Source organism: Microcaecilia unicolor, chromosome 7 (genome assembly GCF_901765095.1).
Source record: "Microcaecilia unicolor chromosome 7, aMicUni1.1, whole genome shotgun sequence".
NCBI lineage: Eukaryota > Metazoa > Chordata > Amphibia > Gymnophiona > Siphonopidae > Microcaecilia > Microcaecilia unicolor.
This window is the reverse complement of record NC_044037.1, coordinates 95,575,740-95,719,918: the sequence shown is the minus strand read 5'-3', so window position 1 is coordinate 95,719,918 and position 144,179 is coordinate 95,575,740. Positions and strand designations below refer to the sequence as shown.

Below are 144,179 nucleotides of genomic sequence, written 5' to 3'. Positions count from 1 at the left end.
AGCAGGAATAGGCCATACCAGAGCACCTTAAGGTCATCACAGCCACACTATTGAGTATATTGCTTTCTTTCAGGATGTGCTTCAGAAAAAGCAAACAGTGACCAAATTGTATGGGAGGGCTCATTTTTCATTATGTTTTATGACAACTGATTGCACAAATGTAGCTATTGAACATTCCTCAATATTTAGGTGGTCTACATTGCCAAAAGTCTCATAACTGACATTTTTTCAAGCTTCCCAGGCCCCTGTCTTGATGCCAATGTCCTATCTCTGTCAGGAATACATAAGCATTTAAGTAGGCACTGCCACTGAGTATTGGCTCTAACCAGTCAATCCAAGTGGCCAGTAAAGGGTTGGTCTGAGGGTGGAGTTGTGGAAAAACCAGCACTTATGTGGGCATGGACCATATTCAGTATCAGTGCCCACCTATCTAAGCGGCCAAATAAGCCTACATAAAACAAACTATCCTATCTTTGCTTGCTAACTATGCAGTTGCTTGTACTAAGTACCTGCCAGAACCTGCATAACTTCCGGGTTGACGCCACCTCAGCTCTGAACCCTCAACCCCTTCCCAGCTTCTGATCCCTCTCCCCAGTTTGATTCCTCACATCCATCCCCCCACCTGTTTCTTTCAGTTCAGTTGCAGCCTTCCAACCTCCCTAGTTCCAATTCCTAGCATCCATTTCCTCCCACCCATCCAATCCTGATCCCATCGATGGATTTGATCCTCCCAATACCCCTTCTCAGTCCCCCTCTCAATCTAAGCCCAGGTCTCCCTTCCATCAACTCCCAGACCCCTAGGCACCTCTAGAACTTATCTGGAGGTGATCCCTGGTGCCTAGGAGGATAGGAAATGAATGATCCTGCCTCATTGGCACCGGGGTTCAAAATGGAGGCAATGAATCCTAATGTTAGTCTTCCAGTACTACTGCTGGATGTCCTCCTTCTCTATAAGAGCAAAATTGTGCCACTATTTTGAAACCTGTAGTTGATGGGGCAGTAATGGGAAGGGGATCGCTTCAGACAGCCAGAAAATTCTTGGAGTAACAATCGACTGTAACCTCTCACTAGAGTCCCAAGTGAAATCCACCAAAAAGAAAATGTTTTTCTCAATGTGGAAACTCAAACGCGTGAGACCATTCTTCCCAAGGGAAATATTTCATAACCTGATACAGTCAATGGTACTAAGCCACGCAGACTACTATAATGGAATCTATGCGGGATGCAAGGATCAAATTATAAAGAAACTTCAGACCGCCCAAAACACAGCAGCCAGGCTTATATTTGGAAAAACGCGTTTTGACAGCGCCAAGCCACTCCGAGAAAAACTGCATTGGCTACCAATCAAAGAACGTATCACTTTCAAAATCTGCATGACTGTTCTTAAAATTATTGACAGCGAGGTACCAGGATACATGACAGACCTCATCGACCTGCCATCCAGAAACACCCAAAAAATCAGCACGATTATACCTAAACCTCCACTACCCAAACAGCAAAGGACTCAAATACAAATCCACCTATGCATCCAGCTTTTCCTACTTAACTGCACAACTATGGAACGCACTACCAAAAGCAGTAAAAACTATGCTCAACCACCTAAATTTCCAGAAAGCACTAAAGACAGACCTGTTCAGAAGAGCATACCCCACTGACCCAACATAAAAATACTAGGATACCTGCGACACAACGTAACCAAAGACCGTAATGGACATTACCTGACTCTTCCTCCCCCTTTCTAACTTCCCCCCAATTATACCTATCACACATGTACCTCATTCTACCACAACATCACCTTGTGTATTTGTTATACATTGTATTTGTTCAGACTGGAACCGGCTAACGCCGTAAACGGAACCATGTAAGCCACATTGAGCCTGCAAAAAGGTGGGAAAATGTGGGATACAAATGCAACAGACAAAACAAAATAAAATAAACATGTCTCACTAGACCCTAGGGATCACCTAGTATGTCTTAGTGGTGTAGGGTGGGAGGGTAGAAGACCTGGGCTTGGATACAAAGGGGAGAAGCTTAGAATTGTTGGAAGGATCAGAACTTGGGTTGGGATCAAAACACATAATCTAGCACTGAATCAGAGGAGGGGGGGGGGGTCAAATGGGAGAAGGGAATGGATGATCTGGATAGAAACCAGGAATGGGATTGAAATGGGGGGTGCACTTCACCTAGGTTGATTAGATGGCGGGATTAGTTTTGGTGGAGACTGGAATTGGGGTGGGCGGCAATACAAGGGATGGGGGGAGTTGCACTGAGTCTATCTTATCCAGGTCCAACCAATATTCAACCATGACCCACATAAGCGCAGATGGCTAGCACATGTCTAGTAATAACCACATATTCAATGCTGGTGCCTGGACATGGCCTGATATTGAAAATCCAGTTCTAATTTATCTAGCTACAGTCAGGCCTTTAAAAACCTATGGACATCATCGGCTGAATATTGATCAGGTAATTTTCATTGCCATCTTTTCTTTTTTTTTGTAGATATTGTTTTGGAGATAGAGACACACATATTTTATAGAAGGCTTCATGCTCAAATACATGGTACATGTTGGGGAACAGGACTTAGACATGTTTCCAGACATATGTGACCTATACAAATTTGGGCTACTAACTTGTGTTGATATTTTTTATGAATTAAAATATGTCCATACTGTTGGAAATTTAAAATTATGCAAATAAAGTCAAACTCACCTTTATAAATGCCTCTTCATAATACAGATAAAGTTATATATGTGCCGTGTTTTTGTTTTCTATACAGAAAAGTGCCAGTAGCTAAATGCAGGATAATCCTTGGAAAGGGCTGCAAATTTTTGGACTACCTACTTAGGCATCCTGAACTAATGTCAATCCTTTAGATACAATTATTTTAATTTTCTATTTTGTCCATTTTTAATTCACAGCTAATCAGAATGGGAGAAATGAAAAAGACGAATTACACCTCTGTTACCGAATTCATCATTCTGGGATTCTTTGAGTTTCCTGACATGCAGTTGGTCCTTTTTCTTGTGTTTTTGATTATTTATCTAATGTCCTTGACAGGGAACCTTCTTATTATATTCACAGTGTGCTCTGATTCCCATCTGCATAGCCCCATGTTCTTCTTCCTTATCAACTTGTCCTTCCTTGAAATCTGTTATGTGACTGTCACAGTGCCTAAACTGTTAGCAGTGCTCATAGCACAGAATAAGACCATCTCTTTCATGCAGTGTATGATCCAGATGTACCTGTTCCTGGCCTGCACCAATGCTGAGTTCTATCTTCTCACCGCCATGGCCTATGATCGCTTTGTTGCCATCTGCAATCCTTTGCGTTACACCAGCATCATGAACAGGAAAGTCTGCATAACACTAGCCATTGTTTCCTGGATGATTGGATTTCAAATTCCAGTTCCTCATGTTACTTTAATATCACAATCATCTTTCTGTAGCTCCAACGAAATTAACCATTTCTTCTGTGACATCACAGTATTGATGACTCTGTCATGTTCGGGGACCTCTGTCATTGAAAATATAAATTATATTGAAGGCTCACTTTTAGTTTTTACCCCTTTCATATTAACAGTTATATCATATGTATACATTATTTCTGCAATCTTAAAAATCCATTCTGTTAAAGGTAGACAAAAGACATTTTCTACCTGTTCCTCTCACCTAACAGTTGTTCTGTTATTTTATGGGACCTCTTTTGGTGTGTACATGAGACCCAAGTCCGATTACTCTATGGACCTTAACAAACTGCTTACTGTAGTGTATATAACTGCAATTCCACTGCTCAACCCCTTGATTTATAGTCTGAGAAATAAGGAACTGAAAGGAAGCTTATGTAAAGCAACCAGAAAAGCACAAAACTGTTTTTTTTCCTGAATTAATAAAATGCTGCACACCGTGTATGATGGCAATATCCCAACAATGAGTAAACATTGCGGGAGTTAATTTCATAATATAGTGCCTATATGAGATGTCAAAAAAGCCAGCATTTGTAGGTGTATTTTACAAACGTAATATAAGTGTCTGTGCACCTCTTAAAAACAGGCTCCTACAATGGTCTCTGATTTTATAAAATTTCATAAAAATTATCTTAGATTATATCAATAAATGTGTAAGGGGTCCTTTTACTAAGGTGTGCTGAGAAATGGCCTGCGGTACTGTAGGCACGTGTTTTGGGAGCGCGCAGATCCATTTTTCAGCACACCTGCAAAAAATGCCTTTTTAAAAATTTTTGCTGAAAATGTACGTGCAGCAAAATAAAAATTGGCACACGACCATTTTGGGCCTGAGACCTTACTGCCAGCCATTGACCTAGAGGTAAAGTCTCACGTGGTAACCGGGCAGTAATGACCTTCATGAGTCAAATGCCACTTGGCATGCATGGCGGACATGCGCCAGAAAATAAAAATTATTTTTCGAACGTGTGTATCGGACGTGTGCCAAAAATGAAATTACCGCAAGAGCCACGTGGTAGCCGGGTGGTAACTCCAAATTGGCATGCATTGGGTGGGCATAGACGCTTACGCGGCTTAGTAAAAGGGCCCCTAAATGTGTACTCATGTGTGCATGTGTATTTCATAAACTATATATGTACATTGTAACTTTTCCCCAGCTCTGCCTAAATTAAATTTATTCTATATGCAATTGTGTAAAAATATTATTTATTATTTTTATTTTCAAAAAATTATACCTTGTCTATATCCTGTGACTTACAAATAAAACATACATAAAATCTAATTTAAAAAAGTAATCAAATCAACACGCAATTTACAACAAATAAATAAAAAAAAATGTCTGGGCTACGAGAAAGCTCTCAATCTACTGCAAAACACATTTGTACACATTAGAAAAGGCTTGCAAAAGGAGATGGATCTTTTAAAGATTTTCTTAAATTGCTGTATTGTAGAACAAAATCTAACATGTCCTGGGATCCCATTCCAGAGCAATGGACCTGCCACTGAGAAAGCACAAGCTGTCATCTCTGCATAAGGCATCAAATTCAAAGCAGGAGCCACAAGGCATCTATCATTACCTGATCACAGCTGACATAAAGGTTTGCACAGTTGTATACTGGTGCAATGGAGTGACTCCATACAATGTCTGATAAATCAATGTCAATACTTTATACTGAATAGACAACCAGTGAAACGTTTTGAGCACTGGTATGACATGTTCAAATCGATTACTCCCCTTAATTAATCTTGCAGCAGAATTCTGGATAACTTGGAGTGCTCTTCATCAGGACTTTGCAATACCCAAATACTGAAGTCTAATTTAATCAAAATCAGACATTGTACAATGATCCAAAAATCATAAGCATGTAATGTAGGCTTCAGCCTCAACAACCTCCTCAAGATTAAAAAAAAAAAAGAGAGGTCTGCACAACTTGCCCTATTTGTTCCTTAAAATGCAATTGGGAATCTAAAATGACACCCAAACTTTTCATAGATGACTTCACAAGAATAGACACCCCATTTACCATACAATCTACAATTAGTGTGGAGATCATTTGCCTTTCCGTCACTACAACTTCAGTTTTCATTAAGTTCAAAGCAGTTTATTGTCTCTGATCCATTTACCTATCGAGTCCATACATCTTTTCAACTCCAGGGGGACATCATCACCAGACATTATCGGGGGAAAAAACCTGAATATCATTAGTGTATATTCTATAACTTACAATTTTATAAGAATCATTTTCTATGTGTAAAACATGCTTTATAAGCAGAAAATGCTATATAATTTTACCCACAAGCAGTCCAATAATAAGGCAGAAACATGTCTCAAATGTGGTAGAGCTTTATTCCAACAGATTCAAGATAACAAAAAGAACAACGTGAATCACATTTCACCCTATCAATGGGCTGCATCAGGAGCCAACTAATAGTATATATACTAGTAAAAAAGGCCCGTTTCTGACACAAATGAAACGGGCGCTAGCAAGGTTTTCCTCAGAGTGTGTATGTTTGAGAGAGTGTATGTGCGAGTGTGTGTGTGTGTGTGAGAGAGAGAGAGAGTGAGTCTGGGTGCAAGTGTGTCTGTGAGAGAGAGTGTGTGTGTGAGAATGAGAGTGTGTGCAAGTGCGTATGTGAGTCACAGTGTGTGAGAGAGAGAGTGTGTTTCACACAGATACAATGTGTGCGAGAGAGAGTGTGTGAGACACAGACTCTCTGTGAGACTGAGTGTATGAGACCAAGAGAGTGTGTGAGTGACTGTGTGACACATAGAGAGTGAATGTGATACAGTGTGAGACATAGAGTGTGTGAGAGACAGTGTGTGAGAGTGAGAGAAAGACATTGACTGTGAGAGAGAGAGTGTGTGTGTGATATAGATACCTCCCCCCCCCTCTGGTGTCAGGCCCCCCCTCCCTCTCTCTGGTGTCAGGCCCCCCCCCCTCTCTTTCTGGTGTCTGAGCGTTACTGTGCAGGACGCTGAGCTCTGGCTGTGCTTCAAGGAACTGACCAATCCTATTTAGTAGAATGCACCTCCAACATTCTGAAGCCGAGAAACCTCATGTGGTTGGTCACTTCTGCTTGTGACGAACCTGGAAGTTCTCGAGGGCGGAGCTTACAGAGATGGAGCCTGAGCTTCAGAAGCTTCAAACCCTTCATTGAAGCCACGGAGTTAGCTTCAGAACGTTGACGTTGGTTTTTATTATATAGGATATTTATTTATTGCATTTGTATCCCACCTTTTTTCAGGCTCAGTGTGGCTTACAATGTGTCGTTCTTGGTGGTATATAGATTATAACGTAATCATTTATTGTTACATAGAGATTTTGAGTATCAAAGTAGAAGTATAAAACAAGTATATGGTATACAAACAGTTCTGAATATAGGTGTGGGAGATGTATGCAATTACATATATACAGTACATATTTTAAAAAACATATAAAAACAGTACTTATTAAAAAAAATGTAAAAACAAATTAAAATAAATTGAATCAACTCTGGAATTTGTTGCCAAAGAATGTGGTAAAGGCGGTTAGCTTAGTGGTGTTTAAAAAGGATCTGGACGGCTTCCTAAAGGAAAAGTCCATAGACCATTATTAGGTTGATGGGAAAATCCACTGCTTCTTTCTGGGATAAGCATCATAAAATGTATTGAGTTTTTCTGGGATCTTGCCAGGTATTTGTGACCTGGATTGGCCACTGTTGGAAACAGGATACTGGGCTTGATGGACCTTTGGCCTAGCCCAGTGTGGCAATAATTATGTACTTATAGGTGGATAGAGGGCTTCAATCCAGTGGCGTAGCTACGTGGGGCCTGAGGGGGCCTGGGCCCACGTAGATTCCAGCCTGGACCCCCCTCCCGGCGAACCCGCCCCCGCCGCCTCCTACCATCACTTTTGCTGGCGGGGGACCCCACTCCCCGCCAGCCGACGTCCTTCCCATCCTGCTCCTGCTCTTGTTGCATGCATTGCTGATGTCCTGCACATTGTACGTGTGACGTCAGACTCAGAGAACAGAACTCTGAGTACAACGTGCAGGACGTCAGCAATGCATGCAACAAGAGCAGGAGCAGGACGGAGAGGACGTCGGCTGGCGGGGAGTGGAGTCCCCTGCCAGCAAAAGTGAAAGTAGGCGGCGGCGGGGGAGGGTTCGCGGCGGGAGGGGGGTCGGAAAAGACGTGGGGGGGGGGGGGCGGCAATGGCGGCGGCGCCGGGGGGGGGAGGGCTAAAATGTGCCCCCTCCCCTCGAACTTTGGACCCCCCTCCCACGGAAGTCTGGCTACGCCCCTGCTTCAATCAACACAAAAACTGGACCCAGATAGTACTATCAAGGCCCTAGAGTCGCTGTCTCTCGACACAATAGATTGGGCGGATAGATTTGCCTATATACTGGTGTCTCAACGTTGCCCAAGTCCTCCTTTGGTGTTGATGTGTCCATCAAGTTTCATGAGATTGTGTCGAATGACACTATCTCAATATCACTGCTTCATAGGAGATTACTGAAATTCTACCCCCAAAGGGATCTCGGCCTTCTTGCTCAACGATGGTCGCAGGGCTTGCAGATACTGATTACATCGCGAGTTTTGGTAAAATGTATGAGTAAGATTCCGTGATGGTCATGCAGTGCAAAACTCAGAGAATGTCAGGGAAGAGTGATTTTTAGGACCTATACCTCACGGTCGAGATTGAGTAGAATGGGTGATATAGATTTCCCCCAGTGTATTTTAATATATTTATAAATGATTTAGAGATGGGAGTAACTAGCGAGGTAATTAAATTTGCTGATGACACAAAGTTATTCTAAGTCGTTAACTCGCGACAGGATTGCGAAAAATTACAGAAGGACCTTACGAGACTGGGAGACTGGGCGACTAAATGGCAGATGACGTTTAATGTGAGCAAGTGCAAGGTGATGCATGTGGGAAAAAAGAACCCGAATTATAGCTACGTCATGCAAGGTTCCATGTTAGGAGCTACGGACCAAGAAAGTGATCTGGGTGTCGTCGTCGATAATACACTGAAACCTTCTGCTCAGTGTGTTGCTGCGGCTTGGAAAGCGAATAGAATGTTGGGTATTATTAGGAAAGGTGTGGAAAACAGGTGTGAGGATGTTATAATGCCATTATATCGCTCCATGGTGCGACCGCACCTTGAGTATTGTGTTCAATTCTGGTTGCCGCATCTCAAGAAAGATATAGTGGAATTGGAAAAGGTGCAGCGAAGGGCGACTAAAATGATAGCGGGGATGGGACGACTTCCCTATGAAGAAAGACTAAGGAGGCTAGGGCTTTTCAGCTTGGAGAAGAGACAGCTGAGGGGAGACATGATAGAGGTATTCAAAATAATGAGTGAAGTGGAACAGATGTGAAGCGTCTGTTCACGCTTTCCAAAAATACTAGGACTAGGGGGCATGCGATGAAACTACAGTGTAGTAAATTTAAAACAAATCGGAGAAAATGTTTTTTCACCCAACGCGTAATTAAACCCTGGAATTCGTTGCCGGAGAACGTGGTGAAGGCGGTTAGCTTGGCAGAGTTTAAAAAGAGGTTAGACGGTTTCCTAAAGGACAAGTCCATAAACCGCTACTAAATTGACTTGGGAAAAATCCACAATTCCAGGAATAACATGTATAGAATGTTTGTACGTTTGGGAAGCTTGACAGGTGCCCTTGATCTGGATTGGCCGCTGTCATGGACAGGATGCTGGGCTCGATGGACCCTTGGAGGGGCATAATCAAACGTGAACGCCTATGTGTAAGAACGTCCATCTCTGAGAACGGGTCTGTGAAGGGGCGGGCCGAACTGTATTTTCGAAAAAAATGGACGTCCATCTTTTTTTTCTAAAATACATTGGATTAGGGTGTTTTTGTTTTTTAGCGATAATCGAAACAGAAGCAGCCCAGCTCAAAAACGACCAAATCGAAGGCATTTGGTCGTGGGAGGGGCCAGCATTTGTAGTGCACTGGTCCCCCTGAGATGCCTCTATGCCAGCCTCAAATATCATACCTAGCTCCATGACAGCAGTATGCAGGTCCCCAGAGCAATTTTAGTTTAGTTGGTGCTGCGTGGGACCCATGCAGAGAGGAAAAATCGGAAGTAAAAAAAAAAAACAAGCAAGTGCAGTCAGGGACGTCTAAATTACCAGGATAGTAAAAGGGGGATTTGAGCCAGCAACCTTCTGATTACAAGCTCAGTGCTCTAGCCAGTGCACCACATTATTCAGTTGCATAAAGGTCCTTCGCTTTCCATTAAGTCCCTCCAAGTTTCTGTCAGCCAATCACCGCTCCTTTAGCTGACATCGGTGTCAGCTAAACAGCTGTGATTGGCTGACAGAACCTTGGAGGGATTTAATGGAAAGGGAAGGATATCTAAGCCACTGAATAATGTGGTGCACTGGCTAGAGCTCCGAGCTTGTAATCAGAAGGTTGCTGGCTCAAATCCTCCATTTACTATCCTGGTAATTTAGACGTCCCTGACTGCACTTGCTTGTTTTTTTTTTTTACTTCCGATTTTTCCTCTCTGCATGGGTCCCGCGCAGCACCAACTAAACTAAAATTACTTCGGGGACCTGCATACTGCTGTCATGGAGCTGGGGATGACATTTGAGGCTGGCTTACAAGTTAGAAAAAAAGTGTTTAACGTTCGTTTTTTTTTGGTGGGAGAGGGTTAGTGACCACTGGGGGAGTCAGGGGAGGTCATCCCCGGTTCCCTCCGGTGGTCATCTGGTCATTTAGGGCACTTTTTTGGGACCTGTTTGTGAAAAAAATGGGTCCAACAAAAGTGACCTAAGTTCTCTCTAAAAACGCCTTTCTTTTTTCCATTATCGGCCGAGCACGCACATCTCTGCTCAGCCGATAACCACGCCTCAGTCCCGCCTTCACCACGCCTCCAACACGCCCCCATCAACTTTATTCGTTCCCGCAACGGAGTGCAGTTGGAAACACCCAAAATCGGCTTTCGATTATACCAATTTGGGCACCCGCGTGAGAAAGACGTCCATGACCCGATTTAGGTCGGAATATAGGCGTTTTTCTCTTTTGATTATAAGCAGATTGGTCTTTTCCCAGTGTGGCATTACTTATGTACTTATTAGTTGTAATAGCTCCACAAATACTTTTTATCATGCTATTTGGGCCTGTCCAGTAATTAAAGCTTTCTGGCTAAAAGTTATTCGATATATGGAGAGAGTTCTGGGGCAGCAGCTACTGGTCTTGCCAGAGAGTGTTGTTTTGGGGTATGTTACCCCATTGAGGGTTGGTACTGAACACCGAACTCCCTATACTTGATTGATTATATACTTTGTCACTAATGAACTTTAACGCAATACCACTTTATTTCTCATTCCGGTAATGAACTCTCTATACCTGACTGCTTAATTTACTCATGTCACTTTATGAGGTAGGATAATGTGGGATACAAATGCAATAAATAAATAAATAAAACTTTAATGCAATCCCACTTTGTATTTCTCATTCCGGAAATGGAGATCGCCATTACGGCATAATGTAAGCTACATTGAGCCTGCAAATAGGTGGGAAAATGTGGGATAAAAATGCAACAAATAAATACATTTTTAAAAAATCTCTAAATTATTCACAGTGGTCAGTCAATCATATAACACTTATTCCTAGAAAGAACATAAGTAACCAGGAACATTCCTAAACAACTACAAAACATATTAAAAAAAGATAAATCAGACCTCACAAAAACACATTTTGAGACAAAGCAGCCAATAGTAACATGCACAGAACTGAAGCATAATGTAAAACTCACCCAGCAAGTTTCATCAAAGGCATACAGATGGCAACACCAGCTAGAAGCAGGCAACGTCAAACACACATTGGGGTCCTTTTACTAAGCCGTGGTAAAAAGTGGCCTGCAGTAGTGTGGGCGCGTGTTTTGGCGCATGCTAGGCCATTTCTTTACTGCGGCTGGGAAAAAGGGCTTTTTTAAATGGGCCAGGAAATGGGTGTGCACTGAAATAAAAACAGCGTGCATCTATTTACGGTCTGAGCCCTTACCGCCACCATTGGATCTAGCGGTAAGGGCACACACACTACCTGTGCAGTAATTGTGCAGCATGTGCCAACTGCTGATTACCGCCAGGAATGCCCCCAGGGTAGAAAATAGAAAATTATTTTCTACTGTGGGACTCAGTGTGCGCCAAACTCAGAATTAGCACCAGGTGCATGCGCTAGCCCGGCGGTAGTGCTGATTTGGTGTACACAACTTGTGTGTTTGCCCTCCTATGGCATAGTAAAAGAGCCCCTCTGTTGTTCATATCTTCCTCTCTTAGAGTCAAAGGTAAAAACTTAATGTTTCTTTTAAATTACAGCTTTAACCAAAACATCATAAGAAGATAATCTCATTTTGAACCCTTCAAAAAAGGGGAGGAAAAAATTAAAATGAAGGATGCAAAAAAAAAAAAAAAAAAAAAAGAAACCCCAACAACCAAGCAAATGAGTAAAATACAAATACAAAAATTGCAATAAATATTACCATATACATAATATAGCCATTTGCTACACAATGCCTGTTATTCAAACAAGAATGCTGGTGGAATTTAAATTAAAAAAGAGTATAAAAACATTGGAATGCTGCGTGCTTAAGCCTAGAATGCATATCAGAGTGTAAATGACACCGGGACCAAAACATCTCAAAAATGAAATAATAATGGTGTCAAATACATTCATTTAAGAAATCAGCGACTTTGATTAAAACAACCTAGAGAGAAGGAAATACAAGCATCGAAATGCAGCAGATGTACATTAAATAATATATAAAACATGGGGTCCTTTTACTAAGGTGCACTGAAAAATGGCCTGCGCTGGTGTAGACATGTGTGTTGGACACGCGCAGGTCCATTTTTCAGCACACATGCAAAAAAAGGCCTTTTTTGGGGGGCCTAAAATGGACGTGCGGTAAAATAAAAATGGGCATGTGTCCATTTTGGGCCTGAGACCTTACTGCCACCCATTGACCTAGTGGTAAACTACTACTACTACTCAACATTTCTAAAGCGCTACTAGGGTTACGCAGCGCTGTACAATTTAACATAGAGGGACGGTCCCTGCTCAAAGAGCTTACAATCTAAGAGACAAGTGAACGGACAGTCCGATAGGGATGGTCAAATTGGGGCAGTCTGGATTTAGTGAACGGTAAGAGTTAGGTGCCGAATGCAGCATTGAAGAGGTTATGCGTTAACTGGGCGGTAATGGTCTATACGCATACAATGCCGATTGCCACCTGGTTAGCGCCATGCCACGGAAATTTTCCAGCATGCTTAGTGGACGAGAGTAAAAAATGAATTTACCACCCTGGCCATGTGGTTCCTGAGTGGTAGTTCAAAATTGACATGCGTAGGACTTGTGAACGTGCCTACGCGGCTTAGTAAAAGGGCCCTATAATGTTGCAAAAGGTAGACATTAAATAACACTTGTTCATAACAGGCAATGATTCAAAAGATTAAAATGAAACAGAAATCATAAATATAAATATCAACAAATACCACAACTAAAATAAAAGGTGGTACAATAAAAGATTAAAACTTAAATTGGTCAACTCATTAACACACTGCAAAAAAGCACATCTAATAAAATCACATAAATAATATACATACATTTAATACTAACAGAAACAAAATTCCCAAATGTGTCAATCTCTTAACTTATATTATAAACAAAACTGAAATGTCCATCTCTTGATTAAGACCTTTTGGAGTTAATGTGCACAATTTTAAGATGAACCACTGTTTAGCTTATAATAGGACTTTATCTATAGCTCCACTTCTCCCTGAAATGGAAGGTCGAAAAATCACTAACAACTTACAATATTCAAATTTGTGATTGGCTACCACAGAATGTTCTATTGATAGCAGTCCTGTGTTCTATTACAGACCTGTTTACAAAGGAGCACTAGCATTTTTAGTGCGAGCTAAAAATTAGTACATGCTAACTGTGTAGAAGCCCATAATATTCCTATGGGCATCTAGATGGTTAGCGCACACTAATTTTTAGTACATGCTAAAAACATTAAAGTGCTTTTGCAAACAATAAGAAATATAGAGCAGGCAAGAAAGAGCCTATAATTTGGAAATTAAAAATTGTATTGCATTTTAAATAATCCTCTGGTTTCTGGATCAGGGCCCTTGAAACAGAAAGCAGGTGGATTTAAATGCAAAATGCAATTAACTCATGCTGCACAGCTAAAATAAAGCATTACAAGGCAGGAAAAACAGCGTATTGAAAGGCAAATGCCCACATAGAAAACTGGCCAGTCTGCACTCACGCACACACACATTGATGATGGACAGCAACAGAAAGAAGAAACATTGCTTGAAATAACAGCACAACCTCTGCCAGAACTTTAGGGAAGAAAAAAAGTACGTCTATCTTTTATGCAAGTGAATCAAGTAACACAGACTGCAACTAAAAAAAAATTCCTCTCTTTTTTTTCTAAATGAGAAAGTCTCGCTGTCTGCAAAACCACTCCAACACTTTTTTTCTCTCACTGCATTCCAAAATAATAAATAATGTGACAAGAAGTTAACTAGCTCACTGCAAGGCTCTGCACAAACCTAAGGGGCAGGAAAAAAATATATATTGTGAGAATCAGAGAAGCCACAGAGCCCAGAATGCAGGGGGGAAGAGAGAAAAGCCAGAGTGGAAAAACTACAGATCCCAGAATGCATTGCGGGAGGGGGCGGAGGCAGGAGCGTAGAGAACACAGATTTCAGACTGCCTGGAAGAATAGGAGAGAGGAGGACAAACGAGTACCTGAGCCACATGAGAGGAAAGGAGAGGGGGCTGATTGGGAGATGGAATCAGCTGAGGAGAGGGTGAAACACCTGAGGGAGGGGGTGGAGAATGGGGGGATGGAATGGGAGGAGTTGGAGCAGGTAGGAGGAGGAGGTGTGGAAGAGGAAATGGAGGTGGGAGAGGAAGTGGCTGGAGAAGAAGAGTGACTTCTAGAGGAGCCCAAAAGTATCAGAAAAGAGTAATAGTCAGGAGAGATCCGGCGGGTGGTTGTCAAGAGGTAAAGTGTTGACAAGTGAGGGTGGTGGATCTTTAAAAGCCTGGCTAAGCTGTGCTGGGGAAAAAAGCCTAGCTAAGCTGAACGGTTTTGAGGCCTTGCTGAAGAGGGCATTGTTGGGAAGCCTGGCTAGCTGAACTGTGTTTGAAGCCTGGCTAGCAGAACTGGGTTTAAAGCCTAGCTAAGTTGATCTGTTTTGAGGCCTTGCTGAAGAGGGCGGGGTGGGAAAGTCTGGCTAGCCGAGCTGTGTTTGAAGCCTGGCTAGCAGAACTGTGTTTAAAGCCTGACTAGCTGAACTTTGTGGGAAGGCTAGGCTAGCCGAACTGTGTTTGAAGCCTGGCTAGCAGAACTGTGTTTAAAGTCTGACTAGCTGAACTTTGTTTAAAAGACTGGCAAGCTGAACTGTGTTGCACCGCCTTGCTAGCGGAACTGTGTGGCAGTGAGAGCGAACTGCAAGGACGAGTGTGGAGTCGGAAGCGGACAGCACGGATAAGTGAGAGAGACAATTATGCGGCCGGGAGGAGTGGCTGACAATATATTCCTCCTTAGATGTTAACAATTTATGGCATTTTACAAAGTACAAGGGAAAAACAGTACTTAAGCAAACTACAGATACTGAGTTGTTATCCTGCTCCAACGTTAACAATTACTTACAAGGACTTTCTGCACTAAGGAATCACTGGTGCACACTATTTTAAAAGACACAATCTATTTCCTACCCCCAATGAAAGTATTTGAGAACTCAAAATCAACAATATATATATATATATATATATATATATATATATATATATATATATATATATATATACTTACAGGCATCTATCAAAATTCCAGACATGCATCCTTGTGCAGCCGACGCGTCCACACCCAGCTCACCTGCATTTATGCTAGTGAACGCAGTCACCTAGCCCTTTGCAATAAGATTCAAATACAGCCTGCAGGTTCTTCACATCACTTCATATCAAACTCCGGAATAATCACAAGCTCCACAGTCCAGCTGTAGGAGTAGCTCAGACATCTTTCTTTTTTTTTCTTTTCCCCCCTTTTTTTTCTTTGATTAGTTTAGAGGGCTATTTAAGGCTAATTACAGGGCAATCAGGTCCCTGTTTAGAGAGCGCCAAAATGTGTATTTCCATCCCTTACCCCCCCCCCCCCCCCCCCCCCCAGGGAGGGAAAACACAGATAAGGAAGAGAAATTAAACTCCATTAGGCGCAGCCAGTAAATTACCTTTATTATCACAGAGCCAAAAAAATACAAACAATAGTTCTCTCCCTGAAGCAGGTTGTAAGTCAGCAAATGCGCATCCTGAAAGACAGGGACTGCTCTGCTAACACCTCCCGGACATCACATATATATACTGTTGCAAATTCCATTTCTCATAAATCATGTGATTTCCCATAAACTAGCACCATTAGGTTGCGTTATACCATATATGGATTGTTCCTGTATTCTATCAGTCTCTCCTGATGGGAGTTCACGTGCAAAATCAGTACCTATTGGCTAGTCAGTTATCTGTTCTGTGTGCACAGTCAGAACAATACCCTTGTGTTCTGTCTCTGTCTCTCTCCACAAATGCAACAACCTGGACATGTTAGGCTCACACTGAGGGGCATAATCGAAAGGGGTGTCCATCTTTAAGGACGTCCATCTTTGAGAACGTCCCCACGATGGGGCAGTACGAACCGTATTTTCGAAAAAGATGGGCGTCCATCTTTCGTTTCGAAAATACGGTTTGGACGACGGACCAAATGCCATGCATTTGGTCCTTTCTTTGATGGGCAGGGTTTTTTTTGTGTGATAATGGATACTAAAAACGCCCTGCTCAGAAACGTCCTAATCCAAGCCATTTGGTCATGGGAGGGACAAATGTACAACACTACCATAGCTCTTAGGGATGAAGGGGGCAAGTACATGTGGGTACAGTGGGTTTTAGAGGCCTCCCATTTACCAGCACAAGTGTTACAGGTGGGGGGGATGGGCCTGGGTCTGTCTGCCTGAAGTGCACTGCAGTACCCACTAAAAGTGCTTCAGGGACAGCACTTGTTGCTGCTGTATAACCTTCACACCTGAAGACTAATCTCGCTGAAAACGTCCTTTATTTGAATAAGCATGTTTATTCACAGTTAACTGCAGATCATAGATTGTGCCCCACTGGCAGCGAGTCTCATTGGTACTGAGATTAGCAGTAGGTCCGAGCTGGCAGAATGGTGTACAATGCCCTCTTTCAGCAACATTCAAGGAAAGAACTAAGTGCTGTAACGTGGCTATCACATGAAAGGGATCTAAAACTGTCTTACACAAATGGCCACTACCTCATGGACTACCGGAAACAAAAGAGGGCACACTCTGACCCAGTAAGCAGAGGGAAAAGCACCATGGGAGTAGAGCCTACTAACTACCAACATCGTGAGCATTTAACACAAGCTAGTGGAATCACGGAGCCCAATACCCTACACCCACCACAATGCATTGCTGATGTGACTCTGCAGTGCCCTTAATAGAAAAGGTGTCACACTCACCCGAGACCCACATCAGAACCAGAGAAAGGCTGTCATAGGATAGAACACATTCTGCTGTCATGGAGGTGGGTATGGCATTTGAGGCTGGCATACAGGCTGGGAAAAAAGTTTGTAAAGTGGGTTTTTTTTTGGTGGGATGGGGTTAGTGACCACTGGGGGAGTCAGGGGAGGTGATCCCCGATTCCCTCCGGTGGTCATCTGGTCATTTAGGGCACTTTTTTGGGACTTGGACCTGAAAAAAAAGGGTCCAAATAAAGTGGACCAAATTCTCGTCAAAAACGCCCTTCTTGTTTCAATTATCAGCTAAAGACGCCCATCTCTCCTCGGCTGATAACCAAGCCCCAGTCCCGCCTTCGCCACACCTCCGACACGCCCCCATGATCTTTGTTCGTCTCCGTGACGGACTGCAGGTGAGGACGCCAAAAATTATACCAATTTGGGCTCCCACGGGAAACGGATGCCCAACTCCCGATTTGGGTCGAAATATGGGCGTCTTTCACTTTCGATTATGAGGCGGATTGTGTCCTCAGCCTGTCTCCTAGCAACTTACAAGGTTACATCCACCCTATATGAAAAACATACTCAGCTGCAAACAAATGTTATGAAGTGTCAGTTCTCAGCTCCTGAGAAAGCAATGATTGGTTCTCACATGTTAGCCTACTAACTCAGCATCTTGTGTAACAAACTGACAGTACAGGGCCTTAGGCCTAGCCCTTAGTAACAGGCCTAAAAAGAGGAAAGAATATACAACCCTTAGGACCTCTTTTATTAAGGCACACTAGTGTTTTAAACGCACACTAATATTTAGGGCATGCTAAACATTAGAGAATCTATAGGAATACAGTGCAATCCGCTTAAGTGCAAGGGTCTGGGACCAAAGAAATACATGCAGTTAACCGGAGCATGCACTTAACCGTTGTGACCCAAAGAAGCTTGACATCTGATAAATATATGCACAGTACTGTTTATTATACATTCAGTATACAGTCTCCGTTAACTGACGTTATACAGTCTCCATTAACTGACGTTAGGCTTACTTGAAGAAATCAGTCATAGTCCTCTGTACACTCTTGAGTCTGTGAGTTCCATAGACTACATCTGCCAGACCTTAAAAACTATCACAGCACTGACATCCAGTGGCCTCCAGATAGGCCCACACGGTGTTGAGACTCTCCAACGCTCTTGCAAAAGTGACAGGAGATTGTTGAATTTCGTCAGCATGTGCCTCGCTGCTCATTTCATCATCTGTTTCATCATCAGCCATTGCCTGCGTGTAGGCGCATATCTGGACATCAGTGCTGTCATCAGCTGTTTGTAAATCGTAATCAACAGCTACTTAGTGATGAAACTCCTCTTCAGTAACACCGGCTGGGAAGTCAATAGCCCGTTCAACTGACACGTTTGCAACAGCTGCATCTGTTTCATCCCTCTCCACATCCCTAACAAAGCTTGCCCGCTTGTAGCAGTTCACAATGGTTGCCTGTGTAACATGATTCAAGGGTTCATTCTGCATATGGAATATATGGAAAAGTTCTCACTACTGCATGAATCACAGTCAGGATTTCACCCCTTCCATAGTACTGAAACTGTACTAGTCACTCTTCTAGCTAAATTCAAACATAAAATTGCCACAGTAAAAAAGTATATTCCTCCTCCAATTCAACATGTCTAGCGCATTCAACATGATAAATCATAATATACTGTTGCATTTACTTGATCACTTTGAGATTGGAGGAAATATACTTAATTGGATCAAGGGTTTCTTAATCACCAGAACATACCAAGTTAAATTAAAAACAAGCATTTCAACACCATGGAATGCACATTGCGGAGTACCTCAAGGTTCCCCATTATCACAAATCCTCTTCAATATAATGATGTCCCCTTTGGCCAACTTCTTATCCAGTCAAAGCCTTCATCCGTTCATTTACGCAGATGATGTTACAATATATATCCCTTTCAGACATGACCTTTCTGAAATATCCAATGACATCATACGCTGTCTAAACACCATGGATTCATGGGCAAACTCATTCCAATTGAAATTAAACACCGAAAAAACACACAGTCTTATCCTCTCATCCCCATACAATAATTATAAACCCTCAACCCTGAACACTCCTGTTTATTCTCTTCCTATTTCTGAAAGCCTCAAAATCTTAGATGTAACTATTGATAGCCATCTTAAACTTGAGATCTAAGTTAATTCCATTATATGTGGAAACTAAAACGTCTAAGACCTTACTTCCCAAAGGAAATATTCCGTAACTTGATACAATCAATGGTTATGAGCCACACAGATTACTGCAATTGATTATTTGCGGGATGTAAATTACAGCTCTTAAAGAAGCTCCAGACAGCCCAAAACACAGCAGCCAGGCTGATATTTGGTAAAACATGATTCGATAGTGCTAAACCTCTCCGATCAAAGCTGCACTGGCTTCCAATCAAAGAACGTATTACCTTCAAAATTTGCTCTCTGGTCCACAAGATTATCTACGGTGAAACCCCGGGATACATGGTTAACTTGGTAGATCTTCCGACCAGAAACAGAACCAGATTACAGGTTTACACTAAATGTTATGTGGGATGTATACTGTATGTATTTGACAGCATTATTGATATTGTGAAATGTGTTTACACATTGTATTGGTGACAATAAAAATTAATTAAAAAAAAAAGAAAAGAAACAGAACCAGAGCGTCACGTTCCTATCTGAACCTCCACTATCCAAACTGCATTGGACTCAGATACAAATCAACCTATGCATCCAATTTCTCCTACTTAGGTACACAAATGTGGAATGCACTACCAAAGAGTGTGAAAACGATCCATGACCATCTAAACTTCAGGCGATCATTAAAATCATATCTGTTTTGCAAAGCCTACTCTACTGATCCAACTTAAATGCCTCAACTCTGTAATGCATCAAAACCTCACATCGTAATGGACATTGTACCGTATTTTTCGGACTATAAGACGCACCGGACCATAAGACGCACCTAGGTTTTAGAGGAGGGAAATAGGAAAAAATTTTTTTTCCTTTTTCCCTCCTCTAAAACCTAGGTGCTCCGGTGCGTCTTGTCCGAGTTCGGGATCACCCTCCCCTACTCACGTCACGCGATGTTCCCTGGTGGTCTAGTGACGTCGGGGCAGGAAAGAGCCCCCTCTTTCCTGCCCAGCGTGCTGCTCTCCGTCCTCCTGTATGCTGCCTGACGGTCTCGGCGAGATTCAAAATGGCCGCCGAGACTTCAATTCTCGGCGGCCATTTTGAATCTCGCCGAGACCGTCAGGCAGCATACAGGGGGACGGAGAGTAGCGCGCTGGGCAGGAAAGAGGGGGCTCTTTCCTGCCCTGACGTCACTAGACCACCAGGGAACATCGCGTGACGTGAGTAGGGGAGGGCAATCCCAAACTCGGGGGGGAGGGCGATCCCGAACTCGGGGGGAGGGCGATCCCGAAATTGGACCTCGCTACCTTCGGACTATAAGACGCACCCCCCATTTTCCTCCCAAATTTTTGGGGAAAAAAGTGCGTCTTATAGTCCGAAAAATACGGTATATTCCTTAGTTCCTTGACCCTTGTTGTACTTGTATACTCTAACCTTACCTGACCCTTATTTTAAACTGCATTTGTTTAATATCTACTGGACTTGGCAATCGCCCTGATGGTATTATGTAAGCCACATTGAGCATGCTAATGGGTGGGAAAATGTGGGATACAAATGTTACAAATAAATAAATATGTAGGGAATCCAACAGTAATAGATTACGAGCCAGTTCAACAGCACGTTTATCCTTGCCAGTCTGGTCATCCATAATGCTCATCAGATGACGTAGCACAAGAGCCCGATAATGTTGTTTGAAATTAGCTATTATGCCCCCGATCCATAGGTTGGATCAGAGAGGTAGTGTTTGGTGGCAGGAAGACCACCTTGACATTAGACAGCCTGACATCATCCCTGTGTGCAGCACAATTATCACAAAGCAGCAAAATCTGACGCTTTTGTGCCCGCATTCTAGTGTCTAACTTCTTTAGCCACTGCTTCCAAATTTCCCCAGTCATCCATGAATTTGCATTAGCCTCATATCACACAGGAACATTCTTGAAGCAACGGGGCTGTTTGCTCTTTCCAATGACGAGTGGTTCCAACTTCTCACTCTCATCCATATTGCAGCAAAGGAGGATCGTCAATTGGTCCTTCGACGTTTTACCTCCTGTAGTTTTGGCTTGTTTGAATGCAAGTGTTCCATCAGGAATTGCTCACCAGTAGAGACCGTTTTCGTCAGCATTGAAAATGTCACAAGCTGCAAATCGTTCAAGATGGTAGGAAGAACTGAAACAACCCAATTTCCAGCACCAAAGTCATCAGTGTCTTGTTTTTCACCATGCTGTTTCTTTAATTTTATGTTGTTCCTCTCCTTCCATCTTTCCAACCATCCAACAGTGGCTTTGAATTCAGTTAGTCCAAGACTTTCAGCTAGCTGATTAGCTTTCTCCATAAGCAGTGGACCACTGACAGGAAACTGTCTGCTCCTGACTTGAGAAAACCACTGAAGAAGAGCATCTTCTACCTCCTTCTCAGCTTGTCCCGTCCATTTTCATTTCCGGTGTGGATTTGTATTGTTTTGCCAGTCTTCCAGAAGCTGATCTTTCTGCTTCAAGATACGTGAAATTTGACTAGGATTGACATCATATTCTTTAGCAATTGATGCTTGACTTGTTTTCTAATTTTTTAAGAACTTCTATTCGTTCAGCCAGTGTTAAAGTCTTACAGTTTCGCGACGATGATAACGACAACTCCAGTGTATACTCTAACAACATTCTTTCGCTTATTCTGCCTGTGGCAGTTAAAGGGGCGGTAAATTTGAAATTTCATTGGTTGTTACGCGCCAATTAGCTTCCATATTCCATCCGCGCACTTATGCGGAGTCTTTCCTGCAGAGGAACGGTCTTAAACCATGCATATAAGCGAATCTTGCACTTATCAGTGGTGTGCTAAACCGAAGTTTGTCCCCATAGAAATTGATGGTGCCAAAAACGGGACCAAAGTACGGCATGCAGTTAAACAGAGCATGCACTTATCCGACGTGCACTTAAATAGAGTGCACTGTATATGGACGTTGCTAACATTTAGCATGCCCTAAATATTAGCGTGTACTAAAAACACTAGCACACCTTAGTAAAAGACCCCCTTAGGCTCTTATTAAGGCCCCTCTTAGTTTTACCAACATACATCAGATTACAGGGACACACTGCTAGGTAAACTACTTTTTCTGTCTTACAATTTGAAAAATTCTTCAATTCATATTTTTCATTCGTGGTAGGATAATTAAAACATTTAGTTCTAAGATTTGCATTGCAAACAGAACAACTATAACATGTGACATGCCCAAAACTTGCTTCTTCACAACCAACTCCCTTGGGGGAAGTGTAGATGGCACTATTATATCTTTCAAATTACAGTTCCTATATGCAATCAAAAGTCCACAATCATGAAATGCATCAGTGTTCCGAATTATGTGCCAATGCTTTCTCATTACTTCATTATATCTTTGGACAAATGACTGAAATCCAAAGTGCACACTATCCTATTGTCAGGAACTGGGGAAGGTGAGCCCTTGGGCCGTAGCCGAGTTTACACTGCCTAACTAATTCAGAGGCTAGGAAGGCCCCAACAAGTAAGGAGATGAGATGAGGGAAAAGGAAGAGAGGAGAAAAACTGCACATGGATGGAGAAAATAGGCAGAAGCTGGATCCACTGGACAGTCAAGTCTGCGGAGGACCCAGCTTTTACTTATGGATATAGAACAAGAAATGACAATACTCTGGGAGTGTTGTCTGATGACTTTCTTTTTCTGATCATGCTGGCCCAGTATCTGATTCTGCTGCTATATGTCCTCTTAACTCTGTTTCCAGGGCTTGCTTTCCATTTATATCTTTACTTTCCTCCTTTCTTCTTCATTTCTTGTTCTATATCCATAAGTAAAAGCTGGGTCCTCCGCAGACTTGACTGTCCAGTGGATCCAGCTTCTGCCTATTTTCTCCATCCATGTGCAGTTTTTCTCCTCTCTTCCTTTTCCCTCATCTCATCTCCTTCCTCTCTCTTCCCTCCATCCATGCCCAGCATTTCTTCTCTCTCCTCCATCCACCCATGTCTAGCAGCCCTCCTCTCCCCTCCATCCACCCATGTCCAGCAACCCTCCTCTCTCCCCTGCCCTCCATCCACCCATGTCCAGCATTTCTTCTCTCTCCTCCATCCACCCATGTCTAGCAGCCCTCCTCTCCCCTGCCCTCTACTCCATCCACCCATGTCCAGCAACCCTCCTCTCCCCCCTGCCCTTCCCTCCATCCACCTATGTCCAGAAACCCCCTCCCCTTCATCCACCCATGTCCAGCGACCCTCCTGTCCTGCCTGCCCTCCCCTGCCATCCACCTATGTCCAGAAACCCCCCTCCCCTGCCATCCACCCATGTCCAGTGACCATCATGTCCCCCCTGCCCTCCCCTGCCATTCATCTATGTCCAGAAACCCCCTCCCCTGCCACCCACCCATGTCCAGTGACCCTCCTTTCCCCCTGCCATCCCTGCCATCCTATGTCCAGAAACCGCCTCCCCTCCACCCACCCATGTCCAGTGACCCTCCTGTCCCCCTGCCCTCCCTCTATGTTCAGAAACCCCCCTTCCCTCCATCCACCCATGTCTAGTGACCCTCCTGTCCCCCCTGCCATCCACCTATGTCCAGAAACCCCCCTCCCCTGCCATCCACCCATGTCCAGCGACCCTCCTGTCCTCCCTGCCATCCTATGTCTAGAAACCCCCTCCCCTCCATCCACCCATGTCCAGTGACCCTCCTGTCCCCCTGCCCTCCCCTGCCAACCACCTATGTCCAGAAACCCCCCTCCCCTGCCATCTACCCATGTCCAGCGACCCTCCTGTCCCCCTGCCCTCCCTCTATGTCCAGAAATACCCTCCCCTCCATCCACCCATGCCTAGTGACCATCCTGTCCCCCTACCCTCCCCTGCCATCCACCTATGTCCAGAAACCCCCCTCCCCTGCCATCCACCCATGTCCAGCGACCCTCCTGACCTCCCTGCCATCCTATGTCCAGAAACCCCCTCCCCTCCACCCACCCATGTCCATCGACCCTCCTGTCCCCCCTGCCCTCCCCTGCCATCCACCTAGGTCCAGAAACCCCCCTCCCCTGCCATCCACCCATGTCCAGCGACCATCCTGTCCTCCCTGCCATCCTATGTCCAGAAACCCCCTCCCCTCCACCCACCCATGTCCAGTGACCCTCCTGTCCCCCCTGCCCTCCACCCATGCCCAGCGACTGTTCCCTTGCTCCCCCTCCTTCCAGCCACCTGAGCCATCTGATCCCCCGTCTCGTCTGAGCCCCCCTCCCCGACCCAGTCCCCACCTGCCGCAAGACGACCCTCTTCTGCCACCCGACCCGGCCGGCACCTGACCCAGCATTAAAAAAAAATCTACAAGCTGCGATGCGATGCCTCGCGTCTGAGTAAAAGAAGAAAAATCGCTTCGTCGGCGGGCCTTCCCTCACTGTGGCCCGCCCTCTGATGTAACTTCCGCAAGGGCGGGACACAGTGAGAGAAGGCCGGCCGACGAAGTGATTTTTCTTCTTTTACTCACGAGAGGCATCACACCGCTGCTTGTAGATTTTTTTTAAATGCTGGCTGGGTCAGGTGCCGGCCGGGTCGGGTGGCAGAAGGGTCGTCTGGCGGCGCGGAGGGACTCCAGGCTAGCTCGGTGGAGGGAGGAGAGCCGGCTCCAGCACAACGTCGGAGAGCCGGCTCCAGCACAACGTCGGAGAGCCGGCTCCAGCACAACTTCCGACCTAAAAAAAAAGGTGCCGGTACGCCGTACCATCGCGTACCAACACAAAAAAAGCACTGGTTGTAGCCCTGTTTCAAACAAAATTATCACCCCCATTTCCAATCTATGTTTCTTGTTTAAATTAACTGAACGTATTGTGTTCGATCAGTTTGCCTTTGTAGACCAAGTCTTTGCTCTTCACCCCAGCAAGTCTGGTTTCCGGAAGATCACAGCACTGAGACCATTATCATAGCCATCCTGAGTGAAGTCCACTCTTCCTTCAAAGTCGGCAAAATTGTTCTTGTTTCTTTGTATCTTTCTGCTGCTATCAACCTCATTGATCACGCATTGTTACTGGCTAATCTTTCTGAAATTGGAATTATGGGTACTGTCCACAGTTGGTTTTCTTTTTTTCCTTCTAATCAATCCTTCTCTGTAAGGACTTCTTTTTCTACTTCATCAGTCTGTCACATAGGAGTCAACTTTTCAAAATGATTGATAGGAGTCAACTTTTCAAAATGATTGGGGGTGCTGATTTTTTTTTTTACAGGCAGTGCAATCTCCTCCCCCCCCCCCCCCCCCCCCCACCTTAAAATCCTGTTGCTGCAGTCTTCACCTGGGCAGTGGCAGCGCCACTCATAAGCTGCCTGCAACCTGCACCAGGACTTCTTCCCTGAACAGTCCCACCCCTCAGTCCCCCTGTATTGTGCAAATATAAAGAGATGCAAATTTCAAAAACTGACATATTTCAATCACTGTGCTATAGATTAACAAATACAAATACAACAAAAAATGGAAAATATGATAATATCATATTTATTGGACTAAATACATTTTTCAATTAGCTTTCAAATGCCAAAACTTCTTTCCTCAGGTCAGGACAGTATACTGCTGTTATGATATTCTGTTCTGACACAAGAAAGGAGGGTTTGGTCTCCAAACATTAGTCAAAAATGTGGTCTCCAAACATTAGTCAAAAATGTATTAAAATTAGTCCAATAAAGATATCACCTTACTTCCATTTTCTGTATTTATTAACACAGCAACCACACTACGTTATCCTAAACTAAAAATAAAATGCATTTTTTCCTACCTTTGTGGTCTGGCTGTTTAATGTTTCTAATTGTGTTGGTCCCAGTCTCTTTTTTCTTCTTTCCTTGATCTTAACTCTCCCCCCTTTCAATCCAGCGTCTACCCCCTCTCTCTCCCCTTTCCTTCCAGCATATGTCCCCTCTCTTCCCCCTTTCCATCCAGCATCTGCCCCCTCTCTTCCCCTTTCCATCCAGCGTTTACCTCCTCTCTCTCCCCTTTTCATCCAGCGTCTGCCCACTCTCTTATTTCTTTCCATCCAGCATCTATTTTCTCCATCCAAGTGTAGTTTTTCTCCTCTTTTCCCTTTCCCTCATTTCTGTCAGTATGCATCTTCTTCCTCTTTCTTTCCTCCCCTCCATCCATATGCATCTCCTTCCTCTCTCTTCCCTCACCTCCATCCATGTCCAGCATTTCTCCTCTCTCCCCTCCATGCATGTGCACCTCATTTCCTCTCTTCCCTCTCCTCCATCCATGTGCATCTCCTTCCTGTCTTCCCTCACCTCCATCCATGTCCAGCATTTCTCCTGACCTCCCCTGCATCCATGTCCAGCAACTCTCCTCTCTCCCCTGCCCTCACCTGCATCCATGTCCAGCAACTCTCCTCTTTCCCCTGCTGTCCCCTGCATCCATGTCCAGCAACTCTCCTCTCTCCCCTGTCCTCACCCATCCATATACAGCAACTCTCATCTCTCCCCTGCCCTCCCCCCATTCCAAGTCCAGTAACTCTCCTTGCTCCCCTGCCCTCCCCTGCATTCATGTCCAGCAACTCTCCTCTCTCCCCTGCCCTCCCCTCCATCCATGTCCAGCAACTTTCCTCTCTCCCCTGCATCCATGTCCAGCAACTGTTCTCTCTCCCCTGCCCTCCCCTAAATCCATGTCCAGTAAATCTCCTCTCTCCCCTGCCCTTCCCTCCATCCATGTCCAGCAACTCTCCTCTCTCCCCTGCCCTGCCCTCCCCTCCATCCATGTCCAGCAACTCTCCTCTATCCCCTGCCATTCCCTCCATCCATTCATGTCCAGCAGCTGTCCTCTCTCCCCTGCCCTCTTCCCCCATCCATATCCAGCAATTCTCCTCTCTCCCCTCCCTCCCAGTCATGTCCAGCGATTCTCCTCTGCCCTCCCCTCCGCTCCATGTCCAGCGATTTCTCCTCTCTCCCCTGCCATCCCCTCCATGTCCAGCGATGCTCTTCTGCCCTCATCTCCATGTCCAGTGATGCCCCAAACCCCACCTGCCCCCTGAGTTCCAGTTCCAACCCCCCCTGCCCGACCTGCCTGCCCTCTTCTCCCTCAACAGCCCTCCTTGCCTTCCTGCAACCCAGCCTGCACTTAAAACTCATTTTACCTGACTGAAGTCGTGATTGCAAAAGAAGCTGTTACGTCTGTGCTCACCTTGCCCTCTGGTGGCCAGAACCGGTGGATGCTATGGACTATCACCCATTCCACACTTTAGCGCAGTCCAGTCTGGATCGTCCAGGCTGCCAGACTTGTCTGTCTTCTTTCACCCTGCATAGCTCCCGTAGCTGCCTGGTGATTGCTGCAGTAAGTCTCAGTTGCTGCTGGGCTTATTAGCCATTTGGAAACTCTGCCTTTGCCTTTGCATCGTCTAAGGCCCTGGTATGTTGGTGCTTGTTGCACTTCAGCCTGAATTTGAGTCCTTGTTTTAGATCCTTGCCTGAGTCTGTTTAGTCTTGTGTAGCTTAGCTTGTGCTGTCCTAGCCTTGATTCTTAGTTGTTTTTCTGTGTCTAGTTCTGGGGTCTCTGTGTTTCCAGTCAATGGCTGCTTGCAGCTTTTAGTTCTTTCCCTTGTTAGTCAGTGTTTGTTCCCTGTCAGTGGCTGCTTGCAGCTTCCAGTTTCTGTCCCCTAGCTTGTCTTTTCCCTACCTTGTGTTGCCTATCTGTGAGTCCTAGCCCAGTTTCCTGCCTTGCTGCCCATGTTCATTCCTTTTCCCTCTGACCCTCAGTCCCTGTGCTGCCTGGCTGTTATCCAGTCCTGCCCTGTCCTATAAGTCCTGCTGGCCGCCAGCACCAGGGGCTCAACGCCTGGTGAAAGGTGGCTATGTGTAGGTGAAGCTTAACTCTTTATCAGAGTTCTGCCTTGCCTCTGATGTGAGGTGGTTTTGCCTGCCTCTGCCACTCCTCGGCAGTGGCCCAAGGGCTCACAACCCAGTTTCCTGCATTGAAAGCGTGACAGAATGCAAAGGCCATGAGCTTGGCAAGATCACCCTACCCGCTGGGCTTTCAGCCCCAAACCTATTACTCTGCTGACAATCCGGGTTCCAGCCACAGTTTAGCTCCTAATTCCAGTTTGGATCCCAGTTCCAACCCAATTTTTGCTCTGGATCCATTTACGATGCTTCAGGATTACCATGTTAAACTTTTGTCTGAGCCAGCCCTGAAGAATACCCCTGAAGCTGCAGTGGAGAGAAGGCATGTCTTTTGGCTTGGGTACCTTGAAAACCCAGTTTCTGTTATGGATCCCTCTACCAAGCTTTTCTATTACCGCTTCCAACTCCGCTGGGATCCAGCCCTGCAGGATACTCCTGAAGCCCATGCTGAAAGAAGGTAGCTTAGTTGTCCCAAGCCAAGTTACAGTCCCAGCCTAGATGCTGAGCCTATGCCGAGTTCCAGATCTGGCCAAGATGTTGAGTCCCAGCCGAGTTCCAGTTCCCGCCAAGCTGCTGAGTCCATGCTGAGCACCAGTTCCAGCCAAGCTGCTGAGTCCATGCTGAGCTCCAGTTCCAGTCAAGCTGCTGAGTCCACGCTGAGTTCCAGTTCCTGCCAAGCTGCTGAGTCCACGCTGAGTTCCAGTTCCAGCCAAGCTGCTGAGCCCACGCTGAGTTCCAGTTCCAGCCAAGATGCTGGGTCCAAGCCGAGTTCCAGTTCCAGCCAAGAGGCGAAGTCCAGTCCTGATGCCAGTCTGGGTTCCAGCCTTGAGCCTTGTTCAAGCTCCAGCCAAGCTACCCCTGGTCATGTTTTGAGGCTCCTCCGTAGATTTCACTATTGTTACCCGTGGAGACCTGAATTCCCCGTGGAGTTCGGGGGGGCCTTGAGGGGGAGATACTGTTACATCTGTGCTCACCTCGCCCTCTGGTGACCAGAACCGGTGGATGCTATGGACTATCACCCATTCCAGACTTTAGCCCAGTCCAGTCCGGATCTTCCAGGCTGCCAGACTTGTCTGTCTTGTTTGACCCTGCACAGCTCCCGTAGCTGCCTGGTGATGGCTGCAGCTGAGCCTCAGTTGCTGCTGGACTTATTAGCCATTTGGAAACTCTCTGCCTTTGCATCATCTAAGGCCCTGGTATGTTGGTGCTTGTTGCACTTCAGCTTGAATTTGAGTCCTTGTTTTAGTTCCTTGCCTGAGTCTGTTTAGTCTTGTGTAGCTTAGCTTGTACTGTCCTAGCCTTGATTCTTAGTTGTTTTTCTGTGTCTAGTTCTGGGGTCTCTGTGTTTCCAGTCAATGGCTGCTTGCAGCTTTTAGTTCTTTCCCTTGTTAGTCAGTGTTTGTTCCCTGTCAGTGGCTGCTTGCAGCTTCCAGTTTCTGTCCCCTAGCTTGTCTTTTCCCTACCTTGTGTTGCCTATCTGTGAGTCCTAGCCCAGTTTCCTGCCTTGCTGCCCATGTTCATTCCTTTTCCCTCTGACCCTCAGTCCCTGTGCTGCCTGGCTGTTATCCAGTCCTGCCCTGTCCTATAAGTCCTGCTGGCCGCCAGCACCAGGGGCTCAACGCCTGGTGAAAGGTGGCTATGTGTAGGTGAAGCTTAACTCTTTATCAGAGTTCTGCCTTGCCTCTGATGTGAGGTGGTTTTGCCTGCCTCTGCCACTCCTCGGCAGTGGCCCAAGGGCTCACAACCCAGTTTCCTGCTTTGAAAGCGTGACAGAATGCAAAGGCCATGAGCTTGGCAAGATCACCCTACCCGCTGGGCTTTCAGCCCCAAACCTATTACTCTGCTGACAATCCGGGTTCCAGCCCCAGTTTAGCTCCTAATTCCAGTTTGGATCCCAGTTCCAACCCAATTTTTGCTCTGGATCCATTTACGATGCTTCAGGATTACCATGTTAAACTTTTGTCTGAGCCAGCCCTGAAGAATACCCCTGAAGCTGCAGTGGAGAGAAGGCATGTCTTTTGGCTTGGGTACCTTGAAAACCCAGTTTCTGTTATGGATCCCTCTACCAAGCTTTTCTATTACCGCTTCCAACTCCGCTGGGATCCAGCCCTGCAGGATACTCCTGAAGCCCATGCTGAAAGAAGGTAGCTTAGTTGTCCCAAGCCAAGTTACAGTCCCAGCCTAGATGCTGAGCCTATGCCGAGTTCCAGATCTGGCCAAGATGTTGAGTCCCAGCCGAGTTCCAGTTCCCGCCAAGCTGCTGAGTCCATGCTGAGCACCAGTTCCAGCCAAGCTGCTGAGTCCATGCTGAGCTCCAGTTCCAGTCAAGCTGCTGAGTCCACGCTGAGTTCCAGTTCCTGCCAAGCTGCTGAGCCCACGCTGAGTTCCAGTTCCAGCCAAGATGCTGGGTCCAAGCCGAGTTCCAGTTCCAGCCAAGAGGCGAAGTCCAGTCCTGATGCCAGTCTGGGTTCCAGCCTTGAGCCTTGTTCAAGCTCCAGCCAAGCTACCCCTGGTCATGTTTTGAGGCTCCTCCGTAGATTTCACTATTGTTACCCGTGGAGACCTGAATTCCCCGTGGAGTTCGGGGGGGCCTTGAGGGGGAGATACTGTTACATCTGTGCTCACCTCGCCCTCTGGTGACCAGAACCGGTGGATGCTATGGACTATCACCCATTCCAGACTTTAGCCCAGTCCAGTCCGGATCTTCCAGGCTGCCAGACTTGTCTGTCTTGTTTGACCCTGCACAGCTCCCGTAGCTGCCTGGTGATGGCTGCAGCTGAGCCTCAGTTGTTGCTGGACTTATTAGCCATTTGGAAACTCTCTGCCTTTGCATCATCTAAGGCCCTGGTATGTTGGTGCTTGTTGCACTTCAGCTTGAATTTGAGTCCTTGTTTTAGTTCCTTGCCTGAGTCTGTTTAGTCTTGTGTAGCTTAGCTTGTACTGTCCTAGCCTTGATTCTTAGTTGTTTTTCTGTGTCTAGTTCTGGGGTCTCTATGTTTCCTGTCAGCTGCTGCTTGCAGCTTTTAGTTCTTTCCCTTGTTTGTCAGTGTTTGTTCCCTGTCAGTGGCTGTTTGCAGCTTCCAGTTTCTGTCTCCTAGCTTGTCCTTTCCCTGCCTTGTGTTGTGTTGTTTATCTGTGAGTACTAGCCCAGTTTCCTGCCTTGCTGCCCATGTTCATTCCTTTTCTCTCTGACCCTCAGTCCCTGTGCTGCCTAGTTGTTATCCAGTCCTGCCCTGTCCTATAAGTCCTGCCGGCCGCCAGCAGCGAGGGGCTCAACTCCTGGTGAAAGGTGGCTATGTGCAGGTGAAGCCTAACTCTTTATCAGAGTTCTGCCTTGCCTCTGGTGTGAGGTGGTTTTGCCTGCCGCTGCCACTCCTCGGCAGTGGCTCAAGGGATTACAACCCAGTTTCCTGCTTTGAAAGCGTGACAGAAACAGAGTACAGCAGGCTCGCCTTCAGCCTTCCCCTTCTCTTTCAGCGTCCTGCTCTCATTTCCTGTTTCCGCAAGGGCGGGATGTTGAGAGAGAAGGCTGAAGGGAAGCCTGCTCTATTTTGCTTCTTTTTGTAAATTTGAAGGTCCTCCTTGCACCTAGGAATACCCGCTTCCCCCTTTTGCAGACCCCTTAAGAACTCCTCTACACGGAGGGTTAAAGAGATTTAGTTCATCCAGAAGTTTCTGAATTGTGTTCCTGACCTCCAGTGTCACCCAGTCCCATGGGGGTCTGTTCTGGGGAAGCATCAGAAGGCGAAGTTTAAAAGTCATTCCCATAAAGAAAGCTGTCTGTCTATTAGGATGTAAGTGAATCCTTGGCCATTTGTGTTCCCACATATATTATGAGTAATGTACCCTAATTAGTTGGAGAAGTGAGTGTCCGCTGTGTGTGGACTAAATGATAGATAAACAGTAGAAATAAAGACAAGGATAGTTTCAGGGAATAGGATTATGTTTATTCTTACCAAAATCAAGTCTTCAATTTACATCTGACAGGATCTGGGTTCAAATGCATAGAGCTTCTGCTGTAGGTCAAGTGTTGGTGAAACTGCTAACTTTCTGTCTTATTGTTATCTCTTTTATAGGCACAGATCTCAATACAAGCTAATGGCATTGCCCAACCTCTCTGTACCAATTTTTTTCTTTTTCCGGCAGCTGTTCATTTGTACCATCTTGTACCATCTCCTTTCCTGTTCTAGTTATTTTGAAACATTTCTTTTCCGGCCAGGTGTCCATCTGTACCCAACTGTCTTTTCCGTATTCGTAAACATCTCTTGCTTTAGCTATTTCAAAACCTTGTACCATTTCCGTTACCCTGAACATCTTGTTTTTATTGTTTCCAAACTGTCTTAATAATAGTATACCAGTTTCACAACTCATTTTTATATTATCTTATGATCTGTGTGCCATGTTATAGAAATACAAACTTCATTTTTCAAACCATTTTATCCATTATTCTATCATTATTGGTGCTATATTCCATCACAAAGTTGTACCTGTTGGTGTCAAGACTCATTGTTCAAACCTGCCTTTTGCAGATTCTCAAATATGAAATCATTAGCTTGTTATTTGGCCTAGTCAGTACTTTTTCAGTTGTTTTTGGCTGTGTGGCTTTGCCCACCACTATTCCAGTGGTAGGTCTGAAGCCAGGCCACATATTAACATTCCCCTCTTCACCCTATCCCATAGGGTGACACCAGGGTTAATGTACCATGGTACCATCCATTCCAGAAGGTATTCTGTAAGGCCGTCAAATTTTCTGAGTCTTAATGTAAACCGGCACAGTCAGATTTATTTGGTTTTAGATTATCATCTTGGCACCACTTCAATTACTTCAATTCAACTTATCTACACCTGTGGTTATACAAAAAACTTATAGTAACTATATTAATATTTTTCTTCAACCCTTTAATATGCAGGTTCTATCTTATTCTTACCTATGTGAGTATATATTGTTATTAATCATAAATTCTCTGGTTATATACTGATTATATCTTAAGTATATGTTTGCATAGATTTGCATAGATTATGTTGGCATTTACTCATTTATCACATCATCTTATAAAGCTTTATATTGTTATATTGTATCCCTGTGTGCAATTACCTGATTATACAGTTGCAGACATCTCTCTAGTGTCCCTAGGATTTGCATAGCGATTGGTCCTTCTCAGAGGGAGATAGTCCAATGTATTATCTCCTGTGGTGTTGGGAAGGAGATTTTCATACAGGGCATATTGTCCTGCTGTTGTCTTTTTCATTATTGCAGTTTCAATTAAGCGTTCTACTAAGCCTCTAGCACAAGGGATTATGCAACATCCTACTAATACAAAAATTGCTACCACTATAATTATGGTGGTGGCCGCTGAGATGATAAATGTTTTCCATTTACCAAAAGCTCTATCCAACCAACCAGTCCAGGATGTGTCAACACCAGAGTTCTCTGCCAATTCTTGTGACAGTGAGGTTAAGCCTTCCAAAGCTCTGGTGATTGATCCATCTGGAGCAGTATTGTTGGGGATAAAGGTGCAACACTGTGTACCTATTTTCCGGCACACTCCGCCCTCTGCGGCCAGAATCTGGTCAAGCACTAATCTGTTTTCTAACGTCATCCTGCTGGTGGCGTCTAATTGCGCTGCAATTCCTTGAACTGCATCCCTGGTATAATTCACAAATCTCTGCTGGTTGTAATATATATAATTGATCCAGTCTAAATTTTTATTTATAGTAGCCCACCAAAAGAAGGCTGATTCGAATCCTGCAGCTATTTGGTTTCTGGCTTTGAACTCATCAGGAACCCCTCTTGGAACTCCAATTGCATCTATATAGACCCGATCATCAAAAGATCCAGGCATTGCATTTCTCTTCACTCGTGAGGAAGAGCGGCTATGAGGAGGGAGCAAAGATGCTATTACGATTGGAATGACCAATTTGACTAAGGCACATCTGCCTGTCCAACTCCTGTGGAGTGTATGGTAGATAGTGTGGGTTCCACAGTACCACCATATGTCTGCTCTAGCCTGTGAAAACTCTGTGAGATTTAGATTTTGCAGAGTCCCTTTTTCTAAGGTTGTGTTACAATTGGTCAAATTTCCTAAAAACCGTGTATTTTTCACCCCATATCGTTCCAGACATGTATGATATCTGGTAGCAGGATCTGGAATCCTGAATGCGGGTGGAACCCTCATCCGAGGGGGTAAGTAGGGGTGGTGCTCGTCAAGATGCTGACAAGACTGATTGATTTCTTCTTTTACCTGCAATAACTCTAACATACACCAAAACCCATCTGGATCATTGCGGAGATCTAAAGGGAAAGGAACTACTGTTGGTTCTGCTCTTGCATGGGAACAAAAATAACAATTAGAGACATTCAAACTCTTTGTAGTATAATGCGCCCATTCGAGCCATAGGTTTGTCTCTCCAAATCCTGTTTCTAGTGCCACTAAATCTTTAGAATTATTAATCGGCACAATCTGGTAAGGAATCTTTACTTCAGGGATCTTTGTTGGCATCAAAGGATTCGTTTCTGGTTGGGCTGGGGGTGGAACAATCTTGAATTTTCCAATGGGATCTCTTCCTGTGGCATCAATTCCTAAGGAATACGTTCTGTATGTAACAGCCGTTACTCCTCTGAAAGTGATAGCCACTTGATTACATTTGGTCATTGGACAAAGGCCATTCACTCGCAATTTCATGATGGAAATGCTCTTTTTGAGATCTGGAATCTCACTACCTGAGTAGGGAACCCATGAACCTGTATACCACCATACTTGTGCCCAACTTCCGCAATTGGAGAAGGGACACAGGTATACTTCAAAAGCTGACAAATATTGCTGCACAGGATGTTCCCCACACATTGTGTAAGCACACACATCAAGGGTTATTGTGGTCGTGTCCTTAGTTGTGGGTAACGTTATTTCGGGGGTGGTAATAAACTGTTGCAGAAAACTTTCTAGATGCTGTGCTCCTTGTATCATAGGCATGGTGAGCACACACAACAGGAGGGCTAAGCACTTCATGTTGGTAGTTTTCATAATCAAGCACTGTATCAAGATTGTACGAAGGGTAAGTGACGGCTAATGATTAAGGTGAGCAACAAAATTATCCCTAGGGTCTTAGCAAGAGCTGCTATCACAACAATCAGTATTCCAAAATATATCAAGGCTTGATATATCATTAAGTGTGACTTGGGTATGGGGGGTAAACTCTAATAGCCCCTCTTTCAATGGGATCGGGTACTTCAAAGAGACTATATATTTCCAAAGGTCCCAATCCAACCTCTCTGAGAAACAGAAAAGGTATCCAATCAGTGTCAAGTACGGCGTATGTGAATAACCAAAAATCTACTACGTCACCAGTTTCTGGTCTTATTAGGAGATCGTCGGTCTGTTCAACTTGTAGCCCAAACTTCCTCCAAATAATACCAGAGTGTGAGTAACTGTTCGACTGGGGCCGAGTGTCCAATTCTCAAGTAAAGGTTCACACAGTGTCTGATATCGAGTGAGGGGATCCCAATTGGGATTGTCTTCTGGAGCGGGGTCCCAATGGGGAAATAATAATTCACGAGGATCCAGAAGGTATTCTGGGGGTACAGGGATTACCTGTTCACCTAAATTGAAAGGCGACAATGGTGGAGATTCAAGGGAAGGAACGGATTGTGGTGGAGAAAATTGGTTATCAGGTCTTCCACGGGACATATATTGATAGTTACTTGGGGTGTGGAGCTATCTGGGAGGACGAGTAGCTGGGACTCTGGTACTTGGAGTGGCTAAGGTAGTATTCGTGGGAGGAGGAACGTCACTATCAGGAACCAAAGGATAAGGAGGAGGGGTGGGTCGTAATTCAAGCAAGGTAATATTATCCTCAAAAGTAGTTGTACGATTGGGGACAGTATGGACCGAGCTACTGATATTATTGGGAACACTTGTAGCATGCAAAATAGGAGAATTAGTGAGGACAGGAGTAGTTGCAGAGTCTTCAATAGGCACTGTAGGATTGCCAGTTGAAAAGTCTGTTGTGGCAGATGTGTCTGCCCAGGGGGTGGGATTACTGGTGGCAATGGGACTGATCTTTTTGATCGTTTGGAAGGATGTGTGTCCGAACAAGCGTGTGAATGTGGTATACTGGTGGGGCTTTGTGTAGTCTGCAGTAGTAGTTATTGGAACCGGAGTGGTTGCAAACACCGAGGCAGTAGCAAATACTGCTGGGGTGGTGGCAAGCACTGCTGGGGTAGTCGCAAGTACAGAAGTAGTTGCAAGTACTGTGGCGTTTCCAACGGGTAAGGTGACGTTACCAGTGGGAAAGGCACTAAGTGTGATCCAAAGATCTGCAAGGTTTCTGTCCACAGTATAGGTAAACAGGGTAGTGAAAAACAACGCCAAACCTATACAAAGTAGGATGAGACACAAGAGTCCAACAGCAAACAATCGAGCAGATGGAAAGCAGAAGAAAAGGGTGTACTGATGTAGCACCGTTACTGCTGCTGAAATAACACTTGGACGGGTGCTGGTTGCGTCCGTGTCATCTGGAATGGTGTCGTCTTCCAAAAAAGTGCCGTCAAAGTCGTTGGACCAATGAGAATTGGTTTCAGATAACTGCTCTGAGTCACACTTATCAACAGGGTAAGGGTAAAGTTCAGTGTTCTGTGGATCTGGTTCCTTGATGTCGTCAAGGGCAGCAAGGTTCTCAGCAGTTGGTTCCCTGCGGAGAACTTTGCCAGCGGGGGAGGGTGGTGGTATCAAAACTTTCACAGGAGTGGTAGGGAAAGGTGGTATTGGTATAGGGACTTTATGTAGAGAAATGGTCTGTAAGGGAATGAGTTCTTCTGGAGTGAACAGCGGCTGAACTACTTGTGGCATTTATCTGGCTTGATTCGGGAAATACAAATGTAGAATGTCAAGCAGCTCACCGATGTTGCTGTTCAAATTCTGTACTGTTGAAAAGTGAACAGAACCAGGTTCACCCGGAGCCAATTCTTCCAAATCTGCTGCAAAGTTGCGGATTCTGATGAGGCGGATACGAAGATCTACGTAGGGAAGTGGGAATTCTGGAACAGTGGAAGGTGGAGGTGAGGAGGGCCACTCAAATGCTGGTTCGGGTACTGGTGGTTGTTCAGGTGGTGACTCTGGAGATTCAGGGATTGTTTGGATAATGATATCAGCAAGATCAAGGAGGTGCGATTCAGGAGATGGATGTTCTATGTTGATTAAGTGGTTAAGTCTTTGGTCGAGTTGATCAAGATGATTCAAGAGTGTTGGATGTGGGGTTGGTGGTCTTGGGCTCAGTGGCGGTGGAGATGGGGTTCGTGGTGGGACTGGTCTCTCCAGTGGCTGCTGAGCTGGAAACATCAAGAAGGCCTGATTCGGAATTCGGATAGGCTCGTATATCTTTCAGGTGGACCCAGGATGTGTGGTCCTCCAGCTTAGCAGCTGTGGCTGACAGGGCTTCTATCTTGGAAGGGCCCAACGTAGATGAGGTCTCGCCAGGTCTTGTGCATAATAACGCCGGTGCACCAGATCACCCACTTTGTAAGGGGGGGATCTATTGGCATCACAATCCCCTCTTCTGTCTGAAATGGCCTGTGGAATTGAGGACAGAGAACTTACAATAGTCTGCAAGATATCCCAATATACTGAGTATTGATCGGGCACTTGAGTGTCTGGATTGCCAGGTAGGAGTCGCATTGGACGACCTGTACATAATTGGAAAGGCGTCAGTTTAAGGGAAGCGGATGGGGTGGCACGAAGAGATAAAAGTGCCAACGGGAGGGCATCAAGCCAATTCCTTATCCCATTTGCCATAAGCTGACGCATTTTTGTTTTAAGCAATCCATTGTATCTTTCAACCAAACCATTACTGGTGGGTTTGTAAACACAGACGGTTCTGTGAGTAATGCCAAGTGCCGGAAGGAGGTTCTGCAAGAGTTCATTCACAAAGTGTGTACCATTATCTGTGGTAATTTTGCCAGGAATACCAAATCGAGGAATAATTTCATTACACAGTGACTGTGCCATAGTTTGTGCGGTTTCTCTAGAGCAAGGGAAAGCTTCCACCCACTTAGAGAAAGCGTCCACGCAGACAAGCAGATACCGTTTACCACGAATAGGCGTCTGCATATCTGTGAAATCAATATACCAATGTTGGCCAGGTCCCTGGACAACAGGCAAATGACCTGAAGGAATGACAGGTCCTCGTTTAGGTGTGTACAGAAAACATTTGTAACAATTATGAACTACAGTGTGACACATGGGCATCATTTGGGGAGCCCATAATTTGGAAGACAATTGATCATACAGTGTATAGCATTTAAATGTAAAGGATAATGGAGGGCATGCAAAAGAAGGGATAGAACATGCTGTGAAACACATAATTGACCATTAGGATGGGTCCAAATACCATTTGGATTAAGAAAACATCCAGCTTGCTTCCACAAGGTGAGTTCTGCTGTGAAAGGGAGGAGTAAGGGTAGTAGAGAAGTCTGAGGTTAGGGATGCAGAAGGAGGGGACGTTACAGGGGGCTCTGATTCAGGAGAAAGTAAGGAGGTAATGACAGGAGGGGTTGGAAAATAGGTGGGATGTTGGGAGAGGAGGATTCAGAGGGTGTTGAATCCGAAGGAGTAGAAGGAGGTGTGTTCAAAGGGGAGGCGCTTCGGATGCAATTACGGGAAGCGTTACATCTGAAGCGGATACGGAAGGAAGACTTGGAAAGGAAGTGACTTCACGGGCTAGTTCATCAGCAGCATGGTTGCCATTAATGGCGAAAGAAAAAACTGTCTCCTGATGTGCTTTAATCCAGGAGATACTGGTGCGGAGGCCTTTTTGATGGCGCTTCTCCAGCGCATCAAAAAGTGCTGTCCACAAAGGTAAGTGACTGAGAGGTTGCCCAGTAGAGGAAATCAGACCCCTCTGGTTCCATTTGCGAACATGGGAATGCAAGGAAGCAAAAACATAGTCCGAGTCGGTGACAATGCTCAAATCTGAGTGTAGTGCTTTAAACAGTAAGACGTACAAAACCGCTGCAAGTTCTGCGGTTTGGGCTGTGAATGCATCTGGTAACCTGAATTGTACAGGATCCAGTATATCTTCTTCTGGTGTATAACGGAGGGCGGCAAAACCGGCAACTCCGTTTTGCTGAGAACCATCTGTAAACCAAACCTCGCCACTCTGCAAGATTTCTGAATGCAGATGGAGAGATGCGGGTACAGACAATTGGGTAGTGCACTCATGGGGAAAGATAGCTTTCTGTGCTGTCTCTGTGACAGTGAGTAGTGGATCAAGGCGTTGAAGGTCAGTGAAAGTTAATGGATGAATAGAGTGCACTACACTGAACAAAAGTACTTGATACTTTTGTAACCGGCAGACAGTCATGTGACTAATCTGTTTATCCAACAGATATTTAACATCATGGGACGTGTGAAGAATCACCGGAAGGTGAGGAATGTAGCTGTATAATTTTGTAACAGCTGTGCTGGCGGCAACAAGGCCTTTCTCACAAGTAGCAAAAGCTCTTTCAACAGGTGAAAAAGTACCCGAAAGATAACCGCAAGCAAGGTCTATCATGCTCTTGTGTAATCAGGCAAGACCAGGTATCCTCAGTATGCTACGACCCAAAGGTGCAACATCCAGAGAGACATCAATGGTTCTAATGGTGAGGGAAAGCATAACATCCTTCACAGGGCCATAAGATCAGTTGTTTCCTGAGGTGTGAACTGCAAGGGTTCATGTTTAACTTTTCTGTTACCTTGTAGTTTCGTGTAAAATGGCTGTGTCCGAGCTGAATAATTGGGTATCCAAAGGCGACAAAAATTTAACATGCCAAGGACACCTCTGAGATCAGAAACAGTAGTGGGCATTCGCAAGGAGGAGACATGTTGGAGAGTATCGGGACCTAGGCCTTTCTGATGGGGGCCAATGTGATGGCCAAGGAAGGTAACATGTGTCTGAGCAACTTTTAATTTCTTCCTGTTAACTTTATAGCCTTTCGTAGCAAGAAAGCCAAGAAAGTCACAGGTGACCTGAACGCATGTGTCAAAGTCAGGGCAGGTGATGAGCATGTCGTCCACATATTGAACAATAGAGGTTTGTGGTGGGAGATCATATCTGTACTGTTTGAATTCCTGTATGTGTCCTGCTAAAGTTTGGGAAAAGACTGTAGGACTGTCTGTAAATACCTGGGGAAGACGAGTCCACTGATATGTTGTGTTATTGAATTGGAAAGCCGTTAGCGGGCGGCTTACAGGGTCGAGGGTGATGGAAAAGAAGGCGTTGGACAGGTCAATGGTGGAATGATATGTCTGCAAGGAGATACTATTGAGGAGTGTAGTTGGGTTTTCCACGTTCGGAAATACCGCGTAAGTGAGGTCATTTAGCGCTCGTAAGTCTTGTACTATACGGAAGGCGCCAGGTTCTTTCTTTGGCACTGGGAATAATGGAGTATTGTATGGTGAATTACACTTTTCGATGATGCCTTGCTGTAACAAGGAATCAATTTGTTTTTGAGCTCCAGCAATAACTTCTGGTTTTAACGGGTACTGGGCAACTTTAGGACCTTTACAACCAGGTAGCAGCTGAATACGATGGGGAGGGCCTGTAACTTCCCCATAGGGTTTCTCAGGTGTGGCCCAAAGAAAACCCGGTAGGTCATTCAATACTTCCTCTATTTGTCTTTCAAACCATAGAGGTAACAGCCATCAAAAGTGAAGTGTTTTCACTAGGGGAAGGATCAAAATGAATTTCAAAATGAAACAATGTCAACAGATCTCTTCCAAGTAAATTGACAGGGCATAATGGTGCATACAATAGGGGAGCAGATAGTTGTTGATTCGCATATTTAATTGGCAGGGGCTCAAGAAGTGGTGTGTCCGTAGGAACACCATCAAATCCTGTGGTGGTAATATTGTCTGGGGAACTTTAAGAAGTTTCTGCAGTTTGTGCGGGACGTGGGCCAGCACAGAGCGAGAAGCGCCTGTGTCAATTAAAAGGGGACAGGAACATCACAAATGAGCAGGGTGATCATAGGATCATCCAATCCTGCAGCAGTGCGGACTACGCCTAGTCACTGTGGGCGGCGTTGGTCTGGGTTCCATAAAGGGAATGACTGTCGTTCTGGGGGATTTTGCCGGAGCTGTCTTACAACTCTATGGGACGGCGGCTGAGGACACTGGGCTGCATAATGACCAAATTGTTGGCAACGATAACACTGAACATCTACAGTGGGGGAAATAAGTATTTGATCCCTTGCTGATTTTTGTAAGTTTGCCCACTGACAAAGACATGAGCAGCCCATAATTGAAGGGTAGGTTATTGGTAACAGTGAGAGATAGCACATCACAAATTAAATCCGGAAAATCACATTGTGGAAAGTATATGAATTTATTTGCATTCTGCAGAGGGAAATAAGTATTTGATCCCCACCAACCAGTAAGAGATCTGGCCCCTACAGACCAGGTAGATGCTCCAAATCAACTCGTTACCTGCATGACAGACAGCTGTCGGCAATGGTCACCTGTATGAAAGACCCTGTCCACAGACTCAGTGAATCAGTCAGACTCTAACCTCTACAAAATGGCCAAGAGCAAGGAGCTGTCTAAGGATGTCAGGGACAAGATCATACACCTGCACAAGGCTGGAATGGGCTACAAACCAATCAGTAAGACGCTGGGCGAGAAGGAACAACTGTTGGTGCCATAGTAAGAAAATGGAAGAAGTACAAAATGACTGTCAATCGACAAAGATCTGGGGCTCCACGCAAAATCTCACCTCGTGGGGTATCCTTGATCATGAGGAAGGTAGAAATCAGCCTACAACTACAAGGGGGACCTTGTCAATGATCTCAAGGGCAGCTGGGACCACTGTCACCACGAAAACCATTGGTAACACATTACGACATAACGGATTGCAATCCTGCAGTGCCCGCAAGGTCCCCCTGCTCCGGAAGGCACATGTGACAGCCCGTCTGAAGTTGCCAGTGAACACCTGGATGATGCCGAGAGTGATTGGGAGAAGGTGCTGTGGTCAGATGAGACAAAAATTGAGCTCTTTGGCATGAACTCAACTCGCCGTGTTTGGAGGAAGAGAAATGCTGCCTATGACCCAAAGAACACCGTCCCCACTGTCAAGCATGGAGGTGGAAATGTTATGTTTTGGGGGTGTTTCTCTGCTAAGGGCACAGGACTACTTCACCGCATCAATGGGAGAATGGATGGGGCCATGGTACCGTACAATTCTGAGTGACAACCTCCTTCCCTCCGCCAGGGCCTTAAAAATGGGTCGTGGCTGGATCTTCCAAGCACGACAATGACCCAAAACATACAGCCAAGGCAACAAAGGAGTGGCTCAGGAAGAAGCACATTAGGGTCATGGAGTGGCCTAGCCAGTCACCAGACCTTAATCCCATTGAAAACTTATGGAGGGAGCTGAAGATGCGAGTTGCCAAGCGACAGCCCAGAACTCTTAATGATTTAGAGATGATCTGCAAAGAGGAGTGGACCAAAATTTCCTCCTGACATGTGTACAAACCTCATCATCAACTACAGAAGACGTCTGACCGCTGTGCTTGCCAACAAGGGTTTTGCCACCAAGTATAGGTCTTGTTTGCCAGAGGGAAATAAATACTTATTTCCATCTGCAGAATGCAAATAAATTCATATACTTTCCACCAATGTGATTTTCCGGATTTAATTTGTGATGTGCTATCTCTCACTGTTACTAATAACCTACCCTTCAATTATGGGCTGCTCATGTCTTTGTCAGTGGGCAAACTTACAAAATCAGCAAGGGATCAAATACTTATTTCCCCCACTGTATATAGCGATCAGGGCTAGGCCGGGAACGATAGTCTCTTTGTCGCCTAGTATCCTCAAGAGGGCCCCTTGGGGGACCTCGCTGGGGTTGAGAGCGACGACCTCGTTCTTCTGGGTAATCAGTTCTACGGTCTGGCCGGTAGGGCCGTGGGCCTGATTTCGGGTGTTGTTGTCATATCGTTGGTCGGCATACATGACGATAACAGGGGGAGAGGTCTCAGGGGTATTGGTATCAGTGTCGAGCTCTTAGAGGCTCTTTTATCTTTGAGGTCTTCAGTCTGCAATACGTCTAGATTAGTACGTATTGTTTTGCGATTTTGCTCTTCATCTTGTTTGCTTTTAATAAGCCTCCTACAATGATGAAGGATATGTTCCACGAATTTTGGGCCATTTTTCAAGTTGGAGACCCACTGTGTTCTCCAGCTTATTTCTAATCTCTGTAGGTAAGGTACCCTTAAGCAAATGGTAAACACTGGGAGGGCATTATCGGAGTCAAATTTCTCCTCCGTCTCTTCCTTAAGAGGTCTTGAAGCCTGAGTAATAAGCCTCAATAGGCTCTGAGTCCATTTCCCATCTTTGAGAAGTGATAACTGGAAAAATCTTTGAGGGTCCGGATATATGGTCCGGATTTCCTGAAATACTTTGGTCTGAATCTCTGTCAAAGGGTTGCCGTCATACTGGGTATCTGTAACAAATTTTGCATATCCCGATTAGGGTGAATATGTCAGTGACACTGGCGTGTGGGGTTCTGCCCAGAAGCGCTTTCATATCGCCAACTGATAGAGTGGTACCCAGGGTAATGTCCTGTAATTTCTTTAACCATCGGTTGCCTCCCATTGCAATATCTGGGAGTTGTAGTATGAGGCTATTTAATTCAACAGCGGAAAGTGGGGTGTACTCCGTATGAGGGACACCACCTGACATTTTATTTAGCAGGGGAAAGAGCTTTGCTTTCTCAAAGGGTTTAACCAATGAAGATGTCAGAAGATCGATCGCGGCGGTTGGGGGAAATTGATTCTCATACTTTTTCCAAACCTGGAGACCTTGGATTAGGTAGAGGGTTGTTTTCTGATCCCAATGGGGGTCAGGGTGGTCATAAATAAGATCTCTCACTAGTGAGAGTCCGCAAGGATCCTTCACGTGGGAAGAGGGCGGACTGGGGCTGGAGCGCCTCAGACCATCCTGCAAGATTATCAATCCATGGTTGAACATAATGCCATGAATTCTCATGTAATGCCACATATGGGCAGGTGTGCTAGGCGAACCAGATAAGGTAGGTTCTGTACTGATATTCAGACCTGTAGGGTGAGGGGACTGTCACTAACTGCAAGCAGCGCTGGATCCCTCATCAGTAAGATAACTAGAGGTTGGCGTTGTCTGGTTATGATGAGAAATAACATCATGTTGTTGGGGTATTCGGATTTTGATGCAGCAGATGCAAAGTATCGGGAGGTGCTGAAATGGACTTAGTAAGGAACGAAGTCCTTCTGAAACGAATGCAAGGTCATCTCCCATGCTGGCCAATGTGAGGCCATGTTGTGGCATACAGCATGCCCCTGAAGGAATTGGAGTGTCAAGGGGAAGGGTCTTGGGAAGGTCAAGGTGAGATGAATCTCCCTTCCACCGAGGAGGAGAAACTTAGCACTTGGGGGAGGTTCATTTCGAATATCCTCCAGGTCAGATTTAGTTGGGAGTTGTTGTTTTAAAACTTCCCATGCTTCTTCTAATGGGGAGGGTCTAACCTTTGGTCGCGCACCCAATTGATCCCATCTAGGAGGGGTAGAACATTCAGGTTCTAGAGTGGGCATGGAAGGGTTCACTGGAGCAGGGGGCGCTTTAATGAAACCCTGATCATAGAGTTCCTGACAAATAGCCCGTGTCTGTGTAGCAGGACTACACGGAATGAAACCCATCTGTCGTAATTGGGACAGGATAGGGTAATGTAGGGATGCAGGGGGCAAGGGACCAGTTTGGACAGAGGAGTCCAAATGTGGTGGTGGAGGTGATGTCTGAGTTGTGTGTCCCATATATGGGTAGGTAGTCGTTTGGGTGGTCATGTGCGAGGTCAGTCCTGATCCTAGCACAGGACAGGTGGAGGTCTGGGCAGCCGCATCAATCTGACTGGTAGCCGGGTGGTGAATGGTGACCGGAACCGATGGATTCGGGGACACAGGGATATTGCTCAATAATGGGAGGGGGTATCTCAATCTCATAACCTCCAATAGTACGATAGACATGAGGTGGTTGTGGGGTAACTGTCTGGGTCTGAGTAGTTGCCTTGCATCGTAGGAGCAGTAACAGTAGTAATGGTGGGCGACTGGCGATAGTCGGGGCCACTGGGATTGTTGAAGGGGTTAAGGGCGTCTGAGTTTGTGCCGACCCCTGGGACATAGGGATAGGGTTCTTTGAGATGAAGCGGGAGATATATCAACAACTCCAGCGATGTGCACGTGGTGGGTGGGTCAAATATCATAGGGGCAGGATGATACCACAGGCAGCGGGGGTGTCACTGTCTGGATCCTTGAGATGAGGAGGTCTCTGTCTGAGATCCCTGAGAATTCTGTAGCTGAGGATTTGTGACAGGTTTATCACAATATCCAGGGGGTATTGGGGTATATCCCACTGCGCATGGTAGCAGCTTGGTAGAACTAGCAGCAGCTGCTGCGTCATAATGGTGGAGGGGCAGTAGGGGTCACAGGATCTTGGTAAGGGGCTTGATCGATATCGGATTTGCTAGAGTCCTATCGTGCTGGTTTCGTGCAATAAGTATGAACTTATAATAGCAGCTAAATGTTTATCCCTAGATTTTCCTGTTTTGTTGGATTCATTGTAGCAGACAAGGCTTGGAGCTTACCCTGATCAAATGAGCCCTTGTTGGCATTCCAGTCCTGGGTCTTTAGCAGACCAAACGGTATGCCAAGTTGACATAAGCGGGTAAGTTCTTTTCTATCTGCAGGGAAAAAGTTAAGGACTCTTTTCCAAGGGAGTAGGGGATGAGGGAGTGTGACATAGTGGGATCAGAAATAACAGGAAAACAATCCTCATAGGGAAATGTGTGCAATGTAAAGTGGTGTTTAAAGGGCAAGATTCACAGGTGATGGAAAAACATAAATCTCAATCTGGATCCTAAGCTCAAATATGTATAGTAAGGGCACCTGTAAAATATATGTAGAATAAACGTGCAAAGGGATATTATCTAAACAAAAACATGCAGCATGCGTACACAAAACACCTTTATACTCACGCGTCTTCAAGAGCGTTCCGGTGGCGGAACCTAGAACAGAGATTACTAATTGGCGGAAAGCCCAATGCTTTTGCCGCATATTAGAACCACAGACAAACAATAGTAGCAAAGGTGAAAGGAGTATGTAAGAAAATTAGGTATGAGCGAGTGGTGTTAGCTATTATGTGTATATTCTACCCTAATAAAAGAAAACTGTATCCCCAGGGTATGCTCCAAAAATGTATCTAGAGAGTCAGTGTATAAATAAATAAAAACCTAGTGTCTCGTTGTGTATTATCCTACCTAAAATCAAGAAAACTGTTTCCCAGGGTAGGCTTCTACAACTAGGATTCTGCTTTACTAGCTTTCAAGATTCAGCTCATTGGCCATGATTCATCAATGTAGAACCCTCAAAGGAGGGGAGACTACTACACCCCTGAAAGTGTTCAGGATAGCTGCGAAACTAGTTCCCTGAACTCGGAGAACAGATACCCTATGGATTTGACGCTGGTTAGGAAGATTCTGCTCTATTCAAATGAAGATTCCGCTCCAATTCAACTAACCTCCCACAGGATATTTTTTTTTTTTTTTTTTTTTTTTTTACAGGATATTTTTAATATACAACTAAAAATTTAGAATGAAGATTCTGCTCAATTCAACTGAAGATTCTACTCGATTCAAACAACCAAAATACATTTAAGACATTTAGATACGCCCGAGTCACCTTGTACACAATCTCAACCAATGTCTTAGGCGTCCCTTTATTGTCCACGGCGATCATCTATACAGGTAACCCTATGTGGGCAATAATGCCGAATGCGCAGGCCACTCCGAAAATGGAATGGAAGTCTGCTCTACTAATTGAGATGCCGTCATCCATTGAAGGATCACCTTCGATGGGTGTAAGCCCCAGGCATCGGTATCAAAGCCAATAGTTATAGCATGACACTAGTAGAAGAAATAATAATTTTTTTATTATTATATATATATATTTTTTTTTTTAAAAAGGAAGGGAAAAAGAAAGAAATAAATAAAAAAAATATGACATGTTCTAGAAAGAATCCCTGAAATCTAATCCAGAAGGTAGCAAGCAAATTAGAAAAATTAACAAAAAAAACACCATGTACGCTCTTCGGGTAAGGTACATTCACTATACAGTATATAATAAGATGCCACACGACCAACAATGAAAGGGAAACTCTAAAGCAATAGAGCGGAACAGCTGACAGCCAGGGAGCTAGGGCAAGCAGTACGAAATCAATCATCCAAAACGAGCAAAGCAGAAAAGTCTGAGAGATACTTGACATTGTAGACATTAAACACGCAGCATAATATTTTTCTTTTATAGCTAACATCCTTTAATCGGAGGAGAAAAATAACGGATAACTATCTAGACTGATTTTATTACAGCAAAACGAGTTGTAGATTAGTGCTATAAAACTGTAAAGATATAGATGAGGCAGCGAACCAGCACTGCCATCATGAAAGTAAAACTCAAAGAGGATTCGAGCACAATATTTTTGCAGAAAGAGTCTGTATCTATAAAAAAATGAAGAACCTAATGCATATAAAGAAAAATAGCAAAAGGCAGGAAACCAGGTTATACAAAGTTAAATGAATGCATGGTTTGGAAACAATGCTATACACCCTTTTTCATAGAACACTAGCACAATACGATAGCAGTTAAAAGGGACAAAAACACCTGCTTTTGAACGGCAAAAACAAATTATGTGGTTAATATGCAACGGCCTTCCTGAAATGCTACTAGTTAATCGTCAGCAGGAAATAAATGCGTATCAATCTACCAGCGTTAAATGTGACATTATTGTGAAATTATTTAAGACAAGTATCGTACAGGGCAAAAGAAATGTTACACATCCAAAAATTGACTCATACCATTATAGTTCAAAACTGAAATCATGAAGTATTAATCAAAATATTAAAATAGTGAGCTATGGGGGGGGGGGGGGGGGGCCATGCAAATAAAAACTATAAAGTACATGTGCCATCAGTTACTCCATTATACCAAAAATAAATTAAAGAAGCATCATCGGGCATATGAGAGGGAGATACAGATGTAATCGCAGGAAACCAAGCCAGAGGAGAGAAGAAGAAAGCCGATTTTGAAGGGAAAAGTACACTAATTTTTGTTTGAAGGGAAAATACACTTTTAAAACTAGGTAACCACGTTGTGGAACACAATAAGGTTTATCAAGCAGTCACTTGCAGCGCAGAAATAAAGAAAAACCTGCCTCAGAAACAGAGTGAGCAAAGCATTGAAGTATCAAACGGTGTATTGTTTTGGGGAAATGAAGTAGTCTCACTGGAGAGGAAAAATAGTACAAATCAGACGGAGTGAAGAGACATATAGAAAGATGCAAAAGGGAGCAGACACGCCTACGGACAACAAGATGGCCATATACCGTAGCAGAAGTTAAAAAGGGGAAATAAGAGTTACTACGCAGTTATTATTAAAGACCAGGAATGTGCATAACAGCTGAAAAGATTACAAAGAATCATAAGATTGAAACTATAAATCGTTCACAGAAGCACAGCAATACAGTTTCAAAGAGGGCATGAGGAGAAAACCAAATCGGAGATTTCAGTGCAGCGCTAAGAAAATGAGCCGAAGTATTTTTAGAGGGCAGGGGAGGGCCAGAGAAAAATAGACAAACTGAAGTGTGTGAACAGGAAGAAGGGGGGCTGTGGGCTGTTAGAATGAAAGCATAGTTCAGAAGACACAGAAACCAGAATGATATGTAAGAAGAGATATAAGATTGCAGGAAAAGTAAGAACAGATGATCAACAGATAGGGTTTTGCAAAGAACGTTGGGAACTAAACTTCAACATATACCGGATAGCCTAGAAAGACAAAGGGAGGACAGAGACTTAAGACACGAAATGTCAAGGCGTTAGGCTAAGAATAGCCAGCATAAGACCGCTATGACAATCATGGTGAAATAAGAAAAAACAGTCAGCATCTGCTAGGCGTGGTCTCCCAAGCCTAGAACCGAGATGCCATTCGTACCCTTACACACAGCAAGCACTCAAAAGGGACAGTATATATGTGATGAATGAAAGAAGAAATATAAGGACAGTTATCAGATGGACAGAATCATAAAAGGACAGAGAAACAAGTGTGTTGTCCAGCGCAGGACAATAAGACATTCAGGGAACAAGGAAGAAGGCAGAGAATAGAAGAGTATTTAAAGGAGGGGTGAGAAAAGAACGGACAGAATAATAGTGCCCAATACCCCTCAAGTGGGCATGTCCGTGAGAGGCAGAAGGAGAGAGAGAAGAAGAGAAAAAGTAAGGAACGGCAGAGAAAGGAAATCATAGAGATCCCACTTATAGGTGGGAGGGGGGGTGCGGCAGGGAGATAAGGGGGGGGGGGGGAATATGAGAGTAAAAAGAAAAGGAAAATAGAGTGAGCAGAAAGAAAGCGTTGAACGCACAGATTAAGGTATCCCCTCTTGCGTTCAAACGGTGGGCGGGAAGGTCAGCGATCGGAGTCACCAAATGTAAATTTGAAGGTCCTCCTTGCACCTAGGAATACCCGCTTCCCCCTTTGCAGACCCCCTTAAGAACTCTCTACACGGAGGGTTAAAGAGATTTAGTTCATCCAGAAGTGTTCTGAATTGTGTTCCTGACCTCCAGTGTCACCCAGTCCCATGGGGGTCCTGTTCTGGGGAAGCATCGAAGGCGAAGTTTAAAGTCATTCCCATAAAGAAAGCTGTCTGTCTATTAGGATGTAAGTGAATCCTTGGCCATTTGTGTTCCCACATATATTATGAGTAATGTACCCTAATTAGTTGGAGAAGTGAGTGTCCGCTGTGTGTGGACTAAATGATAGATAAACAGTTAGAAATAAAGACAAGGATAGTTTCAGGGAATAGGATTATGTTTATTCTTACCAAAATCAAGTCTTCAATTTACATCTGACAGGATCTGGGTTCAAATGCATAGAGCTTCTGCTGTAGGTCAAGTGTGGTGAAACTGCTAACTTTCTGTCTTATTGTTATCTCTTTTATAGGCACAGATCTCAATACAAGCTAATGGCATTGCCCAACCTCTCTGTACCAATTTTTTTCTTTTTCCGGCAGCTGTTCATTGTACCATCTTGTACCATCTCCTTTCCTGTTCTAGTTATTTTGAACATTTCTTTTCCGGCCAGGTGTCCATCTGTACCCAACTGTCTTTTCCGTATTCGTAAACATCTCTTGCTTTAGCTATTTCAAACCTTGTACCATTTCCGTTACCCTGAACATCTTGTTTTTATTGTTTCCAAACTGTCTTAATAATAGTATACCAGTTTCACAACTCATTTTTATTATCTTATGATCTGTGTGCCATGTATAGAAATACAACTTCATTTTTCAAACCATTTTATCCATATTCTATCATTATTGGTGCTATATTCCATCACAAAGTTGTACCTGTTGGTGTCAAGACTCATTGTTCAAACCTGCCTTTGCAGATTCTCAAATAGGAAATCATTAGCTTGTTATTTGGCCTAGTCAGTACTTTTTCAGTTGTTTTTGGCTGTGTGGCTTTGCCCACCACTATTCCAGTGGTAGGTCTGAAGCCAGGCCACATATTAACATTTTGTAGTCACAACTTCAGTCAGGTAAAATTAGTTTTAAGTGCTGACTGGGCAGCAGGAAAGCAAGGAGGGCTGTTGAGGGAGAAGAGGGCGGGTAGGTCGGGCTGGGGACGTTGGAACCGGAACTTTGGATGACTGAACACAGAGACAAACATGATTTAATGGGACAGAGTCAGTATGAGTTTCAGCAAGGGAAGTCTTGCCTTACCAATTTGCTTCATATTTTTGAAGGCATAATTTAAACACATGGATAAAGGTTGCTGGTTCATGTAGTATATTTAGATTTCAGAAGTTTTTGATAAAGGTCCTTATGAGAGACTCCTCTGAAAATTAAAAAGTGATGGGATAGGAAGGCAATGTCCTTCTGTGGATTTGGAATTGGTTATTGGACAGAAGAAGAAAAGAGGGTAGGGTTAATGACTATTTTCTCAATGGAGGAGGGTGAATAGTAGAGTGCCACAGGGTCCTTAACTGGGACTGGTGCTGTTTAACATATTTATAAATGTTCTGAAAAATGGAATGAGTGAGGTGATAAATTTGCAGATGGCATAAACTATTCAAAGTGTTACAGCGCATGTGGATTGTGAAAAATTGCAGGAAGACCTTAGAAACCTGGAGACTGGGGCATCCAAATGGCAGATGAAATTAATGTGGACAAATGCAAATGATACCTGATGCTGGGGTCCACTTTAGGAGTCAGCACTCAAGGAAAAAGATCTAGGTGTCATTGTAGACAATACGCTGAAATCTTTTGCCTAGTGTGCGGCAGCAGCCAAAAAATGCAAACAGGGGGGGGGGGGGTGCTAGTAATTACTAGGAAAGAGATGCAAAATAAGACCAAGAATATAATAATGCCCTCTGTATTGCTCAATGCTGTGACCTCACCTTGAGTATTGTTGGTGTTCAGTTCTGGTCACCGGATCTCAATAAGACATAGCAGAATTAGAAAAGGTTTCAAAGAAGAAAAAGCAAATGATAAAGGAGATGGAACTCCTCCCATAGTGAGGAAAGGCTAAGAGGTTACTGCTCCTTAAGCTTAGAAAAGAGACAGCTGAGGGAAGAAATATTTGACGGTCTATACAATCCTGAGTGGTGTAGAACAGCTAATAGTAAATTGATTTTTCACTCATTCAAAAGTACAAAGACTAGGGGACACTCAATGAAAATACATGGAAATACTTTCAAAATGAATAGGAGGAAATATTTTTTCATGCAAAATAGTTAAGCTCTGGAACTCGCTGCAGGAGGATGTGATAATGGCAGTTAGCATATCTGACTTTAAAAAAGATTGGACAAATTCCTGGAGGAAAAGTCCATAGTCTTTTATTGAGAAGGAAATGGGGGGAAGCCACAGCTTGTCCTGGGATTGGTAGCATGGATGTTACTGCTATTTGGGTTTCTGTCAGGTACTTGTGACCTGGATTGGTCACTGCTGGAAGCAGGATACTGGGCTAGATGGATCATTGGTCTGACCCAGTATGGCTAAAGAGGATGAGAGAGAAAGAGAGGAAGACAGAGTATGGGAAGGAAAGATGAAGAGGAGGAGACAAAAGTGAGAGGAGAGCAGAGGAAGGGCTAAGTCAAACCAGTCTTTAAGAAATGTACAATTACTATCACACAGGATTCTCTCATAACTGAGCATCCACTCCCTCTCTTTCTGCCCTGAACCATTTATAACTGCTGCATCTACTCACTTGCTCCTACCCCCACAATTCTTAACTTCCCATCCATTCACTTACTCAGCCTCCCCTCCCCGCTGTCGTGCATTAACTGATCCCCTTGCTCATTCACTAGCTGCCCTGTTACAGACAACCTCTTACCTACTCAGACTTTGCCACCAATATTCCCCAATCCTCTCACTAATCATCCCCACCCTGATAGTCGATCAGCCCTATACCCTTTTTTTAAGTGTTAAAAAATATTATTGTTCTCCATTACATAAGAAAAACTCCAGTGTAAAGTCCTGACAATAGTCTGATTAAAACAATTATGCATAACTATCACCCTATACCCTTTAAAAATTTGCCTAGCTCCTCATTAACTCATTAAGCTCCCTTGTCAATCTCAATAGCTCTATCAGTCACAACCATACACATCTGCACCACACACTTTGTTAGCATAACAAATCTTTGTAAAATGCTTACAGCAGGCAATTTTTAACTTGTTATAACTTTGTTCATGTTACACATCTGAAACCTAGAAATTCTTTTGGGGCTTTATCTCATAGGTCCAAGAAATCTCTTAAATGCATCTGCCTAATCCAAGTCTTTGCTATCAGGAAGAGATTCTTTGCCACAAAATTAACTAGAAAAAGTGAGTATACCTTTCTTTATTTATATTTTAAGCAAGAATGCAAACAAACCAATATGCAGCTATAGAGCAGGATGACTTAATATTAGCTGAAAGTAGAAGTTTTGTACTGTTGAGACTAACGCTAGGGTTTACTAAGCTGCTAGCGTGTGCTGGCTGCGCACTAGTGCCTTCACAGCTCATTCACTTTCAATGGGCTGTATCGGCCATGCTGCGCGGCTTAGTAAACAGACCCCTAAACTGCTTCATCTCTCTTCAATGGTTCAAATTATTTAAAACAAAACATGCATTCAGATGAATTATTTAATATAATGCTATCAAAAATCTTAAGGGGTAATTTTTAAAAGCATTTTCTCCGTGTAAAGCATGCTCTATACATGGATGACTCGTAAAATTGAATGGGTGCATAAGCATATAAAAAGTAGATGCATAGAAACATAGTGCTTACTTTTACTTAGTATATGGGTCAGGTTTCCTGGTGCTGCAGTTTGGTTAAGGAGGAGCAGCACTGCAATGTGTACATATATTTATAAATTACACCCCTACATTCATACTGTATATTGCATGCACATATTTTTACCTGTCTCCAAGCAAGTACAAATTTGTACATGAGCATTTGTATACTGTTGTGGATAATTTGTGGTGCCTGTTTTTTTAAAGTATTATAGACTCTTATTTTATTGTTATGATTTTTTTTACATTTACATTGGTGCCCTGTTACATAGTTAACCCCAAAATGAATTTAGAGCAGAATGTATGAAGCCATTTATGACCAGAAAAGGAAAGAAGGAACTAGTTCAGTAACATCCTGAAAGGTGAATCTAATTGGAAAATTGGACTTTTAATAAAGGATGTTGTAACTTTTACTGACTGTGTAGTACGTACTCATTTTCTTTAACACTTAGTTGGAGAATATCCGCCAAGGTGTTAAAGAAATCACAGTGTGGTGATTTCTCTGCCTATATGCAGATAACATTGCATTTGTCTGTGATCTATGATCCTCACCAAAAAGGGCTGCTTGCTGTACCATCCCAACTGGTATAAGGACATGTTCTTTTTCTGTCACTGGACTAGTCTTAAGGAACATCTTTCCTGTAGAACTGCATTTACAGGTAGACAGATGACCTAAAGTTTTGTAGTAATTTTTTTTTTATTTCTGCATATATGAAGTGATTTGATATTTATGTGCAAGGTATTTCCATAGTGGGTATTTGGAAAGTTGTTTGCAGGACTGAGGAGATGTAGCAGAAGAGAGTCAACTTTACCAGACAGACTGTGGAAAAAATAGAGGACCTCAATAATAAGATAGCCACCATCAAAGCTAGGCTTAAGGTCCTTGAACCTGGGTACTGGTTACTCAGGCTACTAGGATCTTAGGCATTCAGGATAGTTTAATTCATCATATGTATTATATATGGAAAAAATATCGAGAGTATGGAATATCAGTTTTCTTAATTTTCCATAACTGGGATTTTGTGCTAATATTTTATAACAACATATAGAGGGGTATTTTTGATATGATGTCTAAGTTGGATTTTGGACGTTTTGCACTAAACATCCCAAAACTGAATAGCAAATGTAACTATTTTTGAAAAAGCAAAACATCTATCTTTTAAAAACAAAATACAATTTGTAACAAGGTTTTATGCTCTATACATTTATCTTTCAGCCCATTTTTGAAAATAAAAATGCACAAGTATCAAACGTAGAAAATCAGGTACACATCTCACTGTGGCTCCCTTACCTTGTCTGCTGAGCCCTCCAAAACCCACTCAAAACCCACTACCCCCAACTGTACACCACTACAATAACCCTTATGGGTGAAGGGGGCACTTATATGTGGGTACAGTGGGTTTCTGGTCAGTTTTGGAGGGCTCACAGTTTCCACCACAAGTTTAACAGGTAGAGGGAAGTATGGGTCCACCTCTCTACAATGCACTACACCCACCATTACACTATTCCAGGGCCCTGCATGCTGCTCTAATGGACCTGGCTAAAATATCTGAGGCTGTCATAGAGGCTGGTGAGTACTATTTTTATTCACATTTTTAGGGGGTGGTCAGTGATCACTGGAGGAGTAAGGGCGGGTCATCCCTGAATTCCTCCAGTGGTTATTTAGTCCACTTTTTTTGTGCCTTATTGTTAGAAAAACAGGTCTAGACTAAAACATTGAAGTTTTGCCCTTGACCTTTTGGTTTTGTTCCATTATGGTTATAAAACATCCAAGTGTTTGGCACACACTAAACCCACCATAACCCCACCTTCAAAATTTCCCTGACACGCTCCCTTGTAATTTGAACACACTACAGACAATATGCATAGGTAGACATCCGGAAAACACGTTTTAAAAATGCCGATTTGGACATTTTGAGAAGAAATTCATCCAAATGGTGCTTTATGGCACTTTTTGGGTGTTTTTCTCTTTTGAAAGTAAGCCCATTTGGCTCTTAAGTGTATAAACCCCACTTTGAGGAGGTCTAGACAACTGCCTAGGCTATGTCTGGGGTACTTGGGCAAGAGCAGTGCACATTCTTATTTATTTGCTATGGGACCAGGGCAAAACCAGAATTTAACTAGGGGGCCAATCAAGCTCTACATCAGATTTTACACTTCATAGAATAATGGAGCCCATACCAGTTCTTATACTGAAACCAGAACCTTTACTGTCCTTTACTTGATGAAGGTACAGCTTTATCCATTTCAAACACATGGCCAACTATATACAAAAGCTTTTCACTTCTCCTCCAGTCTTACATCAAAACACATGCAGAGATACTCCTTATTCTTCCTGATATATAAGGTGAGGGCATGGTTTACACAGTTCTCTACAATTGCTGTTAGTGATAAGCAAATGTTAGCTATTCACAAGATTAAATCAGTTGGAAAACTTAGAGGCTCCTTGGTATCTAGAGGACAGATACAATGTCTCTGCCTAGATGATGTTATCATATGATACAAACAGTTCTTTACTCCTTCTCTATGTGCTGGTTACAAAAGTGGGATGCCTGGAGTCACTCTGAATAAATCATCTCACCTTTCCCAGGATACCTTTCTCTAAACCTCCCCACTAAAACAAGCCAGTAACTGGGTTTCGGGTCTGTTACTTGTCCCTTGGTCCAATGAATCCTTGTTTCTTTAGCAAATGCCTATTTAGTGAGAACTTCTGGGACTGTAGCAGGCTGATTCTGCATTCAGGTTACTGTATCAGGCTGGGCAGCAAGGATCTCCCCATTAGCATGGTCCAAAGGTGGGAGATGAAACCCAAGACAAATTTGGCGGGCAAGGAGAAGGCTTACAACACCTAGAGTGGAAGCTGCTGCCACCACCTTGTCTTTCCCCCTTGTCTTACCACAAACCTTCCTACTGTTACACAAGCTTCCAGAGTCTTCTCTACTATTCCCTTAGTTCTCCCTCTCTCTAGAAACTTCTAGTGCCAGAACATGTGATTTCCTGACAGGTACAAGAAACAGCAAGGCCACAGAAGAACTGGCTCCAAATTGTCTATCTGCTAAGTGCAGAGGCTTAGCTACCATTGAACAATTCTGGCAAAATGCCCAAAGGCCACTCAATGGTAGGGCTGGCTGAAGTTGCATGCACTTGATCCTCCACCCTCTGTGCCTGGGTTTGGCATCGCTCCCCCCACCCCACCCTCGCCGGGCTTCCACATGCTGCAACAGAGATCGCAGCAGAGAAAGCCTGAAAGCTGCTGCAACGGCCGGCGGGGCCTTTCCTTTGTTGCGTCCTGTCTCTTTGAAAATATAAGACCAGCTTTATTACTTCCTGGTTTAATTTTTTTAAAGAGATGCAAGATAGAGTTAGAAATTGTGACAAGGGTATTACTGCTGATCGTTTATAGTCTACTTTTAATACTGTTCACTATAGAGAAGTACCTCTAATATTATGGAAATTAGCTGGAAAATTATATTTATGAGATCATTGTCCCTCTTATTTGTTAAGTAATGTTCCCATAGAGTTGGTATACTGGTTAACTTCTTTAGTGAACAAAATGCTTAATGAGAGTCATTTCCCCTTGAAAACAGGGAAAATTATATTGATGCCAATTCCTACATCAATGGGAATGGATTTGTCTAAGACAGCTAACGTCCATCCTGTGGCTAGCATACCATGGTTAGCGAAGGCAGTGGAGTCTATTGTAGCGTCTTAAGTTGTTTTTTGGGGGAATAATTATCAAGGATTGCATAGCTCTAGATACGTTTTCCGGCCTATGCATAGTACTGAGGCCTTACTAGGTATATTAGTAACTAAGGTTAAGAAATTGCTGAGTCAAAATATCTCATCAGTGCTACTGCAATCAGGGACAGCGCAACCCGGTAAGCTCGGTAAGCATGGCAGGGGTGTGCCAACCTCTGGAGGGCGCCATAAAGCCATGCTTACCACTGCCGGGTGGCTCACAGTTCTAGCCCCAGCTGCAGGCAGCTCTGAGTCCCTACCTGCCCATCCTCAGCTCCCTGACAGCCCTCCTTTCGTTCCTGCTGCCCTGCATTTAAATTTTTTGTTTTACCTCAAGTTGCAGTGGCGGCGGCAGTGAAAGCAGCAGGCTTGCATCCAGCCTTCCCTTCACTCTAAGTGTCCCGCCTTTCTCTGATGTAATTTCCTGTTTCTGTGAGGGTGGGGCACTGAGAAGGAAGGGAAGGCTGGAGGCGAGCCTGCTGCTTTCACTGCTGCTGCTGACGCTGCGACTTGAAATAAAATAAAAGATTTAAACGCAGGAACAGAAAGGGGGATGTTGCGGGAAAAGGTGGGCAGGTGGCACTGAGGTTGGATCTGGAACTTGGGGGCTGAAAAGGGGGGCAGGTGGGGGCTGGGTCAAGTCGCTGGATATAGGTGGGAGTGGAAGATGAGGCAAAGGAGAATTGCTGGACATGGATGGGAGGGGAGGCCAGAGGAGAATCACAGGACATGGATGGGAGCAGAAGGCAGAGGAGAATCGCTGGACATGAATGGAAGGAGAGGGCAGGGTAGCGAGGAGAAATCACTGGACATGGAAGGGAGGGCAGGGGAGAGAGGAGAATTGCTGGACATGGATGGATGGAGGGGGAGGGGAGAGAGGAGAATTGCTGGATATGGATGGATGGATGGAGGAGAGGGCAGTGGAGAGAGAAGAGTTGCTGGACATGGATGGATGGATGAAGGGGCGGGCAGGGGAAAGAGGAGAGTTGCTGGACAAAGATGGATTGAGGAGAGGGCAAGGGAGAGAGGAGAGTTGCTGGACATGTATGGATGGAGGGGAGGGCAGAAGAAATGCTGGACATGGATGGAAGGGAGGGAAGACAGAGGAAGTAGATGCATATGGATGGAGGGAGGGGGAGAAAGGAGATATGCTGAACATGGACGGAAGGAAGAGAAGACAGAAGAGGAGATGCACGTGGATGGAGGGGAGAGAGGAGAAATTCTGGACATGAATGGAGGGGAGGGAAGACAGGAAGGAGATGCACATGGATGGAGGGTAGGGGATGGAGGAGAAATTCTGGACATGGATGGAGGAGAGGAAAGAGAGAGGAAGTGAGATGAATATGGATGGAGGGAAAGAGAGAGGAGAAATGCTGGACATGGACAGAAGGAAGAGAAGACAGAGGAGGAGATGCACATGGATGGAGGGGAGAGAGGAGAAATGCTGGACATGGATGGAGTGGAGTGCAGGGAAGAGAGTAGAAATGTTAGACGTAGATGGAGGGGAGGAAAGGCAGAGGAAGGAGATGCACATGGATGGGGGAAGGGAAAGAGGAGAAATGCTGGACATGGATGGAGGGGAGGGAAGACAGTGGAAGTAAATGCACATGGATGAAGGGGAGGGGAGAAAGAAGAAATGGTGGACATGGATGGAAGAGAGGGAAGACAGAGGAGGAGATGCATGGGGATGGAGGGGAGGGAAGACAGGAAGGAGATGCACATGAATGGAGGGGGAGGGAAGAGAAATGTTGGAATGAATGGAGAGGAGGGAAGAGAGAGAAAGTGAGATGAACATGGATGGAGGGGAAGAGAGAGAGAGGAGAAATGCTGGACATGGATGGAGGGAAGAAAGGAAAAATGCTGGACATGGATGGAGCAGAGAGGGAAGAGAGAGGAAGGAGATGCATACTGACGGAGATGAGGGAAAGGGAAGAAAGGATTAAAACTGCACTTGGATGGAGAAAATAGGCAAAAGCTGGATCCACTCTATACCTCTTCCAATCAAGTCTGTGGAGGATCCAACTTTTACTTATGGATGTAGGGCAAGAAATGAAGAAAGGAGGAAAGTAAATAAATAAATGGAAAGGAAGCCTTGGAAATGGAGTTAAGAGAACAGATATAGAGCAGCAGAAAAAGAGACTAGGACCAACATGATCAGAAAAATAAAGTCACAAGACAACAAATGTAGAAAAAAATCTTTTTATTTTCATTTTAGTGTTTGGAATATGTCCAATCTGAGAATTTACATCTGCTGTCTTATTTTGCAATGTATATCAATGTGTTTCTTTCTGTTTTTCTTGTATTGTGCTACATGCAGAGTCTAGTCTCTTAGGATTTGAGGTTAATTTTTGAAGAATTTGAAGAGGGGCTATCTCTGTTCTGCATGTGTGACAGGAAGGCCCAGTGTCTGAACAGGGATCTGTTTGCTAGGTTCTGAGATTTTGATAATATATTGTTTCAGATTTGGCAAGACTGTTCTCCTAATTCCTGGTCTGTATGTTAATTTGGTTTGTGTCATTTTGGGTATACTGGAGCTGTAACAACTTACAGAAATTAATTATAATTTTTAAAAAAACACACATATTTTTCTTCTCTTATACAGGTGTAATATTTTCAGTGATGCCTTTTAAATGTGCCATGGCTGGTAAAAGGGGTGTGGCTATGGTGGATATGGCTACTGTAGGGGCAGAGCCATAGTGATCCTGCCCTTGGATGGGTAGGGGGCACAGACTAATAGGCTGCAGGAGGGTGCCAGAAACCCTAGCACCGGCCCTGAATGCAAAAGTTGGCGTCCATCTTATGGTGTACCTCAGGGTTCTCCATTGTCACCTATATTGTTTAACATATTTATGAGCTCTTTGGGGGCTACTTTAACATCTTCATTATTTTGTGTTTGTTCATATGCTGTTTACTAAGCATGATTGGGGAGTGCAAGCATTGGTGGCTGGAGGCACCCCGCTGACTTCCTCACTTCTGAGGTAGTACAAGGAGGAAGGGGGTAACTCAGGTAATGGATTTCTTTGGCTAGCAGGGCTTCAGCTACCCCACCAGCCGTTAAACAGGTACTGCAGATTTGGAGGGGGCCTGGGCCCAAAGTAGGGGCCCCAGGTCTCCAAGGCACCTCTCCTCCCCTGTGGCAATTCCACTGATTAAGTTCCCAGTATCTTCCTTTCTTCCGTCTCCAAGTTCAATTCTTTCTCCCTTCCTCCCCTCTCCACCTCAGGTCCATTATCTCGCTCTCTCTTTCCCTCTCTCTAAGCCCAACATCTCTTCCTCTCTCCTGTCCCTTTACTGCCCTTCTTCCATCCTTTTCTCCCTCAATTAGCATGTATCTCTATTTCTCCCTTCCTTCCCCTGTGCAGCATCTCTCCCTCCCCTTTTGGCCCTGTCCCCGGTTCTCTCTCCCCATCCCCTGCTGCTGCCGTCACCCCCCAAGGTTCTCTCTCAATTCCCACCCACTTCCCCCTCAATGCCAGTTCACAGAGATGGGTGTAACTGATCACGATGAGAAGTGTGTGAGTGGTTTGACATTTGCTATTAGGGGTATGCTTAATTCTGCCCTCTTTTCGTTTATTTACCCCTGATGCAGCCCCTGAGGGCGAAATGTGATCACATCGGGGAATTGGTTCAATAAAGCACTTCTCTTTTATCCACTTGTTTGTTTGGAATTGATCTGCTTTTTCTTTGTTTTAGTCAAGCAGGGAGATCAGTGCCTCTTGTTTTGCTTTGATGTCATTTTGTAATGACAGTGAGTTCCAGGACAAAACTGCTTGATTTGAGAATGAAAAACTGAACATATTACTAGATTCTCTTTCCTTTGTTGAAGGAAAACACAATAACAGTTTACGTGTATTGTGAAAATCACCTCTAGTAAGATGAACTACCAGCTCACTCTTATACAGAGGGGCATTACCATATAAGATTTTTAAAATGATGGTGCACATCTTAAGTTGTATTCTGGTTTCTATTGAGAGCCAGTGTAAGTCCAAATAGAATGGAGTAACAGAATCATTCCTATGGGCTAAATAAATCAGTCAAACCGCTGTATTTTATATGATTTGTAAGCATGTAAGTTTTAGAACAGTCTGCGTAAAGAATATTACAGTAGTCCATTCTTGATAAAATTAAAGTCTGGATTAAAAGCCTAAACATAGCAGGTTCAAAATATTTAAGGATAGCTCTAAGATTTTTGAGAATATAGAAAGAATTCTTCACCCGAGATTTTACTTGGGGTTTTAAAGACAGAAGATTGTTCACTTCCCTCCCCCCCCCCCCCAAAAAAAAAAAAAAAATCCTTGATGAAGATTCAAAAATGAATTTATTAGATCTAATATTAAAATTTTGAGAAAACCAGATGAAATCTAATATTCGAAAGCCTCTATGCAATCAAAAACTCCTTTCTGTGCGGTTATCCAATCTACAAAAAACGGAAACAGTATAGTAATATCACCATTAAAAAAAATTTACATTAAGCCTGTCTAAGGCTGCTTCCAGTGATTGGAGCAAGATGTTAAAATAGGGAGTAAGACAGAGGCCCTGAATGCCTATTTCATTCAACACTGATATACATATATATGTAGATACAGATTTTGCACATACATCCCCTTTCTAAAATGTGCTTTCGTACAAATAAAGGATTGTGGTCTTTCAACATAGCCTTTCCCTGTTACTGTGTCTTTCTTCACTTTTGCGGCTGATTATTGTGCTGTGGTAATTGACCTCTCTTTATTTTGTATCTGACTGCAGCAGAGGCTCCAGCTGCTGGCAGAGGTGGAGAATGGTCAGATACAAAGCAGGGACAGGCTTTACTAGAGCACCCAAAAGTCACCACAGCCCCTGCCTTTTTGGCCACAGGAAGTTCCCAATTCACTTTGGCAAGAGCCAGCATCAGACAGCCACCTCACTCTGTATCCATTAATTTCTGAGTGCTTTTCTCAGCCCCACTATTGAGTATACTGCTTCAGGCTATTGAGATGTGCTTCAGAGAAAGCAAACTATGACCAAATTGTATGGGAGGACTCATTTTCCATTATTTCTTCAGGCAACTGAATGCACACATGTAGCTAGTGAACCACCCTCAATATGCAGGTGGTCTACAATGTCAAAAGTCTCAGGGATAATGTGGGATATAAATGTCACAAATAATAATAACAATAATAAATAACTGATATTTTCTCAGACTTCCTAGGTTCCTGTCATGATGCCAATGTTCTTTCCCAGTCAGGAATATGTAAGAAATCTGAGTGTATCCAGACCACTGGGGATGGCTTCTACGTACCTCACAAACATATTAAACACCTTATCTTTGCACAGAAGGCTCTCAATTGACACTGGTAACACATGACCAAACACCAGAAGAGTCCTAGCCACACAAATAGGATGGAGAGCTTCTATATCATTTTCCAAAGGTGTGTGACGTGGAGGGGAATAATCGAACAGCGCCGGTGAAATACATGGCCGGCAATGTATTTTGGCGGCGCCGCAAAGAGCTGGCCAAAACCGTATTTTCGAAAAAGATGACCGGCCATCTTTTGTTTCGATAATACGGTTCCGGCCAGCCAAATGCACTGGATTTGGCCGGGGTTTGAGATGGCCGGTTTCGTTTTTTAGCGATAATGGAAAGTTATGTCGGCCATCTCAAACCCGGCCAAGTTCAAGGCATTTGGCCATGGGAGGAGCCAGCATTTTTAGTGCACTGGCCCCCCTGACATGCCAGGACACCAACCGGCCACCCTAGGGGTCACTGCGGTGGACGTCAGAAAAGCTCCCACGTGCATAGCTCCCTTACTTTGGGAGCTGAGCCCCCCAACCCCCCACCAAAACCCACTACCCACAAATGTACTGCACCCACTAAAACTGCTCCAGGGACCTGCATACAGCCTCTAGGACTTATTGCTGCTGTATAACTTTGGCACACCAGTTCACACCTGAAGACTAATCTCTCTGAAAAAGTCCTTTCTTGGCATAACCACCTTTACTCACAGTTAACTGCAGATCAGAGTTTGTGCCCCATTAGCAAAGAGTCCCCGGTACTAAGATTAGCAGTAGGTCAGAGCTGGCACAATGGTGTACAATGCCCTCTTTCAGCACCATTCAAGGTAAGAACTACGTTCTCTGACGTGGGTAGCACAGGAAAGGGATCTAAAACTATCTTACAAAAATGGCCACTACCGCATGGACTACAACACGAAACAAAACATGGCACACTCTGACCCAGTAAGCAGGGGGAAAAGCACCACGGGAGTAGAGCCTACCAACTACCAATACCTACACCCACCACAATACATTGCTGATGTGACTCTGCAGTGCAAATAACAGAAAAGGTGCCACACTCACCCCAGAGCCACATCACAAGCAGGCAAAGGCTGTCGGAGGACAGAACACATTCTGCTGTCATGGAGGTGGGTACGGAATTTGAGGCTGGTGATAGAGGCTGACAAAATATGTTTCTAATTGATTTTTTTAAGTGGGAGGGGTTGGTGACCACTGGGGGAGTACGGGGAGGTCATCCCTGATTCCTTCCGGTGGTCATGTGGTCAGTTGGGGCACCTTTTTGAAGCTTGGACCTGAAAAAAAAGGGACCAAGTAAAAGCGGCGAAATGCTCTTCATCGACGCTTTTTTTTCCATTATGGGCTAAAGCCGGCTATTTCTTAACCCCGCCCATGCCCGCCCATGTCCCGCCTTCATTTCGCTGCCAACACGCCCCCTTGAACTTTCGCCGGCTCTGCAACGGGAAAGCGGCGATGGTGTCAAAATAGCGGCTTTCAATTATACCGATTTGGCCACTTTTGCGAGATCGCCGGCCATCTCCCGATTTATAGCCGGCGATACTTTTGAAAATGAGCTCAATTGTATCCTATGCTGCATTCTACACTATTTGGCTCCCACCTGTAGGCAGTTTCCTCCTGACATCACACAAATTGCATGTATATGTGGTGCTGGAATAAAAGCCATCTGTAACTGTTAGAGCTTGTGATTTCTGCTACTTAAATGAGTAGGAATTGCTATTCAGCAGGCTGGCTGCCGATATTCAGTGGCATTTAACAGACAGTGCCACTGAGTATCGACTCTAACCAGTCAATCCAAGTGACCAGTAAAGGTGTGGTCCAAGGGTGGAGTTGTGGAGGAGCCAGCACTTATGTGGGCATGGGCCATAGTCAGTTCCATTGCCCACCTATCTAAGTGGCCAGATAGGACTGTTCTGTCCTCTGACAGCCTTTCCCTGATTGTAATGTGGCTCTGGGGTGAGTGTGACACTTTTTCTGTCATTCTCACTGCAGAGTCACTTGAGCAATGCATTGTGGGGGTGTAGTTATCAAGCAATATGACTTCACTAGTCTGGCTGTATAGAACTGTTATATGATTGGTTATGCTGTTGCTAGTTGGCAGGCTCTGTTCCCATTGGTGGGTTTTCCCTCTGCCCACTGAGTTAGAGTGTGCCCTTTCTTGTTCCCTCTAGTCTGAGGTAGGCTCCATTTTGTGAGGCAGTACAAAACCCTTTCCTGCGTTACCCTCTGTTAAAGTACTTACCGTATTTTTCGGACTATAATACGCATCGGACCATAAGACGCACCTAGAATTTAGAGGAGAAAAATAGGAAAACAAATTTTGAAGCAAAATGTGTGGTACAATATTTAATAATATAACATAATATTTAAGCAATGTAAATGTAAACAGAACTCAACAGCAGCATTAACAACCATTATTACTGACTTTAAGCTTTAAGTACAGAAATTCCTCTAATCATCAGGGAACCCCAAGGTACGGGCGCCGCAGGCTTTCTTCTCCTAACATGCCTGCGTAGCCCCCATAGATTTGGCCCTGGACTCCCCTGCCGACGACCCTCTCGACCCCCCTCTCACTGCCAACCCTCCCCCGTAACCGTCGCCTACCTTTGCTGGCGGGGTCCCCAACCCCCGCCAGCCGAGGACCTCTTCTTCCGGCGCAAGGCTTCGTTCTGTTTCTGTGAGGCTGACGTCCTGCATTGCTGGCTGATCTGCAAGGCTTTGTTCTGTTTCTGTGAGTCTGACGTCCTGCACGTGGTACGTGCAGGATGTCAGACTCACAGAAACAGAATGAAGCCTTGCGCCGGAAGAAGAGGAACTCGGCTGGCGGGGGTTGGGTTCCCCTGGCAGCAAAGATAGGTGATGGCGGTGGCGGGGGAGGGTTGGCTGCGGGAGAGGGGTCAAAGTTGGTGGTGGCGGCGGGTCAAAAATGGCCTCCCTTGTTTTGCACCGCCGGGACACCCCCTCCTCCCAGCTCACGACCCGCAGCATTGCCCCACTCCTTCCCCCACCAGTTTCCTGCAGCGGCAACCCTGCTCCTGCCCCCTGTGATCCTGCTCCACCGCCGCCCCCCCCCCCTACAGCGAGCTACATTCATACTATAAGATGCACCCACATTTTCCTCCCAAATTTGGGGGGAAAAAGTGCATCTTATAGTCTGAAAAATACGGTAGTTTTTATCTTAAATATATCTTGCTGAAAAAGATATTGTACACCATTCAACCAGCTCTGAGCTAATGTTGTTCTCAGTACCACGGAGACTCTTTGCCATTGGGGCAGAACCTCTATTCTACAGCTGACTGTGAGTAAACATTGTGTTATTCAAATAAAGGACTTTCAGAGAGACAGAGTCTTCAGGTGTGAACTGGTGTACCGAGGTTATACATCAGGATATAAGACTTAGAGGCTACAAGTTTTAGAGGCCTGAACAGTAAAAACTAATTCAGAGGTGTCAGGTTCTCAGATTCGGAGCATGCAGGCATGGTGTCAGAATGTGAGCCCTTGTGCCTTGATCCCACACCTTAGCTGAGTCCAACGTCGGTGTTGGAAGGCATCCGGACAACCCTGAAACTTCGCCTGGGAAGGCCGCCGTTCCCTGGAAGTTGAGTCTCCAGGTGTGGGCGGTCTACAGGTCTTCTGGAACCACGCAGGGTTTTCACCCAGGAAAGACACGGGTGGAAAACAGATACCCAGGAGGAGGTAGTCAAGATCTGGTCCACGGTCAGGGCAGGCAGCAAACAAGCAATGGTCAGGATTCGGTCCGAGGTCAGGGCAGGCAGCAAACAAGCAATGATCAGGATTCGGTCTGAGGTCAGGGCTGGCAGCAAACAGGCAATGGTCAGGTCCAGTCCAAGATCAAGATAGGCGACAAACAAACAACAGAGCCCAAAACAGGCAAAGGTAAAAAATCAGGAACAAATACAAGAAGGTCCAACTGCACTGCAACTACCCAGGAACTAAATAGAAGTCGAAGGACTGAAGGCAACGCTTTAAATAGTAAGGCAATCAAAGTCAACCATCCTCAGCTAAATCCAAAATGGCTGCCCCCACATGAGGTCTCAAAGGACCAAATATGGGCTTCCTTCCTGTCCTCGTTACTCCAAGATGGCTTCTTAGGATATGATCTATCCAAGATGGCTGTACCCCTTGAGCTATCCAAGATGGCTGTGGCTATTGATCCAACTAAGATGACAGCTGCCAGAAATAGGAAACAGAAACAGACCTTCCTAAGACTGATCCTCGTCTCTTTCAGATGGAACTGCAGGATGACCTAGCTGGGAGGAGCGTCGAACAGGTGAGGGACGTGATACACGGACTCTAGAGCAATCGTGAGCCCTTGGGCTGCTGACGAGGAGCGGCAGCAGCAGGCAAAACCCACCAACCAACACTGGGCTAGCACACCGGCAAAAAGCAAGGACTGCAGATGCAGACAAGCGAGCCGGAACACACGGACTGGAACGCACCGGACTGGTACGCACTGGACTGGAACACACTGGACTGGAACACACAGGACTGGAACGCATCGGACTGGTACGCACTGGACTGGAACGCACCAGACTGGAACTCACCGGACTGGAACACCCTGGACTGGAATACACCGGACCGGTACGCACTGGACTGGAACACACTGGACAGGAACACACGGGACTGGAACCAGGCTTCACCTACACTTAGACGCCGTTCCCCAGGGATTGAGCCCCTGGGTGCAGGCAACCGGCAGGACTTGGAGGAAAACTGGAACTAGCAGGCTCATAGGCGGTCGGTGGCCCAACTGTTTGGGGAGGCTAAATGGGCGGGGTTAGGGGTGGGGCTAGGGGTGGAGCTTAAATCCATAATTGTCTGATAACACACAGAAAAAATAAATAAAAATAGAAGTCACAATTAATACCTTTTATTAAATTTAGATATTAGATATGTATCATGTCAAAGAATAAAGTGGTTGCTCAAAGCATATACTAACCACAATCGCTCAACTGCAAAACACTATGCACAACTTTGTGCAAAAACACACTCAGAACCTTACTGTACCATAAATATTACACTGGGCAGAACCTAATACACCAATATACCACCCATACGGAAAATGCAGACCGTCAACAATATGAAACAAGGGATCATAATACACAATTCTCATGTAGAGCCACAAAACATCCTAATTCATGTTTAATATGGGATAAAATGCCATACATAAGTAAATAAATAAATATAAACTTTTGATGTTGAGCACCTGATTCTCAAAGTGGACATATTCCAAACACTATAATGAAAATAAAATGATCTTTTCTACCTTTGTTGTCTGGTGACATTGTTTTTCTGATCATGCTGGCCCAGTATCCGATTCTGCTGCTATCTGTCCTCTTAATTCCGTTTCCAGGGCTTCCTTTCCATTTATTTCTTTACTTTCTGCCTTTTTTCTTCATTTCTTGTCCTATATCCCTAAGTAAAAGCTGGGTCCTCCGCAGACTTGACTGACCAGTGGATCCAGCTTCTGCCTATTTTCTTCATCCATGTGCAGTTTTTCTCTCTTCCTTTTCCCTCATCTCATCTCCTTCCTCACTTTTCCCTCCTTTCCATCCATTTCCAGCATTTCTTCTCTCTTCCTTCCCTCTCCTCCATCCATGTCCAGCAACTCTCCTCTCCCCTGCCCCCCCTCCAGCCATCCACACCCACCCAGCGATTCTCTTCGCTCCCCTGCCCCCCCTCCAGTCATCCATACCCACCCATTGATTCTCTCCTCTCCCCTGCCCCCCCTCCAGCCATGCACACCCACCCACCCATTGATTCTCTCCTCTCCTCTCTGTTCCCGGGCAGATTTTCTAACAGGAGCTGCTCATCCAATCAGAGAGCTCTATTTGAATGCAGATTAACATACAGACACTCTAATGGGAATTTTTAGTCAAAAACACTAGCTAAACCCTTTGTTTTTGGATCAAACTTCACATTTGTGATCAGAGCCATGCCCTAACACTAAGGCTGTAAACATTTCCAACAATTTTTACCCATAAATATGCAAATGAGAACCTCCCAAAAACAGACTAATTTGCATATGGCTTGAACAAATTTGAGTAGATAGCATACCAATCCCACTTCCTAGCACCTAAATTCTGCAATTAGATTTAATGCAAATACTTTTAAAACTTATTTTTAGCACTTTTAAAATTTCAGGGGTCAGTGCAAGTCTCTTTTGTATGAAGTGCTCATGTGCAGGAATTCATCCTAGTTAAAAATCTCCATGGCAACCCAGGACCCAGGACACCTCCAGCCAACCCCTCTCCTCTCCCAGCAGTAAGGTAATCAAATTACAACTGGTTACACAAGGCTAGAGAAGGCTTTCACTGCAGCTGCTGTTCGCAGGAGAACTACTACTACTACTATTTAGCATTTCTATAGAAACAGCTGATCCATCCTGCTGTGGCTGGAGAGGCTTAGCCTCCCCAAGCCTCTTATACCAGGCGCCTATGAGCAGGCTGGAACACCAGGAAACTCACACTAGAAGGGATACTAAACAAGCTTGGCCAAAACAGGGTTCAGGATAGGAATCAGGATTCAGGATTTCCAAACAGACCGGACTGGAAGAAAACTGAAAGCAAGCAGGGCAGACACAAGCAGGCGGGGAATTGAGGCTGAAGACAGCCAGCCTCAGCTCTAGAGTCTGTGCCTGCATGCACTGAGAACCTGACACCTCTGAATTAGTTTTTACTGTTCAGGCCTCTAAAACTTGTAGCCTCTAAGTCTTATATCCTGATGTATAACCTCGATACACCAGTTCACACCTGAAGACTCTATCTCTCTGAAAGTCCTTTAATTGAATAACACAATGTTTACTCACAGTCAGCTGTAGATCAGAGGTTCTGCCCCAATGACAAAGAGTCTCCGTGGTACTGAGAACAACATTAGCTCAGAGCTGGTTGAATGGTGTACAATATCTTTGTCAGCAAGATATATTTAAGATAAAAACTACCATATTTTTCGGACTATAAGACGCACTTTTCCCCCCAAATTTGGGAGGAAAATGTGGGTGCATCTTATAGTATGAATGTAGCTCGCTCTGGGGGGGGGGGGGGTGGTGGTGGCAGGAGCAGGGTCGCTGCTGCAGGAAGCCGGTGGGGGAAGGAGTGGGGTAATGCTGCAGGCCCTGGGCTGGGAGGAGGGGGTGTCCCGGCGATGCAAAACAAGGGAGGCCACAGAGACAGAGCTGACTCAGGAAAATCAAACAGAAGCCAGCTAAGAAGCTGACCACAACAAATAAGGTAAGTTTGAGAGGGGTCATGACCATAATCGTAACAAGAGGGCAGGCAGAAGATCAGTGAAAGAACTAACCACAGGAAAGGAAGAAAGTCAGTAAATAACCGTTCAGGAAGAGAGGAGAGTTCAGCTGAAGAGAGAGAGCCACTGTGTCATGCTCCGCGCCTGTCACGAACAGTGAGCCCTTGGACCACTACCAATGGCCGGCAGTGGCAGGAGAACCCCTCAAACAGGCAGTAAGACACAGACCGGACTGGAACAGCTGGACAGAAGAAGCAGCAGAGGCAAAACAAACTAGACCAGGCAAAGCAGGAACCCTAGACTTCACCTGCGCTTGGCCGTTTTCACCAGGAGTTGAGCCCCTGGCTGCGGGCAGCCGGCAGGACTTACCGGACAGGGCAGAGCTGGACTGGAACAGAAACACAGGCAGTGAGCAGGAGAAAAGTCCACAAATCAAACAAGGTCTTGGGTGGGCAGCAGTAGTAGAATAAACTAGAGAAAAGGCCGGGTCCTGGGTAGGCAGCAAGCAGAGGAAAACCCAGTAAACAAGCCGGGTCTGGGGCAGGCAGCAAGCAGAAGAATAAATCAGAAAACAAGCAAGGTCTAACTGACACGAAAAGTAGCAAAGAAGCACTGCAACAAAACTCTCACAGACTAAGACTCCACTGAGGACCTCTGTTGCAAGGCAAACTAGAAAGCTACCAGGTGGCTAATAAAGGCAAACAACAAGGGAGGTCACCCGGTACAGGTACTGCTTAGTTCCAAAAAGTTCCAAGACAGACTGGAGGGCTGGAAGATCCAGACCAGACCGGAGTAACCTCTGGAGCATAGGAAATAGCCAGCAGTCAGTCCATGGCAGTCACCAGGTCTAGCCAACAGGTGGCAATATGAATGAGAGCAGGAAACATAGGCAATATCATAACAGTACCTCCCCCTCAAGGCGTCCCTGGACCTCACGGAGGGGTCTAGGTTTCCATGGATACCTCTGATGGCATCTGCCGGTGAGTTTAGGTGAGTAATCCCCAACCATAGTACTAGGCGAGGGTCGGGAGATGGTCGGTTGAGCACAAGGCTGGGCTTTGTCAACCGCACCAGATTGAGTGCCCAGCCCTCTCGTGGAGCTACAGGCCATGGTTTGCTGTGGGCTATACTGAGAACCCTTAGATTTCCGAATATCAGGACTGTCCTGACCCTTCGTCTCTGGGCCATGGCTTCTAGGTAAGGTACGAGACAACCCGCCTCGAGGATTCTTCTTCAAGCCCCCGTTGAATGGAGTTTGGGGGTTGGACATGTTGCAGGTTACAGTTTGGAACTGACTGAACTGGGGTGAAATATAGACACAGTTCAGACCAACTGAAGAAGCATCAGAGTCCTGGGACTGTGAGTCGCTAATATCCGTCCAAGCATCCGGGTCTTGGTCCAGCTGTTCGTTGTCAGAGCTACCGGCTTCCAGAGAGAGGCAAAGTTTCCTGCAAGACTCACCCCAGTCCAAGATCTCACCCTTTCCCCAGTCTATGGTTGGATTGTGTCTCTGTAGCCAGGGTAGACCCAACACAATGGGTTGCACTGCTGACTGGAGGACGTACAGGGAAATGTCTTCTCTGTGATCATCAATACATAAGCTCACCGGGCCCGTCTGGGTGTTGACATTTCCTTGAATGCACCCATAAACTGAAAAGAGCAGAATGGCCTTAGATAATGTTTGTATAGGATTGTTAAATTGATGAACCAGGGACTCAGCTATAAAGTTCCCACCAGCCCCGGAGTCCAGAAAAACTTCAGTATGCTCCTCTCTGTGACCTAGATCAAGCACTGCTGGCACTAGGAGTTGGATACAAAGAATGCCAGAAGACAGGCTTACTGTGGTGCCTGCCGTCTGACCCTGGCCCAAGGGTGCAGGTTTAAGTGGACACCTGGCTGCATAGTGTCCCATATCACCACAATACAGGCAAAGGTTGAGGGTCCGACGCCTCTGTTTCTCTTGCATCGTGAGTGAGGTATGTCCTAATTGCATGGGTTCTACAGGAGGTAGGGGGGAGGCCTCCTGGCCACTAGAAGATTGTGGCACACACACTGATGTCTAGATGTTTTACTCCCCATCCTTTCTGAGGAGCGCCATTCTCGGCTACGCTCCTGGAACAGAATATCAATTGTAGTGCAGTCTAATTAGTTCATCCAACCCAGTAGGGAGTTCACGTCCGGCCAACTCATCCTTAATTTGGGGTGCCAACCCCTGCCAGAAGGTCGCGACCAGGCTCTCATTATTCCAGGTTAACTCAGACGCCAGAGTGCGGAACCTAATGGCATACTCGCCTAGAGTCCGTGTTCCCTGCTTTAATCTCAAGAGTGCCGAAGTAGCGGAGGTAACCTTCCCGGGCTCCTCGAACACTCGTTTAAACTGGTCCAGGAAGGGCTGCTGAGCAGACAGGACACATTTTTTGAGCTCCTGGCGAATTTACCTTTATTTAAGACTGTAGCATCTTAGCTGCAATCATTCCTAGCATGCCCAAGAGAAGGGGGAAAGCAGCTGCCGCAGCCTCCCAGCGAACTGGAACCCCGACTCAAAGCGGACCGATTGATGTTTTTCTCCAGAGGGCCCTGGACGCTAGTACGCCGGTGAGCGGCTCACTGTTATCTCCTGCGCTTGTTGAAGGCGCGCAGGAGGCCTTAGAGCTGGAAGTCTTTCTCAGCCCTGACGCTCGAACTCCGCCGCTTCCTCCTGTAATCCATGGTTTCAGCCCTCCAGTGAATGCGTCGCCGATTCAAATCCTGGAACGGGTGAAAGAACCAGGCAGACCGGGGGCAAAAGAAGAACATTTAGGAGGTGCTCTGTTGACCATGGCTGAAACAGCGAGGGAGGAACAAAATGTTTCTGGTTTGGAAGGAACTTCCTTACAGCAACAACAGACGGAGGTAGGAACGTTTACTTTTGCACTTCCTCAAACTAAACCTCCTGAAGTTACGTTAGACTGCCTTTGGACATTAATAGTAGATCTAGGCAGAGCGCTATTCCCCAAGTACAAAGGATTAAACAAGATGTTGAACGAGTAGAAGATAAAGTAAAACAACTGACGATACAAGTTGGAAAACAAGAGAAAGATTTACAACAGTTGCAGGATGTTCAACAAACTATGTTAAAAGACTTAACTAGTTTAAGAAGAAAGACAGAGATTCTGGAGAATTTTTCAAGAAATAACAATTTACGTTTTATAAATTTTCCTTATATAAAATTAATGGCTCCTAGGGAGATGTTAAAAACTGTATTTCATGGAAATTCTCCAGATAAAAGAGGAGAATTTACCGCTATTGGCACAAGTCTTCTATCTACCACCCAGGAATCAACAAACTTTGGAAAATCAACCCCTTGATGTATCAGCTTTGTTAGAATCCTCAGATACAGATCAAGTGCTACCAGCCACTCTGGTGGCTATGGTAGCATTGTTGCCGGATAAAATTTGGTTATTAAAACTATTCTTCAAAAATCGAGATAAAATATTCAAGGGTCAAAAAATTAATGTGTACCCTGATGTATTGAGAGAGACACAGGCGCGCCGGAAAAATTTTCTTCAGAAGAAGCAGGAAACGATACAAGTGGGAGCAACTTTCTTCTTAAAATTTCCGTGCAGATGTTTAATTACCTACTGGTCTGAAAAATATGTCTTTTACGATCCTTCTCAATTAGAAACTTTTATAACATCTAGAAGAATAGTTGGAACAGTTTCTCCAACTAATAGTAATGTTTGAATTTTAAAAAAGTGTCTAAAATGCGCCTGTCTGCCAGTTGTAAAATGTTTATACTATATGTTTTTGAACTCCCCTATAGTGGACTTTATTGGTTTGAGGAGTATGTAGAATTAATATATTTTTTCTTTAGATAATGTAACCTCATTTTGCCAATTTTCTTGGCAAGTTTAAGTACTTGTAAAATAGAAATGTTATAAATAAATAAAATAAAAAAAACTGGTCCAGGAAACTGCGGAGATCATGAAGCACCGGGTCATTCCTCTCCCACAGAGGAGACGCCCATTCTAGAGCTTGCCCGGACAACAATGACATAATGTAAGCTATCCGGGTTCTATCGAAAGGAAAGTCCCGGGACTGGAGTTCAAAAATTATCTCACACTTATTGAGAAAACCCCTACAGTCCTTGGGATTACCATCATATCTCGGGGTGACTTGAGACGGATCCCTGACGTACCTGGCACTGCCCCTGAAGACGAAGGCGCCAAACCCTGAGGCACCCCAGGGTCCAGGTATCGTGTTTGCACCATTCCCTGTAGATAATTCATACGTGCTTTCATTTCTTTAGCGAATTCATCCACACGCCAGCCATTTCTTTAGCAAGTCCTTCCAGACAGGGTTTTAACTCATTAAAGAGGCTGAAAAGGTGTGGCACCTGCTTCAGCAGCACGGATGGGTCATCCAAACTCACGGCCTTGCAAACTGTCACACTCCACACCTGTCAAGAACAGTGAGCCCAATGGCCGGCAGTGGCAGGAGAACCCCTCAAACAGGCAGTAAGACACAGACCGGACTGGAACAGCTGGACAGAAGAAGCAGAAGAGGCAAAACAAGCTGGACCAGGCAAAGCAGGAACCCTAGACTTCACCTGCGCTTGGCCGTTTTCACCAGGAGTTGAGCCCCTGGCTGCGGGCGGCCGGCAGGACTTACCGGACAGGGCAGAGTTGGACTGGAACAGAAACACAGGCAGCAAGCAGGAGAAAAGTCCACGAATCAAACAAGATCTTGGGCGGGCAGCAGCAGTAGAATAAACTAGAGAAAAGGCCGGGTCCTGGGCAGGCAGCAAGCAGAGGAAAACCCAGTAAACAAGCCGGGTCTGGGGCAGGCAGCAAGCAGAAGAATAAATCAGAAAACAAGCAAGATCTAACTGACACGAAAAGTAGCAAAGAAGCTCTGCAACAAAACTCTCACAGACTAAGACTCCACTGAGGACCTCTATTGCAAGGCAAACTAGAAAGCTACCAGGTGGCTAATAAAGGCAAACAACAAGGGAGGTCACCCGGTATGGGTACTGCTTAGTTCCAAAAAGTTCCAAGACAGACTGGAGGGCTAGAAGATCCGGACCAGACCGGAGTAACCTCTGGAGCATGGGAAACAGCTAGCAGTCAGTCCATGGCAGTCACCAGGTCTAGCCACCAGGTGGTGATATGAATGAGAGCAGAAAACAAAGGCAATATCTCTGGTGTAGTAGTAGTTCACTCTGGTGTAGTAGTAGTAGTTCACTCTGGTGGACCCTCTTCTACTTCTATCCCTCTGCCTGTCGGCGTACCTCAGGGTTCTGTTCTTGGTCCCCTCCTCTTTTCTTCCCTTGGTTCATTAATCTCATCCCATGGCTTTTCCTACCATCTCTATGCTGATGACTCCCAAATCTACCTTTTGTACCCCTGATATCTCACCTTGCATCCAAACCAAAGTTTCAGCGTGCTTGTCTGACATTGCTGTCTGGATGTCTCAACGCCACCTGAAATTAAATATGACCAAAACCGAGCTTCTCATTTCCCCCCCCCCCCAAAACCCACCTCCCCGCTCCCCCCGTTTTCTATTTCTGTTGATGGCTCTCTCATTCTCCCTGTCTCCTCAGCTCGAAACCTTAGGGTCATCTTTGACTCTTCTCTCTCCTTCTCCGCTCATATCCAGCAGATTGCCAAGACCTGTCGTTTCTTTCTTTACAACATCCGTAAAATCCGCCCCTTTCTTTCTGAGCACTCTACCAAAACCCTCATCCACACCCTTGTCACCTCTCTTTTAGACTACTGCAATCTGCTTCTTGCTGGCCTCCCACTTAGTCACCTCTCCCCTCTCCAGTCGGTTCAAAACTCTGCTGCCCATCTCGTCTTCCGCCAGGGTCGCTTTACTCATACTACCCCTCTCCTCAAGACCCTTCACTGGCTCCCTATCCGTTTTCGCATCCTGTTCAAACTTCTTCTACTAACCTATAAATGTACTCACTCTGCTGCTCCCCAGTATCTCTCCACACTCGTCCTTCCCTACACCCCTTCCCGTGCACTCCGCTCCATGGATAAATCCTCCTTATCTGTTCCCTTCTCCACTACTGCCAACTCCAGACTTCGCGCCTTCTGTCTCGCTGCACCCTACGCCTGGAATAAACTTCCTGAGCCCCTACGTCTTGCCCCATCCTTGGCCACATTTAAATCTAGACTGAAAGCCCACCTCTTTAACATTACTTTTGACTCGTAACCACTTGTAACCACTCGCCTCCACCTACCCTCCTCTCTTCCTTCCCGTTCACATTAATTGATTTGATTTGCTTACTTTATTTATTTTTTGGTCTATTAGATTGTAAGCTCTTTGAGCAGGGACTGTCTTTCTTCTATGTTTGTGCAGCGCTGCTTACGCCTTGTAGCGCTATAGAAATGCTAAATAGTAGTAGTAGTAGTAGTAATATTGTAACACACTGCAATTGATTCCCAGCAAGTCCGAGCACAGCTTCACACCGAGTAGCCTTTTATACGACCAGCCTCCCTGTATACAAGAGCTGACCCCTCACTTAAGACAGACTAATAAGAAAGTACAGAATGGCAGATCTCAACATCACACAGACTACTACCACTATTATTTAACATTTCTAAAGCGCTACCAGGGTTGCGCAGCGCTGTACAATTAACAAAGAAGGACAGTCCCTGCTCAAAGGAGCTTACAATCTAAAGGACAAAAAGTGCAGTTAATCAAGATTGAGGCAGTCTAGATTTCCTTGATAGGGGTACAATGGTTAGGTGCCAAAAGCGACATAGAAGAGGTGGGATTTGAGCAAGGATTTGAAGATGGCTAGGGAGGGGGCTTGGCATATGGGCTCATGGAGTTTATTCCAAGCATAGGGTGAGGCGAGGCAGAAAGGGCGGAGTCTGGAGTTGGCGGTGGTGGAGAAGGGTACTGAGAGGAGGGATTTGTCCTTTGAGTGGAGGTTACGGGTAGGAGCGTAAGGGGAGATGAGGGTAGAGAGGTAGTGAGGAGTTGCAGATTGAGTGCATTTGTAGGTTAGTAGGAGAAGCTTGAACTGTATGCAGTACCTGATGGGAAGCCAGTGAAGTGACTTGAGGAGAGGGGTGATATGAGCATATCGGTCTAGGCGGAAGATAAGACGCGCAGCAGAGTTCTGAATGGATTGAAAGGGGAATAGATGGTTAAATGGGAGGCCAGTGAGGACTAGGTTGCAGTAGTCAAGGTGAGAGGTAATGAGAGAATGGATGAGAGTTCGGGTGGTGTGCTCAGAGAGGAAAGGGCGAATTTTGCTGTTGTTATAGAGAAAGAAGCGATAGGTCTTGGCTGTCTGCTGGATATGGGCAGAGAAGGAGAGGGAGGAGTCGAAGATGACTCCGAGGTTGCGGGCAGATGAGACGGGGAGGATGAGGGTGTTATCGACTGAAATAGAGAGTGGAGGGAGAGGAGAAGTGGGTTTGGGTGGAAAGACAATGAGCTCGGTCTTGGCCATGTTCAGTTTCAGGTGGCGGTTGGACATCCAGGCAGCAATGTCAGATAAGCAGGCCGATACTTTGGCCTGGGTTTCCGCTGTGATGTCTGGTGTGGAGAGATAAAGCTGGGTGTCGTCAACATAAAGATGATATTGGAAACCATGAGATGAGATCAGCGAGCCCAGGGAAGAGGTGAGGATTGAAAAAGGAAGGGGTCCAAGGACAGATCCCTGAGGAACTCCAACAGAGAGCGGGATGGGGGTGGAGGAAGATCCATGAGAATGTACTCTGAAGGTACGGTGGGAGAGATAAGAGGAGAACCAAGAGAGGATAGAACCCTGGAACCCAAATGAGGATAGTGTAGCAAGAAGTAAATTATGATTGGCAGTGTCAAAAGAGGCGGATAGGTCGAGGAGGATGAAGATGGAGTAGTGACCTTTGGATTTGGCAAGGAACAGGTCATTACAGACTTTAGTGAGTGCCGTTTCTGTCGAGTGTAGAGGGCGAAAACCGGATTGAAGCGGATTGAGGATGGCATGAGAGGAGAGAAAATCAAGGCAGCGGCTGTGAACGGCGCGTTCTAGTATCTTGGAAAGGAAGGGTAGGAGGGAGGTGGGGTGGTAGTTGGAAGGGCAGGTAGGGTCAAGTGATGGTTTTTTGAGGAGTGGTGTGACTACAGCATGCTTGAAGGAGTCAGGGACAGTTGCAGTGGAGAGAGAGAGGTTAAGGATATGACAGATGGGGGGTGACAGTAGGAGAGATGGTGTTTAGTAAGTTAGTGGGGATGGGATCAGAGGAACAGGTGGTGCATTTTGAGGAGGAAAGAAGGTGGGCGTTTTCCTCTTCGGTGATATCAGGAGAAGAGGAGAAGGAGGCCTGGGTTGGTTGGTTGAGGGAGTGGGTTAAAGGGTGAAGAGGAAGAGGTGGCTTGGTAGTGAATTTGAGGTTGATCTTCTGCACCTTGTCGCAGAAGTAGTCAGCCAGTGATTGAGGAGAGAGTGAGGGGGGTGGGAGCGGAGGGCACTTTGAGGAGGGAGTTAAGGTTGGTGAAGAGACGACGAGGGTTGGAGCCGAGAGAGTTAGTCAATTCTAATGGGAATGGAGGAGTGGCCTAGTGGTTAGGGTGGTGGACTTTGGTCCTGGGGAACTGAGGAACTGAGTTCGATTCCCACTTCGGGCAAAGGCAGCTCCTTGTGACTCTGAGCAAGTCACTTAACCCTCCATTACCCCATGTAAGCCGCATTGAGCCTGCCATGAGTGGGAAAGCGTGGGGTACAAATGTAACAAAAAATAAAAAATAAATTGGGTGTAATAGTCCTGTTTGGCAAGGAATAGGGAGGACTGGAAGGAGGATAGCATGAATTTGTAATGAATGAAGTCACTATGGGTGCGGGATTTCCTCCAGAGGCGTTCAGCAGATTGGGCACAGGAGCGAAGGTATCGGATGCAAGGGGTCAGCCAGGGCTGGGGATTAGTATGCCTTGTGGGACGGGAGATGGATGGTGCAAGGGTGTCCAGAGCAGAGGAGAGAGTGGCATTGTAAGTAGAGACAGCCTTGTCGACAGACTCAGAGGACATGATGGACGGGAGGAGATTAGAGATACTAGAGGATAAGGTGGGAGAGTCAACAGCCTGGAGATTCCTTAAAGTAGTGGTTAGTGTTGGGAAGGACTGAGGGGGAGGGTGATGAAGTGTGAAGGTGATCAGGTGATGATCTGAGAGAGGAAGAGCAGAGGTGCAGAAATTGGAGGGTGAGCAGGTAGAGGAGAGGACGAGGTCAAGACAATGGCCAGTTTGGTGAGTAGGGGTGGTGGAGCTCAGCTGGAGGTTGAAGGAGGATGTCAGAGTGAGGAACTGAGAAGTGCTGTGGAGGACTTGCAGCTCATCTGCATATCATTTACAACCTTCTCCGGGGTGAGTCCCAGGTCCACTCTGACTGAGAAAGATAAAGTATTCCCTGTACCAGATATGCAGGAGCAGCTAGAGGGCAAGGCAGATTCAGTAGACACCAGTCCCAACAAAGAGTCAAGAGTAAAAGAACTTGCAAATTAACCCAGAAATTCCTAGAAAGTTATCAAGCAACACAAGAGAAGTATTCAGAGAAGCTAAGCAGGCTCTGGTGAGAAGTTGAAGAAAACATATTTAGTGCTTCAAAGGCAGGGGCAGACATGGGCGCTTGTCTGTCATCAATAGAGACCAATTATGCAAGCTACCAGCAAAAGTCAGCAGAGCATTGCCAGTTCTTAGATGAGACAAATACTGAGCAGAGTCTTGTAGAAAAAGAACTCCAAGAGGCCACAGATCAAAAGCATAAAGCGGAAGTGGCTGAGGCTGTAAAGAAGTTAGAGACTGTAATTGTAGATCCACAAGACAGTATCTCCCTATGCTCTCACTCGTCTAACCATACGTTCAAAAGCTCAAGATCCTCCAGATCAAGTGCAACAAACTACTACAGCCAATTGGCAGCGAGCTCAGCAGTCCTGCAGGCACGGGCCGTGGTGGAAATGGCCAAGGCTTGCCATCGCCATAGTGAGAAAGAAACTGCCCTGAAGTTACAAAGGGCCGGGTTGGAAGCTCAGACAGCACGTGCAAATGCTGAAAGAGAAGCTGAGGCAGCACATGCAAAAGCTGAAATGGAAGCTGAGGCAGCACGTAAAAAGGCTGAATTGGACATCATGATAGAGGTGCTCAGCAAGACAAGGAAATTGTGGAGCTTGAAGCAAAGGCTAATGTCTTTGAAGATGCTTTGGGGTAGAATGATAAAACAAACGACTTGGCTACTTTGTCTCCGAAGATCCTGCCCTCAGAACCAATGATTATATGTTGACACACTCTCCACAATTTACCAGGGCAATGAAACAATTGGATTCATGGGAGTCCTCAGATGCTGAGGAGTCAATACCATCTTTATCGGTGGGAATACCACCTGAGGAAAGAAAGCTCAAGGTACAACATGGCATGATAGCCAGCTTTCTTCCCACCCACTTACATGCTCTTACACGCTCTGACGCACTATCTACAGCTCATGTCCTGAGAGTGGTTAACAAAGTAGATGCCTCACTGCAGCCACAAGCTGCAGAGCCACATGGTAACCGGAGGCAAGGAGAATTTGAGTCACCATCTCCCATAGGAACACCTGCTATTCATTCTTCATGCAAGCAAGAATCAGCAGGGTGGTCGTATTCCACGTCTATCCCCTCAGAAGTCAAGGCCAGCCAGCCCACAGTGGCTTCAACTGCTCAACCTGAAACCTCAACAAGAGACGACCTAGTAAGGTATCTAGCGCGCAAGGACCTGGGCTCAGGGCTTACTCAGTTCAATGGCCGGCCTGAGCGTTACAGGGTATAGAAATCAGACTTCAAGGACGCCATCAAGGGCATGAGGCTTACTCCCAAACAAGAGATGAACATGATGCTACATGGCTGGGGAAAGAAACAGCCGTACGAGTAGAGGAGTTGAAGCATTCATATTTGAATGACCCTTCAAAGGGGTTAAAAGAGATGTGGGAAAGACTCAAAGAATACTACAGCAGCCCAGAAGCCATAGAAAATTCACTGTTCAACAGGCTGGATAGATTCCCAATGGTATCAGGCAAAGACAACTACAAGCTGCAAGAGCTGGGAAACCTCTTTCACAAGCTGGAAGCAGTCAAGGCCAAGAACAGTTTTCCAAACCTCAGCCAGTTAGACACACCTTGGGGCACCGAGAGCATCTTAGTAAAGCTACCACACGACATAAGGGAGAAGTGGTCAGTAGTTGGCACTCAATACAAGCAAGAAAATTAAGGGAAATATCCTCCTTTTAACGTCTTCTCAAGGCTCATTAGAGACATAGCTAAAAGAAGAAATGATCCTTGGTTCATGGTTGAGCCACCTGAATCAAGCCAGTTTCTGGAAGGGAAACCAGCTAAACTGTACAAAAAACCTTTATCTGTACATAAGACAGAAGTGTCAGCCTCAGTGTCTACACTGACTGACTCTTCTTCCACCACAGAGAATGTAGGGGAACCCAAAGAACAGTGCCCTATACACAGAGCCCCTCACCCTCTCAGAAAGTGCCAAGGGTTCATAGGGAAACCTTTGAGGGAGCGTAAAGAATTACTAAAAAGGTATAGATTCTGTTACACGTGCTGTTCTTCCTCAGACCATCTCGCCAGAGACTGCAGAGTACCTGTCCAGTGCACAGAGTGCGGTAGCGACCATCACGTCTATGCCCTACACCCAGAAGGGGCAAAGCCGCGTCCCAATCCCAAGATGAATCATGGCGGGGAGAAGGAAGAGGGAAGTACACCAACACTCCAAGTCATTCTGAAATGCACAAGAGTATGTGGGAAACGCCGTGAAGGTAGATCCTGCACCAAGATATGCCTGGTCAAAGTGTATCCTGAAGGGCAGCTGGAGAAGGCAATCAAAATGTACATCATCATAGATGAGCAGAGCAACCGATCCCTTGCAAGGTCAGAGTTTTACGAACTGTTTGAGATCCAGCAAGACTACTCCTCATATAACATCAAAACTTGTGCAGGAGTTGCACAAATGTCGTGGAGAGTAGCAAGTGGCTTTGTGATTGGCGCAATGAATGGAAGCACCAAGTCACGATTATCTGCAATAATTGAATGTGACCAGATTCCAGATGATAAGGATGAGATTCCTACACCAGAGGTTGCTTGGAACCACCCCCATCTGAGGCCCATAGCCAATCAACTTGCACGTTTGGATCCAGATGCTGAGATCTTACTATTGCTGGGCCAAGACGCACCAGAACTCCTGGAGATCCATGAATCGTGCAAAGGTCCACGTGGTGCTCCTTATGCACAGCGTCTAGACCTGGATTGGACAATTGTGGACAAAGTCTGCCTCAACCAATCGAGAAGGGCAAATGTCAACATGCTGTTCACTAAGGTCTTAGAAAACGGGCACACTTCAATATTTGAATCATGTAACAACCACCTAACTACCAAAGAGTCTCCTGTTTACAAAGAGCGGAGCATTGTCTCAACACTTTTTTTTATTTAATTTTCTTTATTGATTTTCATTATATACAAAGATTACAAATCTTTGAAAGATACACCAACTTTAAATTAACAATATAACTATGTAGAACTGTGAAAACAAAGATATCAATATATATGTTAGTGAAAATTAAGTTGGTATTATAGTCCACAATATAGGAGAACTCCAAGGTTATTTACCAAAGGAAGCTGGCTTATTAAATAAAAAATACAAACAATAATAATGGAGTAGGTGGTTTTCCTATTTTAACAATACCAGCTAATATCTATCTAATTGACTGCATCCTTGTTGTCTTGCAATTCTAAAAATTTACATAATTGTTCTGGCTCATAGAAAATGTATCTAGTGTTTTTGAAATGAATCATACATTTACAAGGGAACCTCAGTTGGAAGGAAACATTAAGCCACATTGGTTCTCTGTTTTAAGTCCAGAAATTTCTTCCTTCGTTGCTGTGTCCAGCGAGAAATATCCGGAAAAATCAAACCTTTGGCACCCAAAAATTCAGGTTGTATATTTTTAAAGTATAATCGAAGCAAGGAGTCTTTATCCTGCAAAAATACAAAGGTAACTATTGCAGTTGCTCTTGCTTTGATTTCTTCATTAGATTGTTCAAGGAAACCTGTTAAATCCAGTGTTTCTGCTGGAGCTTCTTGTTGGATAGGAGTTCTTTGTAAAGAATTCTGGTGTACTTTCTTATCTCCAATATAGAATATTTTTTGCAATGGTGGAAGAGATTGCTCTGGATACTTAAAAATCTCTTTAAGAAATTTGTTAAACATCTCTCTAGGCGAAGTATAATTTGTTAAAGGAAAATTTAATATACGGAGGTTTAAATTCCTGGATGAATTCTCCAGGTTTTCAATCTTCCTGTATATCATTAGTCGATCCCCGGCCATTTGTACTTGTTGTTCCTTCACTTTAACTAAGCCCTCTTCTAAAGATTTTTGCTCAGTAGAAACAGTAGCTGAATTTTCTTTCAAACCTTTAATTTGCTTCACATTATTCAGTGAGACAGTGATAAATGTAGTACTTATCTTGTGCAGTACTTCAAGAGCAGCCCATATAGAGTCCAAAGTTATTTCTGGAGGCTTCACCAGAGGTTGTAAGACCATGGTGGAGAGTAAGGCTTCCTCCCCGGTGTCAGCTATCCGGATCCCCTCGGTTGATAATTCTTCTCCTGCTATGGTAGGCAAGCGTTTCCCTTCCACCGAATACCCTGCTGACGCCACTTCCTGCAACGGGGTCTGCCTCCCCTTTGAGTCGCTCTCTCCTGCGCTTGGTACTCCGACTCCGTCTAGGCGTGGCGGTGGAGGGGTAGCCAGTCCCAATGGACTAAGCGAAAAATCGCTCTCCAGACCGGGGCTGTTTCCCGCCTCGGTCACGGATTTGCCCGATGGTGTGGAAACCAAAAATGCTGAAATGGAAGTCTGTCGCGAAGAGGAGGGTTCCAGCCTGGGGAGGGGAGGTCCCTTCAGCTTACCCTTTCTCTTCGGCATGCTCGCAATAGGAAAAAGTAAGTTTGAATTTTATTCTGAGGAGGAGCGTTCCACTCCTGCGTCCTACTCGGTCGCCATCTTGGATCTGTTGTCTCAACACTTTATAAAACCATCTCTGCAGCAAATTTAGATGAACATCTAGGAAGCTCAGTGTTCCAGACCACCAAAGATGATGACAAACTTGCTTTCTCCATAGAAGATAAAGAATTCTTGAACATTATGAACAAAAAACTCAGAAAAGATGAGTCAAACAGCTGGGTAGCATCCCTCCCATTCCGTAAGCCCCGGTTTCGACTCCCAAGCAACAGAAGCTATGCTCTCTCCCGACTTGTCTCATTGAGGAAAACCTTGAGGCAAAAACCAGAGATGAGGCAGCATTTCATAACCTTCATGCAGAACATGCTCATCAATGGTCACGCAGAGCTGGCCCCACTATTGAAAGAGAACAAAGAGTGCTGGTACCTACCTATCTTTGGGGTATACCACCCTCAGAAGCCACAGCAAATCCAAATCATGTTTGACTGTAGCGCTCAGTTCCAAGGGATCTCACTGAACAATGTGCTGCTCACTGGGCCCAACCTAATCAACAGCCTACTAGGGATCTTAATCTACTTCAGAAAAGAACCCATTGCTTTGACGGCTGACATTCAGCAAATGTTCTACTGCTTCACTGTTCACGAAGATCACAGAAATTATTTAAGGTTTCTGTGGTTCCACGATGATGACATCAACGGAGGTGTGCCCATCACCAGCAGTGGCCACCTAAGGCCTTACACAAACTGCAAGAGAAGGAGAGAAAGAACACGGGGCTGATGCCAGACAGTTTGTAGAGAGAGACTTCTATGTGGATGATGGGTTGAAGTCCTTGCCTACTGAAACAGAAGCCATTGACCTGCTGAAAAGGACGCAGATGATGTTAGCGGAAGCTAATTTGAGGCTCCACAAAATTGCATCCAACAGCGCCAATGTAATGAAAGCGTTTCCTGCAGTAGATCACGCCACAAACTTGAAAGATCTAGACTTAGGAATGGATACACCCCCACTACAATGCAGCCTTGGCCTGAATTGGGACCTGAAGACAGACACCTTCACTTTCCGGGTCTGTATGCAAGAGAAACTGTACACCCGATGAGGGATCTTGTCTACAGTGAATAATTGCCTCTATGACCAACTAGGATTTGTGGCACCAGTCACCATCCAAGGGAAAACACTGCTTCATGAACTTTCTTCGAGCTCAAATGAATGGGATGCTCTACTACCACAAGAAAAGATGCAAGACACTTGAAGAACTTCACATCCCACGGACATATGCCTCCATGTCCCTCATGAATGCTTGCCACAAGGAGGTTTGCGTCTTCTGTGATGCCTCAGAAAAAGCCATAGCTGCGGTGTCATACCTTAAAATCAAAGATGCCTGCAGCAGTGTCCATATGGGATTCATCTTCGGCAAAGTCAAGTTAGCCCCGCAACCTAGTCAGACTGTGCCACACCTAGAACTATGTGGAGCAGTCCTGGCAGTAGAAATAGCCAAACTGGTTGTGGAAATGGACAGTGGAAATGGACAGTTAAGTTCTACACAGATAGCAAGCTTGTACTTGGCTGTATATATATATATTTCAAAAAAGCTCCAGTATTAATTCAAAAAACTTTTAATTGTTCTATTATATTAAAACATATCTCTCTAATCTTTATCTCTAACTTCTTACCCCGCGCTGCACTAAACAATATCTACAATGACAATAAAAACGGCATTCATATGGAATTATATGCACTTTACAATCACACAACAATCTTAGTTGATATCATAATACTTAGTCTCTATAAAACAGTGATTAACGCCACGCTTTCCGCGTGACCACTGTGTTGTAATCAGTCAGTTGTGTTTGTCCCAAATGTGCCGCTGTTCAGTTCAAGCAAGAACACTTCATCGGCCGTTCATGCTCACACATCCCACTTGTGCAGCATTATACAGGAATTTAAGAAGCCAGTGAAAAACTCCTTATTCAACTTCTGATGTTTTCAGTGTATACCGGTTCCCCAATGCTGATCCGCATTTCACTAGATCTTCCTCAGGAGGAACCACCATTATATCTCTATTCGGCTACATGCCGGTTAAAGGCTCCCTCAGGCTTGGACCTCATAACGCCGCATCAGGAGTTTAGTTTAGTGCAGCGCAGGGTAAGAAGTTAGAGATAAAGATTAGAGAGATATGTTTTAATATAATAGAACAATTAAAAGTTTTTTGAATTAATACTGGAGCTTTTTTGAAATAGATTGTGAGTTTGGCTCTGGGAATTGCAGTGTATCCCCTATTTGGATATAATGTATATATATATAACCAGAGTAGAAGATTCTATGTATACGTGAGTAACCGAGTAGAACGCATCCGAAGATCTACCAGACCTGACCAATGGCACTATGTGTCTTCTGACCAGAACTCAGCAGACCATGCCACAAGAGTTGTCTCAGCAGCACACCTAGCACAAACAACATGGTTAACAGGGCCGACTTTTATCACAGAACCAATAAGCGACCCTCTAACTACAGCAAACTCCTTTGAACTAGTGAACCCTGAAGATAATGATGAAGTTCGCTCAGTTGTAATTACCCTTGCCACAAGTATTTCAACTAATGATAACCTGAGGGCTCACCGCTTTAAGCGATTTTCACGATGGGTGACACTGAAAAAAGCCATAGCCAATCTTATCCACATCACATGTTCTTTCCAGCAAAGACCTGATAGTAGAGTAAACAGGCATAGGCGCCCCATGTAAGAGGCTTGGGGAGGCCTCCCCAGCCCAAATGCAAGTTCTTTTGGAGCGCTTCCCAATCTGGCGACAGCAGGTATTAACTGGAGCTTCCCCTCCCCGCTGCCTTTTTGCCTGAGACTCTCTGCTCTCCGATTCAGTGGCCATCAATAAACAGACTGTGTGGGGGGCCATAGAGCTCTGCACGTCACTGACAGATTGCCGGTTCCTGCCCATGTTGCATCATAGAGGGTGGGACCAGAAGAGCTGTCAGCGATGCCGTGCAGAGCTCTATGGCTCCGTGCACAGACTGAGAGGAAGGGGTTCTCCTCTCTTTTCTCGTTGTCATGCAGGAATATCTTTTAGCTAAGGCACGCATTATTCCGAGGTGCCAGATCAGCAGGAAGCGTGTGAGCTGGGATTTGCTGGTATCAACTTGGACGTGAGAGATTTTCCGGTGGCATGAGCAGAATTTATTTTAAGTGGTTTTGAAACTATACTAGAAGCTTGAAAAGTGGCTACCTAGCCACAGACTGAGAGCTCTGCTCTGACTGCCCACAATTTGAATATCAATCTCCTTCAAACTTTAGTTTACAATGCAAAAGACTATTGAAAGAGAAATAGTTGTTTTCAGAAGTTGTTTTCTAAAGGAACGTGTGGGGGGGGGGGGGGGGGGGGGAAGGGAGGTGTCTAGAGGGGTTTCTTTAATTCTTGTACGGTTTCTTATGTCTTTCAATGCTGTTGCATCTCTCCTTGAAATGAAATACAAGGGATTTACAGTTTACCCAATGGCATGGCACAGCTGCACCAGGCTGTTCTCTGAGACCTGAGAAGGGCTTTTGTTTTTAGGTATACAGCAACTCTGCTTCTCACAGGAAAAGTTCTTCTAGGTTAGGAAGGACAGAAGCGGATGTGTGGCTGTTTTAGCTTTCTTGAGAATGAAGGGATTTGTTTGTGCACAATAGTTACAGGATCCTTTATTGTAAGAGGGAGAGACAGACAGGAAGAGGTGCTGGAGGGAGAGGGAGAGGCCGAGAGGGATACATAGATGCGGGATCAGCTTGGAGGGTGGGGGGCAAGGGAAAGACTGATTGACTGACTAGGTAAAGAAGGGGGGGGGAAAGACCCTGGAGACCTAGGAGGGAGACATACTGAACTGTGGGGGAGGGGAGGGGGATGAAAGAGAGAGACATCCTGGCCCCAGGGTGGGGGAAGAAGGGAAGAGAGAGGGGAGTGACAGGGAAACAAGAGATGTGAAATATGAAGGGAAAGGGGTAAGAACATAAAAGTGCACCACTGGACGGGGGGGGGGGGGATTAGTGACACAGAGGGGCAGGGCCACCGAGAGACTGGGGCCGCCCCTGGGCCCCCCCCCCGAGGTCACTGCCTCTCCCCCCTCCACCCCTCCCCTCTGTCCAAATTCCAAGGCCCCCCTCCCTCCCTTCCTCCGTCCGAATTCCAAGGCCCCCCTCCCTCCCGCCGTCCGAATTCCAAGGCCTCCCTCCCTCCCTCCGAATTTCAAAAGCTATCTCCTACCTCGTCCTTGTCAGGGTTGGTTACGGCGACAGCTGCCTGCAAGCAGTGAAAAGCGTGCAGGCTCGCGCTTCAGCCTTCCCTTGTTGTCTGTCTCTCAGCTCTGGTCCCCCCCTTGAGCTGAGAGACAGACAACAAGGGAAGGCTGAAGCGTGAGCCTGCACACTTTTCACTGCGTGCAGGCAGCTGTTGCCGTAACCAACCCCGATGAGGACAAGGTAGGAAATAGCCTTTGAAATTTGGAGGGAGGGACGGCGGGCGGGCCCTGGGAGGGAGGGAGCGTCTGTCTGTACCACCCACGGAGTTGGCACGGCGCCGGGCCCCCCTGGAGGTCCGGGCCCGGGGAATTTTGTCCCCCCTGTCCCCCCCTCTCGGCGGCCCTGCAGAGGGGCAATACTGATCACAGCAGGGGATAGGGAAAAAGAGAGGGAAATGCATGCCAAGGCAAGACAAAGACATAGATGGGAAACTGCTGAATTTAAGGGCTGAATCGGAACATTTTAAGGGCAGATGCTGAAACTGGAGGAAGGATAGGGACAGGGCTACAAGTGGTAGACAGGACACATAAGGACACAAGAGGATGGTGGATATGGTGAGAGAAAAAATATCAAATGGAAAGAAAACACTGCATAAAACAGAAGACGCTGGAACCAAAGCGAATAGAATAACTAAATGTTCAGACAACAAAGGTAGAAAAAAGTATTTTATTCAGAATTTATTAATTGGAATATGTCAGCTTTTGGAAATGTGTATCTGTGATATTTTGCATGTAAGTTTCAATTTTTCTAGTATTGCTGCATGCTGAGTCTGACTTCTTGAGGTAACTTTCCAGTTCAGTATTTTGCCTTCATATCTGTTGTGTCATGTGTTTTTCATGTGTGATCAAGATGCAGAATTCTGCTAGTGTGTAGTATTTGCAGCCCTTTTAGTTTTGTTTTGTTTTGTTTCACTAGGTTGTGTACTGGTGTTTTAGAGTCCGGTGTAATTATAGTGCTGCCTTTCCACGCATAAGGTTGTAGCTTGTCCTGTCCTTGGAATTAGTGCTGTTATGGTTTGGTAAGGTTATGAGTGTGTTTTTGCACAAGTTTGTGTAGTGTTTTGCAGTGGAGGAATTGTGTGTTGGCCTTACTGAGGTGGCACCAAAACATCAGAAAGGGTGTAGAGCCTAAAACATGACACACTACCTCTTGAAGGATCTACTTATGATCGTTACTAAAAGGAGCTCATTGTGAACACTATCCACCCTAAAAGGGTGTTTTGTGGCTCTTCATGAGAATTATGATATTATGATCCCTTGTTTCATATTGTTGACGGTCTGCATTTTCCGTATGGGTGATATATTGGTGTATTAGGGTCTGCCCAGTGTAATATTTATGGTACAGTAAGGTTCTGAGTGTGTTTTTGCACAAAGTTGTGCATAGTGTTTTGCAGTTGAGCGATTGTGGTTGGCATATGCTTTGAGCAACCACTTTATTCTTTGACATGATACATATCTAATATCTAAATTTAATAAAAGGTATTAATTGTGACTATTTTATTTTTACTTATTTTTTTTCTGTGTGTTGTCAGACAATTATGGAGGTAAGTTCTGCCCCTGGCCCCACCACTAACCCTGCCCCCTTTAGCCTCCCCAAACAATTGGGCCACCGACCGCCTATGTAAACAGGTGTCACCTTTGCACCAAGCCCTTAGTAGTAGAAGAGTTTGTTCAAGCAGAGAAGATAGTCCTGTATTGTGTGCAGTGGGAAGCATATGCTACAGAGTTTCAGTGCATCAGTAAAGTGAAGAGCATCCCGAAAAATAGTCCCCTTTGGAAGCTAAACCCCTACAAGGATGAGGATGGTTTGCTAAGAGTAGGCGGCCATCTTACCCATTCCAAAATAGACAAGAGCGAAAAGAACCCCCTGATTATCCCAGGTCGACATCTAGTATCCACCCTGATCGTACGCCACTACCATGAGCAAGTTAAGCATCAAGGTTGACACTTTACCGAAGGAGCAATCAGGGCCGCAGGTGTGTGGATCGTTGGAGCAAAGCATTGTGTCACTGCAACCATCCACAAATGCGTACATAAGTACATAAGTAGTGCCATACTGGGAAAGACCAAAGGTCCATCTAGCCCAGCATCCTGTCACCGACAGTGGCCAATCCAGGTCAAGGGCACCTGGCACGCTCCCCAAACGTAAAAACATTCCAGACAAGTTGTACCTAAAAATGAGGAATTTTTCCAGTCCATTTAATAGCGGTCTATGGACTTGTCCTTTAGGAATCTATCTAACCCCTTTTTAAACTCCGTCAAGCTAACCGCCCGTACCACGTTCTCCGGCAATGAATTCCAGAGTCTAATTACACGTTGGGTGAAGAAAAATTTTCTCCGATTCGTTTTAAATTTACCACACTGTAGCTTCAACTCATGCCCTCTAGTCCTAGTATTTTTGGATAGCGTGAACAGTCGCTTCACATCCACCCGATCCATTCCACTCATTATTTATACACTTCTATCATATCTCCCCTCAGCCGTCTCTTCTCCAAGCTGAAAAGCCCTAGCCTTCTCAGCCTCTCTTCATAGGAAAGTCGTCCCATCCCCACTATCATTTTCGTCGCCCTTCGCTGTACCTTTTCCAATTCTACTATATCTTTTTGAGATACGGAGACCAGTACTGAACACAATACTCCAGGTGCGGTCGCACCATGGAGCGATACAACGGCATTATAACATCCGCACACCTGGACTCCATACCCTTCTTAATAACACCCAACATTCTATTCGCTTTCCTAGCCGCAGCAGCACACTGAGCAGAAGGTTTCAGCGTATCATCGACGACGACACCCAGATCCCTTTCTTGATCCGTAACTCCTAACGCGGAACCTTGCAAGACGTAGCTATAATTCGGGTTCCTCTTACCCACATGCATCACTTTGCACTTGTCAACATTGAACTTCATCTGCCACTTGCACGCCCATTCTCCCAGTCTCGCAAGGTCCTCCTGTAATCGTTCACATTCCTCCTGCGACTTGACGACCCTGAATAATTTTGTGTCATCGGCGAATTTAATTACCTCACTAGTTATTCCCATCTCTAGGTCATTTATAAATACATTAAAAAGCAACGGACCCAGCACAGACCCCTGCGGGACCCCACTAACTACCCTCCTCCACTGAGAATACTGGCCACGCAATCCTACTCTCTGCTTCCTATCTTTCAACCAGTTCTTAATCCATAATAATACCCTACCTCCGATTCCATGACTCTGCAATTTCTTCAGGAGTCTTTCGTGCGGCACTTTGTCAAACGCCTTCTGAAAATCCAGATATACAATATCAACCGGCTCCCCATTGTCCACATGTTTGCTTACCCCCTCAAAAAAATGCATTAGATTGGTGAGGCAAGACTTCCCTTCACTAAATCCGTGCTGACTTTGTCTCATCAGTCCATGTTTTTGTATATGCTCTGCAATTTTATTCTTAATAATAGCCTCCACCATCTTGCCCGGCACCGACGTCAGACTCACCGGTCTATAATTTCCCGGATCTCCTCTGGAACCCTTCTTAAAAATCGGAGTAACATTGGCTACCCTCCAGTCTTCCGGTATTACACTCGATTTTAGGGACAGATTGCATATTTCTAACAGTAGCTCCGCAAGTTCATTTTTTAGTTCTATTAATACTCTGGGATGAATACCATCAGGTCCCGGTGATTTACTACTCTTCAGCTTGCTGAACTGACCCATTACATCCTCCAAGGTTACAGAGAATTTGTTTAGTTTCTCCGATTCCCCCGCTTCAAATATTCTTTCCGGCACCGGTGTCCCCCCCAAATCCTCCTCGGTGAAGACCGAAGCAAAGAATTCGTTTAATTTCTCCGCTACGGCTTTGTCCTCCTTGATCGCCCCTTTAACACCATTTTCGTCCAGCGGCCCAACCGACTCTTTGGCCGGTTTCCTGCTTTTAATGTATCTAAAAAAGTTTTTACTATGTATTTTTGCTTCCAACGCTAATTTCTTCTCAAAGTCCTTTTTTGCCCTCCTTATCTCCGCTTTGCATTTGGCTTGGCATTCCTTATGATCTATCCTGTTACTTTCAGTTGGTTCTCTTCTCCACTTTCTGAAGGATTGTTTTTTGGCTCTAATGATTTCCTTTATCTTACTGTTTAGCCACGCCGGCTGACGTTTAGTCTTTTTTCCATTTTTTCTAATACGTGGAATATATTTGTCCTGAACCTCCAGGATGGCGTTTTTAAACAGCATCCACGCCTGATGCAAGTTTTTTACTCTGCGAGCTGCTCCTTTCAGTCTTTTTTTCACCATTTTTCTCATTTTGTCGTAATCACCTTTTCTATAGTTAAACGCTAGCGTACTTGATTTCCTAGTTTCACTTCCTTCAATGCCAATATCAAAACCGATCATATTATGATCACTGTTATCAAGCGGCCCTCGTATCGTTACCCCCTGCACTAGATCATGAGCACCACTAAGGACTAAGTCTAGTATTTTTCCTTCTCTTGTCGGCTCCTGAACTAGCTGTTCCATGAAGCTGTCCTTGATTTCATCAAGAAATCTTATGTCCCTTGCGTGTACAGATGTTACATTACCCCAGTCTATATGCGGGTAATTGAAATCCCCCATTATTATTGTGTTGCCCAGTTTGTTTGCGTCCCTGATTTCCTTTAACATTTCCGCATCCGTCTGTTCGTCCTGGCCAGGCGGACGGTAGTACACTCCTATCACTATCCTTTTCCCCTTTGCACATGGAATTTCAATCCACAGTGATTCCAAGGAGTGTTTTGCTTCCTGCGTAAAGTGCCATAATCTGCGGGGCAAACATCACTTGCCACCTGAAAGGCCACCTGAAAGGCTGAGCGTTGACCCATCATTTACCTATGTGGGGATAGACATCTTCGGGCCATGGAGGAAGTGCAAACAGCAAACGATGGGCTGTTATGTTCACTTGCATGAGCATACGCGCTGTCCATATCTAAGTGATAGAGTCAATGGACACTTTGAGCTTCATAAATGCGCTTAGAAGATTCTTCTCAATCCGTGGTCCAGTCAAGCAGATCCGTTCTGATTGTGGATCCAACTTCATTAGTGCTTGGAAAGAGTTGAAAATAAACTCAGATAAGATTGACGATTCGTCCATCGGAAAGTACCTGAACAACCACCACTGCACGTGGATATTCAACCCTCCCCATGCTTCACATATGGGAGGAGTTTGGGAATGCATGATTGGGCTTGCTCGTCGCATCCTTGATTCTATGCTATCAGAAAAAGAGACTAACCACCTCACCCATGAGGTTTTGACTACTTTCCTGGCAGAGGTGTCTGCCATTATCAATGCTAGACCTCTAATTCCAGTGTCCTCCGATCCAGAGTCGCCTTTGATTCTGACTCCAGCCACGCTCGTAACACAAAAGATAGGTGTACCACCAATTCCGCCCGGAGACTTTGATGAAAAAGATCTGTGTAAATGGCAATGGAGACGTCCAAAGTCTTGCCAACACCTTATGGAGCCGTTGGAGGCGAGAGTACCTCCTGACCTTACAGATCCGCAGTAAATGGCAGACCAGTAAGACCAACATCCATGAAGGTGATATTGTCTTACTCAAGGACAACCAGACTCAACGCAATGATTGGCCCCTGGCATTGTTCACCAAAACCATCCTCAGGGAAGATGGAAGAGTCAGAAAGGTGGAAGTCAGAACTGTGAAACAAGGAACAGCAAAGACTTTCTGCAGACCCATCACTGAAATCATGCTCCTTGTGCCACATTAAGAGGCATGAGCACAGCGAGTCATCATCTACCCAGGAAGACCAGAGACTCAAAGACTTTTTCTCTCTCTCTTTTATGTTTAGTGTTGTTGTTGTTTGTCTCTCATTTCAGGTCCTGTATGCTGAAGAAGATGACCCTACAGCTGGAGGATAACCTGAATGCAAAGAATGGACTTTACATGTTATTAATTTTGATGAAGTGTGGTAATAGTAATAGTGGTATCTAGCGATACCAGGCGGGGAGTGTTTATCCTCTGACAGCCTTTCCCTGATTGTAATGTGGCTCTGGGGTGAGTGTGACACTTTTTCTGTCATTCTCACTGCAGAGCCACATGAGCGATGCATTGTGGGGGGTGTAGTTATCAGGCAATGTGACTTCACTAGCCTGTCTGTATAGAACTGTTATATGATTGGTTATGCTGTTGCTAGTTAGCAGGCTCTGTTCCCGTTGGTGGGTTTTCCCCCTGCTCACTGGGTCAGAGTGTGCCCTTTTTTGTTCCCTCTAGTCTGAGGTAGGCTCCATTTTGTGAGACAGTACAAAACCCTTTCCTGCGTCACCCTCTGTTAAAGTACTTAGTTTTTACCTTGAATATATCTTGCTGAAAAAGATATTGTACACCATTCAACCAGCTCTGAGCTAATGTAACCCTATAGGTTAAATTTTAAAAGATTACCTGGCTCCTTCTAGATCTGGTGTAGAGACAGTGAGCAGTGCAGTGAAACCGAGTAGTCTGTGTGCATGCGCTGAGTGTTCCACATGCTGATGGAACTCTCAGGAGAGTGACAAACAGCTCAGGCTGGCAGTTGGGCGGGAGCTGTATTGGTGAGAACATGTTACTAGGAAAAGACTGGAAGAAAGTTGATGCTGGAGATCATCACCTGAAAGAAAAGGCGCCCACCGTTCAAGAGAGCCAGAGAGAGAAAACAAAGAGAGCAGCTAAGTGACTGAAACTATTTTAAAAAGTGCACATAAGAGAAAATAGTAAAGGAACCTGAACAATAAGTGAGAGATAACTAAAAGAAGAAAAAAAAAGAGTAGAGGAAAACTTACATGTTGAGATCCTTGAAGGTTTCCTGAAATCTGAAAGACAGGAGAAAAGAAACTTTAAAGAATCTAGTTTGTTGCAAAATTGAATGTACTTAAAAGATTTATGTAACTAATATTTATACTTATCTGAAAATGCTCCCAATGTTTCTAGAGACTAAACTGATTTGTGTTGCAAACCTGTAATTGAAATACATATGTTAAATTTGCAAGTTGGTAAAATTTCATTAACATTTAAATATAATTCAAATAATAAAAAAATATTTTCTTTTTATTGTTAAACTCCCTGGTTGGTGTTGAGTCATTTTGGGGAAACACTGTGACATATTTGGTACCATCATTGTAATACCTTCCTCTGCTACCAGGGGGTTTACACTAATGTTGTTCTCAGTACCACGGAGACTCTTTTCCATTGGGGCAGAACCTCTAATCTACAGCTGATTGTGAGTAAACATTGTGTTATTCAAATAAAGGACTTTCAGAGAGATAGAGTCTTCAGGTGTGAACTGGTGTACCGAGGTTATAAGTCAGGATATAAGACTTAGAGGCTACAAGTTTTAGGACCTGAACAAGGACCACATAAAAGGCTAGACTATCTTTGATTGCTAGCTATGCAGGTGCCAGCAATGAATATATGCAAACACCTGCATAACTTCTGGGTTGCCGCCAGTACCAACACCACTTCAGCTCTAACCCACAACCCCTCCTCAGCTTCTGATCTCCACCCCCCAGTTCTATTTCCCCCATTCATCTCCCCATCTGTTCCTTGCAGTTCAGTTGTAGCCATTCCAACCTCACTAGTTCCAATCCCCATTATCCATTTCCTCCTCCATTCCCACCCATCCAATCCTCCTGTTCTGATCCCACCAATGGTTCTGATCCCCCTTCTCAGTCTCCTCTCTCCAAGCCCAGATCTCCCTTCCATCACCCCACTGATCTCCCAGAACTTACCTGGAGGTGATCCCTGGGTGTATAAAAGTATGGGCTGAAATGTTCACCTTTCTGATCCTGCCTCATTGGCTCCGGGTTTTAAAATAGAGGCAAAGATTCATAGTGTTAGTCTTGCAGTACTACTGCAAGAGGGTCCATCTTCAACATAAGAGCAAAATTGTGCCACCACTTTGAAACCCGGAGGTGATGGGACAGTAATGAAAAGGGGACCACTTCAGTCTGCCTCACTAGACACCAGGGATCACCTGGTATGTCCTAGGAGGGGGGGGGGGGGGAGGAGGACATGGGCTTGGATACAGAGGGGAAGGCCTTAGAATTGGGGGATTCAGATGGGATTGAAACGTGGAATCCAGCACTGAATCAGGGGAGGGGGATCAGATGGGAGGAGGGAATGGATGGTGGAGATAGGAACCAATAATGGGATTGAAATGGGGGGGGGGGGGTGCACCTTACCTAGGTTGATTGAATGGTGGAATTCAATTGCTTGGAGATCAGAATCAGTGTATGAAGAAATACAAGGGAGGGGATTGTTGGACTGAGACCATATTATCCCGGTCCCAGCCACTATTCAGCTACAACCCACATAAACACATGTCCAGTCATAACCAGATATTCAATGCTGGTGTCCAGACATTGCCTGACATTAATATTCCAGGTCTAATTTAGCCAGCAACGGAATTTAGCCAACTATGGTCAGTGCTTTAAAAACCTGTGGCCATCACCAGCTGTGTATTGATCAGGTAATTTTCACTGCCATTTTCCCTTTTGGACATATTCTTTTGAAGGTAGAAACACATGTAATTTACACAAGGCTTCATTTTCAGTAATCCCTTTGTAAAATACATGGTACATGATGGGGAACAGGACGTAGACATGTTTTCAGACCTGCATGACCTATACAAGTTTGTGCTTCATATGTACTAATTTTTGCAGATATGTCCATACTGTTAAAAATGCAAAATTATGCATATAACAAGTGCCTCTTCATAATACAGATAAAGTTGTATGTGTAGTGTTTTTGTTTTCTATACAAAACATTGCTTCTACCTAAATGCAGGAAAATCCTTTGAGGTGGTGGCAACCTTTTGGATTTCCAACATAGGCATCCTTTAATAATGTCAAGCCTTTAGATAAATTTGTTTTAATTTTCTGTTTTGTCTCTTTTTATTCCACAGCTAATCAGAATAGGAGAAATAGAAAAGATGAATTACACCAAGGTTACAGAATTCATCATTTTGGGATTCTTTGAGTTTCCTGAGATGCAGCTCCTCCTCTTCCTTGTGTTTTTGATTATTTATCTGATGTCTTTGACAGGGAACCTTCTTATTATATTCACAGTGTGCTCCGATTCCCATCTGCATAGCCCCATGTTCTTCTTCCTCAGCAACTTGTCCTTCCTCGAAATCTGTTATGTGACTGTCACAGTGCCTAAACTGTTAGCAGTGCTCATAGCACAGAATAAGACCATCTCTTTCATGCAGTGTATGATGCAGATGTATCTGTTCCTGGCCTGCACAAGTACAGAGTTCTATCTTCTCACTGCCATGGCCTATGATCGCTATGTTGCCATCTGCAATCCCTTGCGTTACACTATCATTGTGAACAGGAAAGTCTGCATAATTCTAGCCATTGTTTCCTGGTTGATTGGATTTCAAGATCCAGTTCCTCATGTTACTTTAATATCACAATCATCTTTCTGTAGCTCCAATGAAATTAACCATTTCTTCTGTGACATCACAGTATTGATGGCTCTGTCATGTTCGGGGACCTCTGTCATTGAAAATATAACTTATATTGAAGGCCCAATTTTTGGCTTTACCCCTTTCATATTAACAGTGATATCATATGTATACATTATTTCTGCGATCTTAAAAATTCATTCTGCTAAAGGTAGACAAAAGGCCTATTCTACCTGTTCCTCTCACCTAACTGTTGTTCTGTTATATTATGGGACCTCTTTTGGTGTGTACATGAGACCCAAGTCCAATTACTCTATGGACCTTAACAAACTGCTTACTGTAGTGTACAGTGGGGGAAATAAGTATTTGATCCCTTGCTGATTTTGTAAGTTTGCCCACTGACAAAGGCATGAGCAGCCCATAATTGAAGGGTAGGTTATTGGTAACAGTGAGAGATAGCACATCACAAATTAAATCCGGAAAATCACATTGTGGAAAGTATATGAATTTATTTGCATTCTGCAGAGGGAAATAAGTATTTGATCCCCCACCAACCAGTAAGAGATCTGGCCCCTACAGACCAGGTAGATGCTCCAAATCAACTCGTTACCTGCATGACAGACAGCTGTCGGCAATGGTCACCTGTATGAAAGACACCTGTCCACAGACTCAGTGAATCAGTCAGACTCTAACCTCTACAAAATGGCCAAGAGCAAGGAGCTGTCTAAGGATGTCAGGGACAAGATCATACACCTGCACAAGGCTGGAATGGGCTACAAAACCATCAGTAAGACGCTGGGCGAGAAGGAGACAACTGTTGGTGCCATAGTAAGAAAATGGAAGAAGTACAAAATGACTGTCAATCGACAAAGATCTGGGGCTCCACGCAAAATCTCACCTCGTGGGGTATCCTTGATCATGAGGAAGGTTAGAAATCAGCCTACAACTACAAGGGGGGAACTTGTCAATGATCTCAAGGCAGCTGGGACCACTGTCACCACGAAAACCATTGGTAACACATTACGACATAACGGATTGCAATCCTGCAGTGCCCGCAAGGTCCCCCTGCTCCGGAAGGCACATGTGACGGCCCGTCTGAAGTTTGCCAGTGAACACCTGGATGATGCCGAGAGTGATTGGGAGAAGGTGCTGTGGTCAGATGAGACAAAAATTGAGCTCTTTGGCATGAACTCAACTCGCCGTGTTTGGAGGAAGAGAAATGCTGCCTATGACCCAAAGAACACCGTCCCCACTGTCAAGCATGGAGGTGGAAATGTTATGTTTTGGGGGTGTTTCTCTGCTAAGGGCACAGGACTACTTCACCGCATCAATGGGAGAATGAATGGGGCCATGTACCGTACAATTCTGAGTGACAACCTCCTTCCCTCCGCCAGGGCCTTAAAAATGGGTCGTGGCTGGGTCTTCCAGCACGACAATGACCCAAAACATACAGCCAAGGCAACAAAGGAGTGGCTCAGGAAGAAGCACATTAGGGTCATGGAGTGGCCTAGCCAGTCACCAGACCTTAATCCCATTGAAAACTTATGGAGGGAGCTGAAGCTGCGAGTTGCCAAGCGACAGCCCAGAACTCTTAATGATTTAGAGATGATCTGCAAAGAGGAGTGGACCAAAATTCCTCCTGACATGTGTGCAAACCTCATCATCAACTACAGAAGACGTCTGACCGCTGTGCTTGCCAACAAGGGTTTTGCCACCAAGTATTAGGTCTTGTTTGCCAGAGGGATTAAATACTTATTTCCCTCTGCAGAATGCAAATAAATTCATATACTTTCCACAATGTGATTTTCCGGATTTAATTTGTGATGTGCTATCTCTCACTGTTACCAATAACCTACCCTTCAATTATGGGCTGCTCATGTCTTTGTCAGTGGGCAAACTTACAAAATCAGCAAGGGATCAAATACTTATTTCCCCCACTGTATATAACTGCAATTCCACTGCTCAACCCCTTGATTTATAGTCTGAGAAATAAAGAACTGAAAGAATCTTTATGGAAAGCAACCAGGAAAACTATAAAATGCTGCACACAGCATTTGGCTACAACATCTCAACAGTGGGTAAGTTCATAAAAGGGTGCCTATACGAGATATCACAAAAGAACCCATTTGCTTTTATAAAATAGGCTCATATTAACCCCCCCCCCTATTCAAATTAACTCCTGCTTTAAAAAACAAGCATATATATGTGTACTCAGAGGCAGTGGCGCACCTAGCTTGATTGTCACCTAGGGTGGAGCATCCTCTCCTCCAGGTGTGCCCCCTCCCACCCGCTACCTGCTGCTGCCGCTGCCTTCCTCCCTCTAAACAGTAAAGGGGTACACTAAGCAATCATATAGCTGTCAGCTCTGCCGGTGCCCAGGTACAGAAAGTTGACGTTAATGAGGACAGGGCACCGGCAGAGACGACAGCTATATGATTGCTTAGTGCATCCCTTTCTGCCTGTACCTGGTGAAGACTGCACCCATCACTCCGCCCTTGGTATGCCACTGCTCTGAGGTTGTGTAAATATATGAAAACTTAGAAAAAGAAGCTTTATTTACCTAAAGAAGAGGAAGCTACAGCAGAGGGTCAAGAAGAGCAGCGAGGTACCAGGCAAGGTCCTTTAAAAAAAAAAAAAAAGAATTCTGCAGCCAATAAGAGCCTGAATATAAACCAGAGCAAGCTAGAAAAGGTCCATCAGTACCTCTAAAGCATAGAGGAAAAAAATATTCCAGAAGGCCTTACAGTGCTGCAATATGAAATGACAACAGAAAAAAGAAAAAAAAATGAAGTAGAAGAAAGAAGTACCTGGAGTCCCGTGCTTACAGCAGGAAGATTGGAAATCCACTGAAGCCCAAGCACTGGGGATGAGCAGAGCTGGGATATCAAGAAGAACCCCCACCTCCACTGAGAGAGAGAGAGAGAGAGAGAGAGAGAGAGAATGTGAGCAGAAGCTAGACGAACTAAACAGCTCCAGAGAGTTGTGATATAGAACCATGGAAAATGAAGAAATTTAAGTTAATGGAAGGGCTGAGGTAAATTAAAGGAAGGACCAAAGACGCTAGAAGAGTTGTGGTTAAGGAGAGTCTCCAAGAAGTGACTTTAGCTGCTTTGCACAGAGCTGCAGGAGAGAAGAAGTCAGCTTGGAGGTAATCAGAGCATGCAAAGAGTCCCAGGGCTGTAGAGGGTGGAAACTGTGCTGAAAACTACCCAGCAGAGAGAAGAGCAGACAGCTTATGTAAAGGGACTGTGTGGAAGCACAGCAGGGAAGCAGCTTGCCAGTGAAAGAGATCATGGAAGTCACAAGTTACTAAACTGGGGCCAATGCTCAGAAGCAAACACGGGCGCTAGAGGCCATTAGTGCTGGTGCCTCTCCTGGGAAATAAGAAGCTTGCCCTGGATCAATGCAAATTACATGCAAATGTAGTCAAAATGAGGTAATTTCCTCTGATGCTTAAAAAACAGCGTACAGAACAAGGGCACCCTTACTGCTGCAAACCCTACACCAGCACGGAGCTTGCATTAGCGTGTTTGTACCAAGTTGGTGCCCAATGTTTCCTAACCTGCTGATTTCTGAAAGAGTGGACTTGTAGAATAATCCTGCTGAAGAGTATGGGGACAGAAGGGCGGTAAGGGGATTTGCTTGAAAAATAAACATTGGCTTCCTGATAAAATTAAATAGAGTTTTTACCTTATCTTGCAAGTGTCAACTTTTTTAAACCTTGAATTATCTGCATCCCCTTGTGATTCCCCTGCTGTTCTGTTTAAGTTTGAGGACAGAAGCATGTTTCTTACAGTAGGGTGGAAATCGGTATAGGTCCTGTAAAACACTGATCTCCTTTGATTGTATCGCTACTTTCTCTGTGGACCACTGCCACACTGGTGCCTCCTCCCCCTGGCCATGCAGGGCTCCCTATGACTGCACATGTGCTGGACATGTTTTTCTTCCTTACTTCCCAATGGTCAGTGCTAACAGTATAGAACAAAGAAGTATGTTAAAAATCTTATTATTGGTGTTTAAGGTGTTAATTTGATTTCTTCTATCATTTCTACAACATTACATATTTATCAACTGTTCTAGGATCGTATGGATCCCGATGTATAAAAGCAAGAACACACACACACACTTATGTGAATAGACTGAAGCAAAGCAGGCATTTGTTTACAAAAGAAATCATGACCGCATCACCAAATTCAGCATAGTCTCAGAGCCTCCATGACTGGGGAAAGCCCCTTTCCAGCCACGCCTGAGGATCTCAGGCTTGGATGATCAGAAGCAAACGCCAGCACTAGAGGCTGTTAGCGCCATACTGGTGCCGGCGATTGCTGCCACCCCTTGATCAGAGCCCTCGAGCACATGAAACAATGCGCTCGAGGTCTCTGAATGCAACTAGCATGCAAAAGCATGCTAAACAGGGCTAATATATTCATCCCCAATGATCAGTGGCCAGCGCGCCAAAGATTGGGTCGCTGGCTGCGGCAGCTCCGAGGTGGCGTTAGGGTTTGCAGATCATTGGGGAGGAATGGTGAACCTTGTCCAGCATGCATTTGCATGCTGGCAGGCCCCCTTTCTCCACAACAGCATACCTGCCAGCGACAGGGGACTGGAGGTCCAGCAGACCTCTGGTCCCCCCGACGATCCTCCCCCCCCAGGTTCAGGGAGGACTGGAGATCCGGTGGGTCTCCAGCCCCCACTAACTCCCCTCAACAAACAGTCCCTGGTGGCCTAGTGGGTGACTAACCAACCCCCCCCCCCCCCCAGCAACAGGGGGGCTGGAGGCCCCCATTCTCCCCAACAGCAAATCTGCTAGTGACAGGGGGCTGGAGGTCCGGCGAGCCTCAGGTCCCCCCGATGATCCCCCCCCCCAGGTTCAGGGAGGGCTGGAGATCCGCCCTCTACCCCCTACCTTGTGGGTTGGAGGAGGGAGGGTAGTCTGCCTCCCTCCTCTTCCTGCAATGCTGCAAAACGGAAGTGCCCAGCCCTGCCCAGTGTATCTTGGGATGCGCTGGGTGGGGCTATACACCGTGAGTGTATTTTATATATGTAAGTTTTTTTTGTTGTTTTGTTATATAATGTACTTTTATTTTTTTTATTATATTTTATTATGTAAGTTGATGTGTTCACCACCAAGTACTTTTGGATTGTGTGGGTAATAAATATTTTAAATAAATAAATATTTCCACTGTTAGATGTGGAGTGGCAGAAAATGTCATTGAATCCATCAGAGAGAGTGGCATCTGCTTCAAATGACCAGAGAATAGCTAGAGATGTAAGGGGTCCTTTTACTAAACTGCAGGGAAAAGGACCCTGTAGCAGTGCTGGGGACTCTTTTTCCTGTACTCCAGGGCCCTTTTTACTGCAGCGGTTAAAAAGCCCCCCATAAAATGACCATGAGGTGGGGAACACTTATTGCCACCCATTGAGGTAGTGGTAAAGGCTCCCGCAGTAACCCAACAGGTAACTGAGCAGCGTGTGGCAATGCCTAATTACTGTCAGGTTAGTGCTGTGCTAGAGAAAATATTTTTTTCCGGAGCTCCGGAAATGGCATGTGCTCCAGCCGGAACTACCGCCGGTGGTCACATTGGGCTGGGAGTAGTTCCGATTTAGCATGTGATAAGCCCACTATGTAGAAGGAAAAGCTATGATAATTAATGTTATCATGGAAGAAAAGCTTATATAAACAAAGAACAAAAACTAACCTGACCAATCTGGTGAATAAAGGTTAAATGAACTTCTGTACAGCTGAGAAAACAGTGTGAATAGAACGGATATCTAAACAGATGGACAAAAAGGAAGAAAGAGGATATCAAAAAAGGAAAAATACTTATGTTGTAGTGCATGTCATGAAATGAAAGTGCATCTATAAACAGATGTAGCTCTAATACCAAAAAATGCAATGTTAGGACAATGTGAGAAACTGACGTGAAAGAATCTAAGAAAACAGACATGAAAAGTGTGCTGTGCAATGCAGTGAGATAAGCCAAAACATGAGAGTGCAAAGTGACAGGAAGAAAAAAGAAGTATGGCAATCAAAGGAAAATGTGGTCAGGACACTGCCTGTGAACATTGTGAAAGACATAAAAGTTCCGTATAAACATCCCAAAATTAAAAACGGTATTGTATCTAAAGGAATAATGTGATCAGAAAGAACGGCATTGCATCAAAATGAAAGAAATGTGATCAGAATACTCACTGTGTGAGTAAATAGAAAACTCTTTAAAAGAAACAAGTACTTGAAAAACCTCAGCAAAAGCTAAAAATCTCTGGCAGTGTCGAGATGTAATAAAGAGCCATGTAGTAATCAGGGCTGTATATACTATATGAATAGTGCTAAAACACTGATGCTAAGTCTGATGCATGCGCCAATGTAACAGAAGACAGCGTATGTGTGATTCAGATAAAGGGAAATAGGTAAAAAAAAAATAACATTGAATCATTCTGTCTGAATGGTTGGTCAGGTTAGTTTTTGTTCTTTGTTTACATAAGATTTTCTTCCATGATACATTTATTCTCATAGCCTTTTCCTTCTGTATATTGTAATTTGATATTCGTTTATATCTTACCAATGGTGGCACGTCTCGTTTCCTTCCCTATACACATAGGCGGTCGGTGGCCCAACTGTTTGGGGTGGCTAAAGGGGGCGGGGTTAGGGGCCGGCCCTGGGTGCAAGACTCGCGCGGGAGGACAGAGGCAGAGACCGGTCACTAAGATCTGTTTGGGAGAGCGACCACTCCCCCTGCGCCCCACCTAGCAGCCAAGGGAAGTCCACGATTGGGCTGGCTGGGGAGGTTTAGCCTCCCCAAGCCTCTTATAAGGGGCTACACTTAAACATTTTTTTCATATGATTGTGTTTTTTTCTTCCCACCACTTGTCATTATGTATAACATTTGCACATGGCATATGGCGCATCGGGTGACCCAGCACATAACTCTGAAATTCTGACCAATGGTGGCGTGTCTCTTTCCAACAAAAGTAGAATTTCAGCATTCAGGTCTAAAGGTTGCAGGTGCTTATCTATGGGTTTCAAATGAGTGTAGCGCTTTGCCACCTCAGGTGTGGGAATTTCATCCCGGTTATAAGGTATCTGATTACACTCAACATTTGAACATTGCCATAAGTATTATGATATGTTTTATTGTTTCCATTGACATTGTACTACTGATACATTGATGTTTTGTCCTTATCATTTTATAATTGCATTATACATACCTCTTGATTTTTGTGCATATATTTTTATATCTTTATGATTTTATTTTGTATGTATATTTATTGTTTTATTTATTATGCATTCTGAAGACTCCTGAGGCAGGCGCTTAGGTGTCAAAACACAGTCGTTGCATCGAGTCCTTTTGGCTCATTGCAAATAAATATTACCTAATAAACGTATTCTTCGTTTCTTCCTTGTGTTTTTTGGAAGTGCCATCTTTGCCCTACTCCTTAGTTGGTTCTACTAGAGTTGTAGGGTTTGCTGTTACCTCACCTCCTGTGGGTGTTTCTTCTGCTGCTCTGCATTTGGAACAATGGCCTTCCAACCCTCAGAAGACATCCTCAGTCATAACAATGATTATTTAAATTGTCTTATGCAAGACATCAATTATATTGTTGGAGAAGATGCATATATCAAGGAATCTTTTTGTTGATAAGTAGACTGATGTTGTTGAAGTAAAAAAGAATATTGTTTAATATGATTTGCATTTTATTAGCATGATTAATGTTGCCTCTATGAGGTCATAGAGTGAGTACTTGTAGGGACCAATTCTAGGAATGTCACAGTGCCCCTCTCCGCTATCTGGAACTTCAACAACTAATCTGGAAATTAAACAACTAATAGAAATTATTCTAATATTCCATGTTATCCTTTCTAACAACAAAATGTTTTACTCTAACACACTCAAAGCTAATTCAATTTTCCCTGTTCTCGTACAGTTACGTGGTACTTCTCTTCACATAAGTATCATTCAGCACAATGTTTATTTCTAACACAGAGAAAAAAAATGTTAATTTTCTTAAAAAATCATTAAGTGTGCACACAGCAACAACAAAAAAACTTCACCAGCTCAGGCGCTTTCTTGCGATGGGTACCTTTCGATTTTCAGCAGCTGCACGATTTTGTGTCCGGATCCTCCTTCCTCTATGGTGTTCTCGGAACCTACTAATCTTTCTGAAACAAATCAAAGGGGAAATACCCTGTCTCCCTGTGTGTGCAACTGATGCAGTGACTTCTTAGGCAGAAAAGCCGTGTAAACTAACTACTGTACTTAGGAAAATAAAATATAATTATGCATCCCTGCACTTCTTATATATTGTAAACAATTCACTCTCTGTCACGCTCAATTCAATACTGCAACACACAAAATCTCTTACACCTCAACTTAAGCCTTCCTAACCTAAACAACATGTTCAGTCATCACACAATTCTCAGCACTTCACTCCAGTGTCTCTTATTTTTGGTGCAGCCCTGAATCTTCTGTGCTGTTTCCAACTCTGCTCATTAAGCTGGCTCTAACATTCTAGAGCTGCCTGCAGCTTAAAGTCACTGCAGCTCCTCCTCAGTACTCACCAGTGCTGAATACTCTAAAGTGATTACTGCTTTATTATTATTTTTTTTATGCCTAGAAAAATTTCCGGAAATTAAAAGAAGCAGTTCTTCCTAAGGTTATTCCTCTCTGGGTCAATTTTCTTTTTTTTTTTTTTTTTAAAGAAGAAAACTTTTCCCCAACTCTCCTTACACCAGCTGTGTCTAACATAGAAATCTTTAATTCAATAGCTTTTCCTAATAACACTCAACTATATCCTTAAGGAAGTTTTCCTTAAGGAAGTTTTGTTCTTTATATCAGCTCTTCACCCTCTGTAAAGAACTCTAACCTCAACAGAACAAAAGACACTACTTTCCCAATGTTTTTTATTTCATCCCTGTAAACACTAACTTTCATTCTTCCTCCTCCTCACACAGTTTCCTTAATCTCTCAAGCTACTAAAATCCTGAAAACTAGAGATCTGTAGCTTATTTTAACTCTAAATTCAGTCAGAAAACCAGTCAGCAGCCACACTTGCCTTTTTTTCCTTTTCAGTTTTTTTTTTAACTGCCTCTCACAACAGCATACCTCCTGACGGCATCACCCATTCTATCCAGCTCATGCACGCAAGGGTTCCAAACCATACACACTCTATCTCCTTTTATTTTATTTTTTTTACATTAACTATTGTAGAACCAAAAAGATCCCTAGGGGACTCCGTATTTCAAAGTCACCTACAATGTTTCTCGATGATCAGACATTTTGAGACAAGCGGTGTTCAGTACTTAACTATTGTGCTCTAGACATGATGATTTTAATAGCAAAAACAGCTAAAAATAAAGTTAACATTTTATGTGAGACATGTACTGATAAAATTTATGTATTTAAGAATGAGGATCAAAACTTTGATATTGTCTTAACTGATATAAATAAAAAATAGATTCAGATCAGATATCAAGGAAGTGAAAAGAAATACATTTTTGAGAGATGAGGCAGATTATAAAAGAGGATCTATTTACTCTTTCTCCTAAGTCAGACCTTATTATAGCTGGAAAAAAAAGAACATAATCCTACATAAGGATTAGACAAAGAACAGTAGCCTAGTGGTCAGTGCAGTGGACTTTGATCCTGGGGAGCTGGGTTCAATTCCCACTGCAGCTCCTTGTGACCTTGGGCAAGTCATGTAACCCTCTATTGCCCCAGGTACCAAAACTTAGATTGTGAGCACTCTAGGAACAGAGAAACTACTACATATAATGTGTACAGCACTGTGTATATCTAGTAGTGCTATAGAAATGATTACTTAGTAGTAGCAAGAAGGATTTGTCTCCCATTGAGCAAAGCTGTAAACAAATCAGGTGGTTTATATACTTCACCTTTGAGCAGTCCTATACAATCATGGGTACCAGCAGTGGCGTACCAAGGGGGGGGGGGGGCGGTGGGGGCGGTCCGCCCCGGGTGCATGCCGCTGGGGGGTGCCGCGGCGCGCGCCTGCTGCGAGAGTTAGCTAAATTCTCTCGTTCGCTGCAGCTCCCTCTGCCCTGGAACAGGTTACTTCCTGTTCCGGGGCAGAGGGAGCTGCAGCGAACGAGCAAAGTTAGTAAACTCGCAGCAGGCGCGCGCTGCAGCACCCCCCCCCCAGTGGCATGCACCCGGGGGGGGGGCTCTTTTGGAGAGGGGGTCTTTCGCCGGGGGGGGGGGGGTCCGCGCTACCCGGGGGGGTGGGGCGCCGCCTCAGGTGTCCGCCCCTCTAGGAACGCCACTGGGTACCAGTTACATCTTTTCCACCTCCAGAATCTGCTGCTCCCCTTCCACAGCCATGTTTTTTAGAGAGAATTTGGCAGAAAGGGAGTCAAGTAGTACCACCACAATTTCAGAATCTTCCTTATGATCACCATCAGATACAGTACAGATATCCAACCAGAGGCAGAGGACATGGGAGAGGCAGAGGGACTGGCCCATCTTACCCATCCATGAACAGAGGGCGCCTCCTGGACAGCTGGAAATGAAGATCCCTATTTTTAATCTTTCCTCCATTACCTTAACAGATACGGGAGCCCTGGAGTGGTTGCTAAGGGAATTTGAAATATGATTGGTTAAAAAAGGAAGGGGGAGTGTGTGAAGACGAGTATAGGGAATTTGGGCGGGTTTTTAGCTGTGAGCTGGGCAATGTAGCGGGTTGAGGTATTTGAGGGGAATTTTTCCCTTCCCTCCCACCCTTAATGTTAGTTTAGGAATTTTTTTGGTACTGTGCTTGAGTAGTGATTTGGATTCTGGAGACATTAGTTAGTAGATTGGGTAAGGGTGCTAGGAGGTCACAGCTTTTATATGATGGGTGGAAGTGAGTTATTTAGGATCAAATGCAGATGTGAGATTGAAACTGGGAATAATAACTGAAAATATAATGAACACTTGTGGACAGTACAGCCATAAGTTGAGGTTTGATCTTATGACACCGTGGGTCTTACCAATATGTGTTACATCAAGTGTAGTGCTGATTATGAGCTAGTTTCACTACCGAATAGCTCTATGGGATTAAATGCTTTTGGGTTTATATATTTTTACATGATTGTTAATTGACATTAATTATTCATGTGAATAAATAAAGCTGTGGCCAAAATACTATTCCTCTCAATACTTGAATTTGTATGATTTGTTATGTTCTGGATTTTGTTAATTTGTTGTTAAAAGTGAACTGTGTGGGTAAAAATGTCAAGAACGCAGTGTTCTACAGAAGAGCCTTCCTTTCATCCCCATGGCCAAAAACAATGCATTTCAAACCAAAGTGGGCCTTTTTAAATTCACCAGAAAACTACAGATTATTTATTTATTTATTTATGGTTCACTTGTATCCCACATTTTCCCACTCATGCAGGCACAATGTGGCTTACAGAAAGTTAAGTAAATTTACAATGTAGGAATCATAGAAAAGTGTACAAAGAATAGACTGGGGGTACAGTAGCTAACAATGTGAAACTAAGCAGGGTGAGGGTCAGGGAGGGTGCATCAATCAGCAGTGTAAATAGGGGAGTAGATCTTAGCAAAGAAGTAGGTCTTCAGCAACTTCTTGAAGAGGGTGCGGTCCGCTTGTGTTTTAAGGTGTTGTGGGAGAGCGTTCCAGTGTTTAGGGCTCCAGTAGCGGAAAGAAGAGGTGAAAATCTTCTTATACTTGACACCCTTACATTTCGGGAAGTGTAGATGGAGATAAGACCGAGCAGCAGGATTATACAATGTTTCTCAAAAAAATGCTCCTAATGTTGATATGGCTGTGTGTAAGCCACATTGAGTCTGCAAATAGGTGGAAAAATGTGGGATACAAATGCAACAAATAAATAAATCAAGAAACCATCCTCCTGGTTGCCCCCTGGACCCACTGATACATTGATACAAGCATTTAATTTTGTGTTGAACATGTCCTTAAGAACATTGAACAGAAGAAAAAAACATTTTTATAACCTCATGAGAAATAAACAGGCTGATCTCAACTCCCTGCTAAGAACTCTGAAAGTGTCATCAATCCGGCTGATAAGGGTGGGGGCACTGTAATTCTCAATCATTCAAATTACATCCTAGAAATAGCGATTCAACTCAGTGACAGAAATTATTATGTTCCTTTACATAAAGATCCAACTTCAGATCTACAAAGTGATATCAAAGTTGTCATCTATATTGTACTATCTTATTCAAATCCAAACAATGAACTTTGCATATATGATGTGCTGAAATGAAGGAAAAAGCCTCAACAGACTCCTGTTTTTAGCTATACAGCTCTTTAATTGCTGGAGTTCTTGCTGTCATCATAGGCAAAAAACCTCCTATATAGTCTTTATCAATAAGAATTTTTACAAAAAGAATTTTTAGTATTATGTGATAAATCAACACTTATCTCTGTATTCAAACTGCCGTCGCTTAATCTCTCCTTTCCACGGCCGACTTTGGCTAAGGTTTCGGTGTTTCTCTCACATCCTGCTTCAGGGTCTGTGGTATCAACGACTTTCCATAGCGATTCTGTATAAAAATAGCAGCAGAATTACGATAGCCATTCTCTCACTAATAAAATAAGCACAGTACCTTCTGCGTCCCTCACTTCACTGCAGTCTGGTCTTCACTCCGGAAGCGACTCATCACTTCATGCTCTCCTTTTATATACGTTGACATCTGATGTCATCTTCCCTCCTCTTCTTTTGACAGGTCTTTCAGAAAAAATGGACCCATTAGATTCTCGTGTTCAGCCCCCTGGGCTGCACAGTTTGTAACCGAAAGATCCATCGCTGTTCTTGATGTACTAACACCAATTTCTTATCTCCTCCTCTCATATTGAACTCAGCCCGTTGCAGAACAACACAACAGAGGGATTCAAACACATGCCCCTCTTCCACACAATGTATTAATTTGGAAAGGTGATATAACTTCTTTGGATAATTTTTTTCTCATGGCTCAACACCCAGGACAATAACTTGAAATTCAAACTTCACTTTTCTGGATTTACTCATGAAAAAAATATCATCTCACTACATCCCTTTACAGGAAACCTACTGTTTGGAATGCTTTTCTGCATTTTACTAGTTATCATCATCTACATCTTAAAAAGAATCTACCACTATGTCAATACCCCACCGACCCAACATAAAAATACCTGGATACCTGCAACACAACATAACCAAAGACTGTAATGGACATTACCTGACTCTTCCTCTCCCTTTCTAAGTTCCCCCCAATTATACCTACCATACACGTACCAGTGGTGTGCTGGAGCAGGCTCTCACAGGCTCGCAAGAGCTGGTTGTTAAGTTTTTAAGAATTTTGGGAGCCGGTTGTTAAAGTAGGGCCCCCATGGCTACTTTAACAACTGGCTCCCAAAATGTGGGCTTGGGCCCCCTGCAGAATTATATTTTACTTTGCTGGTGGGGATGCTGAGCCCTGCCAGTCAAGTAAATAGCCTACTGCTGCTCCCCGCTCCTTGTTTCCAGTTCTGGGCAGCAGGCTGGGACTTCTGGAGCATGTGAGAGAAGTTCCAGCATGCTGCTCAGAGCAAGACATTGGGAGTGGTAGCAGTCCATTTATTGGCTGCCAGCAAAGGTATGCCTATCGTGCCCACAGGAAGGGAGGGAGGAGAGAGAGGCATCTACTATGTTACTATGTTAGATTCTCTCATTTAGCCAGTCAAATTTAATGCTCTATCAGATGCCATTGGCATACACTTGAAGGGAATGAATATTTCAAAGGTAAAAGCTTTGTTGTAACATACTCTCGTGAGAGAAACCTAAAAGATATACTTGTTCCATCTTCCCTTCCCACACTGTCATTTACATATGAAGAATCCTATCTCAGACATCGTAAGCGTTGGTCATGAAACGTGTGCCAACATGAATTAGAAATGACTGCCTTCAAGAATCCTAGCACTGGACGGGAATATCAGTTAAATCATACATATATGACTGCATCTCCACTATGTTCATCTTTATTGTACAATACCCATACCCCCTTTTATATGTTGGAGAAATGAAAAGGTTAAATAAAACATAAATAATTGAACATCGCAGCTGTTTAAATAGAAGTGTAGAATCAGCACCTTTAGTTGGCCATTGGACCACAGCCGGACAGTCTGTGGAAGCTTTAAAATTTTTTGTCATTAAAAGACGGCTGAGGGGAAATATGATAGAGGTCTATAAAGTAATGAGTGGAGTGGAACGGGTAGACGTGAATCATTTGTTTACTCTTTCCAAAAATACTAGGACTAGTGGGCATGTGATGAAGCTACAAAGTAGTAAATTTAATATGAATTGGAGAAAATCTTTCTTCACTCAATGTATAATTAAACTCTGGAATTTGTTGCCAGAGAATGTGGTAAAGGTGGTTAGCTTAGCGGGGCTTAAAAAAGGTCTGGATGGCTTCCTAAAGGAAAAGTCCATAGACCATTTAAAATGTATTCAACTTTTTCGGGATCTTGCCAGGTATTTGTGACCTGGATTGGCCACTGTTGGAAACAGGATGCTGGGCTTGATGGACCTTTGGTCTGTCCCAGTGTGGCAATACTTATATACTCAAAATCAAATGGCGCAGGAAAACTTCATATCAAACATTAATTGTAAAGAACAAAAGTTTGTTTTTCAGCTCCATACATTGATACCTCATGGTCTTAACATGGACATTACATAGTAACATAGTAGATGACGGCAGATAAAGACCTGCATGGTCCATCCAGTCTGCCCATGACAAACTCATATGTGTATACCTTACCTTGAATTTGTACCTGTCCTTTTCAGGGCACAGACCATATAAGTCTGCCCAGCAGTATTTCCCGCCTCCCAACCACCAGTCCCGCCTCCCATCACCGGCTCTGGTACAGACCGTATAAGTCTGCCCTCCCCTATCCTCGCCTCCCAACCACCACCCCCTCTTCCCCCCAACTGCTCCGCCACCCAATTTCAGCTAAGCTTCTGAGGATCCATTCCTTCTGCACAGGATTCCTCTATGCATATCCCACGCATGTTTGAACTCCGTTACCGTTTTCATCTCCACCACCTCCCGCGGGAGGGCATTCCAAGCATCCACCACCCTCTCCGTGAAGAAATACTTCCTGACATCTTTCCTGAGTCTGCCCCCCTTCAATCTCATTTCATGTCCTCTCGTTCTACCGCCTTCCCATCTCCGGAAAAGATTCGTTTGCGGATTAATACCTTTCAAATATTTGAACGTCTGTATCATATCACCCCTGTTCCTCCTTTCCTCCAGGGTGTACATGTTCAGGTCAGCAAGCCTCTCTTCATACATCTTGGAACGTAAATCCCATACCATCCTCGTAGCTTTTCTTTGCACCGCTTCCATTTTTTTAACATCCTTCGCAAGATACGGCCTCCAAAACTGAACACAATACTCCAGGTGGGGCCTCACCAACGTCTTATACAGGGGCATTAAAACCTCCTTTCTTCTGCTGGTCACTCCTCTCTCTATACAGCCTAGCAATCTTCTAGCTACTGCCACCGCCTTGTCGCACTGTTTCGTCACCTTCAGGTCCTCAGATACTATCACCCCAAGATCCCTCTCCCCGTCCGTGCCTATCAGACTCTCCCCGCCTAACACATATGTCTCCCTTGGATTTCTACTCCCTAAGTGCATCACTTTGCATTTCTACGCATTGAATTTTAATTGCCAAACGTTAGACCATTCTTCCAGCTTCTTCAGATCTTTTTTCATGTTTTCCACACCCTCCGGGGTGTCCACTTTGTTGGAAATCTTGGTGTCATCCGCAAAAAGGCAAACTTTACCTTGTAACCCTTCGGGAATGTCACTCACAAATATATTGAACAGAATGGGCCCCAGCACCGATCCCTGAGGCACTCCACTACTCACCTTTCCTTCCTCCGAGCGAACTCCATTCACCACCACCCTCTGGCGTCTGTCCGTCAACCAGTTCCTAATCCAGTTCACCACTTCGGGTCCTATTTTCAGGCCGTCTAGTTTATTTAAGAGCCTCCTGTGGGGAACCGTGTCGAAAGCCTTGCTGAAATCTAAGTAGATGACGTCCATAGCACGTCCTTGATTTAATTCTCCCGTCACCCAGTCAAAGAATTCAATGAGATTCGTTTGGCACGATTTCCCTTTGGTGAAACCATGTTGTCTCGGATCTTGCAACTTATTGGCTTCCAGGAAATTCACTATCCTTTCCTTCAGCATGGCTTCCATTACTTTTCCAATAACCGAAGTGAGGCTTACCGGCCTGTAGTTTCCAGCTTCTTCCCTATCCCCACTTTTGTGAAGAGGGACCACCTCCACCGTTCTCCAATCCCTCGGAACCTCTCCCGTCTCCAAGGATTTATTAAACAAGTCTTTAAGAGGACCCGCCAGAACCTCTCTGAGCTCCCTCAGTATTCTGGGGTGGATCCCGTCCGGCCCCATGGCTTGTCCACCTTTAGCTTTCCAAGTTGTTGATACACACTCTCTTCCGTGAACGGCGCTCTATCCACCTCATTTTCAGGTGTACTTTTGCCAGTCGCTCTCGGTCCTTCCCCAGGGTTTTCTTCAGTGAAAACAGAACAAAAGTATCTATTTAGCAAATTGGCTTTTTCTTCATCATTTTCTGCATAGCGTTTTGTTGTATCTTTTAGTCTCACAATTCCCTTTATAGTCTTTCTCCTTTCACTAATATACCTGAAGAAGTTTTTGTCTCCCCTCCTTACATTTCTAGCCATTTGTTCTTCCGCTTGCGCCTTCGCCAGACATACCTCTCTCTTGGCTTCTTTCAGTTTCATCCGGTATTCCTCCCCGTGTTCCTCCTCTTGAGATTTTCTATATTTCTGGAATGCTAACTCTTTAATCTTTATTTTCTCAGCCACTTGCTTTGAGAACCATATCGGTTTCCTTTTTCTCCTGCTTTTATTTACTCTCCTTACATAAAGGTCTGTGGCCCTGTTTATTACTTCTTTTAGCCTGGACCACTGTCCTTCCACTTCTCGTATGCCCTCCCAGCCCATCAGCTCCTTCCTCAGGTATTCTCCCATTTTGTTAAAGTCAGCTCGTTTGAAATCGAGGACTTTGAGTTTAGAGTGGCTGCCGTCCACATGAGCCGTTACATCAAAACAAACCATTTGATGGTCACTGTTTCCCAGGTGCGCAGCTACTCGGACATTTGACACACTATCCCCATTCGTGAGCACCAGATCCAACGTGGCTCCCTCCCTCGTGGGTTCATTCACCATTTGTCTGAGCAGAGCACTTTGGAAAGCATCCACAATCTCTCTACTTCTTTCCAATTTTGCAGACGGAACCTTCCAATCTACATCCGGCAGATTAAAATCTCCCAACAACAGCACCTCTCTTTTCTTCCCCAACTTTTGAATATCAGCGATCAGATCTTTATCTAGTTCTTCCAATTGTGTCGGGGGTCTATAGACAACACCCACGTGGACCAAGGTTCTATCCTCTCTTTTTAAGGTGATCCATATCGCTTCTTCCTTTCCCCAGTTCCTGTCATTTCAGTCGCTGGGATATCATTTCTCACATACAGAGCTACTCCTCCACCTATACGTCCCTCTCTATCCTTCCTAAAAAGATTATAGCCTGGTATGTTTACATCCCATTCATGGGAACCATTGAGCCATGTCTCTGTGACTGCAACTATGTCCAAGTCAGACTCCAAAATCAGGGCTTGAAGGTCAGGAATTTTATTGCTTAGACTGCGAGCATTTGTGGTCATCGCTTTCCATGTACATTTCCTAGTATGTGTTTTGGTTTTAGTGATTTGTGAGGGTGTTTTCTCTTTGGGTACCTTCTCATATTTTTGTTCCCCCTTCCTTGCTTTTTCTTCTTTTTCCACTTCAGTTTTATTTTCAGGAACATCAGAGTGCTGTAGTGGAGCAAAAGAATTTTGTAGTGGCAACACTTGTGCGGGCGGATGCTTCTGTGTCACATGATGAAGTCTGCCCGAGCCTACTGTGAACCATCTGTTCTTATGTGGTTTTATTCTTTGAGGCAGTGGTGAGAATTTATAATTCTGCACAGTCCTATAAGTTGCTTTAATTGCATCTAATTCTTGCATTACTTTACAGAGCTCTTGTTTTAAAGTAGATAGCTGAAGACAGATAGGACAAGCTTTAAGTCTCCAGATGATTGACCTTGAAACTAAAGCATCACAATTATTGCAGAGAATAAAAGTCATCCTGATTGGTTGAAATGGGTATGAACAGGTGTACTATGTTGGAGTAATAGCCTGCAAGACTGCCTGTGTATGATTGGGTAAAGTTAATGAGGACTGGTTTGTCTATAAATGAGTGGCAAACCCTGGGGTGGGAGGGTGGGATTATAAGTCCCAAAGTGTCAGCTAAATGCTGCTGTTATCAAGGGAATGCTCTAGTTGAATGGACCCAAATGGTCCAGTCTGAGCAAGAATTTTCACTTGATTTAACTTTTAAAACTGATATTGCTAACTTTCCTTTTCACTAAGTCTAAATATTCCCAATAATTATAGCAGTTCCTCTCTATCAGAGTTTGGCAGGAACAGAAAGAAAGCCAGAAAGAAAGAGAGAGGTTTCACAGTGCTAATTAAAATTATTAAGCAATAAGCATTAAAATTTAAAGAGATTATCAGGTAGCTCACCTAGAGAAACCAGCTAGTTGAGAAGTGTGGGGATTTATAGGTCAGAATTAAACCTTTCCTTTGCAGGAGATTTTGGTTCAGTTCCAGCACCTAGAGAAACCAGCTAGTTGAGAAGTGTGGGGATTTATAGGTCAGATTTAAACATTGACTACAGACCTTTTATATGACCTGCAGACCTTTGATTTATTTATTTATTTATTAGGATTTATTTACCGCTTTTTTGAAGGAATTCACTCAAGATGGTGTACAGTAATAATAAATCAAACATGTACAATAGATAATTACAGCAGTAAAAATATTCAAGTATACTACTTACAATGGCAATGCAATATGCAATAGAACATTTTAATTGACAGTGTAGGGTATAAACAAAGATGGAACATACAGATAGGTAAGAGTAAGAGGAATTAGAAAATAAGGTGACTGATTTAAAGAAAGTTACACATGAGGTCAGAGAGATGGTTAAATATTATCTCAGCTAGAGTAGGAGTAGATAAACAAGTCCTGCTGCAGTATGTGCAACCTGTGTGTCACTCCTTGTGTGTGAGAGTGAGACTAAAAAGTTAGTTACTTCTTCCATTAAATGCCTGGTTGAACAGCCAAGCTTTCACCTGCTTCCTGAAGTAGAGATAGTCTTGTGTTAAGTGGAGCCTTTCAAGCAGGGCATTCCAGATTGTGGGGGCTACTCCGGAGAAGGCTCGCTTGCAGTTATCATATCATGTAATGTCTTTTGGAGAGGGTGTGATTAGTGACAGTCCTTGAGAGGACCTTAGTGTCTTTGGAGGTGTGTAGTGATCATCCTGTTCTTCAGGTACTCGGGGCCATTTCCTTTAAGGGCCTTAAAGATCAGACATAGAGTTTTAAATTTAACCCTGTATTGTACTGGTAGCGAATAAATTTTTGCAGAAATGGTGTGAAATGGTCACTTCACTTGTAACCGTCTATGAGTCTTGCTGCAGCATTCTGAATCAATTGGAGCTGGTGCAGACCCTTTGTAGTCAGACCGTTGTAGAGTGCATTACAGTAGTCCAGTCTTGATGTTATCATGGCATGCACAATGGGGTAAGATTTACCTTCTCGATGTAAAGTGTAGAGAGGCAGCGTAGCACTCGCAAATAATAGAAGCAGCTCCTGAAGGTTGCTTAGATTTGGGGAATCAGAGTAAGTGTTGAATGTGATTTGATTTGACAAGGAGTTATCTTTTCACCACAGCTCTCCAATTTTTCCTTTTTGGTGGTTTTACTATAGCAGTTTAGCTGACTCTCCACATACCTTTTATGTGCATTTGAATATGTTTTATTGCACGGCCATTTGTTTTACCATTCATTTGGGTATGTATAACCTTTTCACATTTAATATATTTGTTCTGTTTATGTAATGATACATTCATGTGCTTGAACATATTTCTTTTATTTCATCCAATGATTATATGTATGTTCCATATACCTTTTATATATACATTTCACTATATGCATTTGAACAGTTTTATTGCACAGCTATTTGTTTTGCCATTCATTTGAGCATGTATAACTTTTTATCATTTAATATGTTTTCCATTTATGTAATGATACATTTATGTACTTAAACATATTGTTTTTATTTCATTCAGTTATTATATGTATGCTATTTGTTTTCATACACTTCACCTGATTTTTATGATCTTTCGTACTTTAGACATTTTTGTTTCCTTTTTTTCTTTGGGTAACACCTTTGTTTTTATATTTGTAGTGGTCTTCAGATTGCTTCATTGTTTTAATGCTGCACTAATATACCTTCACACAGAATGATTCAATGATATTTTCTGAATCACACATGCAGGCTCTGGCTTCTGTTTCACTGACGCATGTGTTAGATTTAGCATCTGTGTTTTGGCACCTTTCATATAGTATATACAACCCTGATTCCTACATGGTTCTTTATTACTTTTCGGCACCACCAGAGATTTTGAACTTTTGCTGAGGTTTTTCAGTGCGATTTAAGGTACTTGTTTCTTTTATAGAGTTTTCTTTTTACTCACACAATATGTTTTCATAATGCTTTCTTTTGGGTATTATGATCACATTCTTTCATTTTGATGCAATACCGTATTTTCTTTTGTGATGTTTATATAGAACCTTTATGTCTTGCACACGTTCACTGGCAGTGTTACAATTACATTTTCCTTTGGATTGCCATACATCTTATTTTTTTCTCACCATTTTGCTCTCTCATATTTTGGCTTCTCTCACTGTGTTGCACAGCACACTTCTCATGTCTAATTTCTTAGATTCTTTCACGTCAGTTTTCTCACATTGTCCTGATGTTGCATTTTTTGGTATTAGAGATTGTAATAGGACAGGGTCCTTGAAGTCTCCCTTAAAGCCAGTAGAGTTAGAGCCAGTGGCATTCCTAGGGGCGCTGACACCCGGGGCAGATCGCCGATACGCCCCGCCCCCCGGGTGCAGCACCCCCCCATGCAGCGCGACCCCCACCCCGGCAAAAGGACACCCCCCACCCCAGCGAAAGAACCCCCTCACCCCCGGATGCACGCCGCTGGGGGGGGGGGGTGCCGCGTGCCAGTCAGCGTCGTTCATTTCCATGCTCCCTCTGCCCCGGAACAGGTTACTTCCTGTTCTGGGGCAGAGGGAGCATGGAAACGAACGACACTGACTGGCGCACGGCACCCCCCCAGCGGCGTGCACCCGGGGCGGACCGCCCCCACCGCCCCCCCTTGGTACGCCACTGGTTAGAATTATTGTACCCAGAAGCCAGCAGGGGAGGGGGTGGGACCCAAAACCTGGATAGGATTCCCTTACCGGGAGCGGGCCCAAGCATCAGCAGTAAGGGGGATGCAGAAATACCAGTGGCCAGGAGGGGGAGCAGGAACCAAGAGGACCAGTTTCCCTGGATTAGGAAGCAGTATTTAATTCCTGCCACCTGTGAGAGAGAGAGAGAGAGATGCCTTCCTGAAGTCTTTGAGGAACGGAGGACTGGAGGAGATCTGTGGGGAGGAGAAAAAGGACATGGAATGGGAGGAGAGTGGAGCCGATCTCCCCGCAGTTGCACCCTATGAGGAGGAACAGATGGACCTGGAAAGTTAAAGATAAGTGACTTTTTACAACTGTTGGAGAGAGCAGTGTGTGGGAGGCCACAGAGTGTTTGTTGCTGTGCAGAGGGTGGAACACTGCTCAGTCTGAGAACCAAAGTGCTGTGGTTCCTGACTAAGGAGAGAAACTGATTTGGACTTTGTGGAAGCCAAGGACTACTAACTGTAGAACACTTGAAAATAAAGGAACCTTTATTTGGGAGGGAAGGGGAAGGGGGGAATTGACTGAAGTTTGCAGGCTGAAAGAGGGATCTCAGCTCACCTGTTTGTCCTCTGATTTTGGGGATTGTGGATTTCTGTTTGGACGCTGCACTTGCTAAAAGCTGAGGACCTCAGAATTGTTTCCCCTGAGTTTAAAGGGGGGGAAGCGCCCAGTGAACAGCGCTCCTCTATTGAGGAGGATTGGAGCTACAATAAAAAGGGATTTTTGTTCCACCAGTGTGGTATATGTGCGGTGCCCACAGGGGCAGTTGCAGCTGGCATTGCACCTGGGAGGAGGCCGCGCCCTATGGAAGAAGGGGGGAGTTTACAAGATACATCTGTTTATAGATGCACTTTCATTCCATGGAATTCACTACAGCATAAATATTATTTCCCTTTTTGATATCCTCTTTTTTCTTTACCATCTGTTTAGATATCCGTTCTATTCACACTGTTTTCTCAGCTGTACAGCAGTTCATTTAACCTTTAACGTTAACCATGTATGCATGTTAACCATGTACACACCTACAATATCCCTATAGGCGCCTACACGGTTAGTGCATGTGCTAAGTGTAAGCACATTAAAAATGCTAACTCACCTTAATAAACAGGGCCCCTAAATTGATATTTATTTGTGTCCCCTGTGATTCCTTCCCTAGGCACTTAAACATTTTTTCATATGATCTGTGTTTTTATCTTCAAACCACTTGTCATTGTGTACAACATTTGCACATCACCATACTTTTTATGATATCTATTATTGTTTTCATTGACATTTCTACTACTGATATATTGATGGTTTGTTCCTCTCAATTTATAACAGTATTATGCATATCTGTTTTGTGCATATATTTTTATGATTTTATTTTTATGTATATTTATTGTTTTATTTGAAATGCATTATGTAGACTCCTGAGACAGGTGCTTAGGAGCCAAAACACAGTTGCTGTGTTAAGTCTTTTTGGACCATTGCAAATAAACATTACCTGCTACCATTCTTCATCTCTTCTTTGTGGTTTTTGGAAGTGCCTTCTTTGTCCTACTCCATTGTTAATTCTACTGTTTTGTCATACACCCAGACTACAGAACCTATTTGAGATTCTTGTGGTACTGTGAACCATGACACCAACAAAGAGATTGTGGAATATAAGAATGGGAGTCTGAGTCTTTGGTAACAGTCCATCACCAGCAGTGGCTACTTATGGGCTCAGGAGAACAGCCCAAGAAAGAGAAAAAGTTTATAGCACAGACACCAAACACTATCTAGAAAGAGATTTTTATGTAGATGATGGATTGAAGTCCTTACCTACCACAAAGGAAGCCATTGACTTGTTAAAAAGAATACAAGCAATGCCAGCAGAGGCTAATCTAAGACTTCAGAAAATCACCTCAAACACTGCAAAAGTGATGAAAGCATTTGCTACAGAGGATTATGCAAAAGATTTGAAAGATATATATCTAAGAGTAGATACATCTCCACTTCAGTGAAGCCTTGGGTTACACTGGGACTTAAAAAGAGATGCCTTTACCTTCCAAGTCTCAACTCAAGAGAAACCCTATACTCGTTGAGGTGTCTTATCTACAGTCAACAGTCTATATGATCCACTGGGATTCATGGCTCCAGTTACCACCCAAGGGAGATCCTTATTAAGAGAACTGTCCCAAAGTGGTGGGATGGATGGGATGACCCATTACCATCAGAAAAGAAACAGGAATGGGAAAAATGGAAAAATTCCCTAAAGACTCTTGAACAATTATATGTTCCACATGCATACATTCCTGCTCAACTCAATACTGCCAGAAGCAGGGAAATTTGCATCTTTTTAGACGCTTCAGTAAAGGCCATTCCTGCAGTAGCCTACTTGAAAGCAACAGACACAGAAGGAATGTCTTGTGTGGGCTTTATTTTCAACAAGGCTAAGGTAGCACCACAATCCAACCATCCCATCCCATGCTTAGAATTATATAGAGCAGTACTGGCAACAAAAACAGTGGCAATGATAACCAGTGAAATGGACATTCAAGAAGACACCTGTCACCAAAGCAGTATCAAAGATGCGGATTCAGAATTATCAATGATAAGTTAGCACCACCATGGATTTTAACACCAGCCATACTCCTGACACAAAAGTCAGACACAATTCTTTCTCCACCAGGGAAGTTTAAAAGCAAAGACACTTACAAACATTTCTGGAAACAAGACTAGAACTTGGCAAGTGCTTTTTGGAAATCATTGGAAATGAGAGTACCTTCCAACTCTGCAGTATCAAAGCAAATGGCAATCAAGCAAGCCTAACATCAAAGAAGGAGATCTTGTCCTGCTTAAAGACAGTCAACTCCAGTGCAATAGTTTGCTTTGGGCCTTGTGATCAAGACCTTTCCTAGCCAGGATGTCCACTTCAGAGACTTTTTCTTTTCTCTCTTTAATGTCCTTTCTTTTGTGCTGTCTGTTTCTCGTTTCAGCTCCTATGAGACAGAGAGAAGAAGTAGCCTGGATGAAAGAAAGTCTGAGATGACAAGAAGTTTGTCAAGCTAATAAAGATCTAGCTTATAAGAGCTTGCATGCCCATAACATTTGGTTATCGGTAAAGGGTTAATAATGGTATCCTCTGATACCAGACAGGGAGTGTACAGTCCCCATTACATGGGGCAGCTTGGGCTGTCTATGTATAACAGATTACATGTCTGAATATTTTACTAAGCTGTATATATGGACTAGGTCCCTGCATTTCTATAGTCCTTAGGTGATGGGCCTTCTCTGAGCACCTGTACTCTATTCCTAGTACCTTATGGAACCTTTCTGGTTTACTTGGCTGTTTTATTTATTAATAGTTGATGTCAGTAAAATATCTTTAAGGCATTCAGGGGTAAATCTATAAAGGTAGTGTCAATATTTAGGTACCAAAATGCATGTGAATGACCAGAATACTGGAAAAAATGTGTGTATGTGTCTATATATCTGCAGACACATCAGTATTCCAGCTATGACCTGTTCTATAAAATGGTGCCTAAATGCATTGGAGTGTAGTTTGCAGGTGATTGCACCCATGGATGGAGTTATAATTGCCTCATCTACTCAGTCACATGCCTCCTATCCCCACAATTCTTAACTTCTCATCCACTCACTCACTTACTCAGTCCCACTGTATTAACCCCATCCCCTTGCTTTTTCACTAGCTGCCCTTTTACCCCCTACCTACTCAATCAGTCTTTGCCACCAATATTCCCCAATCAATTCATCCAGTTTCCTCTCATCAATCGCCCCCACCCACCCTTTCAGTCACTCAGACCCACTACCTATTAATAATAATATGTCCAGCTCCATTAAGCTGCCTTGCCAATCTCAATAACTCCACTACTCACAATCATACACATCTATCTGCACCACACACTGCTAGTATAATGTTTGCATAATACTTACAGCATGCAATTTTTAATTTGTTATAATTTTGTTCATGTTCCTCATCTGAAACCTAGAAATTATCTTGGGGTTTTATCTCATAGGTCCCAGAAATCTCTTATATCTCTCTGTCTAATCTGTGTCTTTGCTATTAGGAAGAGATTCTTTGCCACAAAATTAACTAGAAAAAGTGAGTATACCTTTCTTTATTTATATTTTAATGAAGAATGCATGCAAACCAATATACAGCTATTGAACAGGAGGACTTAATGCTCTATACAGTTTTATTAGCTGAAAGTAGAAGTTTTGTACTGTTGGTTCTAAACTGCTTCATCACTATTCCACAGTCCAAATTATTTAAAACAAAATATGATTTCAGATTAATTATTTAATATAATTCTATCAGCAGTCTTAAGGGGGTCATTTGTAAAAGCATTTTTTCTGTGTAAAGTATGCTCTGCACATAGAAGATGACTGGTAAAATTGAATGGGTGCATATGCATATAAAAAGTAGGTGGGCAGAAACATAGGCCCCCTTTTACTAAGGCACGCTAAAATTGTTGCCACGCTAAACGTTAGAGACACCCATTGGAATGCATTGGCGTCTCTAACATTTAGCGCGCCCACAAGTTTAGCGTGCACTAAAAATGTGAGTGCGCCTTAGTAAAAGGGGGCCATAGTGCTTACTTTTACTCAGTATTTGGGTAGGCTTTACTTGTGCTGCAGGTTGGTTTAGCAGGAGCAGCAATGCGATGTGTATATATTTATAAAGTACACCCCTACATGCATACCGTATATTGCATACACATATTTTTGCCTGTCTTCAAGGAAGCACAAACTTGTGCATGAGCATACGTAAGCTGCTGTGAATAATTCTTGGTTCTTGTTTTATAAATACCAGATACCCAGGGCATTTTTTCTAGCAAAAAAAGATGTGGGTACTCAAATGTCAAACCATCTTTCAGGGGTGGGAGGATCACTGAGGGACATGCTTCACAATAGCCAAGCCTCCTGTAACAAGCCACAGAATCTACGAATAGGCAGCACTGGTGTGTAGAGCCTCAGCTCTCTTGTTACTACTTGGAGACCAAGGGTCAGTTTTAGCAAGCAGTAGAAAAGGTGCCGGTATTCAGTACTCCCGAACACCCCCTGAAAAAAAGCCCTAGAGATACCAACCCAAAATTGAGATTTTAAAAAACCCTACATAAAAAAAGTAGGGGTAGCCTAAAGAACTTCCAACACAACAGATATGAAAACACTCTTTTATTGTCAATAAAAGTGTTTTAATACCTGTTGTGCTGGAAGTTCTTTGGCGCACCCCTTCTTTGTTTTGTTTTTTGCCTGTTTTAGATACTTTTTTTGTCTTTATGATTTTTTTGACATCTACATAGGTGCCCTGTTATAAAGTTAACCCCAAAGTGAATTTAGAGCAGAATATATGAAGCTGCCGTTTATGAGCAGAAAAGGAAAGAAGAAATGAGTTCAGTATATTCCTGAAAAGGTGAATCTAATTTGATAATTGGACTGCGAAGTAAGTTGTAGCTTTTACTGACTGTGTCTTACATACATAGTTTCTTTAACACCTGGATAGATATGAATGTCCACCGAGGTGTTAAAGAAATCACAGTGCGGTAATGTCTCTGCCTATTTGCACATAATATTCTATTTTATGTGATCTATGATCCTCACCAAAAAGGGATGCTTTCTATACTATCTAAAACTTGTATAAGGACACAGTCTCTTTCTGTCACTAGACTAGCCTTAAGGAACTCCTTTCCAATAGAACTGCATTTACAGACAGATTATCTAAAGTTTAGTAGTGTATTTTTATATTTCTGCATACATGAATTATTTGATATTTATGGGCAAGATATTTCCATAGTAGATATTTGGAAAGCTGTTTGCAGGACTGAGGAGATGTTGCAGAAGATAGTCATACAGCAATTGCAACTTTACCAGACAGAATGTGGAAAGATTAGAGGACCTGGATAATAAGATAGCTACCATCAAAGCTAGGCTTAAGGTCCTTGAACCTGGGTACTTCTAACTCAGGCTACTGGGATCTTAGGCATTAAGGATATCCTTTTAAGTTATTATAAGATGGAGGTCTTGGAAAATATATTGAGAAAATGGAATCTCAATTTTCTTAATTTTCCATAGCAGGGAGTTTGTGCCAATTTTTATAAAGGCATGGGGGTCATTTTCAATGCACTTAGACTTACCAAGTTCCATACGTTAATGTTTAACTTTGTAAGTCTAAGTGCTTTGAAAATACACCTCATAGGCTCTTATATGTGTAACCCCCCCCCCCCCACACACACACACACACTTAGTCTAGGTGCCTGCCTAGACTATGTCTGAGGTAGTTGGACGAGGGATACACATTCTTATTTACTCATTACAAGACCAGGGCAGAATCAGGATTTCCCTTGGGGGCAGAGCAAGATCTACATCAGACTTCACACAATATAATAATGGAGTCCAGAACATTTACTATCCTTCAGTTGATGAGGGGTACAGCTTCAACCATTTCAAACATATGGCCAACTATATATAAAAGCTTTTCTCCTCTTCTCCATTCATACATCAACACATACAGATTCTCTTTATTCTTCTTGTTATACAAGGTGAGGGCATGGCTTACACATTTCTTTACATTTGCAATTAGGGATAATCAGATGTTAGCGGTTCATAAGGTTAAATCAATTGGTAAACTTAGATGTGCCATGGTATCTAGAAGACAGACATAATATCTCTGCCGAGATGATGTTATGATATGTTACAAAACAGTTCTTTACTCCTTCTGTATGTGCTGGTTACAATAGTATGATGCCTGGATAGCATTATGAATAAATCTTCTCTCCTTACAGCACCTAGAAGGAAAGCTACTGCTGCCACCAGGCCCTTCCCCCTATTACCACAAACCCTCCTACTGTTCCACAAGCTTCCAGAGGTTTTCCACTATTCCCTAAGTTCTCTTCCTCTCTGGAAACATCCAGTGCCAGAATATGTGATTTCCTGATAGGTGCGGGAAACAACAATTTTACAGAAAGGCTATAGAAGAACTGACTCCAAACTGTCTATCTGCTGAGTGCAGGGGCATAACTACCATTGAGCAAGCTGGAAAAATGCCCAGGGATGCTCAGTGGTAGGGGCTGCCTGAAGCTGCACCTGATCCCCCCCCCCCCCCCCATGCATTTGGGTCCAGTATAACTCCCCTCCACCAGACCTCCACACTCTGCAATGGGGATCATAGCAAAGACATTCTGAAAGCTGCCACAGTGGCCGGCGGGGCCTTTCCTCTGCTGCATTCCACCTCTTTGATGCAACTGCTTGTGGGAGGGATGCAGCAGAGGAAAGCCCCCTCCATCTAGTGCAGCAGCTTTCAGGCTTTATCTGTCATGATTCTCGCTGTGGTGTGTGGAAGCCTGGTGGAGGAGGGGGACAGCAGTGCCACACCCGGGCACAGAAGAGGGGAATGGAGAGATGCTGAAATGGCCGGGAGAGGGGGAGGCAAAGGGGGAGAGACAATATACTTGAAGAGGGCAAAGTGGAGAAAGAGACCTGGAGCAAAGGGAGGGGGAAGAGAGGGGGCAGATGCTGGATGGGGGGGGGGGGGGGGGCAGAGAGAAGAGATAGAGACTGGACCAGAGGAGAGAGGTGACAGATGATGGAACAACAGAGGGATGGAGGGGTCAGGGGTAAGGTGCAAGAGGAAGGGAAGAGAGAAGCTGGACATGGGGAGGGACAGAGACACAAAGAGACACAGAGGGGGTAAATATAGACACAAAGGGAGGGAAGGTGACACAGAGGAGATATGCTGGACACAACAGATAGAGACACACATAAAAGATGAATACTGGACAGAGAAAGAAAAGAGAACAGGAGACATTGCAAAGATTTAAGAAAAAAAAACAGAAAAGCAGAAGAGAGACACAAGGACCAAAGTAAGTCTCGGACAACAAAGGTAGAAAAAAGTATTTTTTCTGAATTTATTATTTGTAATATGTCAGCTTTAGGAAATGTGCATCTTCGTACCCTTACTCCTAAGAGTCCCTCCTACCTTGAGAGCAATAGTTTGATAGGAGGCCCATTTAAATTTTTCCACCCAAGATCCATTCAGTCCTAGCTATGTCACTGACTGAGTGATAGGGGCCTAGAGAAAATTGTTTTTGCAAAATACAGGCTGCCACTTCCTATTGGCTGGCAGGACTACACAGGCCAGCAATAGAAACACTTACATTGAATGAACTGTGCACAGAATGGAGAATTCAAGTCAGCATAAATGGCTGGAATTCTTATGAAGTTACATGTGTTTTTATAAAATAGCTTCCAAATAGGTGCCTACTTAGTTCTCCAGCCTTGGTAAACTAACAAAATTACCTTCTAATCCCCTTAGTCTATAGCAGGTCACCTAAATTCGGGCACCAATATCTCAGGTAAGTTATAGATACTCTTCTAATTGCTAGGTGCACACAGGGCTGCTTTTACCAATAGGCAAAAGGAGCAGCTGCCCTGGACCTCTGTATAAAAGGGTCCCAGGAGCCCAGTTGCTCATTGGTAAAAGTGGCTCTGCATGTCCCTATAGTTCTATTTAAAAAAAGGAGAGAGGTATAGTTGAGACCATTGGATCATAGGGCCAGGGCTGATCCCCTCAACCCCTTTCTACCACTGTGCACATCATGGCCCAAGCAGATCCTCCCCCTCTGCTACCTACAGGCCAGCAGCAGCAATCAACATGGTACCAACTGTAAGCATCATAGAGCAATTGAGTCTATATGCTCATGAAAGCCCTTCTGATACCACCAGAGGGGGCAAGACCAGCAGGGCCTTCATGAGCACATGGGCTCGAAGGCTGTATAGTGCATCTCACTGCTGCTTTCTTGATTGCTTGTGTGGACCCGGAGTCAGCAGAGGGAGAGAATTGGCTGGGCCCTGGTGTGAGCAAGAAGAATGGTACTAGCAGGCCATGGCACAGCAAAAGGTAGGCAGGTATGTTTCAGGGGAAATGCTTGACTAGTGGAAGGAAGTGTGATGTTGCACCTGGGGTTGGGGACAGAGAGAGAGAGAGAGAAAGAGAGAGAGAGAGAGAGAGAGAGGGAGGGTAATGTTGGATGGGTGGGTAAGAGGGGTGGCAGTGCTAGACTCAGGGGTGGGTGGGTGGAGAGAGGGTGTGATGCTGGATGGGTGAGAGGGAGGGAAGAAAGACAGTAGAGGTAATGCTTGAGGCGGTGTGGAGGGGTGGGTTGGGGAAAGGGTACTGCTGGACCAGAGGGGAGGGGGTGATGATGGATGGATGGGAGAAAGGTAAGAGTAGGGGCAATACTGGACAGGAGGGGAATGGGGGCATAGGGGTCATTTTGGGTAGAAAATGCCACCCCAGTTTCAGCCATCAGATCAAGTTCGCAGTACACATGGCCAATCTAATGGCTTTCTGCCCTGGATAGTTTTGCTCATCCCTGCCTCTCTATCATCCCAGGCTGATCTCTCTGCTCACCATACATCCTCCATCCCCCATCAACAGCAGAAGAACCACCTAATGAGTCTTCATTTGCTGCCATAGGACCAGCAAGAGATGACATTTCATTAAGTGCTCCTCCTGCTGCTGATGGGAGGGGGAATGAAGCTATGCAGTCAGTAAAGTAATCGGATTGGGGTGATAAAGAAGTTAAGAGATTGGGAGAGGGATCCTATGGGATAACAGAGAGAAAGAACTGTGGGGAAGAGGGATTGACCAAAGTAATAGGGAGGCTGAGCTATTTGGTTGGCTGGCTAAGCATCTACAGGGAACTCCTGTGAGAAGTGGTGAAAGAGAGGAAGAGTCTTTAAAGGGAGAGTCTGAGAAAGGAAAAAGCCTCTAGAAAGAAAATTGGGCTGTTTTGGCATTACCAAATGGCAGCCACTAGCACTGCTTAGTAAACAGGGGGGTAGGTGAGGGTCCAACTTGTTTTCTAGTTTTTTCACAGTTCAATTTGAGCCAACAGGATTAACTCCTATCTTAGATCGCCTCTATGCAATCACAAATTCATTTCTATGTGGTTATCCAGTCAACAGAAACTGGGAATAGTACATTAAGCCGTCTAAATCTGTTCCCAGTGATTAGAGCAAGATGTTAAGCAGGAAAGGTGATAGAGAACCCTGAGGGATTCCACAACAAGCACTCCTAGGAGCTGGCAAACCTTCTTGCTTCTTAACACTATAGCATTGACTAGACAAGAAACAAGAAACATAGCCTTTTTCTGTTACTGTGTGTTTCTTCACTGTTGTGGCTGATTATTGTGCTGTGGTAATTGGCCTCTCTTTATTTTGTATCTGACTGCAGCAGAGGTTCCAGCTGCTGGCATAGGTGGAGAATGGTCTGCTAAGACTTGCTACTGTGTCTATCTATTTTTAGTCAGTCATATACAAAGCAGGAATAGGCCATGCCAGAGCACCCGAAGGTCATCAGTCAGCTACCTTCATTAATTTCTGAATGCTTTTGTCAACCACACTATTGAGTATATTGCTTTCTTTCAGGATGTGCTTCAGAAAAAGCAAACAATGACCAAATTGTATGGGAGGGCTCATTTTCCATTATGTTTTGGGACAACTGATTGCACAAATGTAGCTATTGATCAACCCTCAATATGTAGGTGGTCTACATTGCCAAATGTCTCATAACTGATATTTTCTCAAGCTTCCCAGGCTCCTGTCATGATGCCAATGTTCTATCCCAGTCAGGAATACAAAAACAATCTGAGTGTGTCCAGACCACTGGGGATGGCTTCTTAGTACCTCCCAAGCATATAAAAAAAATACTTATCATTTCTTTTTCACAGAAATCTCTCAATTGGCACTGGTAACACATGAACAAACACCAGGGAAGCCTAATCACACAGATAGGATAGAGAGCTTCTAAATAGTTCTTCCAAAGGTGTGTGACATTGTATGGCATGCTGCATTCTACACCATTTGGCTCTCACCTGTAGGCAGCTTCCCCCTGACACCACACAAACTGCATGTGTATGTCGTGATGGAATAAAAGCCATCTATACCTATTAGAGCTTGTGATTTCAGCTACTTAAATATGTAGAGATCGATATTCAGCAGGCCAACAGCCGACATTCATCAGCATTTAACTGGACACTGCCACTGAGTATTGGCTCTAACCAGTCAATCCAAGTGGCCAGTAAAAGGTTGGTCTCAGGGTGGAGTCATGGAGAAACCAACACTTATGTGGGCATGGGCCATATTAAGTTTCAGTGCCCACCTATCTAAGCGGCGGGATAAGACCACATAAAGACTATCCTGTCTTTGGTTGCTAGCTATGTAGGTTCTTTCACTGAGTGCCTGCCAGCACCTGCATAACTTACTGGTTGATGCCAATACCAAACCACCTCAGCTCCAAACCCTCAACCCCTTCCCAGATTCTGATCCCTCTCCCCAGTTCGATTCCTGTTATCTATCCCCCATCTGTTCCTTCCAGTCCAGTTGCAGCCTTCCAACCTCCCTAGTTCCAACCCCTACCATTTATTTCCTCCCCGCACTCCTACCCATGCAATCCTCCCATTCTGATCCTATCAATGGATCTGATCCTCCCAATCCCCAATCTCAGTCACTCTCTCCATTTAAGCCCAGATCTCCCTTCCATCAACCCCCAGACCCCTAGGCTCCTCTAAAATTTATCTGGAGGTGATTCCTGATGCCTAGGAGGATAGGGATGGAATGATCCTGACTCATTGGCTCCAGGTTTCAAGATAGAGGCAATGACTCCTAATGTTAGTCATGCAGTACTACTGCTGGGTGTCCAGCTTTTCTATAAGAGTAAAATTGTGCCAATATTTTGAAATCCGGAGTTGACAGGGCAGTAATAGAAAGGGGTTCACTCCAACCTTTCTCACTAGACCCCAGGGATCACCTAGTATGTCTTAGTGGTGTAGGGTGGGAGGGAAGAAGACCTGGGCTTGGATACAGAAGGCAGGGCCTTAGAATTGTGGGAATAATCAGAACTCAGGATGGGATCAAAACGCATGATCCAGCACTGAATCAGAGGAGGGGGGTCAGATGGGAGAAGGGAATGGATGATTGGGATAGGAACCAGGAATGGGAATGAAAAGGGGGGGGGGGTGCACTTTACCTAGGTTGATAAAATGGCGGGATTGGTATGGGTGGAAACTGGAATTAGGATGGGCGGAAATGCAAGGGAGGGGGAGTTGCACTGAGTCTATCTTATCCAGATCCCAGCCAATATTCATCCACGACCCACATAAGTGCAGATGGCTAGCACATGTCCAGTCATAATCAGATATTCAATGCTGGTGCCTGGATATGGTCTGATATTGAAATTCCAGATCTAATTTAGCCAGCAACAGTGAGGCTTTAAAAACCTATGGCCATCACCAGCTGAATATTGATTAGGTAATTTTCAATGCCATTTTTTCTTTTTTTGTACATATTCTTTTGGAGAAGAGACACATATATTTTACACAAGGCTTCATGTTCAAATACATGGTACATGTTGGGGAACAGGACTTAGACACATTTCCAGACTTATGTGACTACACAAATTTGGGCTACTAACCTGTGCTGATATTTTTTATGAATTAAAAAATGTCCATATTGTTGAAAATTCAAAATTATGCAAATAAACGCAAACTCACCTTTAGAAATGCCTCTTCATAATTCAGATAAAGGTATATATGTAAGGTGTTTTTGTTTTCTATACAGAAAGATGCCAGTAGCTAAATAAAGGATAATCCTTGAAGGTGGCAGCAAAAGTTTGGACAACCTACATAGACATCATGTACCAATGTCAATCTTTTAGATACATCTGTTTTAATTTTCGATTTTGTCCATTTTTAATTCACAGCTAATCAGAATGGGAGAAATGAAAAAGATGAATTACACCTCGGTTACCGAATTCATCATTTTGGGATTCTTTGAGTTTCCTGAGATGCAGCTCCTCCTTTTCCTTGTGTTTTTGATTATTTATCTTATGTCCTTGACAGGGAACCTTCTTATTATATTCACAGTTTGCTCAGATTCCCATCTGCATAGCCCCATGTTCTTCTTCCTCATCAACTTGTCCTTTCTAGAAATCTGTTACGTGACTGTCACAGTGCCTAAATTGTTAGCAGTGCTCATAGCACAGAATAAGACCATCTCTTTCATGCAGTGTATGATCCAGATGTACCTGTTCCTGGCCTGTACAAATGCTGAGTTCTACCTTCTCACCGCCATGGCCTATGATCGCTATGTTGCCATCTGCAATCCTTTGCGTTACACCATCATCATGAACAGGAAAGTCTGTATAACACTAGCCAGTGTTTCCTGGTTGATTGCATTTCAAAATCCAGTTCCTCATGTTACTTTAATATCAAAATCATCTTTCTGTAGCTCCAACGAAATTAACCATTTCTTCTGTGACATTACGGTATTGATGGCTCTGTCATGTTCTGAGACCTCTGTCATTGAAAATATAAATTATGTTGAAGGCCCAATTTATGGTTTTACCCCTTTCATATTAACAGTTATATCATACGTATACATTATTTCTGCGATCTTAAAAATCCATTCTGTTAAAGGTAGACAAAAGGCCTTTTCTACATGTTCCTCTCACCTAACAGTTGTTCTCTTATTTTATGGGACCTCTTTTGGTGTTTACATGAAACCCAAGTCTGATTACTCTATGGACCTTAACAAACTGCTTACTATAGTGTATATAACTGCAATTCCACTGCTCAACCCCTTGATTTATAGTCTGAGAAATAAGGAACTGAAAGGAAGCTTATATAAAGCAACCAGAAAAGCACAAAACTGTTGTTTTTCTTCCCTAAATTAATAAAATGCTGCACACTGTGTACGATTGCAATATCCCAACAATGAGTAAACAGTGTGGGAGTTAATTTCACAATATAGTGCCTAAATGAGATGTCAAAAAAGCCAGCTGTTGTAGGTGTATTTTACAAACGTAATATAAGTGTCTGTGCACCTCTTAAAAACAGGCTCCTACAATGATCTCTGATTTTATAAAAATTTTCTTACTCAGATTATATCGATAAATGTGTACTCTCCATGTGTGTACATGTGCATTTCATAAATTATATATGTACATTGTAACTTTTTCCCAGCTCCGCCTAAACTAAACTTATTCTACATGCAATTGTGTAAAAGTATTATTTATTATTTTTATTTTCAAAAATGTATACCCTGTCTATAACCTGTGACTTACAAATAAAACATACATAAAATCTAGTTTAAAAAGTAATCAAATCAACACACAATTTACAACAAACAAAACAAAAAAAAAGTCTGGGCTACGAGAAAGCTCTCCATCTATTGCAAAATACGTTTGTACACATTAGAAAAGGCCTGCAAAAGGCGATTGGTCTTTACAAGATTTTCATAAATTGCTGTATTGTAGAACATAGTAACATACGTGGATGAGGATAATCGAATGGGGACGATCATCTCTAAGGTTGCCCATCTCTGAGGACGTCCCCGCGAAGGGGCGGGGCATCCCATATTATCGAAACAAGATGGGCGTACATCTTTCGTTTCGATAATACGGTCGGGGACGCCCAAATCTCAACACATAGGTCGACCTAAGAGATGGCTGCCAATAATGGAAACCGAGGACACCCATCTCAAAAACGACCAAATCCAAGGCATTTGGTCATGGAAGGAGCCAGCATTCATAGTGCACTGGTCCCCCTCACATGCCAGGACAACAACCAGGCACCCTAGGGGGCACTGCAGTGGACTTCAAAAATTGCTCCCAGGTGCATAGCTCTCTTACCTTGGGTGCTGAGCCCCCAACCCCCCCCCCAAAAAAAAAAACCCACTACCCACAACTGTACACCACCCTTAGGGATGAAGGGGGCACCTATATGTGGGTACAGTGGGTTTCTGGTGGGTTTTGGAGGGCTCACATTTACCACCACAAGTGTAACAGGTAGGGGGGGGGGGGTTGGGCCAGGGTCCGCCTGCCTGAAGTGCACTGCACCCACTAAAAACTGCTCCAGGGACCTGCATACTGCTGTGATGGAGCTGGGTATGACATTTGAGGCTGGCATAGAGGCTGGCAAAAAATGTTTTTTAATTTTTTGGGGAGTGGGAGGGGGTTGGTGACCACTGGGGGAGTAAGGGGTCAGCTGGTCAGTTCGGGCACCTTTTTGAGGCTTTGTCGTGAACAAAAATGGACCAAATAAAGTCGGCCAAGTGCTCATCAGGGACGCCCTTCTTTTTTCCATTATCGTCCGAAGACACCCATCTCTTAAGCACGCCCCTGTTCCGCCTTCGGTATGCCGACATGCTCCCGGGAACTTTGATCGTCCCCGTGACGGAATGCAGTTGAGGGCATCCAAAATTGGCTTTCGATTATGCCGATTTGGGCGACCCTGATGTTACAAGAAATGATTTATTTTGGGGAAAATAGCTCTAGAGCAACTCGCCTCTCTTTATAATTTAAGAGCAGGTGCTGTATGTATAAGTTTTAGGATATTAATTTCTCCACCAATCACCAAAGGTGATAATTGCAATAAATTACTCAGAACACAAAGAGACCGTATTTTTAGCTTCAAAAAAGGTTGATTTAATATACAATTGCACACGAGAGGTAGGTTTTAAGAGATCTTTACAGGTAATCTGTGCATAAAATAGAACAAAGTAGCAGGTAGGTTAACTTACAAGTCCTTGTTACAAGCATGCTGTGGTCCAGCTGATTGATGAGCACATGTTGAGGGGCAAGGCGTCAGCAGACCCCAAAGAGAGCAGCAGGTCCCAAGAGGAGGCAGGTTCCAAGAGAGCGAGCTGGGCTGTTTCCAGGCTTTTTATAATGTTAGCAGAGAAGCATGGTGTGTGCATGTCTTTGATATTTTGCAAGGCATTATGGTTAATGTAGTCTGTTCACATGACCACATTATAAGTCCTTCCTTTCTGCACATGTCTGAAAGCTGATGGGAGGGGCAGGTATCCTGTTTATGGTTTCCCCTCTGAAGTCTTTGTCTTCAATGGGCTCTTCACACCTTTCCCACCTGTCTGTCTCCTTGCATCCTCTGGTTAGGTCCAATCTTTGTTGTGTTGATCAGAGGAATAGAGTCAATTTAAAACTTTAAAGCAGTCTTAAGTCTTTTGTTTAAGGAATGAGAAAAGGCAAGGTGAGGTCCCTGCCACTGCAGCAGTACCTTTGTCTTGTAAATATTCCCCAAAGGGAGAGGGAAGAGGGCTTTTGGAATGAAAGCCAGTTCTGCTAAAAGCTGCACAAATATATATATATATGTATCTGATCCAACACAACATCATGCTACACATTTAATTCTGATGATTGACTTATACCATAACACTGAGAGAAGGACGCCCATCTCCTGATTTGTGTTGAAAAATGGGCGCCCTTCTCTTTCCAAAATTCCCCTGATAGCATGGTAACATAGTAGGTGATGGCAGAAAAAGAGCTGTACGGTCCATCCAGTATTCCCAACAAGATAAACTCATATGTGATACTTTATATGAATACCTGACCTTGATTTGTATCTACCATTTTCAGGGCACAGACCGTAGAAGTCTGCCCAGTACTAGCCCCGCCTCCCAACTAGCCACACCTCCCAACCACCAGTGCTGACACCCAATCTCTGCTAAGCTTCTGAGGATCCATTCCTTCTGAACAGGATTCCTTTATGTTTATCCCACGCATTTTTGAATTCCGTTTTCATCTCCACCACCTCCCGCAGGAGGGCATCCCAAGGGTCCACCAATCTCTCCATGAAAAAATACTTCCTGACATTTTTCTTGAGTCTGCCCCCCTTCAACCTCATTTCATGTCCTCTAGTTCTACTGCCTTCATGTCTCTGGAAAAGGTTAGTTTGCGGATTAATACCTTTCAAATATTTGAATGTCTGTATCATATCACCCCTGTTTCTCCTTTCCTCCAGGGTATACATGTTCAGGTCAGTACGTCTCTCCTCATATGTTTTGTAACGCAAATCCCACACCATTTTTGTAGCTTTTCTTTGCACCACTTCAATTTTTTTTACATCCTTAGCAAGATACAGCCTCCAAAACTGAACACAATATTCCAGGTGGGCCCTCACCAACAACTTGTATAGGGGCATCAACACCTCCTTTCTTCTGCTGGTCACACCTCTCTCTATACAGCCTAGCAACCTTCTGGCTACGGCCACTGCCTTGTCACACTGTTTCGTCGTCTTCAGATCCTCAGATACTATCACCCCAAGATCCCTCTCCCCGTCTGTACATATCAGACTCTCACCGCCTAACACATACGTCTCCCATGGATTTTACACCCTAAGTGCATCACTGCATTTCATTGCATTGTGTTTTAAATGCCAAACATTAGACCATTCTTCTAGTTTCTGCAGATCTTTTTTCACATTTTCCACTCCCTCCGGGGTGTCCACTCTGTTACAAATCTTGGTGTCATCCACAAAAAGCAAACTTTACCTTCTAACCCTTCGGCAATGTCACTCACAAATATATTGAACAGAATAGGCCCCAGCACTGATCCCTGAGGCACTCCACTACTCACCTTTCCCTCATCCGAGTAAATTCCATTTACCACCACCCTCTAGCGTCTGTCCATCAACCAGTTCCTAATCTAGTTCACCATGTTGGGTCCTATCTTCAGCCTGTCAGGTTTATTCACGAGCCTCCTGTGGGGAACTGTGTCAAAAGCTTTGCTGAAATCTAAGTAGATTACATGTATAGCATGTTCCTGATTCAATTTTATGGTCACCCAGTCAAAGAATTCAATGAGATTCGTTTGCACGATTTACTTTTGGTAAAACCATGTTGTCTCGGATCTTGCAACTTATTGGCTTTCAGGAAATTCACTAACCTTTCCTTAAGTATCGCTTCCATTACTTTTCCAATAACCGAAGTGAGGCTTACCGGCCTGTAGTTTCCAGCTTCTTCCCTATCACCACTTTTGTGAAGATGGACCACATCCGCTCTTCTCCAATCCCACGGAACCTCTCCCATCTCCAAGAATTCATTAAACAAATCTTTAAGAAGACACGCCAGAACCTCTCTGAACTCCCTCAATATCCTGGAGTGGATCCCGTCCAGTCCCATGGCTTTGTCTACCTTTAGATTTTTAAGTTGTTCATACACACTCGCTTCCATGAACGGTGCTATATCCGCTCCATTCTCATATGTACTTTTGCCAATCAATTGATTTTCTTCAGTGAAAACAGAACAAAAGTATTTGTTTAGCAAATTTGCTTTTCTTTCATCAATATCTACATAGCGGTTCGCAAAATCTTTCAGTCTCACAATTCCATTTTTAGTCTTCCTCCTTTCACTATTATATCTGAAGAAATTTTTGTCACCCCCTCTTTACATTTCTAGCCATTTGTTCTTCCACTTGTGCTTTCGACAGACATATCTCTTTCTTGGCTTTTTTCAGTTTCATCCGGTATTCCTCTCTGGGTTCCTCTTCTTTTCTGTATTTCATGAACGTCAACTTTTTAGCCTTTATTTTCTTAGCCACTTGCTTGGAGAACCATATTGGTTTCCTTTTTCTCTAGCTTTTATTTACTCTCCTTACATAAAGGTTTGTGGCCATATTTATAGCTTCTTTCAGCGTGGACTACTGCCCTTCCACTTCTCGTAGGTTCCCCCAGCCCATCAGCTCCATCCTCAGGTATTCCGCCATTTTACTAAGTCAGCATGCTTGAAATCCAGGACTTTGAGTTTTGAGTGGCTGCCCTCCACTTCAGCTGTTATATCAAACCAAACTGTTTGATGGTCACTGCTGCCCAGGTGGGCACCCACTCGGACATTTGACACACTATCCCCATTTGTGAGCACCAGATCCAGCGTCGCTCCCTCTCTCATGGGTTCCATCACCATTTGTCTGAGTAGAGTACTTTGAAAAGCATCCACGATCTCTCTACTTCTTTCCGATTCCACAGATGGAACTTTCCAATCCACATCCAGCAGATTGAAATCTCGCAGCAACAGCACCTCTCTTTTCTTTCCTAACTTATGGATATCTGTGACCAGATCTTTATCTAGTTCCTCCGATTATGTTAACACCCATGTGGACAGATGTTCCATCATCTCTCTTTAAGGTGGTCTATATTGCTTTGCTTCTTCCTTTCCTCATGCCCCTGTCATTTCAGTCACTGTGATATCATTTCTCACTTACAGAGCTACTCCTCCACCTTTACAACCCTCTCTATCCTTCCTAAATAGATTCTAGCCTGATATGTTTGCATCCCACTCATGGGAATCATTGAGCCATGTCTCCGTGATTGCAACAATGTCTAAGTCTGCCTCTAATATCAGGGCTTTCAGGTCATGAACTTTGTTGCTTAGACTACGAGCATTTGAGGTCATCGCTTTCCATCTACATTTCAGTGGCATTTTTGTCTTCTGTTTATTTTTTTTTGTTTAGTCTCACTTTCTGCTGTGTTGATAAGAAGTGACTTGCTAAGATTGTTGTTTTCATTGCTTTCTTTTCTACTGTCACATTTTGTCTTTCACTTTAGCTGGGGGTGATCACTTGAAGTGACCTGATTCCATTTGCCACCCCTGTCATCTAGTTTAAATGCCTACAAGCATATTGTCTAAATTTCTCCCTAAGGATTTTTTTCCGCCACAGTGACATGCAGCCCATCATTACAGTCTTTTGTTTTTCCATGTATTGCCCCATCCTCCTATGTACCTAAAACCTTCATTGTGACACCAGGCTTTGAGCCAGCTATTGAAATTTTCAGTGCTTTGCAATTTTTTTCTCTCCCTTTCCAAATGTAGGTAGTACTTCAGAAAAATCTAACATGTCCTGGGATCCCATTCCAGAGCAATGGGCCTGCCACCGAAAAAGCACATTCTGTCATCTCTGCATAAGGCATCAGATTCAAAGCTGGAACCAAAAGGCATCTATCATTATCTGATTTCAACTGACATAAAGGAGTGCACAGTTGTATACTGGTGCAATGGAGTGACTCCATACAATGTCTGATAGATCAACGTCAATGCTTTATACTGAACAGTCAACCAGTGAACCTCTTTAAGCACTGGTGTGACATGCAGATTGACTACTCCCCATAATTAATCTTGCAGCAGAATTCTGGACAGCTTGGAGTGCTCTACATCAGGACTTTGCAATACCCAAATACTGAAAACTGCAATAGTCCAACTTAATCAAAATCAGACATTGTACAATGATCCAAAAATCATAAGCATGTAATGTAGGCTTCAGCCTCAACAACCTCCTCAATATAAAAAAAAAATAAAGAGGTCTGCACAACTTGCCCTATTTGTTCCTTAAAATGCAGTTGGGAATCTAAAATGAAACCCAAACTTTTCATAGATGACTTCACAAGAATAGACACCCCATTACCATACAATCTACAATTAGTGTGGAGATCATTTGCCTTTCTGTCACTGCAACTTCAGTTTTAAATAAGTTCAAAGCAGTTTATTATCTCTCATCCATTTACCCATTGAGTCCATACATCTTTTCAATTCCATCACCAGACGTTATTGGGAAAAAAAAACCTGAATATCGTCAGCATACATTCTATAATTTAAGTTATTTCTATGTGGAAAAACAGAGAGAGATTTGCATGCACTGCCTCCACTGCATGCAAACCTATCTCATGAATATTCATTGTGGATATACTGGAAACCTGATTGGCTGGGGTGCCTCCTTTACCAGGTTTGGGAGCCCCTGATAAAAACAATGTTTTTCTCAAGCGTGGAGAAAGCTCTTCATTAGAAGCTTTCTCACCTGGTTGAATCAATGGAACCCACACCTTACCTTCAAGTCACAATATAATTCATAGGAGATTAATTTTTTTTAATCTCATCATCCGGAAAAATGAATATGGCTTCAGTACTACACTTTATCGGAAACCAATTGATAGGAATGATTTTCTATACTTCTCCAGTTTTCATGATTCTTCCTTAAAACGTAATCTACCATATTGCCAGCTTCTCAGACCAAAAAAGATATGCTCTGACCTTGAAGATTATCAACAACAATCTACCATTATGAAAGACCATTATTCTAAAAGAGGATACCCACACAAATATATCGCTGAAGGATACTCTAAGGTCATTATGAAATCTTGTAGTGACCTTTTGGGCGACAAACCTGCAAGACAAACTCCAGACATTGTCTGCACATTAAGACATTCTCACATTTAAGCTCCTTGGAGCAGGGACTGTCCTTTTTTGTTAATCTGTACAGCGCTGTGTAACCCTAGTAGCGCTCTAGAAATGTTAAGTAGTAGTAGTAGTAGTAAAATCAGCAAGATTATCAAAAAACACTGGCGTATCCTAGAAATTCATGACTGCTTCAAACACAAACATTTAGTAACTACATATTCTAGAGGAAGGAATCTAACTGGTCCCCTCAACACTTCGGTTCCTGTAAATGATTCATTGACTATTTCACATCAGGGCCACAGGATCTGCGGCACATGTAGCATTTTTGCTCACACAATTGAAACCGATATTTTCACTCATCCTCAAACCAAGAAGAAGTATTTTTTATGCCACACGTCAGACTGTAACACTATACAAGTCATTTACATCATTAAATTTCCATGCAATCTGCTTGATGTGGGCAAGACTAAGAACCAAGTGACAACAAGGCTAGTTGAGCACAGGAGCTGCATAAGTTGGAATGTCAGTTCTGCTCCTTTCGTTAACCACTGGACCACAGGGAAATCATAATATTGATGATTTAAATTTTTTTTGTATACAAGGTACTGCAGAACCCATGGAGAGGTGGAGACATTAACAGACAATAAGAGAAGCGCAGAGGATCATTTTTCAACTACAGATCCTTTACACCACACGATCTAAATACTGACTTTGACTTGAGACCTTTTTTATAATACCTAGACACTGGTTTACAGACGGCGGCCAAAAAAGCAAGCAGAATGCTAGTAATTATTAGGAAAGGGATGCAAAATAAGACCAAAACATTATAATGCCTCTGTATCACTCTATGGAGGTTACAACAGGCAAATTTTAACTTGTTATAACTTTGTTCATGTTGCACATCTGAAACGTAGAAATTCTTTTGGGGTTTTATCTCATAGGTTCAAGAAATCTCTTAAATACATCTGCCTAATCCAAGTCTTTGCTATCAGGAAGAGTTTCTTTGCCACAAAATTAATTAGAAGAAGTGAGTATACATACCTTTCTTTATTTATATTTTAATCAAGAATGCATACAGACCAATATACAGCTTTAGAACAGGATTACTTAATGCTCTATGGAATTTTATTAGCTGAAAATAGAAGTTTTGTGCTGTTGAGTCTAAACTGCTTCATCACTCTTCTATGGTCCAAATTATTTAAAACAAAATATGCATTCAGATGAATTATTTAATATAATGCTATCAGCAATCTTAAGAGGGTGATTTCTAAAAGCATTTTCTCTGTGTAAAGCATGCTATAAACACAGTAGATGACTCATAAATTGAATGGGTGCATATGCCTATAAAAATTAGGTGTACAGAAATATAGAGCTTAGTTTTACTTAGTATATGGGTTGGCATTCCTGGCACTGCAGTTTGGTTGAGCAGGAGCAGCATTACAATGTATATTTACAATTATGCCCCTTATCCCTTACTTGTCCTGTCTGATTGTCATAATTAGATTGTAAACTATATCGAGCAGGGACTGTCTCTCCATGTTCAAGTGTGAAGCGCTGCGTACGTCCGGTAACGCTATAGAAATGATAAGTAGTGGTAGTAGTAGTAAATGCATACTTTATATTGCATGTACATATTTTTACCTGTCTCAAAGAAAACACAAATTTGTGCATGAGCATGTGTGTGCTGCTGTGGATAATTCTTGGTGCTTGTTTTATAAAGGCACATAGACATTTATCTTTATGATGCTTGGACATTTTCATAAGTGCCCTGTTATAAAGTTAACCCCAAAGTGAATTTAAAGCAGAATGTATGAACTTGTTCTTTATGAGCAGAAAAGGAAAGAAGAAATTAGTTTAGCATCTTCCTAAAAAGGAGAATCTAATTTGGGAAAATTGGACTGTGAAGGATGTTGTAACTTTTACCGACTATGTCGTACAGACTCATTTTCTATAACAACTGGATGGATATGAATATCCACCAAGGTGTTAACATCACTGTGTGGTAATGTCTCTGCCTCTCTGCAGATTAATTATTGCATTTGTATGTGATTTATGATCCTCACCAAAAAGGGATGCTCTCTAGACCATCTAAAACTGGTATAAGGACATGTTCTTTTTCTGTCACTGGACTAGCCTTAAGGTATACCTTTACCGAAGAACTGCATCTACAGACAAAGTAGCTAAAGGTTTGTAGTAATTGTTTTTTTAATTTCGGCAAATATGAATTGATCTGATATTTATGGGCAAGATATTTCCATAGTAGATATTTGGAAATTTGTTTGCAGGACTGAGGAGATGTTGCAGAAGATAGTGACACAGCTATTGCAACTTTACCAGACAGACTGTGGAAAGATTAGAGGACCTTGATAATAAGTTAGCCACTATCAAAGCTAGGCTTAAAGTCCTTGAACCTGGGTACCGGTTACTCAGGCTACTGGGATCTTAGGCATTGTGAATATCTTATTTATTTATTTGTTACATTTGTATCCCACATTTTCCCACCTTTTTGCAGGCTCAATGTGGCTTACATATTACCGTTAAAGGCGTTAGCCGATTCCGGTCTGAACAAATACAAGGTATGAATGAATACAAGGTGATATTGTGGTAGATAAGGTATATGTTTGGTAGGTACAATTGGGGGGAACTTAGAGAGGGAGAAGGGGAGGAAGAGTCAGGTAATGCCCATTTCGGTCTTTGGTTACATTGTGTCGCAGGTGTCCATGTATTTTTATGTTGGGTTAGTGGGGTATGCTCTTCTGAACAGGTTAGTGCTTTCTGGAAATTTAGGTGGTCTAGCGTAGTTTTTACTTCTTTTGGCAGTGCATTCCATAATTGTGCGCTTAAGTAGGAAAAGCTGGATGCATAGGTGGATTTGTATTTGAGTCCTTTGTTGCTTGGGTGGTGGAGATTTAGGTATGATTGTGCAGATTTTGTGGTGTTTCTGGTTGGCAGGTCAATAAGGTCTGTCATGTATCCAGGTGCCTCGCCGTAAATGATTTTGTGAACAGTCATGCAGATTTTGAAAGTGATATGTTCTTTGATTGGTAGCCAACGCAGTTTTTCTCGTAGTGGTTTGGCGCTGTCAAAACGTGCTTTTCCAAATATAAGCCTGGCTGCTGTGTTTTGCGCGATCTGAAGTTTTTTTATGATTTGATCCTTGTATCTCGCATAGATTCCATTACAGTAGTCTGCATGGCTTAGTACCATTGATTGTATCAGGTTCCAAAAAATTTCCTCGGGAAGAATGGTTTCACGCGTTTGAGTTTCCACATTGAAAAAAACATTTTCTTTATGGTGGAGTTCGTTTGGGTCTCTAGTGAGAGGTTCCGGTCGATTGTTACTCCGAGAATTTTCATGCTGTCTGAGATAGGGAGGATGTATTCTGAGGTGTTAACGTTAGTGGGTTTGTATGTATTGTATTGGGATGAGATGATGAAACAGTGTGTTTTTTCTGTGTTGATGGAGGTTGATGGAGGTCTTAGAAAATATATTGAGAGTATGAAATCTCAGTTTTCTTAATTTTCCATAGCTGGGATTTTGTGACAGTGTTTTATAAAGAGATGTGATGGAGTATTTTCTATATGAGGTCTAAATCTGATTTTGGACAGTTTACTGAAAACCTTCAAAAATCAAGTAGCAAACATAGCCATTTTTGAACATGTAGCCTTTAAAGTCAGGCATATTTTCAAAGCACTTAGCCTCCCAAAGTTCCATAGAAACCTATGGAACTTAGCCTCCCAAAGTGCTTTGAAAATATGCCTGACACTAGACTGGCCACACAGACATCCCAGCAAAGTAGTGGAGCATCCTAGAGGGAGCTGCAGTGGACTTCACATAAAAAATCCCAGGTACACATCTCACTGTTACCCCTTATATTGTATGGGGAGCCCTCCAAAACCCACAAAAAACCTACTGTACCCAACTATACACCATTACAATATCCCTTACAGATTCAGATGTAATCTATATGTGGGTACAGTGTAACAGAGTGAGATTTGGGCCTGGATCCCCTTCTCTACAGTGCACTGTAACTACCACTAGGGTATTCCAGGGACCTGCTTGCTGCTCTAATAGGACTGGCCATAACATCTGAAACTGACATAGAGGCTGGTATATACTGTTTCTTTCACATCTTTGGGGCATGGAGAGGGGTCAGTGACCACTGAGGAAGAAAGGGAAGGAGTCATGCCTTAATCTCTCCAGTGGTCATCAGGGCACCTTTTTGTGACTTAGTCAGGATTAAAACAGGTCTAGGCCAAAAGGTCTAAGTTTTAGCCCTGGATGTTTTTCTTTGTTCCATTATGGCAGAGAAGCATCCAAGTTCTGGAAAAGCTCAAATCTTGCCCAACACATTCCTGACATTTCCCCTTGTAATTTGGATGCACTGCAAACAAACT

The 144,179-nt window shown here is 44.0% G+C and overlaps 2 protein-coding genes across 2 annotated transcripts; both read left to right on the top strand.

Moving 5' to 3' along the window:
- The first annotated feature begins 2,939 nt into the window (after nucleotides 1-2,939).
- Nucleotides 2,940-3,884, top strand: LOC115475047 (olfactory receptor 5V1-like). The gene has a single exon (XM_030210784.1). It carries the CDS (start codon nucleotides 2,940-2,942, stop codon nucleotides 3,882-3,884), a length of 945 nt encoding a protein of 314 aa, XP_030066644.1.
- Nucleotides 3,885-96,382: 92,498 nt separating this feature from the next.
- LOC115475046 (olfactory receptor 5V1-like) lies at nucleotides 96,383-132,490 on the top strand. The gene is made up of 3 exons (XM_030210783.1): nucleotides 96,383-96,433; nucleotides 96,869-97,432; nucleotides 131,519-132,490. The coding sequence occupies exons 1-3, from the start codon at nucleotides 96,383-96,385 to the stop codon at nucleotides 132,488-132,490; spliced, it is 1,587 nt and encodes a 528-aa protein (XP_030066643.1).
- The last annotated feature ends 11,689 nt before the right edge of the window (nucleotides 132,491-144,179 follow it).

Bases quoted from the DNA above. Each gene is read 5' to 3' on its own strand.
- LOC115475047 (XM_030210784.1), top strand. From the start codon at position 2,940: ATGAAAAAGACGAATTACACCTCTGTTACCGAATTCATCATTCTGGGA.
- LOC115475046 (XM_030210783.1), top strand. From the start codon at position 96,383: ATGGTCAGTGCTTTAAAAACCTGTGGCCATCACCAGCTGTGTATTGAT. The intron at 96,434-96,868 runs GTAATTTTCACT...TTTATTCCACAG, and splicing joins ACCAGCTGTGTATTGATCAG to CTAATCAGAATAGGAGAAAT. The intron at 97,433-131,518 runs GTATTGATGGCT...TTTAATTCACAG, and splicing joins ATTTCTTCTGTGACATCACA to CTAATCAGAATGGGAGAAAT.